General features: G+C 46.0%; 1 protein-coding gene, 1 long non-coding RNA gene and 3 pseudogenes across 3 annotated transcripts; 1 reads left to right on the top strand and 4 right to left on the bottom strand.

The window, feature by feature from the left end:
• Positions 1 to 10,454: 10,454 nt before the first annotated feature.
• Positions 10,455 to 22,049, bottom strand: LOC141409634 (peptidyl-prolyl cis-trans isomerase A-like; annotated as a pseudogene).
• Positions 22,050 to 43,170: 21,121 nt separating this feature from the next.
• Positions 43,171 to 44,406, bottom strand: LOC135968494 (importin subunit alpha-7 pseudogene; annotated as a pseudogene).
• A 12,973-nt stretch (positions 44,407 to 57,379) lies between these two features.
• TRIM67 (tripartite motif containing 67) lies at positions 57,380 to 120,175 on the top strand. Of its 2 annotated transcripts, none has more exons than XM_045391819.3 (10): positions 57,380 to 59,333; positions 92,747 to 92,842; positions 95,592 to 95,714; positions 96,681 to 96,791; positions 97,896 to 98,049; positions 101,369 to 101,514; positions 105,937 to 106,075; positions 108,253 to 108,556; positions 112,431 to 112,593; positions 113,987 to 120,175. In XM_045391819.3, exons 1-10 carry the CDS (start codon positions 58,290 to 58,292, stop codon positions 114,050 to 114,052), a joined length of 2,346 nt encoding a protein of 781 aa, XP_045247754.2. In that variant the 5' UTR covers positions 57,380 to 58,289; the 3' UTR covers positions 114,053 to 120,175. The 2 variants fall into 2 exon arrangements, with proteins under 2 accessions (XP_045247754.2, XP_005539844.3); XM_005539787.5 differs by having other exon boundaries at positions 97,896 to 98,055.
• Positions 80,876 to 87,337, bottom strand: LOC135968674 (uncharacterized; annotated as a pseudogene).
• LOC141407293 (uncharacterized) lies at positions 106,182 to 111,834 on the bottom strand. Its single transcript, XR_012415880.1, has 3 exons — positions 111,484 to 111,834; positions 110,894 to 110,989; positions 106,182 to 106,917 (listed from the first exon to the last, which is right to left on the bottom strand). It is a non-coding gene; the product is annotated as an uncharacterized lncRNA (long non-coding RNA).
• Positions 120,176 to 124,350: the final 4,175 nt, after the last annotated feature.

The raw sequence follows: 124,350 nt of genomic DNA, 5'->3' as shown, positions 1-124,350 counted from the left end.
AGTGCCCTATAAATATTTGCTGAGTTTAATTGAATCTTTATTTGAACACTGAGGGAAAAAGCAAGTGACACCGCATGGAACGATCCTTCAGGACGGGGAAATTCATCTTCCTGTTCACTGATCCTCTCTTCTGTTCATGGAATTAGTCTTTCATTTAATTAACATGTATCAAGGGCAAACTAAGCCTAGGTTTCAGGCTTTCTGCTGTGTCTCAGGAAAGTAGAAGAGTAATAAGCAATCTCTGTGCTTGCTTAGTTCATAGCCAAGTAGGAAAGACAGCTAATAAGGCAGGATTTTAGTACAGTGTGATAAGAGTGCTGATAAAGGTACATACGTCACAAAAGCACGAAGCTAGGCATCTAACCTCGCTGTCTGGAAGGGACATTGAGGCAGAGAGAACAGTGAGAACATCGGCATGAAGATGTGGGAGACATGAAGTTTTGTGCAAACAGCTCAGTGAGGCTCCAGTGTGGCCATCACAGGAGGATGATCATGGGAGAGACACAGAAGGAAGCAAGACAGGAGCAGTTAACGAGGCCCAAGCAAGGGGACCTTGCCTACATGCTAAGGAGGCTGGGCTCTGTCCCAGAGCACCGCAGGAGGTCATTAAGCTGGATAGTGACAGGATCAGATTTGCATTTACTGTAAAGTCAGGTGTAGTGGCTCACACCTCTAATCCCAGCACTTTGGAAGGCCGAGGTGGGAGGATCGCTTGAGGCCAGGAGTTCAAGACCAGTCTGGGCAACATAAGGAGACCTCATCTCTGCAACAATAACAAAAAAGAAAGATGACTTTAAACACTAAAGACATTACTGCTTGTGCATAGAGGATGGTTGAACATAATTACTGTGAGATGGATAGTCTTCTCCATGGGGTCCTAGCTTCATGCTCTGGACAATTGAATGAAAGAGACAGCCCTTAGGAGAGAAAATAAAAGCTGAAAATGACCTGAGTTTTACTACAATTGTACATGTTACTCTATGACTCCACGCGGCTCCTGTCTACTTCCGCCAAATCGGCACCACCTTCCTGTTCCTAGGGAATCCCCCTAAGATAGAGGGTGGCAATGTTACTTCCTTCCATTTTGTTAGAGGCCTTGGGTCCATGAAGTGTGGTCCCCCTCCCTGCAACTTCCTGGGGAGGGCCTTTCTGAGGCAACTAGAAAATGAGACATTCTCTTCCTCTCCATTCAGTGCCAGAAGACGAATGGGGGATTATAGGACTAATGGCCATGAACAGCGTGAAGAGGAGACAGACATGCTCCAGGGAGTGAGGGCGGTGTCTGCAGAGCATTCGGAGGCCCAACTCTCTGTTGTTCCAGGAAAATTAAGGTGGGAATCAGGGTATGTTTTGCCAACCCCAGCAGAGATCTTCTGCTCCAGATAGGGCTCCCATTTGTGTCATCTGTGGCATGTTGCACCACCCTAATTCAAATATTATGACAAGGTAGCAACCAGACGCGTTGAAGGACTGTGAGGAAACAGGCAGTGCTAGAGTATTTCCTGCATAAGAAATGATATTTTCATTTTTAAAATCTACATTTCCCCTCTTGGCAGTGGCCCAGCGACACAGACAAGGGCTGTAACAATGACTAATGTGCAGCTCTTAATGTACCTGCTAACTACAAGTCAGGGCACTTTTACATCCGTATCGCAAATCTTGATGTTTCAGTAGGCAGTTACACGACAGCAGGCAATATATATTTTTTTTCCCCAGGGAATAAACTCCCCTGGAATAATATGGGAGGAGTCCTCGGCATGCCGATAGGTGTCAGCTCCTCCTGATGCAGGAGGGGACACCTTAGACCTGCCCAGTGGCCATCAAGCACCACTGGAGTTGAGCCTCCAGTGTCTGCTAATCTCAGCGTCATGAGCACCAGGGCCACCTCTGCTAGGTAGGGCCTGAAGTCTGTGGTCAGTCTGGGGAACTCAGGAGGACATCTGCCACTGTCACAGTGTTGCTGTGTGGACCCCGCCGATCTTAGTGCAGACCCCTGTCAGTTTGCCAAGGCAACAACCATCCCACGTGTGACAAGTGGCTTCTTCTCTGTGCCACACTCTGTACTAGGGTTCCCTATCCCCAGCAAATTGATCTGCTTCCCAAGGTAGTAAGATTCTTCAGATTCACTCAAGAGCCATTTCCCAAGGTGACCCCACAGCCCAGGGGTGTGTGGCTTGGATGGGCCCTAGTACTAAGTTCTAGTTCTGTGCTTAGAGCCAAACCTTTTTGGTCCTCTGACCAGTTGAGGACCCTCTGTTTCATCGTCCAAGCCACCTAGGCCCTTGCTTGTTTTATTACAAAGTTGCCCCCTAGAGTTTGGATCCTGGTTCTGATTTTTTTTTTTTTAATCACCCTTTTCCTTCATGCTGAGCCACCTTTCAGTAGCTCCAATGCCCTTTTCTGCTCCTTTGCCTGAGTCAAGACCTTGCCCAGGCCGTGAAATACACTTTTACAGTCTGGCAACTCAACGGGGGACCTCTGCTTCTGGAAAGATACTTTCCCCTATTCTTCCCACTAAGTGCAGTTCAAAACCGTGGACTTTGTATACACAGTAAACATAAGAAGGCTCTGAAAGGTGGAGAGAAGAGGCAGACGGGCCAGGGACCTTGGGACCCAAGTGTCATAAGCTGAATTCTGTCCCTCCAAAATTCATAAGCTAACATTTTCATCCCCAGTGATTGCATTTGAGGATAAAGTCTTCAAAAAGGTAAGGAAAAATGAGGTCATTTAGAGTGGGCCCTGTTGTGCTGGACCCCTAATGACTTCAATAGAGACGGTGTCATGTTTGAGGGGCTGAAGAAGAGACCTGGAGCCAGTGCATGAGACATAGGGTTTATTGAGGGGACTTACATACAGGGTGGCCCAGTGGCGATGGGCTGGACAGGCAAACTGTGACCGCCTGTCAAAAGCATGTGGTTTTACAGCATTGTTACTTAGCACCCTCTCCCGGCAACCTCCATCCGGCAACCTTCATTCAACCCAAGACAAAGCCTACATTCCGTGGCATGGGTCAGGGATTCCAATGCTCCTCACAGATAAGGAATGAATCTCTAGGTTGGCCATTCCAAGTTATTGCTGTCAGGTGCATCTGCCATATAGGCCCTAATCCAATATGACGGGTGTCCTTTTAAGAAGAGGAGATTAGGACACAGGCAAATACAGAGGGAAGACCACGTGAAGACACCGGGAGAAGACAGCCATCTGCAAGCCAAGGAGAGGGGCCTCAAAAGAAGCCAATCTTGCTGACACCTTGATCCCAGACTTCCAGCCTTCAGAGCTGTGAAATAATACATTTCTGTTGTTTAAGTCAACCAGTCTGTTGTACTTGTTATGATAGCCCTAGACAACTGATATACCAAGGAATTACACAGTGGTGAGTTTCTTTAGCCTTACGTATTCCAGACATGGAATTCAAGAAGCCAGCAACCCGAAAACACCAACAGGTTTAGACCAAAAAACAAGCCCCCAACAAAAGCCCACTTACCTAGCCAAAAGACAAGGAAAGCGTCAGCCTAGCAATGCAGAGACATTTTAGATAATAACAGCTCCACTCCAGACAAACATTATAGAGAAAACTGTGGCCTCACCCGTATCCATGCCTGCAAAAGCCAAGCAGGGAGCCTAGACTTCCAGACTCATCAGGCTGTAACGAGGTGTTCCTAGTTCTCTCACTAGGTTTGTGTCTGAGAAGGCTGAGTCGGGAGCAGGAACTTCCATTCCTGTAGGGTGGTAAAAAGCCGCTCTCCCCTGGTGTCTCTGAAGGCCACATAGGGAGGTGCAATGAGACACTCCTAACACTCTCAGCCAGGGACGTATCAGTGGAGGCCTAGCGAGGTCTGGAACACCCATCCCTGCCCAGGAGAAATGAGGAGGCTCCTCCCTCAATTATCACCAGAGTCCAACTGGGAAACCTGGTCTTCTCCCGCCAGGCGCTCCCCCTTATTCCTGCCAGAGCAGTGTCAAAGGGAGCCAGCTGAATTAGCCCACCAAATTGTATTAGCCAATGTAATATGTAGCCAACTAAATATTTACTACATAAATCTTACTGAGAATCTCATAATATAAAACAAAAATGTCCAGATTTTAGTAGGAAATGACTCAGCATATCAAAAACAGGAAGATCTCAAGTCAAATGACAAAAGACATCAATGGATGCCAGCACCAAGGTGACAGAGACGTTAGAATTATCTGAAAAAAAAATTTTTAAACATTTTATGTTATTTATCTATTTATTCTTATAAACAGAAACAGGGTCTCACTATATTGATCAGGCTAGTCTCAGAGTCCTGACCTCAAGTGATCCTCCTGCTTCATTCAGCCTCCCAAAATGCTGGGGTTACAAGCTGGAGCCACTGCACTGGACCAGACAAAGATTTTCTAAAGCAGCCATCATAAACATGCTTCAGTGAGCAATTACATACAGGCTTGAAACAAATGAAAAATAGACTCTGCAAAGAATAGAATGTTTCAGCAAAGGAATAGAAGATACAAAGAAGGACCAAATGGAAATTTTAGAAGTGAAAAATGCAATAACCACTATATAATGTATAAAAACAGAGTGGATGAACTCACTAGCAGAACAGAGGGGACAGAAGAGAGGATCAGTGAACAGGAAGATAGAAACATAGAAATTATGAAATCTAAACCACTGGAAAAAGTGAACAGAGCTTCAGGGACCTGCAGGACCCTAACAAAAGATGTAACATTCGTGACATTGGAATCCCAGAAGAAGAGGGGAAAAATGTTGAGGCTGAAAAAGTACTAGAAGAAATAATGGCTGCAAACTTCCCAAGTTGGGAAAAGACATCGATCTATAGAATCAAGAGGCTAATCTAACTCCAAACAGGATAAACCTAAAGTAATACACACGTAGGCTCGTTGTAGCCAAACTGCTGAAAACTAAAGACAAAGAAAAGTCTTGAAAGCAGCATGAGAAAAATGCCTTACCTGAAGGAAAAAATAGCTCCAATGACAGAGGATTTCTCATCAGAAACCATGGAGTGAAGGAAGTGGCACAACATCTTTTAAGTACTGAAAGAAAAAAACTGTCAAGCTAGAATCCTATAAACAGTGAAAACATTTTTCAAGAATGAAGGAAAAATCAAGACATTCTTAGACAATGGAAAACTAAGAAAATTGGTCACCAGGAGACCTACCTTAAAAAAATGACTAAAAGAAATTTTACCTAAACAGAAGGGGAAAAAAAAAAAAAAAAAGGAATCTAGGGACATCAAGACAGAAGACAGGCTATAGTAAGCAAAAATACCAGTAAATATGATATACTTTCCTTCTTCTTTTGATTTTCTATATTATGTTTGACAGTTGAAGCAAAAATTATAACACTCTTTGATGTGGTTCTAAATGTATGTATAGCAAATATTTAAAACAATTATAATAGGGCATATAAAGGGATGTACATTTAGGTAAAGTTTCTATTCTTCACAGGTAACTTACTCAACTTGATAAAGAACATCTACCAAAATATCCTGTAACTATACTTAATGGCAAAAGACTGAAGGTTTTCCCAAAAAGACTAGGAACAAAGCAATGATGTCCACTCTCACCACTCCTATTCAATGTAATGCTGAAAGTTCCAGCCAGTGGAATAGGGCTAGAAAAAGAAATAAAAATATATGGGCTGGAAAGGAAGAAATAAAATCGTCCCTACTTGCAGATGACAGGGTTGCCTGTATAAAAAATATGAAAGAATCTATATAAAATCTCCTATCACTAATAAGTGATTTCAGCAAGGTCACAGGATACAAGGTAAAAATACAAAAGTCAAATGCTTTTCTATATACTAGCAATTAACACATGGTCATCAAAATTAAAAATATAATACTATTTACAATCATACAAAATAAAATGAAATATTTAGCTGTGAATCTAACAAAATATGTATAGTGCCTGTATGCTGAAAACTACCAAACACCAATGAAAAAAATAGAAGAATATCTAAATAAATGATGAGGCATATCATGTTCATAATTGGAAGATGCAACATTGTAAAGGTGTCAATTCTCCCCAAAATGATATGCTGTTTTAATACAACTCCTATCAAAATCCCAGCAAGATTTTTGTAGATATAGGCAGATTATTCTACACTTTATATGGAGAGGCAAAGGGACTAGAATAACTAAAACAATCTTGAAAAAATCTGAGGAATCAGTCTACCCATTTTCATGACTTACAGTACAGCCACAGTAATCATGACTCTGTGGTATTGGCACAGGCAGAGACACGTAGATCAATAGAACAGGTAGAGAACCCAGAAATAGATCCATACAAATTTACCCAAATAATTTTTGACAAAGCAATTCAGTGGGGGAAAGATCACTTTTTCAACAAATGGTGCTTGAGTAATTGGACATCCGCAGAAAAAAACAAAAAACAAAAAACAAAAACCACCACAACCTAAATTTCATACCTCATACAAAATTAACTCAAAATAGATTACAGACTTAAATGTAAAATGGAAATCTGTAAAAGGTTAAGATTAAAAGAAATAGGAGAAAATCTTAGAGGTAGGCAAAGAGTTCTTAGACTTGACAACAAAGCATGATACATAAAATTTAAAATTTATAAAAAGGACTTTATCTAAATGAAAGACTTTTGCACTAAGAAAGACACTTAGGAGGATGAAAAGGCAGCCTACAAACTAGGGGAAAATATTTGCAGACCACATATGTGAAAAGAACTAGTAAGCAGCACATGTAAAGAACACTCTGGGGACCAAGGCGGGAGGATGGCTCGAACCCAGGAGTTTGAAACTGCAGAGAGCAATGATGGCACCACACTGCACTCCAGCCTGGGCAACAGAGCAAGATCTTGCGGAGGAAAAAAAAACCCTCTCAGAACTCAACAATAAAATTCAAACAATCCAATTGGCAAAAAGCATGAAGAAATATTTCACCGAAGACAAACTACAGATGGCAAGTAAGCACTTGAAAAGATGTTTGGCCGAGCGCGGTGGCTCACGCCCGTAATCCCAGCACTTTGGGAGGCTGAGGCGAGCAGATCACTTCAGGTCAAGAGTTCAAGACCAGCCCGGCCAACATGGTGAAACCTCATCTCTACTAATAACACAAAAATTAGCCAGGCATGGTGGCAGGCGCCTGTAATCCCAGCTACTCAGGAGGCTGAGGCAGGAGAATCCCTTGAACCCAGGAGGCAGAGGTTGCAGTGAGCTGAGATCATGCCACTGCACTCCAGCCTGGGTGACAGAGCGAGACTTTGTCTCAAAAAAAAAAAAAAAAAAAGAAAGAAAGAAAAGATGTTCAACATTATTAACCATTAGAGAAATACAAATTTTAAAACACACCTATTAGAATAACTAAAATTTTAAAAAGTCGTTATTTTTAAATGGGGCAAATAAAGGGAGGTAAATGTAGGTAAGGTTTCTATACAAGGGTAACTTAACTTGCTAAAGAACATCTGCAGAAAAACCCCTGTACCTAACAGTATACTTCATGGTAAGAGACTGAAGATTTTCCCAAAAAGATCAGGAACAAAGCAAGGATGTCCATTTTCACCACTCTTATCCAACATAGTGCTGGAAAAATATAGTTGTTGCTATTTTTTATTTTAGTCATTCTGATAGGTGTGTTTTAAAATTTTTCCAGTTATTATTGAATGCTGAGGAGAATGAAGAAAAACTGGATCAAGATCTAGAAGGTTTCCCTTACCACAATTTAAATTGTTGGTGGGATTGTAAAGTGATATGGTCACTCTGAAAAACATTTTGGTAGTTTTAAAAAATATTAAGCCTGCCACTACCATGTATTCCTTGGCCTTTACCTTACAGAAATGAAAAGTACGTTCACATAGAAACCTGTATATGAATGTTTTTAGACATTTTATTCATTATATCCTAATATTGGAAATAATCCAGATGTTCTTCAGTGGGAATATGGTTAAACAAACCATGGTACAGCCATACCGTGGAATACTACTTAACAGTAAAAAGATACAAACCTTAATTCAGGCAACAACCTGGATGAAGCTCCAGGGAATTATGCCGAGTAAAAAAAGTGTGTGATTTATATATTATTATTATTATTATTATTATTGACAGAGTAGTGCTCTAAATTGGCTAAATTGTAGTGGCACAATCTCAGCTCACTGCAACCTCCACCTCCCGGGTTCAAGCAATTCTGGTGCCTCAGCCTCCCAAGTAGACGGGATTACAGGTGCACACCACCATAACAAGCTATTTTTTTCTTTCTTTTTTTATTTTTTTTATTTTTTTTATTTTTTTTAGTAGAGATAGGGTTTCGTCATGTTGGCCAGCCTGATCTTGAACTCCTGGCCTCAAGTGATCCACCCACCTCAGCTTCCCAAAGTGCTATATTCTTGAAAGTATAGAAATTACAGAAATGGAGAACAGCCAGTGAGTGGCTGCCAGGCACTAAGAAGGGGCTGATGGTGGAAGGCAAGTGGATGTGGCTATAAAAGGGCAACATGAAGATCCTGGTGGTAATGGAAACCTTCTATATCCTGACTGTATCAATTCCAACATCTCCGTTGTGATATTGTGTTATAGTTTTGCAAGATGTTATCATTGAGTAAACTAAGTAAAGATTCATGGAATCCCTCCGTATCATTTTTTACAACTTTATGTGAATCTGCAGTTATCTCAAAATAAAAAATTTTGTTCAGTTGGGCATGATGGCTCAGGTGTTTCTCTCTAGCACTTTAAAAGTCCAAGGTGGTAGGATTGCTTGAACCCAGGAGTTCAAAGCTGCAGTGAACCATGATTGTGCCACTGAACTCCAACCTGGGTGACAGTGAGACCTTGACTCAAAAAAATAATTATTTTGATTATAAAATCAAATTATAAAATCAAAAAATTATAAAATATTTTAATATAATAATATAAAATATTAAATATTTTATATAATGTATATAATATATAATTAATATAATAACTTATATTATATTAATTGCATAATTTTATATAATTATATTATATTAATTATATAATTATAATATAATTATATAATTATATAAAATTATATATTTTATATTATATTAATATAATATACAATATAATAATTTTATATAATTAATATAATAATATAAAATATTTAAAAATAGTATAAAATCTTATAAAAGTTTTTCTTTTTTAATTAAAAAAACCTTAGTGATTATTTCTAGCTTTATATGGTATGGTCAGTTCAGTGTTTCCTCCTGTTCCTCTCAGAAGCCAAACAAAAATAACAAAGAGAACAAGAAACAGACATTCCAACACCATCCTTGACAAAACTAGGAAAAAGCAGAAACCTCAAATCACGCGACAGTAGGAAGGGCAGTCTAACAGTGAAGGTCAAGTTGAAGTGCAAGCAGATGCAGAAGATGCAGATTTTTAAGAGGAAACCTGCAAAGGCCAAAGTGAAACAGTGGATGCAGACTGATGGTAAGGAAAAAAAAAACTCATGTGGACTCAGTTTGATTCCAAAGCAAAGTAGAGGAAGTAGAAGCTAAATAAGCCATTATACAGACAACCTGCGCCTTTAGGGAGCATTTTGTCAACGTGGCAGGATGGAGGAGAAAGACTGCATTGTGAATCACCCTCAGTAACTATCTCAGTTGCTGAAGGAAAAGTAATCATTAAAGAAATCATCCACATACACAATCTTGTAGGATGAAAAAAATTATTCTGACTGTACCAGACGAGAGAGTTTCCTCCTGCAAGTGATGAGTCCAGAAAGGACTCACTTCATTCAAAGATGAGTATTCAGAATGGAAAACCCCTTCGTGGGACTTATATTTTCTCCTTTTTCACTATAAGAAAAGGAAGGGGGGAAAGTTAAATGAAAGCAAGTAGCAAACAGAACAAAACAAAAACCTCTTTGGGACTTCTGCTGATAGCAGTGGTGATGTGGTTTGGATGTGTGTTTCCTCCAAATCCCTTGCTGAAGTGTAATCCCAGGGTTGAAGGTAAGGACAGGTGTTGAGGCCGTGGGGGTGAGTCTCTCAGGCTTGGTGCTGTCCTTGTGATAGGGAGTGAGTTCTTGCTCTGAGATCTGCTTGTTTAGAACAGCATGATGCCTCTTCTCCCCTCCCTTGCTCCTGCTCTTGCCTTGTGACTGCCTGCTGTCTCTTTGCCTTGCACCGTGGTTGGAAGCTTCCTGAGGTCATCACCAGAAGCAGGTGCTGGAGTCATGCTTGTGTAACCTACAGACCCTTGAGTCAGTTAAACCTCTTTTCTTTATACATTACCTGGTCTCAGGTATTTCTTTTTATTATTATTATTGTCATTTAGTTTTAATTTCATAATCATAAACTGAACTTTGCAATCCAGCTAGGCATGGAAGGGAACCCATGGAATCCAAAGGGAACTGCAGTGAGAACACAAAGATGATAGAATACTGTGAGCAAATGGGGTGCAGGGTGCTCCCCTGAGCTACAGAAGGAATGATCTGATGGTTAAGATAAAACACAAGTCAAACTTATTAGTGTTGTCCACGGTCAGCAATAGTGACCTCCTTGCTGGTCTTGCCATTCCTGGACCCAAAGCACTCCATGGCCTCCACAATATTCAGTTTCTTCTCTCACCTTGCCAGAGACCACATGCTTGCCATCTAGCCACTCAGTCTTGGCAGTGCAGACGAAAAACTGGGAATCATTTGTGTTGGGTCCAGCATCTGCTGTGGACAAGATGCCAGGACCTGTAGGCTTCAGGGTGAAGTTCTCGTCATGAAATTTCTCTCCACAGACGGACTTGCCACCAGTGTCATTATGGCATGTGAAGTCACCACCCTGCCACATAAGCCCTGGAATACTTCTGTGAAAGCAGGAATCCTTAAAACTGTATCTTTTCTCTCAATCGCTCAGAGCTCAAAAGGTTTCTGCTATCTTTGGAAACTTCTCTGCAAACAGATCAAAGGAGATGCAGTCCAAGGGCTCACCATCATAGTGATGTCGAAGAACACTGTGGGGTTGACCATGGCTGGTATTATGGGGCTCCTGGCCGCAGCAGCATCTGCAAAGCCAAGTATTTCTTTATAGCAGCACAAGAATGGTCCACTACAAGTAGCATGAAGTTTTTCAGCAAACCTCCAACAAAAACTTTTTAAATAAAAACTGTAAAAACTTTTTTTAAACCACCTGAAGGCACTGGAGAATGACCCAAACGGATAGAAACTGCAGGATAATTTACTCTTGAGAGATGATTATAGGACTAAGAATTGCAAGTTTATGCTATATTTTCCCTGCAAATGTTTTCCATCCCCAACCCCAAATCCTGCTGCAGAAAATCACAGCCTTTCTAGTTAAAGGTGTCAGAAAAACAGAGGGTAGGGTTGGCAAAACAGGAGGAGATTTAGGAGTGAAATCCTGAAATCAGGAGAGTTCCAGAAGAAGTGAGCCCCAAAATATGAGTATAAATTCTGCCCAAACCTTTGGCTGACTGCTAAACGATGCATACGTAAGAGAGAGCCCAAGAGACTCAAAGAACTAGCAGGCAGATGTGAGGGAGAAAAGTGTTCTTGAACGCCTACATCAGGTGAGATATGCAAATGTGTCACTCTTTTAACTGCGCATTCCCAGCCGATGCACAGCTCAGGAGGCTGAAGCCTTAATGGCCTGCAGTGCCAGAAAACAGAGCTGGGGCTGGAGGTCAGCTGGAAGCAAGGAAACCTCAGAGAGAATAAGTCCCAATATTTCAGTGTAAACTCCTCTCAAACTTTTGACTCACTGTTTAACTGCACAGATGGAACACATGTTCAGAGACAAGGCTATAAATGCAGCAGCTGGAAGAGAAAAGAAAACTGGGCAGAGATGTCAGCTGCTGCACTCTACAAGGGAGACAGTGTTTACAATCAGAATTCAGGCAAGCAAGTTAATAGCTTAATAGAAAAAAGTTCAATAATCTTCAGAAGAATATAACACATTACAGAGTCATTGCAACATGTCACCTACAATATCAAGTTTTGAACTAAAAAATTGCCAGACATGCAAAGAAACAAGAAAGGGTGGTCCATATTCGGGATACATGGAAGTTTATGGAACCTTTACTGAAAGTGAACTCAGATGTTAGGTTTAGCTGATAACGATTTTAAAGCAGCTATTATAATCATGCTCAGAGAATTAAAAGAAGCATGGTGTTGATGAGCAAACAAATAGCAAATCTCAATAGAGAAATTAAAATTATAAAAAAGAAACAAAAACAAAAAAAAAAACCTCCAGAGCTGAGAAGTACAACTGAAAGAAAAAAGAAATTTACTAGATAGGCTCAACAGCAGATGGGAGATGGCAGAATAAAGAATCAGTAAACTTGGAAGAAGATAAGCAGAAATTATCCAACCTGAAGAACAAAAAGAAAAACAAGTGAAGAAAAACAAGCGGACCCTCAGAGGCTTATAGAACAATATCAAGCAATCCAACATAAGGCTTAACTGAAGGAGGAGGAGGAGAAGGAGAAGGAGGAGAAGGAGGAGGAGGAGGAGGAGGAGGAGGAGGAGGAGGAGGAGGAGGAGGAGAGAGACAGAAAGAGAGAGAGAGAGAATAGTCTTCATATTTCTTTATTTATCAAAAAAAAAAAAAAGACAGAAAACTCCCGATATCTGGTAAATGTGAGCATATCTGGTAAAGCCCCAGAAACCCTACATTGGAGACATTCAAAGAAAATCACACCCTGGTACAGAACATTCACTCACACCGCAGAATGCCAATGATAAAGAGAAAATCTTGAAAACTGTGAGAAAAATAAGATATTACATACAAGATAATTAACTTATAATTTCAGCTCTGACAAGAGAAGGGCTTGGAAGTCATTACTCCCATCCTTAGAACAAGAAAAAGCTAAACAAACCATCAGTTCATGACCTTTCTTGGACACATCAGAGAACTAAGTTTGCAGAGCAAACTGCCACCCCCAAATCTGGAGAGACAGGCAAGCCCAGAGAGTCACAAGGACACCTGCTCACCCGGAGCAGAAGCCGATGAAGGCATCAACTCTTAGGAACGTGTCCATGATGATTTTGACAAACTGCTGCAGTGAACTAGCATGAAAGTAATAAACTCCCGAGGCCTGCAGTTTTGAGGTGGGGACCTATGTTTTCATGGGTTTCACCTCCAGAAACCCCACCAGGTTCTCATGGTGAAGAGCCAGGAAAGATCCCTTCATGTCTCTGGCAGGAGTAGAAGAAGAAGCCAGGCATGGTGGCTCATGCCTGTAATCCCAGCACTTTGGGAGGCCAAGGTGGGTGAATTACCTGAGGTCACGAGTTCGAGGAGTAGAAGAAGAACGAACATTGTGAGATGTGCCCAGAAGGTTTTTCACAATGAAAAACACTCTATAATAAAGGTGGTTGCTCTCGAGTTTGTAATATCCATTTTTAACTAATCTAAATTCACCTTCAAATAGCACTATACTGCTTTTGTGTATTACATGTACCATATAGTGGGATTACCTTATAATTGAGATGATTTTTCTTATTTGTATATAAATAAATCTCAATTCCCAGATGGAGAAAATTATTTTCTGGGAAAATAAAAATTTACAAAACTGACTTTAGGAGAGACAAAAATCTAAATGGATCAATTACTATAGAAGAAATAGAGGAATTTGTCCGAGAGTTGCTTCCTAACTATCACTGAACTTTTACTCTAGCCCCCAAAAGAATCAGGCTCCAAGTTTTCACAGGGGAATTGCACCAAACTTCTCAGGAACAGATGGCTACAATGCACTTTCAAATGTTCCAGTGCATAGAAAAGGAAAAAAATCTTTTAAACTCTTTATACAAAGTTAGAAAATCAGTCCTAACAATGGTAGCCCCAAAATGAAAACTACAGACCAAATTTACTTATAAATAATTGATGCAATAAATAAAACATTAACAAATAAAACATTAACAAACAGAATCTAGCAAAAGTCAAAAGGGTAATCTTTTAACCAAGGGGATTTTATTTTGAGAATACAAGAAGAGGTCAATAAAGAAATTCACTATTAAAGCAATTCCCAAGAAAGAAAAATAGTATGATTATCTTCAAAAACAATTCATTTGATAAGCATCCATTCTTGATAACTATTCTGAATAGATGAATAATAACAAGGCAATTCCTTAGAGTGATTAAAAACTGTATCTACCTCACCCAGTTTACCACAATGTTTATGAAATCCCCTCCCAAAGAAAGTACCATTTAAGTCAAGAATAAGACAAAAATGTCCATTACCATCATTTCGATTTAAAGATGTTTGGAGGCACTAAACAAGGCCGAGAGACTAGCAGGGGAAAAAAGAGGCATAAAAATGAGAAAGTAGAAGGCAAAATCATCATCATTATTTGCAAATTTTATTGTATATCTAGGAAACCTCAAAAAATCATCTAAAAATTAGTTCAACCACATAAGTGAGTAAGGTCAGTACCAAACTGCAAAAATAAATCAGCAGGCCTGGTGGCACACAACTATAGTCCCTCCTTCTGGGGAAGCTGGGGCAGGAGGGTTGCTCGAGCCCAGGAGTACCAGGCCAGCCTGGACAACATATCAAGACCCCATCTACTTAAATTAAATAAATTTAACTTAAATAAATCAACAGTTTTCAAATGTACAAACAATATCCACTTAGAATATACAATGGAAGGGAAGACCACATTTACAGTAGCAAGAAAAGATGAGCTTACTAGAAACGAGCTTCATAGGAAATGTACAAGCATTATAGAAAACATAAAAATACCATTGAGGGCCCCTCAAAGAAGACTTGAACCTAGGGAAAGGTAAGATTGGTTCTTGAAGAGGAAATCAACCTCATAAAAATGTCAATTATCCTAAGTTAATTTACATATTTACTGTGATCTGAGTAAAAACACCAACATGAGTTTTTTTCTTGAACTAGATAAGGCCGAGTGTCGTCATATGGAAAAACAAACAGGTGTGAAAAGCCAGCTGAAGTCTGAAAAAGAAAAATGAGGATAGGAGAATCAGTCCCATAAATATCAAACATATTTAAAAACTATGGATTTAGGACAGTGTGGCAATGGGACATGAGTAAACCCATCTTGATGACCATGTGAATATGCTTCTCTTCTGTTCTTCCCCACTTGAGACAATAAAGCACCGCCATCCACCCAATTACGGTATCTTTTACACATCCCTTTTCTTCGAAAATAAAGCATCTCCATCCACCCAATTGTTCATTTCAGAAACATATGGCATCTTTGACACACCCTTTTCTCCACCATTTATTATACATTTCATTACTAAATTGTGCAAATTCTACCTGCAAAATACCTCTAAATATCGCCCGTATCTTTCCAAATCACTTGCAACCATCGTAGTCTGGTCAGTATCCCTGCTCACGTCTGTAGAAGCCTCTCGTCTTCCCCTCCTTCCACTTCCTAGCCATTCTCTACACGGTCAGAGATGGTTTTGAAAGATAGATTTGATCACATCACTGTCCTACTTCCAAACCTTCCCTTGCACTTAAGACAAAGTCTAAAAGAGCTGGGAGAGCCCTAAAGCCTTTGACTTTCTTTCTTTTTTTTTTTTTTTTTTTTTTAAGCCTTTGACTTTCTTTCCTTCCACCAAAGCCTCCTCGCTGGCATAGCCCCCCTTGCTCCTGTGCTGTGGCAAGGCTCTTTTCCCTCCTTCAGTTTATTGAGCCCTTCCCCCTCCAGGCCTTCACAACGGGATTCCTTCACTGGGAACGTTCTTCACATGGCTAACACTTGATCCTTCCTTCCTTCTTTCCTTCCTTCCTTCCTTCCTTCCTTCTTTCCTTCCTTCCTTCCTTCCTTTCCTCCTTCCTTGCTTCCTTCCTTCCTTGCTTCCTTCCTTCCTTGCTTCCTTCCTTCCTTCTCTCCCTCCCTCCCTCCCTCCCTCCCTCCCTCCCTCCCTCTTTCCTTCCTTCCTTCCTTTCTTTTATCTGAGATGGACTCTCACTCTGTCTCCCAGGCTGGAGTGCAGTGGTGCGATCTCAGCCAGCTCACTGCAAACTCCTCCTCTCAGGTTCAAGCGATTCTCCTGTCTCAGCCTCCCGAGTAGCTGGGATTACAGGTATGCACCACCACAACTGGCTAATTTTTATATTTTTAGTAGAGATGGGGTTTTGCCATGTTGGCCAGGCTGGTCTCGAACTCCTGACTCCAGGTGATCCACCCGCCTCAGCCTCCCAAAGTGCTGAGATTACAGGCTTGAGCCACCACACCAGGCCCATTGTTTTCTTTTTAAACAAACTTTTAGTTTTGAGGTGATGCTAGATTCACCTGCGGTCGCAAGAAGAAACATGGAGAGTTCTCTTGCACCCTTTTCCCAGCTCCTCCCAGTGATAACACCTTGCGTAGCTACAACACAGTGTGACAACCGCAAATTGGTATGTATGCAATTCATGACATTCAGGTTCCAACAACTTTACATATGCTGGGTATGTGGGTGTGTGTGGATTTAGTTTTATGTAATTTTATCATACAAATAGATTCATGTGACCACCATCATGGTGAAGCTACAAGGCAGGAATCCAGCACCAGCATCCCTCAGTCTACCCTATTACAGCCACCAGCACCTCCCCACTCCCTCCCTCAGCATTTTAAAAATGAATCTTAAACATCATTTACTCAAAAAGAAAAAAATCTTCCTTGATCATCTAAGCTACATTTTCCTGTCACCGTAATGCCCCCAATTTCTTCTTTATGTCTTCTTACCACAATTTTGAGTTAGGAGTAATGGGTTTAATGCCCTTGAAATGTCTCTCGATTTAGGCTTTCTCATTGGTAAGCAGTTTTTCTATCCTTGCTGCCCTCGACTTTGTGTCCAATGAAAGGGAGAGGGCAGGCACTACTTGAAAACAAGGAGGGGACAGGGATGGTGGCTCACATCTGTAATCCCAGCACTTTGGAAAGCCAGAGTGGGAGGATCACTTGAGCCCAGAAGTTCAAGACCAGCCTGGGCAAACACAGGCAGATCTCATCTCTACAAGAAATTTAAAATATTAGCCAATCATGGTGGTACGTGTCTGTGGTCCCCACTACTTGGGAGGCTGAGGTAGGAGGATTGCCTGAGCCTGGGAGGTTGGGGCTGCAGAGAGCCATGATAATGCCACTGCACTCCAGCCTGGGCAACAGAGCAAGACCCATTCTCAAAATTAGTTAAGTAATTAAAAATAAACAAATAAATAAAAGGAGGAGACTATAACGTAGAAGTGTCTTGACCCGATAGAAAGGAAAAGGTGAAAAATCAGTGTTTACACTTCAGTGTCTGTGGGAGGAAGAGGAGGACAGAGGAGAGAGGAGCTTGCAGAGATGCCTGTGTTGGGGCCTCCTGTTCTGGGCTGAGTCAAAGAGTGGAGAAGAAGGTGACACAGAAGGAAGTAGACAGCACACAGAAGCTTGTCCTGTTTCTAACCTGGGATTCTGAATAGGGACCTCTTTGCTGAACTTGGGGCAACTGAGGAGTCCGACAAAGTGAGCCTCCATGAGGCCTCCTGCATCATTCAGGGCCCTCTGTGCCATAAAACAGGCTCACAAGTCCCCATTGTCTCCTGTGACAGGTAGATGGCAGTTTCTGAGACAGTACAGGGAGCTGGCCAGAAAAAAAGGTCCATATGGAGACTGAGGTGAATGACATTGGGGCCTAGGGCTAAAGCCAGCCCCATCAAGCCAGTGACCGAAGCGAAGTTCTGCAGCCAGAGCAGGCCCTCAGGTTCCGCCAAACTGACGGGAGGAACACCAGGCCAAGAGATGCACGTTCTGTGTCGCCCCATCTCAGACGTCGGCTCCTGATAGCCACACCACTACTAACCTCGCTAATCCTGCTAACCTCACTAATCCCACCCAAACCAGTGCACTCGGGGACTGGGGCCCGTTCAGTTCCTTCTTTCCACACACATAGTCACACAAGTCTCCTGCACACCCACAGATTTTGGAAATAAACAGATAGAAGATGAGGAAACCTGAAAAATGGATTTGTCCAAAAGCAACTGAATTTGAAGGGCTGGATTAGACTGCATTTAACAGATCGAAATGAGTTTTAAAATTTCCTCTAGGAAAGCCAGCAGGTGGCTTTGGGGAAGATTAGATGAGGTTTGGAAAACATGGGGACTCTTTTTCTTTCCATAGCTGAGTACAGTGTGGGTAAATTTGCAAACCTGTGACATGTATATTTATTGATAGGATTATTTATTTAAAATCTACTTATTCCATTGGACTATAAGCTCCACAGGGGGAAAATATTTTGTTGTTGTTGTTATTGCAATATCTGCCGTGCTCAGCACATGGTAGGCACTCAAATATTATTTATTACAAAAAGTAATAAATACCTATAGATTCAGTGCTGCACTTCATTAATGATTCACCCAAGATAAAAGGTGTCATTGGCTTAACTTTCAATAAAAAGCTGGTCAAGGCCAGGACTTGTTATTATGTTACACATAAAACATAAATGGCTCAATGGCTTTCCCCCAGAGTCCAGGGCACTGCCACTAACTCATTGTATACTCTGAATAAGGAACTGAACCTCTTTGGTGGGGAAGGGAGGTGGGAGTCTCTATAGTTTTCTCTCCATAGGAAGAAAGAAGTGTCAACTCCCAGCTTCACTGGCAAATGAAGAGTAACTAATAAACACAATTGTGGAACTTGCAGACTATGAAGACATGCCTGCCAAACAAACTGCTCCAGAACTAACACGCTGTCTGCTCACATAAGTTATACTATTTAAAGACATCCTCCTGGCCAGGGGCGGTGGCTCACACCTCTAATCCCAGCACTTTGGGAGGCCGAGGCGGGCGGATCACAAGGTCAGGAGATCGAGACCATCCTGGATAACACGGTGAAACCCCATCTCCACTAAAAATACAAAAAATTAGCCGGGCGTGGTGGTGGGCGCCTGTAGTCCCAGCTACTTGGGAGGCTGAGGCAGGAGAATGGTGTGAACCCAGGAGGCAGAGCTTGCAGTCAGCCAAGATGGCACCACTGCACTCCAGCCTGGGCAACAGAGCAAGACTCTGTCTCAAAAAAAAAAAAAAAAAAAAAAAAAAAGACATCCTCCTAAGGCTCTGCTGGGGAAACCTGAGCCCAATCTTCAGCTGAGTTCAATAAGTCATGTGTGCAACGGGAGAGGCAGTTCATAGCTTGCAAAAAGTTGCCACACAAAAAGTGCATCTCTGTAAGAAGTCAGCTGTGAGGGTGAGTTCCCTCCTCAGGAGAAATGATGTGGACCACAAACTAGCAACCCCTTCAAGCAGCTTGAAACGGAACATCACAAACCACCCTGAGGCCGTGAGAACAAATAGACCCTGTTGTGACCTTAGTGTTGGTAGTTTTTGTAGTTTTGTACCATGAATGACACAGACGTTATTTACTACAAGTGCTGAGGTGCCAATCCAAGTTATTTCTGGCCTTAACCTCTTGCTTTGTTCCCATGAGTATGTGGCTGTATTACACAGCTGAGGACTTTCTATTGATGAGAATAAGTGCTTCTTTTTCCTTTTTTTTATTTCAAGTTTTGGCAATAGGTGTTTATATCACAGGCTACTTCTCAGAGATCAATTATATCCCTAGTTGTGTTTTCGGTCCTGGAATAGAGTGAGGTTGGATTTTAATTAAATAATTAATCGATATGTTTTTAACATGCTCATATGCCAGGGACTGTGTCCATTCATGAGCAAAATGAAGAAGCCCAGATCTCCTCTAGCTAGTCACACCTCTTGGTTGCAGGTAATGGAAACTCACTCAAATTAGCTTAAACAAAAAGAAAGGAATGGAGTGAAAGGATGCAGGAATATCCATGTACAAGAAATTGGACTTCCCATGGGACTGGAACCAGGACCTGGAAAGCCAGGGAAAGTTCATCTGTTTCTTTTTGGAAGTTTTTGTTTCCTTCTCTCTGCTTCTCTCTGAGCATCTATTTGATTTTTCTCTCCATAGTCTCACTTTCTTTGTTTTTAGAAGAATATGTCTTTTTCAGTCTTCTACATATTCTCTAGCTTCTAGTACTGCCAATCACTAGAAATCTCTTTGTTCCAATTGCAAATTCTCAGGAAAGAAAATTCCACTTGGCTCAGCCTAGCAGTCAATAAATTGGCTCTCCTAGGGTCAGGGGTGCACCCCTGGTCCATGTGGAATAGGCTGTCTTGTCCATTGCAATTTGGTCAAGGAAACAAGCCATTCCATGTATGCAAGGATGAAGGTTTTATCACGTGGAATAGGAGAGCCACACAACCATTGTAAAGAGTGAAGGCAGGATACCATGGAATACTATGCAGCCATAAAAAAGGATGAGTTCATGTCCTTTGTAGGGACGTGGATGAAGCTGGAAACCATCAATCTCAGCAAATTATCACAAGGACAGAAAACCAAACACCAGATGTTCTCACTCATTGGTGGGAATTGAACAATGAGAACACTTGGACACAGGAAGGGGACCGTCATACACCGGGGCCTGTCATGGGGTAGGGGGAGGGGGGAGGGATAGCATTAGGATATATACCTAATGTAAATGACGAGTTAATGGGCAGCACACCAACATGGCACATGTATACACATGTAACAAACCTGCACATTGTGCACATGTACCCTAGAACTTAAAATACTAAAACAAACAAAAAAAAAGGTACCGCTTTAGGAAAAAAAAAAAAAGAGTGAAGGCAGGATAATCAGGCAAACAATTGCCAATCATCCCAGCCTGCACAGCCAAGCGGGTGACTTTCAAGAACTCACCCTAAAACTTATGAATCTCAAGAACTTCAGTGTTACTCTCCCAACTTATCTCAGCTTGCAACAGGGTGATTCTCAGGACGTTCACCAAGGCGCTGCTGCAACGATCAAGAACTGTCTGGCAGCTCCCCTCTGTATTATCCTACAGCACAGATGAGTGATTCTCAGAAGTGGTCATCAGCTCTCTCAGCTGCCGGTACCCTCAGACTGGGTGGTCTACAGGAACATCCCCAGAAACTGCTGCAACCTTCACATCTACCTGTAAACGCTTCCAGACAATAATCCCTTCTCCTTGTCTGTCTGCTAAGTCTCATGAGTACCTCTTTTTTTTTCTTTTTTTCTTTTTTTTTTTTTTTTTGAGACAGGGTCTCACTTTGTCACCCACGCTGGAGTGCAGTGGCCTGGTCTTGGCTCACTGTAGCCTTGACCTTCCAGGTTTAAACAATCCTCCCACCTCAGCCCCCCAAGTAGCTGGCACTACAAGCACATGCCAGTACACCCGGCTAATTTTTTAATTTTTTGTAGAGATGGGGTTTTGCCATGTTGGCCAGGCTGGTCTTGAACTCCTGAGCTCAAGCAATCCACCTGCCTCAGCCTCCCAAAGTGCTGGGATTACAGGTATGAGCCACTGCACCTGGCCACTCATGAGTACCTCTTAATGGAAAATTCCAGAATCCTGTGCAGAGGGGCATTCTGGCAAATATTGTTCTGGGTTTCTCTTGTATGATGTAGAGGAGATGACAGACAAGCACACTGGTGGGAAGAACTGAAAACAAACAATTGGGATAACCTGGAGCCCCAGAAACGCAGGACCACAGTGCAAACCTGGCTACAGAGCCCCCAGAAGTGAGCATTGACATATATGTGCGTGCACATGTGTGTGTGTATAGGGAGTACAGACAGGTGTGGAAAGACAGGTCTCAAGGAGAAACTGGGGCATGGTCTGGGCATTATTTACAACTGGAAAAGGGCAGATTTCTCAGACTTCCTAATCCTTTCCTATGCAATCTGAGCCACCCAAGTGAGCTGGTCTGCAACCAACATTGGTTGCTCTGTCCTCCTGAGCTTTCCTCTTCCTCCTTCTGGCAATAATGTGAGGAATTTTCTCAGTTGGGGAAGCCTTGATTACCCCTTCCAAAGTCATGTGAGCCAGGACTGTCTGTCCAACCCCCAGCCCCAGCCTGGGGGCTCAGTGACTGATAAGGCAATGGACCTACATCCAAGTGCAGCAGACCAAACTTCTCCCTGAGAGGGACTATGGAGGATTGCAAAATTCGTCGAATGTGAGGCCTGAATTCATGCTCTTCTCACAAAGAGAGCCTTCCCAAGATACGGAGAGAAATGCAGAGCGCTGATGACCTCTTTGGTGTCCCGCAATTCAACTATATCTGAGGCCATTAATTCTGGGCTTTTTAATTACATGAGTTAATAAGTTCTCCATTTTGCTTAAGTCAGTTTGAGTTGAATGCCTGAACATTCCAACTACTGCATAAACAGAGTTAAATCTGCTCCAAATTTTTCCTCTGCTCGTGTGTTCTCTAGGCCTGTTCCCCTACCCCATCTCTCTCTCTCTCTCTCTCTGTCTCCTGTTTTTTGTTTTGTTTTGTTTTGTTTTGTTTTTGTTTTTTTTGAGATGGAGTCTTGCTCTGTCATCCAGGCTGGAGTACAATGGCATGATCTTGGCCCACTGACTGGAACCTCTGACTCCTGGGTTCAAGTGATTCTCCTGCCTCAGCCTCCCAAGAAGCTGGGATTACAGGTATGTGCAACCACACCTAGCTAATTTTTGTATTTTTTTGGTAGAGATGAGATTTCACCATGTTGGCCAGGCTGGTCTCAAACTCCTGACCTCAGGTGATCTGCCTGCCTCAACCTCCCAAAGTGCTGGGATTACAGGCATGAGCCACCGTGCCTGGCCCCCATCTCTATCTGTTGAAATCTCACTCACCCTTATGACCAAGCCAAGCTTCACCTTTCCAGGAGACAGGTGGCTGTGTGTACCTTATTTCCTCTGCACCCTCTGTCCTGCATGAGTGGCCCCACACATTTCCATACACAATGTGAACAGTGGAACATGCCAGAAGGCGAGATCTCACACATCTTTATGTTTCCTGATGGCCTAACTGGATTATTGCATATAGTAGCTCCTAGCTAAACATTATTGAATTAGAAAATGCTGAAACCAACAACAACGAAAAGTGAGACAACCCAATTCCAACTTAGGCAATGGACTTGAATAAACATTTCTTCAAAAAGGACATACAAATGGACACACGTGAAAAGATGCTCGACATCGTTAGTCATTAGGGAAATGCAAATCAAACCCACAATGAAATACCACTTTAGATCCATTAGCATGGCTACTATCAAAAACACAGAAAACAAAGCCTGGGCATGGTGGTTCACACCTGCAATCCCAGTGCTTTGGAAGGCCGAGGCAGGAGGATCGCCTAACGCCAGGAGTTCAAGACCAGCCTGAGCAATATAGTGATACCCCGTCTCTACAAATAAAAATAAAAATTAGCTGGCATGGTGGCATACACCTGTAATCCCAGCTACTTGGGAGGCTGAGGCAGGAGGATTGCTTGAGCCCAGGAGTTTGAGGCGGCAGTGAGTTATGATCAAGCCACTGCACTCCAGCCTGTACAACAGGGTAACACCCTGTCCCCTTCTCCAAAATACAGAAAACAACAAATATGTTCACCTACTATATACCCACAAAAATTAAAATTAAAAAACACAAAGCAAAAATACAGAAAACAAGTATTGGTGAGGATGTGGAGGAACTGGAACTCTGGCACACTCTTGGTGGTGCAGCTGCTGCGGAAAAGAGTATGGCAGGTCCTCAGAAAGTTAAACAGAATTACCATCTGATCCATCAGTTCCTCCTCTCAGAATATATTCCCTCAAAATGGAAAGCAGTGTCTCAAACAGATGCTTATACACCATGTTCATAGTAACATTATGAACTACTATAATGTAGTAGTAGTACATAATAAAACTCCTCGTTTTCCCCTTACCCCAGTCACTGTCAACCATCATTCTCCTTTCTGTCACTATGAATTTGACTACTCTAGGTATTTCTTATAAGTGGAGTGATACGGTATTTGTCCTCTTATGACTGACTTATTTCACTTAGCATAATGTCTTCAAGTTTCATCCATGTTATAGCAAGTGTCAGAATTTCTTTCCTTTTTAAGGCTGAATAATATTTTATTGTGTGTATAGACTTCATTATTTTTACCCATTAATCCATCAATGGACACTTGGGTTGCTTCCACATTTGGCCACTGCGAGTAATGCTGCTATGAGCATTGGTGTACAGTTGGCCTCTGTACCCATGGGTTCTGCGTCTGTGGACTCAAGCAACCTAGCATCAAAAATATTCTTTCAGCCGGGCACGGTGGCTCATGCAAGTAATCCCAGCACTTTGGGAGGCTGAGGCAGGTGGATCACCTGAGGTGAGGAGTTTGAGACCAGCCTGGCCAACATGGCAAAATCCCATCTTGGCTAAAAAATACAAAAATTAACCGGAAGTGGTGGTGGGTGCCTGTAATCCCAGCTACTCGGGAGGCTGAGCCAGAAGAATTGCTTGAACTTAGGAGGTGGAGGTTGCAGTGAGCCGAGATCTTGCCATTGTACTCCAGCCTGGGTGACAAGAGCAAAACTCCATCTCAAAATACATAGATAGATAGATAGATAGATAGATAGATAGATAGATAGATAATTCTTTAAAAATGGATGGTTGTGCCTGTACTGAACATGTACAGACTTTATTTTTTTGTTATAATTTCTTAAACAATACAGTCTAACAACTATTTACATAGCATTTACATTTTAGTAGGTATTAGAAGTAATCTAGAGATGACTTAGAGTATGTGGGAGGATGTGCATAGGTTATATGCAAATACTGTGCTATTTTATATCTGGGACTTGAGCATCTGTGGATTTTGGTATCCTCAGGGGGGTCCTGGAAGTGCTGAATCATATGGTAATTCTATGTTTAATTTTTTGAGAAACCACCATACTGTTTCCATAGTGGCTGCATCATTTAAAATTCCCACCAACAGTGCACCAGAGTTCCAATTAATCCACATCCTCGCCGATGCTTGTTATTTTCTGAGGTTTTGTTTTTATATAGTAGCCATCCTAATGGGTATGAGGTGGCATCTCATTGTGGTTTTGATTTGCATTTCCCAAATGATTATTGATATTGAGCATTTAAAAAATTTCTGTATTGCTCATTTGTATATTTTCTTTGAAGAAATGTCTATTGTGCATTTTAAAGTGGGTTTGGTATTTTTTGTTGGGTTGTAGGGATTCTTTCTATATTCCAGATATTAACCCTTTGTCAAATATATGATTTATCAATATCATCTCCCGTGCCATTGATTGTCTTTTCACTCTGTTGATTGTGTCCTTTGATGCACAGAAGTTTTACATTTTAGTATAGTACAATTTTTCTATTTTTTTCTTATACTTTTGGTGTCATAGTCAAGAAATCATTGCTAAATCCAATGTCATGAAGCTGTTCCCCTATTTTTTTTCTAGGAGTTTTATAGTTTTAGGTGCTATATTTAGGCCTTTAATCCAATTTTGAGTTAATTTTTGTATATGCGGTAAAGTAAGGATCCGACTTCATTCTTTTGCATGTGGACATTCAGTTTTCTCAGCACCGTTTGTTGAAAAGACAGTCCATTCCTCCTTTGAATGGTCTTGGCACCTTTGTTGAAAATCATCTGACCATCTATGCAAGGGTTTGTTTCTGAGCCCCTGGTCTATTTTAGTTGTCTATAAGTTGATCTTTATGCAAGTGCTACACTATTTCTATTACTGTGTAGTAAATTTTGAAATTAGAAAATTTAAGACTTTCAACTTTGTTCTTTTTCAAGATTGTTTTGGCTATTTGGAGTCCCTTGAGTTTCCATATGAATTTTAGGATGAATTTTTCTATGTCTGCAACAACAACAATTTAAAAAATGTGGCCAGGCATGGTGGCTCATGCTTGTAATCCCAGCACTTTGGGAGACCAAGGCACGAGAATTTCTTGAGGCCAGGAGTTCAAAACCAGCCTGGGCAACATAGCAAGACTCTGTCTCTACCAGAAAAAAAAAAAAAAAAAAAGTCAGAGATGGTAGAGTCCAAGCCACAGGATGACTTGAGCCTGGAAGTTCAAGGCTGCAGTGAGCTGTGATCAAGCCACTGCACTCTAGCCTGGGTGACAGAGTGATAACCTGTCTCAAAGAAAAGTTTTTAATGCCACTGGAATCATGATAGGGATTACCATTTAATCTGTAGATCACTTTGAGAAATATTGGCATCTTAACAATATTGTCTTCCAATCCATGGACCTATTTTTCCATTTATTGGTTCTTTAATTCCTTTCAGCAACATTTTGTAGCTTTCAATGTACAAACCTTCCACCTCCTCCTTGATTCAATTAATTCCTAAGTGTTTCTGTCTTTTTGATCCTTTTGTAAATGGAATTGTTTTCTTAATTTCCCTTTTGGAGTGTTCATTGTTAGTACATGGAAATGCAGGTGATTTTTACATCTTAATTTTGTATCCTGCAACTTTGTGAATTTGTTTATTAGTGCTAACAGGTTTTTAGTGGAATCTTTAGGGCTTTCTACATAAAAGATCATGTTATCTGCGAACAGAGATCATTTAACTTCCTTTTCAGTTCAGATGCTTTTTGTTTATTTTTCTTGTCTAATTGTCCTGGCTAGGAATTTCAGCACTATGTTAACTAGAAGTGATGAAAGTGAGTAAGCATCCCCGATTTGTTCCTGATCTTAAAGGAGAAGCTTTCCATCCTTCACCATCGAGTATGATATTAGCTGTGGGCATGTCATATAAGGACTTTATCATGCTGAAGTAGCTTCCATCTCTTCCTACTTTATTTAGTGTTTTTAATCGTGAAAGGGTGTTGAATTTTGTTACACACATTTTTTGCATCAATTGAGGCGATCACGTGGTTTTTTCCCCTTTATTCTGTTAATGTGGGGTATTACACTGATTGTTTTCATATGTTGAGCCATCTTTACATTCCAGGAATACATTCTACTTGCTCGTGGTATATAATCCTTTCAATGTGTCGTTGAATTCTGTTTGCAAGTGTTTTGTTGAGGAATAATACTAATTCTTACAGATAAAGAAATTGAACTCCAAACTGCTTTCCCCATGGTCACTCTCTAGTAAGTGGTAAGAGTTGGGGTTCAAGCCTAAGCCTGTCTGATTCCAGAATCTGTGCCATTTTCAATATACCGTGCTGCCTCTTATTACCCCACAGTGGGATAAAGGAGCTAAGTGCGGGCTACCAGCTTTATGACTTTGGAAGAAAAAGAAAAATGTAGCCATGTCTGAACCTCAGTTTGCTCATCTGAAAATAGGGATCAAAATGCCAATTTTCCAGAGTTATTGTAATGTTTAGACAAGGTAAGGAATGTCGCACCCCTGGAACATCATGAGCTTTTCAAAAATTGTAGCATGTGTGGCTTTCAGCCCCATGTTGGGCCTCCAACCTCCAATGAAAGTTGCTCTGTGACCTTGGACAGAGGCTTCATGTGCAGCCTTTCGGCCAAACCAATTATTTCTTTTCTGTGCTATAAATACTTGAGAACATAAGGTCTTCAATAAGTTGTCCTGTGACTTTATTTCCTGGCCAACAGGGAGGTTTTCATTTCCTTTATGACTCATCTACTCCTTTTTGCAGCTCTCCTCTAAATACCTCCAGCCAGTGACATTTCAAATATCCTTGCCTCTTGGCTTCCCTTCAGCAGCCCCAACTCATGTCCAGAGTTCTTTCTCTTCCTTTTCTTCTTTTTCGTTTTGCAAGTTTGGTGACCAGAGCTTTGCTGGCTGAGATACCTAGCGTTCAGAGCAGAATTTCCTTCCCTTCAGTGGAACATCTCCCTGCAGACTGTTTCTGGGTCCATTGTATAGACAGACTTCATAAAGGTGATAAGATTTCCAAAACAGCCTAATGGGAAGAAAAGGAAGAAGAGAACGGCACATTTCCCAATCCTACTCTTGGCTTTCTGGGTTACATGGTCTTCCATTCAACAAGAACTTATCCCTTTCCTGGGAAATGAGAAGTGCTATACAAAGCACGAATTCTGAGGATGCCCTCACACTATTGCTTTGGGAACTGTGTGCTGTATGCTGACCACAGGGAGCAAATCGTGAGTTTCTCTACAAGGACTGCAGTCAGAACTGCTAATAAGCTGTACTTCAGATGAAGGAACATCACAGACAACTGGGCTCCAAGAGCTAAAGTTTACTTAGTGCTTTTCACCCCGAAGGCCCAAAGCCCTCGCTAAAGCTATAAATACCAGAATCACTTCATCTTTGAAACACAGCCAGAGTTCTAGGCCTTGCTTAAATAGCCCGGAGCCTGTACATACAAGGCATGTGTGTGTGGTGAAAGAGGCCCTTATGGATTTGCCGCTGCTGGAGGCCAAAGAGAAGGGTGAGTGGAATGTACTGGAATGTCTGGCAAAGAGCAGAGGCAGATTCTGCGGCTAAGCTGCTTGATGGGCCCTGTGGGGTTGAGTTTTAATCTCCGTCACATGTGGGACTGTAGGATACCTGCCCTCCCAGCCTCTGTAGCTGCCTCCACAGCCAGAAGAATTTGGCTTGGAAATGGGGACTCCCTTTGGCGAGATCTTAATCCAGAGAGAAGTCAGAGTGTGTATTCTCTGGCCCCTTTGAAGTTTGGGCATTCATACCACTGGTGTTTGCCCTGGCACCCTCCCAAGCTTGAGTCTTCTCTCCCTCCTAAACCACATCCCAGCCTCCCCCTTGTGCTCAGCAATGTGGATGAAGTGCACTTCCTGAGCAAGGTTGTAGGGCCAGCATTTCCTCTTGCTTACTCATCTATCACTAATTCATTCACTCATTCAATTACAGTTTTGAGGACCTACTATGTATAACACACACTGCTAGCCTCTGAGGATAGAACAGTGTGCAAGACCGACATGGTCTTCACTCTTAACACTGTTTCTGGCCAGGGAGCAAACCACAGAAAAGTAAATAAACAGAAGGTGAGAAAATTGCAGATTATGAAAAGTTCTTTCAAGAAAGGAAAAGAACCAGGGAAAATAGTAGTAAAGAGGAAGGACTGTGACACTTACATGGGTGGTCAGAGAAGGCTTCCCCAGCAGCCAGGTGGGCCATGTGCGTGGGTGGGGTGGGTGTGGGGAGTATTCTGGGAAGCAGGAACAACAAGTACAAGGGCAGAAGTTTGGAAAGGGCTTAGTGTATTCTGGGAGCAGCAAGAAGGCCAGAAGGGCTGGAGCCAATGAGCAAAGGGAAGGACATGAGATGGAGAGTCAGCAAGGGCTATGTCCTCACAGGATGCAACCCCCCAGTAGGAAGCTTTTTATTAGAAGATCAAGGGGAAGCAATAGAAGAAATTGAAGCTGTGATTAAGAAGGATAGTTTTGTGTGTGTGTGTGTGTGTGTGTGTGTTGTGTGTGTGTGTGTGTGTTGTGTGTGTGTGTGTGTGTATTTTAAATCACTGTAGATCAAGGAATCCCATTACTGGGTATATATCCACAGGAAATGAAATCAGCATGTCAAAGAGACATCTGTACCTTCATGTTTTTGCAGCATTATTTACCATAGCCAAGAGAAGGGAATCAACCTAACTGTCCATCAGATGAATAAAGAAAATATGGTATGAATAAAAGAAGAACAGATGAACAGATAAGATGAACAGATGAAGAGATGAATAGGTAAAGAAAGTGCAGAAGAAAATGAATAGATAAAGAAAAAAAATATATATATATGCACACACAATACTATTGGGCCATAAAACAGAATGAAATCCTGTCATTTGCAGCAACATGGATGGAACTGGAAGCCATTATGTTGAGTGAAATAAGCCAGGCACAGAATGATGAACACCACTTGATCTCACTCACATGTGGAATCAAAAAATGTTTATTTCATAGAAGTAGAGAGTAGAATAGTGGTTCCTAGAGGCTGGGGAGGGCTGTGGGGCGAAGGGGACTGGGAGAAGTTGATCAACAGGTACAGAGTTAGAGTTAGATGGGACAATAAGTTCTGGTGTTCTGTTACACAGTATGGTGACTGGTGACTACAGCAAGTAGTGTATATCTCAAGATAGGGAGAGGATAAGATTTTAAATGTTGTCACTACAAAGAAATGATAAGAGATTAAAGTGAGAAATATGATAATTACCCCAATCTGATCATTATACAACGTATTCATGCATTGAAATATCACACTGTACCCTATAAAATGTACAATTAGTATGTGTCTAACATAAACAAAAAATGAATTATAAAAAAAGAATTTAAAATTGTAAAAATGTACTGTAGCTGCTGAATGGAGAGTGGATTAAGGGGTAAGAGTTTAAAAGGGAAGATCAGCAAAAGAGAGTACTGGGATTGCCCAGGGGAAAGAGGATGATAGCCTGGACTAGAAGGGTGAGGATAAAATTGGACTGATTAGAAATCAACTCAAGTAAAACCAATAGGACTTGGTGGTGAATTGGGACACAAAGGAAGAGTGAGACATCCAAGGTAAGTGCTGGGCATTTTACTTAAGCAGCTGGGTAGTAGATGGTGCCACTTTCTGATATGGGAAAACCTAGAGGAAAGAATATGTCTTAGCAAAACAGTGACTAGGGACATGGCAGCTTTGGGGAAGAAAAATGGGATTCAAGTCATCAGTGGCTTCCCCGGGTGGGTTCTTTACCCAACCCCACCCTTCCCTCCAGTCAGACAGGGTGTTTCCCTGTCCTTCAATGTACCTGGGCTAAGCTCTCCACCTTGAATGTGCTTCCCCTTCTTGCCCTCTCCTGAGAAGCCTCTTCCCTCCCTTCTTCACCACCCAATGCACCTTCCCAGCACTGTCTCTCCTGGGTGGGGAGGAAATCTATAGGTCCTTATGCATGTTGGTGCTGCCTCTCCTTGCTTCTCAACCCTCAGCTATCAGAACTCAGGCAAAACCATTTTGAGATCTGGCAGTGCAGGATGCAGAAGGAGAGAAAGAAACCAGGGCCAGGCTAACCCTATGCAGAAAAGGCTTCCAAAAGCACAATCACATGCAAAGTGCCTTAGGATTCCAATGGGTATGGAAAAGTCCAGCCCTCAGTTGGAACTGAGAGATCCAAACTGGTTGATGAAGCCAATGTCAAGACACAGCATCCTTGTGGATTTGAGTGACAGTTTTATTGGGAAAAGGACACTAGCTATCAGCCACATGGACAGGATATGGGGTCCAACCCCAATGGAAGAGGAAAAGGGACAAGCAAGAACTGAACAGGGCCTATAGCTAGCATCATTTTCAATGGTGGAAATTTGAAAGCTTCTCCTATAAATTCAGGAACAAGGCAAAAATGTCCATTCTCACTACCTCTGTTCAACACTGTACTGAAAGTCCCAGCCAGAGCAGTTAGACAAGAAAAAGAAATAAAAGGGATCCAAAATGGAAAGGAAGAAGTGAAATTATCTCTGTTTGCAGACAATATGAACTTATATATAGAAAATCTTAAAGACTTCACCAAAAAACTGTTAGAACTAATAAACAAATTCAGTAAATTTGCAGGATACAAAATCAACATACAAAAATTAGTAGGATTTCTATACACAATAATCAACTACCTGAAAAACATACCAAGAAAAAAATCCCATTTACAATAGCATCAAAAATTAAAATATTTAGAATAAATATAACCAAAGGGATAAAAAAATTATACACTGAAAACTATAAAACATGGAAGAAGGAAATTGAAGACACAAATAAATGGAAAGATATCCCATGTTCATGGATTGGAAGAATTAATGTCGTTATAATGTCCCAAAGTGACCTACAGATTCAGTACAATTCCTATCAAAATGCCATTTTTCACAGAAATAGAAAAAAATTCTAAAATTCATATGGAATCACAAATGATCCCAAATACCCAAAGAAAGCAGTCTTTATCAAAAAGAACAAAGCTGGAGGCCACACACTCTCAAAATCTACTGCAATGATATAGTAACCAAAAAATGAATGGTATTGGTACAAATACAGACATATAGACCCATGGAATAGAGGACCCAGAAATAAACTATGCATTTACAGTCAACTGATCTTTGAGAAAGGTACCAAGAACACACAATGGAGAAAGGACAGTGTCTTCAATAAATAATGTTGGGAAAACTTGATATCCATATGCAGAGGAATAAAACTAGACTCTTATCTCACCCCATATACAAAAATTAACTCAAAATGGAATAAAGACTTAAATATAAGACTTGAAACTGTAAAACTACTGGAAGAAAACATTGGGAAAAGCTTCTTAACATTGGCCTGGCCAAATATGTTTTTGGATATGACCCCAAAAGCACAAGCAAGAAAAGTAAACATAGACAAATGGGACTGCATTAAACAAAAAAGCTTCAGCATAGCAAAGGAAATAATCAACAGAGTGAAGAGATAGCCTACAGAATGAGAGAAAATATTTGTGAACCACATATTTGATGAAGGGTTAATATCCAAAATATATAAGGAACTCAAACAACTTAATAGCAAAATATAATAATAATAGTAACCTGATTGTAAATGGGAAAATGATCTGAAGAGACAGCTCTCAAAAGAAGATGTATATACACTCAACAAGTATATTAAAAAATGCTAAACCTTGCAATCATCAAGGAAATGCAAGGCAAAACCACAATGAGGTATCATCTTACTCCAGTTATAATGACTATTATCAAAAAGTCAAAAAATAACAAATGTTAGCAAGGGTATGCAGAAAGGGAAACTCTTATGCACTGTTGGTGGGACTGTAAACTATCATAGCCATTATAGAAAACAGTACAGCGATTCCTCAAAAAACTAGAAATAGCCAGGTACAGTGGCTCACACCTGTAATCCTAGCACTTTGGAAGCCTGAGGCAGGAGGGCTGCTTGAGGCCAGAAGCAGAAGATCAGTCTAGGCAATATTGCAAGCCCCCATTTTTACAAAAAGAAAAAGAAAAACTAAACTAAACTAAACTAAAAATAGAACTACCATATGATCCAGCCACACTACTGGGCATATATTCAAAGGAAATGAAATCACTATGCTAAAGAAATATCTGCACTTCCACGGCCAGACACAGTGGCTCATGCCTGTAATCCCAGCACTTTGGGAGGCCGAGGTGGGCGGATCACCTTAGGTCAGGAGTTCGAGACTAGCCTGACCAACATGGAGAAACCCCATCTCTACTAAGAATGCAAAATTAGCTGGGTGTGGTGGCAGGCACCATGTCCCCAGGCCACAATAAAGCCAGACTCTCCAGCAGGTGTATTTAAGCTCTCTGCACAGCAAAAGTTGCTGCCTAGGTGTTAGAAGGAGAACACCACACCCAAATGGATTAAGCAGTGGCCACGGATAAGAATTCAGAGGCGTCTCTCCCGCCTAGCCAGACTGGGCTCCTCACTTTCCCACTGCTTCCTATAAATGGACCATTCAGGCATTTTCCCAGGAACTTGACATGACCCAGACCCTATTCTTTTATGTATAGTGCTAGTTGCCATGCTCTCCCCTCACCCTGCCTGCCGTCTCTTTCTCTCTTTCTACCTGACTCTTCATTCCTGCCTCTCCTGACCCAGGGATGGAGGCTGCCCTCCTGATCACTGTGCTCTTCCCTCCCAGGAAAATGTTTGCACTTGTTTCCTATTGTGATGATGTATTGACTTTATGCCTTCCATCTGAAGAACCAGGGGATGTGCCCTGGCCGGGTTTCTCTGGGACGCTGGGAGAACACAAGGTCAGGCTCCCAGCATGAGGTCAATAGTCAGGCATAAACTAGACACAGTGTGGACAAGAGCCACAAGGGCATCTGCCAGTATAAACAAGTTCCCCAAGTGAGGGACCCCCCTCCCGCCGCCACCCGCTTGCAGGTTCAACTAGGCATTAGGCTATCCACCAGGTAAAACAAGTATCCCTCAAAAGGCACACAGTAAATACACATGTTCAGCTCCCTTTCATTTCCTGTTAGGGCAGATTGCTAGCTGCTCTGGGACCGGAAGCCCAGTTTAGCTGGGAGCTGTCAAAACACCACCTCGCACCATCTATTGTTCCGGGCAGCAACTTCCTGTCATGGTCATAGCAACCATTTGAGGGAAACATGACCAGCAGGCCCATTTTACTGATGTGGACACTGAGACTCAGGTTTTATAAATCTACCTGGAGGTTCAAAGCTGGTATGTAGTAGAATCGGGAAAGAATCCTGGGCATGTCACAGTTCAGAATCCACCCTTTCCACCATAGCGCCTCGCCTTGGCTGAGCTTAGCTCAATGCCCACTGTGTAGGCTGAGGCATTAGTGCTGATGCTCATGGGGGCCTTGAGAACAGTTGAGCCAGGCAGCAGGCAGCTCACCCTTCAACCTGCTCTGTGGTCTTGGCACAATCTCCACCCAGTTCCTTCTGTGGTCTGCAGTTGGGGAGCCTATCAAAGGCCTGGGTCCTCCAACTCCTAAATCCCTAAATCCTATCTACTGCCTTATAGCATAGAAAGGATACACCAAGCACTTTGATAAGACTTCAGGACAAATTCCCACCCCAGAACCATCTCCCATGAGGCATGCTTCTGTTCTGCCTCGGTCCTTCACATTCTTTCTCACGTCTACAGGAGCTATGTCTTATACCTCAGACTAGTGCTTTGCACAATCTTTTACCTAATAGCGCATCTTAAAAATGATGACACTGGTACAGCTTGCAAGGGTAGACAGAAGAGGTTTGTCCAGCCACACTATGGTTGAGAAGCTCTGCCCCAGACACCCAAATGGAGACTAGTTATGGATTCATCACTATAACCCCCTCATTTTTGGTTCTCCTCCTTGCCTTATTGGGGACAGAATCCGGGAATGGCCCAGCTTTGCATTCTGACATACACCACCCACCTCCTACACTGTGCACTGGAAACTATGTCTACCTCCCACCCCTCTCTACTTCCACCCCCACCATTTCCTTTGAATCAGAGGTCATTTGATGCTTTACGTATGTAAAATGTCTAGCATGTGTCTGGCACATGGGTAAGCATTCAAAACATGCTAGCCTAGTCCCCCTCTGTCCTATCCTAAATAAGTAGCAGGAAAGTAACTAAATCATATTGGCAACACTATATCCCAGATTTTCTGGGACAACCCCAAATTTAAATACAATCATGTACCACATAAAGAGATCTCAGTCAATGACAGACCACATATACAATGGGGATCCCATGAGATTATAAAACCATGTTTTAACTGTGCCTTTTCTATGGTTAGGTATGTTTACACACACAAATACTTACCATTGTGCTTCAGTCACCTACAGTATTCAGGATAGTAACATGCTGTACAGGTTTGTAGCCTAGGAGAATAGGCTATATGTAGCCTCAGGGAGTAGTAGGCTATACCATGGAGATTTGTGTAAGTACCCTTTATGATATTTACACAAAGACAAAAATCACCCAGCAACACATTTTTTAGAATATATTCCTATTGTTAACATGACACATGATGGTAATTTTATCTTTTTCAAAAGGGTATTATTTTCAATGTATAATTACATGAAATTTAATTTCTAAAGGAAGATTTCTGCAGATATTGTGGCAGGCAGAATTCTAAGATGGCACCAAGAATTTCTGCTCCCTACTCCCTGAGTATTCCCTGCCTAATCCCAGGTCTGTATATATGATGGATTTTACTCTCATAATAAGGTTGTGTTATATGGCTCAGTTGACGGTAAGATAGGGAGATTTTCCAAGTGGGCCTGATCCTATCACAGCAGCCTTTTAAGGCTGGGGGTTTTCTCTGGCTAGTTTCAGAAGAAGTCAGAGAGCCAAAGTCTAAGAAGGATTCAATGTGCCATTGCTGGGTGGAAAATGAAGAGGGCCATGTGGTAAGGAATATAGGTAGCCTCTGGGAACTGAGAACTGATCCAGACAAGAACACCGCCTGATCAACACCTTAGGTTCAGCCTTGTAATACCCTGAACCAAGAGCTCAGCAACAGCCTACGAGGCTTTTGACTGACAGGCCTGTGAGCTCAGTGAGTATTTTAAGCTGCTAAATCTGTGATGATTTGTTACATAGCAAAACAAATGAATACAGGGGCAAAATAACTTATAAATAATATTCAATATTTTATTACATAAAATAAGTTCACCACTTTTAAGTGGCTAGGTCAATGAGTTTTAACAAATTTATTAGGTTGCGCAACCACTCTCTCAATCAAATATAAAGCATTGCCATCACTCCACAAGTTTCCTTGAGGGGCACAAGGGAACTTTCAGAGTGATGGCAATCAGTTCTCTCCCTCAATCCCTGGTCCCTAAGCTACCTACCTATTTTCTGTTTCTATCCCTTTCTGCCTTTTCTAAACTCTATATAAGTGGAACATAGTATATGTAACCTTTTGTGTCTGATTTCTTTCACTTCACATGATTTGAGATTCATCTGTGTTGTTGTATGTGTGTGTTAGGCTATTCTTGCATTGCTATAAAGAAATACCTGAGAATGGGTAATTTATAAGAAAAGAGGTTTGGCCAGGCACAGTGACTTATGCCTGTAATCACAGCACTTAGGGAGGCCGAAGTGGGCAGATTGCTTGAGATCTGGAGTTCAAGACCAGCCTGGCCAACATGGCAAAACCCCGTCTCTATAAAAAATGCAAACATTAGCCAGGAGTGCTGGTGTGCATTTATAGTCCCAGCTACTTGGTGGGCTAAGGTGGGAGGATTGCTTGAGCCTGAGAGGTCAAGGCTGAATTGAGCCATGTTCATGCCACTGTACTCCAGCCTGGGTGACAAAGTGTCTCATAAAAAGAAAAGAGGTTTAATTGGCTCACAGTTCTGCAGAGTGTAGAGGAAACAGTGTCAGCCTCTGCTTCTAGGGAGGCCTCAGGAGGCTTGTACTTGTGGCAGAAGGCAAAGTGGGAGAAGGCACTTCACACGGTGAGAGCAGAAGCAAAAGAGAGTGGGGTCAGGGGCTGGGGAGGTGCCACACACTTTTAAAGGACCAGATCTCTCAATAACTCACTATCGTGAAGACAGCACCAAGCCATGAGGGTCCCACCCCCATGATCTAAACACGTCCCTCTAGGCCTCACCTCTAGCACTGGGGATTACAATTCAACATGAGATTTGGGTGGGGACAAATATCCAAACTATATCATTCCATCACTGGCACCTCCCAAATCTCATGTCCTTCTCACAATGCAGAATACAGTCATGACTTCCCAATAGTCTCCCTACGTTTTAACTCATTTAGCATGAATTCAAAAGTCCAAAGTCCAAAGTCTCATCTGAAGCAAGGCAAGTCCCTTCCACCTATGAGCCTGTAAAATCAAAAACAAATTCATTACTTTGAAGATACAAGGGGGGTACAGGCATTGAGTAAACATTCCAAAAGGGATGTTTGGCCAAAAAAAGAAGGTGCTACAGGTCCCACACAAGTTTGAAACCCAGCAGGGCAGTCATGAAATCTTAAAGCTCCAAAATAATCTCCTTTGACTCCATGTCTCACATCCAAGGCACACTGGTACAAGGGGTGGGCTCCCAATGTCTTGGGCAGCTCTGTCCCTGTGGTTTTTCAAGGTTCAGTCCCTGTGGCTGCTCTCACAGGCTGTTGAGCGCCTGGGGCTTTTCCAGGTGCAGGGTGCAAGCTGCCAGTGGATCTACCATTCTGGTGTCTTGAGGATGGTGGCATCCTTCTCACAGCTCCACTAAGCAGTACCCCGGTGGTGACTCTGTTGGGAGAGTTCCAACCCCACATTTCCTGTCTGCACTGCCCTAGTAGAGGTTCTCTGTGGGGGCTCCACCCTTGCAGCAGGCTTCTGCCTGGGCACCTAGGCTTTTTCATGTATCTCCTGGAATCTAGGTGGAGGCTGCCAAGCCTCCTTAACTCCTGCATTCTGTGCATCTGCAGGCTTAACACCATGTGGAATTCACCAAAGCTTATAATTTGCATTCTCCAAAGTGGCAGTTTCAGTTGTACCTAGGCCCCTGCCCCTTTGAGCCCCTGCTGGGGCTGGAGTGGCAGGGATGTGGGAAGCAGTGTCCTGAGGCTGCTCAGAGAAGTAGGGCCCTGAGTCTGGCCCATGAAATCACTTTTCCTTTACAGGCCTGGGAGGGGCTTCCTCTTAGATCTCTGAAATGCCTTCCAGGCTTTTTTCCCATTGTCTTGGATATTAACACTTGGCTCCTTTTTAGTTATTCAAATATTTCTAATAAGTGTTTGTTCCATGGCCTGCCTGTATTCCCCTCCCCAGAAAAGTCTTTTCCTTCTTTACCACATGGCTAAGCTGCAAATTTTCCAAACTTTTATGCTCTGCTTCCTGTTTAAATATAAATTCCAACTTTAAGTCATTTCTTTGTCCCACATCTGATCCTAAGCTGTTAGAAGTAGCCAGGCAAACTCTTGAATGCTTTGCTGCTTAGCAATTTCTTCCACCAGATACCCTAAATCATCACTCTGAAGCTCAACCTTCCACAGGTCCCTAGGGCACAAACATAATGCAGCCAAGCTCTTTGCTAAGGCATAACAAGGGAAGCCTTTACCCCAGTTCCCAATAAGTTCCTCATTTCCATCTGAGACCTCATCAACCTGGACTTCACTGTCCATATCACTACAGCATTTTGGTCACAACCACTTAATTAGTCTCTAGGAAGTTCCAAACTTCTCTTATCATCCTGTTTTCTTCTGAGCCCTCCAAACTCTTCCAACCTCCGCCTACTATCCAGTTCCAAAGTCACTTCCACATTTTTATGTATTTTTATAGCAATGTCCCACTCCTCAGTACCAATTTTCTGTATTGTGTCATTCTAGCATTGCTATAAAGAAATACTTGAGACTGGGTAATTTATAAAGAAAAGAGGTTTAGTTAGCTCATAGTTCTGCAGGCTTTACAGGAGGCATGGTGCTGGCATCTGCTTGGCTTCTGGTGAAGCCTCAGTGAGCTTTGAGTCATGGCAGAAGGTGAAGTGGGAGCAGGCATGTCACATGGCAAAAGCAGGAGCAAGCACATGTGCTCGTGTGTGAGAGAAAGAGAGAGAGAGAGAAAGAAAGAGAGATAGAGGGAAAGAGAAAGAGAGAGAGTGTGTGGGGGGGGAAAGGGGAGGTGCGACACACTCTTAAATGACCAGATCTTGTGAGAACTCATTATCACAAAGACAGCACCAAGCCATGAGGAATCTGTCCCCATGATCCAGATATCACCCCCCAGGCCCCATGTCCACCACTGGGGATTACAATTCAGCATGAGATTTGGGCTGGGACAATTATCTAAACTATATCAACGTGTCTGTAGTTCATTATTTTATTGTGAAGTAATATTTCATTGTATTATTATAATTTGTTTATTCACCTGTTGATGTAAATTTGGACTGTTTCCAATTGTTGGCAATTATAAATAAATGCTCTGAGCATTTGCATAAAAGTCTTTGGTGTGGATGTCTAAGTAAACATGTAACTGTGAAATTGCTGGATTCTATGATGTTTGTGTTAAACTTATGAGAAACTGTCAAACTGTTTTCCAAAGTGACTGTTCCAATTTGCATTCCCATCAGAAAAGTATGAGAGTTTCTGTTGCTCCATGTTCTCATCAATGCTTTGTATTGTCAGATTTTTAAAATTTTATATATTTTTGAACTTTGCAGCAGGTTTTTATTTTTGTTTTATATCTGTTACAGAGTTTGAAACCTAAAGAACTACATTTTCTCTTCAAATTTAGATGTGTATATAAATATCATTTGTCTGGACTCAGCACACTGAATGCCATGGTTTCCTGGCCTAAGTCTGCCCTGAAATCAAGCTGTGTCTGTCTACCCAGGGACCCTGAGAACATGGAAAACAGACAGAGTTTATAGTTATTAGGGGAAAAACAAAACAAAGCAGATGAATTTGCAAAGAAAAACCAGTGAGGAGAAGGATTTGCTTAATCTTCCAAGGATCCATAGCTGGTAACCCAAGCCATTCTTGAGGGATATCCAGTCTCTTGAGTGGCTGGGACTCCATACCCCATTTCCTTCTTTAATAGGTCAATCAAAGGCAGTTCCCACAAAAGCTGGCTAAAAAAGCCAATACCCAACTCCAGAGTCTGAGGGTTCATGAAGGTGTGGGCTCTTTTTTATTTTATTATTATTTTTTTCTTGAGATGGAGTCTTGCCCTGTCTCCCAGGCTGGAGTGCAGTGGCGCAATCTTGGCTCTATAATCTGTGTAGTTCAGCTCCAAAAAACAGGGCTGCTGGAGGATGACTTTCATGGAAGAGTTGATGGAGTAGATCTATGGGGTCTACGTAAGGGGGAACACAAAGGGTCCCTGAAAACTGAGATCAACACCTGCTCTCTGCGGGGCCATTTGTATTTCCCTGACCCAGGTAACAAGGCTGGCCAGCCTATGGGTGGAACCCATGTGGTTCTATCTGAAGGTTGCTGCCAACATCAAGGCCAGGCAGTCACTGGAGTCAGCTGGGTCTAAAGGCAGGCTTCTAAGACCAGAGACCCTGTTAGTACTAAAGATGATGATTTGGGGGTGGGATGCCTGGAGGGGTTGGCACCATTCAAAAAAGCATTTGAACACATCAACCAAGAAAAAGGCTCCTTGTCTCTCCTAATCCATATCTAGATACCCCCAACCAGAGATCTTAAAAAGGATAGATCAGCCATATGCCAACATGCCAGGATTCCAAAAGCATTCCTCAACTAATTAGGGCATTCCCTATAGCAGATTGGGGTAGAGGGCTCCATCCTGGCAATAACCAGAAAGCCTTACCTCACTTAGGCCAGGGTCTGGAATCCAGATGGAGACTGCCCACAAACAGTGGCTCTCAAGCCTGGGCTAAGTAAATAATATTTTGTTTCATTACATGGCCAAAGGAGAGGAGGACATATAAAAGATGATATTATTGCCTCTGTGGGCTGGAAGAACTTCACCTGTTGGTTGAAAGGGGATTAAAGGAAGATAACAGGAAAAGCTGGTCTGGGGAAGACACAAATGAAAGCTCTCGGAGGCCACTTTTCTCTGATGAGAAATCTATCCTCACACTGTGCCCCTAGTACTTTAGCCTTTGGAGTTCTTAGGGAAATCTGGCTTTGAGCAGCAGCCAGATGACCAAAAAAATTTTCCATCTGGTACAGGACCCGGAGGTGAAGTCAAAGTAGATTTGGAGGAACAGCTGGGCAAGCAGGATGTGTATGTCTTACACTAAGAATCTGGCCCCAATAACAGGGACTTACTTGTTACTTGAGATGCACAGAGTAGATCCTACTAAACTGCTCTTTGGATGAGAACAATGGGTAGAGGTTGGGTGGGGGAGGGCTTTTTATGGAACTGTAATTGTAATGGAGGTAGCAGGCCTAGTGAAAAAAAGATTCTGCCCCCTTGCCTTCCTGGGAGATTGGGGGTTGGTAGCCATCATTCCCAAGCTGATGAGTGGCATCTGATTCACCAAAGAGGTACAACATGGTTTTTCAGGGACAATTGCCAGCCTTAAACCATCCTCCTCAGAAAATGGCTTTGAACTGGGACCACAGCACCAGGAGAGGGCAAATTCAAGACCAATGGCCAACAATAAGTACCTGAACTTTAGGTTTAAAGCAGAGGCGCATGGATTTCACCAGAGCCAGAAGGAGATGTGTAGCAATAGGAGCAAGAATGGCACTGTTTCAGAGGAAGGAAAAGCGGAGCTTGGATGCCTCTGACTAACCACAGTGGGGAGGTGGGAGTGCGACAGACTGTGCCTTCAGCTCCACAGCTGGTCTACACCAACTTCCTCTACTCACATCCAAACAGGTGGCTTTACTATCGTATGTAATCCACCCAGAGGCACAGGCAAGCCACTGAGGCAATGCACTACCATAATTTAAACAGAAAGAAAAAACATCTAGATTATAATTGTCACAAGGAGGGGAAAACCCAAACCAGGTACAAGGATCCCAACAGGGAAGCTAACCAATAGCAAAAAAAAAAAAAAAAAAAAAAAATGCAGGCTATTAAGTTTAAGTTTCAGTGATAATAGATAAGAAATAGGAGAGGCAGGCATAGGTGATCAGTTATGTGGACAATGGCCATTGAGATTGAATTTGTGAAAACAAACTGCTTCTGGGTTTCCTGATACAAGCAGGATGGTCAGCAGTAAGGACAGAGTAGCAGACTTCACCAGGCCCTGAGCTCATCCTTGCTCCCTTCAGGCCCTGGGACAATCAGGCCACACTGACCTGCTTTATGAAGGTTCCAGAGCTGAGGGTTGGTCCCAGGTGGTGGTCCAGAATCCAAGTAGAGAGGAAAAGGACCAAGCTCAGACCTCCTGAGTGAGGAAGCATCCACATCTCTTTTTGGTCTTCCTCACAGTATCCTACTTACAGAAATTACAGGCAGTTCTTCCTCTTGAGACCAATTAAGATTGACCTACCTAATATATAGAATATTAAAAAATACAGAACTTTTTGATATTCTCTCCTTTGGAAGTAAAATATACATGACCCAACTATAGGAGAGGAAGAAGAAGAAAAGCCAAAGACGGGGATCCCTGACCATCCCAATACACGACACTCTCACTCCAACCTCCTCTACAACTTATAGGTCACCAGAGCAAAGACTTTCTTCTCAGGAGAAAGGAAGGACCACAGCCCCCTGTCTCAAGCTTAGCAGAAAATACAGCCATCTCAGAGGTTCTCTCAACCTGGAGGGGGAATTTTCAAGTAAAAAAATGAAGTTGGGTCACACCATTTGGAAGGTGAGTAGGAAAAATGGGATCAGAAGCTACATGTGGGAAGCCCCATGTGAAGTCCTGTGCTCCTCCCCTGCACTCCCACTTGTGTACTTGGGACCCTCCAGGAGAGTGAGGAGAATCTCCCAAACTGAAGAGGTCTGAGCAAAGAGTCAGAGGGAGGGAGGGACCTTTGTTTCATGGTAGCCTCCTCATCAGCCTCTAGTCCCAGGCAAAGCTGGCGGCTGGGTTTACTAAAACCAGGAACTCATGGTTCTTGGGAAGAGCAATCTTAATAAAAGGAAAATGTGCAAAAGAAAAAAAATTAAATAACCCAATCCAAGCATACAAGATTAATATTCTGTCAGAGCAAGAACACTTTGTTTTGGATTTCTTCTTTCCTCTCCCACCTCCCACCTCTGGAACATACTGTCTGCTCAAGTACCCAAGAGAAGAGTTAGATCGATCAGGGCACAGGACGGGGAAGAATGAAAAAAGACAAAAGGGAAGGAAGTCACCACTGAAGAAAAAAAGAAAAAAAGAAAAATTTAAAAAGGTGCAAATTGATTACATTAGTCCTCCTTTGTCTACCCCGGGCTCCTGGGTTAAAGATATGTGTGCAGCCAAAATATAGTGTAAGAAAGAAAAACTCAACAAGTCCCCTTCTTAAGGTCTTCTCTACACTGTTTATTCTAGTTAGCCATTTGTCTAACCTTTTTTCAAGGTTTTTAGCTTCCTTGCGATGGGTTAGAAGATGTTCCTTTAGCTCAGAGAAGTTTGTTATTACTGACATTCTGAAGCCTACTTCTGTCGACTCCTCAACATGATTCTCTGTCCAGCTTTTTACCGTTGCCGGCAAGGAGCTGCAATCCTTTGGAGGAGAAGAGGCACTCTGGTTTTTAGAATGTTCAGCTTTTCGCCAGCAGTAACATTTGAAATAGCCCAGCAAGCTTCCTTCCGGATTGACTCCTTGGGACTCCTCAGCAAGTGGAGAAGGTAAGGTGGCGCTGAACAGTTAAGAATGACCTGGATCTGGATGTCATCCCCAGTGACGATGTCACCCATGACTCTCAGAGCAGGAGAAGCCATTTTGTAATCATTGTGCATCAGCAGCTCTACCAATCTCTGGAAGACTGCAGAGTCTATGACTGCCTGGATCTTCTCATTGGGGCCATCAGACAGGTAAGAAAGGGCCCAGAAAGCTTTGCCAGCACGTCCGAGTCGCTGCTGAAGAGTAGGCGAGACAGCGCAGGCAAACAAGGAGAGACCTTTGCAACCTCTGGGGGTGGGCTCTTCCCTTGGCAGAGATTTGACAGGGTCCAGACTGCATTCCGTGTCATCGTCAGTCGTGTGGACTCGGTAAGGAATATTAACAAAGGATTAAGGATGGAACAGTTCAAGACGTAATCTTGGCAAACAGAGCTATCTCCAGCTATGTTTCCCAGTGTCCAGACTGCCTGTTCCTGAACATCCATGAAGTCTGAATTAAGCAGCTCTGTAAAAATGTGGACAACCCCAGCTTCAATGACAATTTTGGTCTACTGAGAGGTTCCAAGAGGCAATATTTGTTAGAGCCCAGGCAGCTTCAAAATGTAATGTACAATTCTCATTTCTCTTCAGAAACTCCACAAACCGATCCACCACTCTTGGAGTGTTGATAACTTCATCTGTTGGAGGACTAGGCTCTTTGGAGAGCAGTTTCCAGAATTTCTGTGTGGTTGCTAACTGCAGGTCAGAATCACCAGGAAAGAGCATCTCCACCATCTCTCTTGTGATCACACTCTCCCTAGTAGTAGAGCTCACCTAGGAGTCCATGAGAAGACTATCCAACATGGCAACTTCTTCGTTAATCAGCTCCACATTTCTCCGTTTAAAAATTCTTGCACGTGTTTTGCTTCGTTACTTCAGGGTTAAAGCATTGTTCTTAGAGCTCTTCATTTGATAATTGCCTTTCCCTGGGCTTGCCCTGGTCTCCATCGCGGCTGCGCTGGCTCACACTTGGCGGCAGAAGTGGTGGCAGCTTCAGCGCCAGCTTCTGCAGACAATATGGCGGATCTGCAAACAGGTTTGTTGTTGTTGTTGTTGTTGTTGTTGTTGTTGTTGTTGTTGTTGTTTTTAAGACGTAGTCTCGCTCTGTCGCCCAAGCTGGAGTGCAGTGGCGCGATCTCTGCAGCCAGATTTTTTAAAATTTTAACCAATCATATGAGTTGTAAGTAGTATCCCGTAAGGTTGTTTTCTTTTAGTTTTTGAGACAGTCTTGCTGTGTCGCCCAGGCTAGAGTGCAGTGGAGCAGTCTTGGCTCACTGCAACCTCCGCCTCCCAGGTTCAAACAATTCTCGTGCCTCAGCCTCCCGAGTACCTGGGATTACAGGCGTGCACAATCACGCCTGGCTAATTTTTGTATTTTTCATGGAGAGGGGGTTTCACCGTTTGGTCAGGCTGGTCTCGAACTCCTGACCTCAGGGGATCCGCGTGCCTTGGCCTTCCAAAGTGCTGGGATTACAGGCGTGAGCCACCGCGCGCGGCCCCCATGAGGTTTTAATTTGCATTCCCCTGATAACTAATGATGCTGAGCATCTTGTTATGTACTTTTATTTTGCCGTCTGTGTATCTTCCTTGGTGAAAGGTCTAGGCAAATCTTTGGCCCAGTCTTATTGGAATGTTCTAAATACAAGTCCTCTGTCAGCTATGCATTTTGTAAAGATTTTCTCCCAGTCTGTGGTTTGTCTTTTCATTTTCTTAACAGTGTTTTTGAAGAGCAGAAGTTTTTAACTTTGATAAAGCCCAGTTTATCAGCATTTTAAAATGGTTTGTTCTCTTTTTGCGATATGTAAAAATCTGTGCCTAACTGAAGGTCACAACGTTTTTCTTCTAATAGTTTTATCATAGTTACTCCTATACTTAAGATATATGAGCAATTTAAAGTTAATTTATTGTGTATGATGCAAGGTTATGGTAAGAGTTTATTTTTGCATATGATATCCCATTGTTTTAGAGCCAGTTGGTGAAAGAGTATCCTTATTCCAATGAATTGCATTTGCGTCTTTGTAAAACAGTAATTGACTACATATGTGGGAGTCTATTCTATTCCTTTCATCTGTGTATTTATTTTTTAAATCATACTCTTTGTCTTAGTTACTGGAGTTTTATAGCAAGTCTTGAAATTATGTAGTGCAAGTCTTTCAACTTTGTTCTTTCACAAAATTGTTTTGGCTATTCTAGGTACTTTGCATTTCCATATAAATTTTAGTATCAGTTTGTCAACGTCTATGAAAAAACCTTCAGGGATTTTGATTGAGATTTTGCAGAATCTCTAGATTAATTGCGGATAATTGATATTTTAACAATGTTGAGTTCTCTAATCCATGAACACAGTATATCTGCCATTTATTTAGGTCTTCTTTAATTTGTTGGGAATGTTTTATAGACTTTAGTGTAAATTCTTGCACATGTTTTGCTAACATTTCCCCTAAATATTTAATTTGTTGATGGTTATATGACATTTACATTGTTATGTCCATTACTCATTGTGAGCATATAGAAATATAATTAATTTTTGTATCTTGACCTTTCCAACATTGCTATGCCCACTTTCAGTAATAACTTATTTCAATATTATTTCAAAATATTTCAATAATTATCTATGTTGATCATGTTATATACAAAAAAGTGTTACTTTTTCTTTCCAATCTGTATGGCTTTGATTTCTTTTTCAGGACTTATTATACTGGTGGAGACCACAAGTAAAATACTGAACAGAAGTGGTGAAAGGTATTCCTTGCCTTGTTCTTGAGCTGAAGGGGAACGTATTCAGGCTTTTCACCATTAAGGATGCTGTTAGCTGTAGGTTTCCCACAGGTGTTCTTTATCAGACTGGCGATGTTCCCTGCTAGTCTTGGTTTTGCTGAGAGTCTTTCATTATAAGTGAATCTTAAATTTTGTCCACACTATTTCTTCATCTATTCAGATGAACATAGGCTTTTTTAAAAGAGTATCAACATGGTAAATTCTATTAATTAGTTTTTGAATGTTGAAATAGACTTGCATTTTTGGGAAAACCTCCGCTTGATCATGAAGTACCATCCCTTTTGTATATTAAAGGATTTGCGCTGTTAAAATGCTGTTGAGGATTTTTACTGCTGTGTTCATGACAGGTGTTGGTCTGAGGTTTCTTTTCTTATAAAGTCTTTGTCTTGTTTTGGCACCAAGGTAGTGCTGGTCTCATGAAATGAGTTGGAAAGTGTTGCTTCCTCTTATATTTTTTTAAAAAGTATATATAAAATTTGTATTATTTCTTAAGCTTTTGTTAGAATTCACCAGTGAAGCCATCTGGGACTGAAGTGTTCTTTGTGGGAAGGTTTTTGTTTGTTTGTTTGTTTGAGATGGAGTTTCGCTCTTGCCACCCAGGCTGGAGTGCAATGGCACAATCTTGGCTCACTGCAACCTCTACCTCCTGGGTTCAAATGATTCTCCTGCCTCAGCCTCCTGAGTAGCTGGGATTACGGGCACCCAACACCACGCCTGGCTAATTTTTTGTATTTTTAGTAGAGACGGGCGTTTCGCCATGTTGGCCAGGCTGGTCTCGAACTCCTGACCTCATGATCCTCCTGCCTCAGCCTCCCAAAGTACTGGGATTACAGGCATGAGTCACCGTGCCCAGCCAGGAGGTTTTTAATTATGACTTTATTATAATTTAATAGACAAGGATGAACCAGGTTATCTATTTCTTCTTGAGTTAGCTTTAGTAATATGTGTGTTTTAGGGAATTTACACATTTGGCATAAAACTATTCAGTATATCCTCTATTTTTTAATAACTAGAGAGCTATAGCAATGGCCCCTTTTTAATGCCTGATATTGGTAATTTGTGTCTTCTCCCTTTTGCTGATTAGTCTTGCATGTTATCAATTTTATTGACATTCTTAAAGAACAAACTTTTGAATTTATATATTTTCTCTGTTATTTTTCTGTTTTTATTTCACTGATATCTGCTGTCATATTCATTATTGTCAGTCTTCTGCTTACTTTTATTATAATTTGCCCTTTTATTTTTAGTTGCTTAAGGTGGAAACTTAGGTCATTGATTTAAGATGTTTCTTCTTTTCTGATAAAGGCATTAAGTGCTGTTAAATTTCCCTCTCATCACTGCTTTCTTTCTTAGTGACATCCCACAGTTTTGATATGTTGTATTTTTATTTCCATTCAGCTCAAAAGAATTACTAATTTTCCTTTGGATTTTTCTCTGACCCATGGCTTTTTAAGAAGTTCATCATTTAGTTTCCAAGTGTTTGGGATTTTTCCAGTTTTCTTTCTGTTATTGATTTCTAAATTAATCTTATTATGATCAGAAAAGATATTTGTATGACTGAATCCTTTTAAATTTATTGAGATTTGTTTTGTGGCCCCGAATATAAATTATTTTGGTAAATGTTTTGTGTGTACTTGAAAAGATTGTGTATTCTGCTATGTTAGAGGGAGTGTTCTATAAATATCAATCAGATCAAGATGGTTAATAGTGTTTCTCAAATTTTCTATTTCCTCACTAATTTTTTGTTTATTTGTTTTATATATTACAAGGTAATGTTGAAGTTTCCAGCTATATTTGTGGAGTTATCTACTTCTTTCTCAATTCTTTCCATTTTTTGTTTATGTACCTTGAAATTATGTTAATACAATCTGCCTAAACATAGGATTGTAATGTTTTCTTGAATTATCCTTTGCTAATAATATTATTCTTCTTTATTTCTGGTGATATTTCTAGCTCTAAATGTACTTTGTTTGATATGAATATAGTCCCTTTAGTTTTCTTTTGATTAGTAGTTACATAGTATATCTTTGTACACACTTTTCACCTATTTTTGTGTCTTTATATTTAAAGCAGATTTCTTGCTTTTTAAATAAAATGTAATCTGACAATTTTTACCTTTTAGTTGAAGTGATTACAACATTGACACTTAATGTAATTGTGCTTGTGACTGGGGTTAAATCTACCATCTTACTATTTGTTTTTCATTTGTCTCTTGTGCTCTATGATTCCCTTTTCCCCCCTTTTCTGTCTTCTTTTGAATTGGGGATGTTTTAATGATTCCATTTTATCTACATTATTGACTTAGTTATTCCACTTTATTTTTGGTGCTTGCCCTAGGGTTTACAGTGCTTACCTCTAAGTTACCACAGCCTGTCCAGCTCTGTCTCCTTTCCTCCTGCAACTTCAATTTACGTGTATGTTACATCATTTGACTTTGTCCCCAGCTCTGAGGTCCGTACTGCCTTCTTCTAACCTCTTTGGTAAGTTGGACCACTTGTTCACATGAAGGTGGAGTGGATGAGAACAAGAGGAGCAGAGTTGAGCCATAGCAGCATCAGGATTTGAGTCTCTTTGGGATGGGCAGAAATTCAGAGGGTGGGTTGCTGAGAGCAGAAGTTCAGCCAGATTAACCAAGCACAGGTCCGAAGGGCTTGAGTCTTGAGTCCAGCTATTAGCTCAGAGTCATAAATAGGCAAGAGTGGGCACTTTGGAAACTCAAGAAGGAGCTGGGTACCATATCTAAGATGATGAGGGTAAAGTACAGAAATGACTTGTAGCAGATGGCCATAGGCAGAGGTGACATTGAGCATCCCAGCATCCCGTGAGTTCTTAAAAACTCTAGAAAGGCATTTGGACTTTCATAAGATGTGAAATCACCAACCTGAATCCAAAATATTTAGATTTCAGGGAGTAAGTATACCCCAGATAATATCTGTTACATGTTTTAAATTGCTGTCTCCTCCACTTGATGTGGGTGTTCTGTGAAGATAGGAACCATATTTACCTTCTTCACTAACAGTACCTGACACTTAGCAGGCATGCAGACATTTTCAAATGAATGATAATATGACAACAGAAGGCATGGATTAAATTTTCTTTCTCACCAATTAATGGCCCAGCACACTTGAGTAGTTATTTAATCTTTTCCATCTCTTACATTCTCATTTATAAAGTTAGAATATCATAATCCCACTTTACAAGTCTGTTGTGATGATTAAATAATGAAAGATACAAATCAAGCATGGATCTCATCCCACAAACTTAGGGTTACAAGAAATGTAACTTTATTATTGTCTCTACAGGTGAATTTAGCTTCTATTTCAGTCACCATTCTGCTAGATGATGGAAATTTATTAGCAGTCAATTAAGTGTCTGGGTGATTTCCAGGCAAACCCTCAGCCCTCCCTCTTCACCTTCTTGAGTAAACCTCAGCTCTGGAGTGTTTTCTGTTGTGAGAGCATGTGTCTGTGTAGGTGGACTAAGTGTCTAAGTTCCTATCACTGTCACTGTCATCCTCACACACACTGACTTCTGCTGAGAGCTGTTTTTCAGTCTGGCTTCTGTTCATATGACTCTTATAGACTCTGGTTAAAAGGCTGCTATAGGTTTGCCAATTTTCTGGGTTAGGTCTGAGACACAGAAGAAAACATTCAGGTGCTTCTGGTGCACTTGTGGGGAGTACAGGGACCCAGCTGAGCTGCCCTGGCCTGCCTGTCTAAACACAGTGTACAGCCACTTCAGGTCCTCCATGAAGCTTGTAGTTTTTCAAGACTTGACTCTCTACTTTCTCTCTGGTTCTACTATGACAATAAGAAATTATTTTTAAAAATCGAAACTATTTTGATTAATATTATCCAGTTACATTATATAAATTATGTGCAAGTACTACAGGTTATAATGTCTTTTATCTGGCATTCTTTCACTAAAAGCTTTAAAATCAATGTTCTTAACCCTTAATCTATAGATAGCATAAATATTTAAATGTATCTCTTTGTTTCCTTTGCTTTTTTTTTTAAAAAAAGAAAGCTTGCTCTCTATTTTTTGCAAGTTCATTACTTCCATTTTTTTTGCCTCTAGCCATGATCTTTGCTTTAAACGTTAAGCTCATTTAGAGCAGAGATTGTATTTTTTCTAAATATTGCAGCAGTTCCCTGATAGATGGTTCTGATAGCTCTTCCATCTTCTCTTCTCACTCACAAAAGACAGGCAGCTCGCTCTCTCCACTATTCTCAAATACAGCCTGACATTCCAGCCAAAACAGTCTGACTGTAGTTCACCTATTCACAAATGTCTGTCGAGAATCAGCCATTCAAGGTCACCATGTCCTGTATTGTGGAGCCAAGGGGCAGAAAATTTAAAAAGCAACAACACCTAATGTTTGTTGAGCACTATACATTGACTTTTCTGAATGTTTTACGTGCATTATTTCATTGGGTAGTCCCAGCTCTTTGAGGTATGTACCTTTATTATCTCAGTTTTACAGATGAGAAATTCAAATGGCTGAGAGGCTAAGCATCTTGCCAAAGTTTTCTCAGCTAGTAAGCAGTAGAGCCAGTATTCTAACCTATGTGGTCTGGCTTCCAAGCCAACACTCTCAACCACCATGCAGAACTCAGGAGGTCTGTCAAGTTTCTACCAAACCTAAGGGCTCCTCATGTAGAAATCAGTCAAATATGGTTGCTGTTAGGAAACTGTAGTCGTTGCACTTGAATAGTAATTTCCATCTTATAAGTAATACTGCAGGCTAGTGAACTGGATGATGACATGGTTCTCAGTAGATTATAGCATGTTGCCATGTGAAAGGTGCCCTGCTTTGTGGTATGAGCATTTTTTCCCTGGTGGTAGAGCCTTACAGAGCAAATGGCTGAGTAAGGCTATCGGAGTTTGAAAGCACTCTTCAGGCACTATTCCACAACTTGTGCTCTGATCTCTCTTATACTCACCAAGTAACAAGTAACTTGTTATCCCCAGTATAGCACTCTACAGTTTACAAACCTCGAGAGTTTGCTCTTTGTCTTAATATGAGAGGCCGTTGGAGTTATACACACCATCAAGTGCAATCTAACATTGATTTCCTGTTCAAGAGAATATTGAGTGGTGAGAACAAAGGCATCATGGAGCCATGGCTGTCGCTGTGGTCAGGGAGAGGAAGCAGGAGCCCAAGGAAGGGAAGCAAATGGCTCATTAGAGTGGGTGGTTAGGATGAGAGCAAAGGGAGAAGTAGAGCTTAATGGACTGAAATGGTCAAGCTATAAGGAGAAAATAGCATCCAAGAATGACAAGGGCAAAACCAACAAAGAGTCAAGGTCAGAATTCAATAAAGAGAAGCTGGGGAGAAGAAATATTTCAATATCCCAACAGAGGTGACTAAAGTGTCCGACTAAATAAGCGTGTCCCCCTAATTGTTTGAATAGGCCAATGGGTCAACCAATCTTATCCTTCCGAACTACCCCCTCATCTCCCAGCTAGTTTTGGAATAGAGAGGATGGAAGGGTGGGAGGGTGGGGGGAAGAAAGAGAGAAAGAAAGGGAGAAAAATAAGGAAAGGAAATTATATTTTTCCTAAGGGTAGAAGGGAGTTTTATTCATGAATGCAGCCAAGTCTCAGAAACATGCACGGTTGTGAGATCTCAGGAGGGCTCTTCTCTTCTTTTTCTGCTTTTCTGCTTTATTCTTCACTCTCTGTCTCTTTTTTTTTTCTCTTTTCTTTTTCGGGACAACAACAGTTCCTTAACATCTGTGTTAGAGGCCCGTGCAGATTCTTTCTCTGGTTTCCAATTCTACATTTCAGGAAGAAAAGATTCTGACTGGCTCAGCCTAGTCAGTTGCCCACCCATGAACTAAACAATTGTGCCTAGATTTGCAATCAAGTTGTATTAGCATGGCTGGTAGAAACCTACCATGCGGGTCAGGGTTCTTTCTTCTTCATCATCTCCCAGGCCAACCCACATTGCTGTAAGGATTAAATTAAATAACGGGCCCAGGCACAGTGGCTCACACCTATGATCCCAGCACTTTAGGAGGTCGAGGTGGTAGGATTGCTTGAGGCCAGGAGTTCAAGACCAGCCTGAGCAATGTAGTAAGACCCCATCTCTGCAAAACATGTTTAAAAGAAAGAAAAATTGGCTGTGTATGCTGGCATGCACCTGTAGTCCTAGCTACTCTGGAGGCTGAGACAGGAAGATCCTTTGAGCCCAACAGTTCAAGACTGCAGTGAGCCATAATCACAACACTGCACTCCGGCCTGGGTGATGAAGCGAGACCTTGTCTGAAACAAATAAATAAAATAAAATATGTGAAGGGGTGCCGTGAAAGTGTACAGCACTACTGCAATTCTTATAGCTGAAATATGTAACCAGAGGGAAGTGCCAAAAATTGCTTTTGTGGTAATAGTATTAGTTTTCATGCATTACAGAGATACCCTGGGTATATAAAGAATCCTCTAAATTGAAATCAATTTTCTTCATCTGGGATTTGATTCTAAACTCTTTTGCTTGCAAAAGATGCAGTGAGGCAAAAGCAGACTTTCTAAGACCAGATCACCTGATCTGTACAGAAGATGAGTCTCAGAATTGGAAGGGGGTGGTCATCATTTGGTATTCAGAAATTAAAACAAGGTTGTTAAGCACCAATCAAGGATGTTTGAAGGGAAAAGTGGCTAGATTTTAAGATTACTCAATAGAAAGTGTTTTCTGGAAAAGAAGCCAATTACACACCCTGGGGAGAGTGCTTTATGTTGTTAGTGATAATTGTTCCTCATTAACTTTGCTGCAAAGACATTTTGGTACACTATGCATAGATGTGGATATGGTCACTTTCTTTGAGTTAAATGCAAACTACTTTAGACCAGATGGCTTCTGGTCTGTAGATTTCTATTGAATTTCCTGAATTCCCCTAAACTGTTAAAAACAAACCCAAAAAACGAAAAGAAAAAATATCACAAGCTTTCATTTAAAAATTTGTTTTAGAGATTCTCATACTTGAGATTACAGCATCTGATTTTAGCTGACAAAGCTTTAAATTCCATTCTACTCCATGCTTGAAATTTGAAGGTTCTGAAAGGAATGCAGATGATTTACTTCTAACTTGCTGTGTTAGCTAGAGTAAATTATTTAACTGCTTTGTGCTTTTTTTTGGAGAAGAGGTTACATTAGTCTGCCTCTTGAGTGTTTCTGGGACACTTAAGTGTAAAAACCATCCTGCAGTACATTATCAAAAGTAACTCATGGCAGAATCTGTTTTTCTCTGCCTTGATAGCAGTAGATTGTGGAGTTTTAATTACTAATGTACTTTCCATGAGTCCCAGTGATGATAAGATGCACCATCAAAGTAACAGAGTAACAGTAGGGAGAGCAGAAGTATGTATCAATTGTAGTATACGTTTTAATTTCAGCAACATTAAAATGTAAACATATATACATATTAAAATTGAGGAAATGTGGTGATGCCTAATTCCCAGAGATGTTCTGAAAATTAAATAAGGTTCTCATTCCACACTGTTAAGTGGTACAATGCAAATATTATTACTTGCCTCACCCACCCCACAGTCCAGCCTTTAATAATATACTAGTGACTTGGAAAAAAAAGGGATATGTCATTCAATTTGGGGATCAAATTTTTCATGAGAGTCATTTTTTAAAGGGGGGATATGTTATTCTTTTCTTTTTTTTTAAAACAGGGTTTCACTCTGTCACCCAGGCTGGAGTGCAGTAGCACAATCTTGGCTCACTGCAACCTCTGCCCCCTGGGATTCAAGCAATTATTGTGCCTCAGCCTCCCAAGTAGCTGGGAGCATGTGCCACCATACCTGGCTAATTTTTCTATTTTTAGTAGAGACAGGGTTTCACCTTGTTGGCCAAGCTGGTCTTGAGCTCCTGACCTCAAGTGATCCACCCCTGCCTCAGCCTTCCAAAGTGCTGGGATTACAGGCATGAGCCACCACATCTGGCCAAGGGATATGTCATTATCAACAATAGCTAATACACAAAGACTGTAGAACCAGAAGGAATCCTTTTTTTTTTTTTTTTTTTTTAAGACAGAGTCTTGCTCTGTTGCCCAGGCTGGAGTGCAGTGGCACCATCTCAGCTCACTGCAACCTCTGCCTCCCAGGTTCAAGCAGTTCTCCTACCTCAACCTCCCGAGTAGCTGGTCAGTAGCTCAAACTCCTGACCTTGTGATACAGCCTCCTCGGCCTCCCAAAATGCTGGGATTACAGGTGTGAGCCACCGCGCCTGGCCCCAGAAGGAAATTTAAAGTTCAATGAATTTTATCCCCAAAGTTTATAATAGGGAGAGACAGGTTCAGAGAAATAAAATGACTTCTCTATATGCATATAGTTCATGGCACAGTTGAGACAGAAAGAAGACTTTTTATGGATAACATTGACTATTGTAAGTAATTGTGATTATATACAGTGAAGCATTGAAGCTAGCTTTGTAACTTCAGTTCAAACAAAGGAGTGATAGGATGCTAATCCCCCACATGCACAATGTTTTAGCAAAAGTACAGTGCAAGGATAAGCTGAATATGTTGTAGAATTAAGGCAGTAGGAATTGAGAGTGTGAAAGCTGTCAGAATCAAAATGGAGTCACTAATGTTAAAACAAAACAAAACAAAACTCTGACAAATAGAGCCATGAAGGGAGAATTTTCATGCATAAATGCCTCATAACAAAAACGACCACAAAAGACTCCAAAACCCACAACCTTGCACAGAGGCCATCGCAACCCTACACCAAAAACTACTTCTATCAGGACATCTGCCCAGCAACTGCCTGTCCAGCCTTGAACTAGCATCACCCTTGTTATTGATATGTGTAGCCAAGAGTAATTATTTCAAAACAATTATGCAATCTTCTTCATTTTTCCCTTAAAAACCTCTGTCTTCTGTTACCTCCCTGAATACACACAGAATTTACTATGGCAAGCATCTTTCCATTGCGGTACCTTTTTCTCAAATAAACCTCTCTTCTTTTAGAGAGCCTGTGTCTTTGTTATTTAGGTGACAAGAGTGCATGAGAAATGCATAGATGTAGAATTCTGATGTACTAGATCACCTCCTACCCCTGGAAAACAAAGCTACACTCAGCCTGAGTGGAGGAGTACTTGAACTTTAAGTCCTTCTGTACAGAAAAGGAGTTACACACCCCTCCAGGAGGCCACCCCTACCCCCGAGCAGTTTGTTTTGGTCCAAAAATGACAAAGCAGACTGGACCTCAGCCCTGTGACTACTGGTCTGGGGCAGACCTGTTCACAGTAGAACCATAAGAGGGTGTGACTTCCCTTGTGGTCACCAGGAGGCTGGGCTGAGCCGGCGTAAGTGATGGCACTTGCTAGGGTCACAGAATGCATCTTTAAGTGCATTCAATTACAGACCTACCCATACACTGCATTTCTGACATGACCCTGTAGATTCCACAGCCCATTTCTGGAAGGCTTATCTGAGAGTTGCAGGCAGGATCCAGCTCATTGTGGCTTTATCCAGGCAAGGCAGATGAGGAGAGGTTGTTACCATCTCCCATCTCTGGCTACTGATGCCTGGTTAAATCGTTGTTCCAAGCCCCCCAGCTGAGGGGAAGTAGAGTCAGGTCTCTTAATGCTGTGCGATGCTCTATCTGGCCTTAGCTTGGCCTGCTCTTCAACTTTGACACAAAATGGAAGCAAGCTGCAGAGCCAGACGGAAGGTTCATACGATTTTAAAACAGAGCCTGGCGTGGTGGCACAGGCCTGTAGTCCCAGCTACTTGGGAGGCTGAGGTAGGAGGATCGCTTGAGCCCAGGAGTTCGAGGTTGTAGTGACCTATGATCGTGCCACCGCACTCCAGCCTGGGTGACCCAGTGAGACCCAACCGCCGCCCCCACAACAAAAACAGAAAGTGGGAAACGCCGTCCGTATTTACAACTAGCTCGTTTAGTTCCCAGACATGAGTATTATGACAATATTCATTTGGCAGTTCAGGATCCGAGCGAAGGAAAGCCTAAGCGAGCTGCTGAGCGGGGCCAGTGGTCCCGGGGCGTCCTGACTTCCAAGGTTCTGGGCCTTCGTGCTGCCGCCAGGAGCTCGTCGCCACGCCCTGCCCCAGTGGTCCCCCTGCAGGGGTTCCTGTCCCCCAGGCACCGAGCCCCAAGCCTCGGCGCAGGCTGCAGCTTCCCTCTGCCTGACCCCGCCAGCTTGCGCCTCCTCACCCGGGAACTAGTAGAAGCCTGGGCCCGCGCCTGGCGCTGCAACTCCAGTCTTTAGTCTTTGTTCGGAGCACGGGAGAGGCATGGAGAACCTTGGAACTGGGGGAGGCATGACTTCAATATTCGTATCGTTGTTAAATAAACGATTTTCTAATTTGTATCTGTTTCATGCCAGCGTGAAACTTCTGTAGGCAGAGCTGGCTGCGCTGCCAGCCCTTCCTTCTGCTTGTCCCCACCCACCTCTGCCTCTCCCACCCAGCCTTCCCTCGGCAGCAGCGGGGAAGAACAGCCGAGCAGACCCAACAGCCGGGGCAGCGGGTGGGAGGCTGTTCCCGCAGCTCGTGGCTGGCATTGGAGAATGTGGAGATTTTCCCATTCATAAAAGGAACGTCCCCGCTCGCCGCCTTGCCGCTCGCGGTCTTGCTGTCCGCCGCACACCGCCACATCCACAGCGGGGTAGGGCTGGGTCTGGGGGCGTTCGGTTCCCAGGGCCTTACCCGGGCGTACTCTCGCCTTTCTCAGGAAGCCCCATTTTGTGAGCGGCACCGCGTGTCCTCGCTCAGTCCGTGCACACCGTTGACCTGGAACGCGGATGAGCACCCTTGGTTGAAACGAAGAGACAAAATGGCTTGTGGTTCAATTCATAAATAAAACCTCACTCTTGGACTTCAGGCTGCCCGACATTTTGTGACTTGCATTTTTTTGCTTTATCGTAGTTTAGGAAGCGACTGTCAGGCCACGTTGCCTATCCATTTCTAAACGACTGTCTTTTTAGGACCCCGTTTTCACCCTTCTATGGCAGTGGGTTGGGGGTGGGGGATGGAACTGGAGTGGCCCAGGGAGACGATGGCAGGGGCGGGGCGGGGCAGGGCGTTGTACTGATTCAAGATGCAATATCCATCCAAATAATGGATTGTTATTAACAATGATCCTCTCTGCAAAACCCTTAAAATTGCCCCTTGATTCCCTAGCAGCAAGAGGCGAGCCCTTATTCGCTGAGCTGAAGCCTCCTCCCCCTCCTCCCCATTACTCTCTGCTCTGGAAATTACAACTCGGCGCGCAGCGCTGGGAGGCGGCGGCAGCGGCTGGAGGGAGGCGGGGAGGGGATTCCCGAGCCAGCTGGGCGCTCGCCCTCCGCCCGCTGGCTGCAGCGTCTCGCGGCCAAGGTCAGAGGCTCCGCAGGAGCAGCATCTGGGAACCAGGGAAGCGGGTCAATCCCGGCCGCAGGGAAGGAAGCCCCAGGGCGCAGTCAGCCGGCGTCCGCAGCCGCCGAGGAGGAGGGTGAGCGGCTGTCTCCCGGCCGGTCGGGTCCCACCGAGGTGGCCGCGGCCCCAGCGACCTGGTGGGTGGCGGCCCAGGGGTCGGCGAGCTGGCAGCTGGAGCCCCACCTTCGGCTCCCGGGCTCTGTCCACCGCCTCGTGGTGCTGATCCCAGCCCCGCAGCTGAGCGGCCTTCGCACCTGCCTGCTCACCTCCTGATCACCACGATAAGGAGCTGGGCGGGGGCAGAAGGGGGTCCTCGGGGTAGCCGCCCACCGGAGCCAGGGGCTGAAGCAGTGAACGCACAGCAGCCCGGCCGCTGGTCCTGGGGTGGAGAGGAGGCGCGCGCTGCAGCCGGCGGCGGCGCTGGTGCTGATTCATCACCTAAAGCTCCTCGCAGGCCACCGTGAGGGCAGCCGACCCGCTTCGGACTCTGGCCGCAGGTTGAAGCCGCCGGTGCGGTAGCCTCGCGGGCAGGAGGTGAGGACCCCCTCCCTTCTCTCGCCCCCCTATCATCTTAGGGCGGTGGCCACAGGACAGAGAGAGGGGCGTGCCCCTCGGCTGTGAAGTGGGCATGCCCGTGTGATGCCCCCGCCCGCCGTCTCACCGGGGCGCACCACGCTGGTCCTCCTCCGCCAGTCTCCCGAGCTCCGTCCATTCATCCCCAGCGCAGAGCAGCGCGGGCAGCCGGTGCCGCGATGGAGGAAGAGCTGAAGTGTCCCGTGTGCGGCTCTCTGTTTCGGGAGCCTATCATCCTGCCCTGTTCCCACAATGTCTGCCTGCCTTGCGCTCGCACCATCGCGGTGCAGACCCCGGACGGCGAGCAGCACCTGCCCCAGCCGCTCCTGCTTTCCCGGGGCTCGGGGCTGCAGGCGGGCGCCGCCGCTACTCCCACTCTGGAGCACGACGCGGCGGCGGGCCCGGCCTGCAGCGGTGCGGGTGGGAGTGCAGCTGGCGGCCTCGGCGGCGGTGCGGGAGGTGGTGGAGACCACGCGGACAAGCTGAGCTTGTACAGCGAGACAGACAGCGGCTATGGGTCCTACACCCCGAGCCTCAAGTCCCCCAATGGGGTTCGCGTGCTGCCCATGGTGCCTGCACCACCCGGCTCCTCCGCCGCCGCGGCTCGGGGTGCCGCCTGCTCCTCGCTGTCCTCGTCTTCGAGCTCCATCACGTGCCCGCAGTGCCACCGCAGTGCCTCCCTGGACCACCGCGGCCTGCGCGGCTTCCAGCGAAACCGGCTGCTTGAGGCCATCGTGCAGCGGTACCAGCAGGGCCGCGGGGCCGTGCCGGGGGCGTCTGCAGCCGCGGCGGTGGCCATCTGCCAGCTGTGCGACCGCACCCCGCCAGAGCCAGCAGCCACGCTCTGCGAGCAGTGCGACGTCCTTTACTGCGCTGCCTGCCAGCTCAAGTGCCATCCATCCCGGGGACCCTTCGCCAAGCATCGCCTGGTGCAGCCGCCGCCGCCGCCGCCGGCGCCCGCCGAGGCAGCCTCTGGGCCCACTGGCGCCGCCCAGGGCGCCCCCAGCGGAGGCAGCGGCTGCAAGAGCCCGGGAGGCGCGGGGGCTGGGGCGACTGGGGGCAGCACCGCCCGCAAGTTCCCCACGTGTCCCGAGCATGAAATGGAGAACTACAGCATGTACTGCGTGAGCTGTCGAACCCCGGTGTGCTATTTGTGCCTGGAGGAGGGCCGGCATGCCAAGCACGAGGTGAAGCCGCTGGGGGCCATGTGGAAGCAGCACAAGGTGAGCCCCCGGGACGCGGGAGTGCAGGTGCCAGGGAAGAGGGTATGAGGAGAAAGGCTCTTGGCCTCTCCCTTGGAGAACTGGCAGAAAGTTGGTCAGAGGGTCAAGCAGGAATTACCTCACTTATTAGCCATTCATTCCATCAGATAGTCATTTGACAAACACGTAAGGAACTCCAGGTACTCTGGACTGGATGCTGGAGATGGGAAGGGTATGGAAAGATGACTTATTAGGTCCCCACCCACCTGAAGTTTTAGGATTTATGTAGGCACAGGGCACCCAAAACGCAGAAACAGGGCTCTTTTACTCCCAAAGTCTGACTAATAAGTTACCTTGATGGTCCCTTTTGAGTTAAAGCATGCAGGATCTCCTTTTCCCCTCTGCCACTCTCAGCAACTTATGGCTGGCAATGTGTCCTTGTATCTGATACTGCGAGAAAGAGACACGCCATCAAAATCTGGTCAGGTCCTTGATCAGACCCCAAGTCAAGACTAGAGTTGGTTTTTCCAACATTCACCTAAATTTCCCATCCAAAGGCCAAAGATGAGCAACTGGACTCTCTTCCCGAGAGGTCAATGAACTAGGCCTGGCAGAGTTAGCATCTTGTGGAAAGGACCCCTAACTGCCTCTGGAACTTCAGACACCAATTATTCCGTGTGCTCTTACCAGTAAACTCTCACTGCAGAGGCAAGAGGTCTCCAAACAGCCCGGCCAGAAATAAATATTTGAATTGAGGAGGAAAATAAAGTAATTGGCCAAGGCTATCCAACTGGAAATAAGCAAAAAGTGAGCACAGATGAAAGGAAGAGACTAAGAAACTAACCATTCCTATATAGATTTGCTGTTCATATATCATTACTCTATAGTATTATCTGCTATAATAAGCGTATGTTATTATAATTTAACATTTTAGAATTAAAAATTAGAAAAAACAAATGTGAAACACTTTAGGAATCCACCTTTAAGAGGAGAATTTGCATAATACATAGGAAAAAAAGATAAATATGTAGTCAAATCCCTAGTTCTAGAGCAGTAGCTCTCAACTGGGTCCAATTTTCACCCCTTACCCCAACCCCTCCCAACATTTGGCAATGTCTGGGGACACTTTTAGTTGTCACACCTAGAGGGTTCCACTGAAATCTAGTGGATAGAGGCCAGGGAAGCTGATAAATATTCTACAGTGCACAGGAAAACTCCCCAAAACAATTGTCCAGCCCCAAATGTCAACAGTGCTCTGGAGAGAAATCCTGCTCTATAGTTACACAGACCTGTATCCAAATCTTAGGACTTGCAATTTACTAGCTGTATGAGTCTAGGCACAATTTAAAACCCATTGGAAAAAATATCAAACTTAGACAATTGTGGTAAGGATTAAGTATAATACTGTATGTTGAGCCTCTAGCACAGCACCTTAAATATAATTGATAAATAACAGTAAATGTTACTGCTGATTTGTATAGTCATAATACTTAAAACCAGCGAATTTGCAGAAAGCTACAGGGCAGTAGCAAAGAGTGCTCATTTGGCCTCATTGACTTGGTTAGCTAGAGAAAACATGAGCTGGCAAATTTTGGTAGTGTTTATGCTGAGTCCTAAAATAGCTTTGAGCTGAATCAGAATGGTTGCCTTGAATTAGTTATCATTCATATGACATTTTGTTGCATATTGCTTCACAGTAATTGCAGCTATCTTGCTTATTTCATCTTTTAAGTGAATAAACATCACTTTACAAATACATAAATTACTTGCAAAAAGGGCTGTGACCAATTACCAAGACAAGAAGTACAGATTCCCTATCTCACATTCAGATTTCACAAACTGCTAAATCTTCACCACTTAGAGAGCCAAAACTAATTCTGAGTGTTGCCACTCAGATGTTCAGAATTAGTGAAGAGTGGAAACCAAAGAGAGTCGAGGTGAGAATTTGCAATTATAAGAGAAATTAAGTGTCTTACATGGAAAAGTGAGTTGGATAATGAGCTACAGTTTAAAGAACTAAGGTTGTACAGGAAAAATTATTGGTCATCCCTTGCTTGGTGTCAACAACAGTTTTATAAAATTTCTATCCTCAGCCAGCAATGCAAAGTTATGAGGAAATCTGGGAAGCACATGTGATATCTGCCCCCTACAGTGGGCAGTGTAAACTGTGGGAATATGACCATGCAGGATCTCAATTTTATGACATCCTCCTAAATCCAGAAGAAACACTACGAGATGCTTTTGTGAACACCTGTTTTCAAGAATGAATAGAAGTGCTGCTGTTCTTCTTCAGCAAATACTATTGATTTCTACAGAAAGGAAAATTACTAAGTGCTTATTATGAGCATTTCACCTGGGGGCTGGCAATTAAAAGAAATGATAAATGGGAGAGCCTTGGTCAAACACTGGTGGTCTTGCTTTGTGGCTGGACATCTAGACCAGCATGCATGCTGCGAGGGTGGCTACTTTTGAAAGACAAACTAGAACACTTCATTAAGACTCCCACTGTTGGCAATTTCAGTTTTACAGTAAAGCATAAAGTCTCTGGATTTTGTTGTTGTTGTTGTTATCTAAAAATCTCAGAATCTTGACAAAGCCTCATTGCATCACTAGAACTAGAATTGGGACAGCAACATTTCTCTAATATTCCTGTGATTAAAGAAGCTGTCATCAAAGCCTTGCTTTAATTTTTCTCTGGCATTACTGCAGCTTGCCTTCTGATTAGTGATTCTTAAGTAAAGACATATATGTGACACTGAAATCTGTTTTAAAACAAGATTGATAATCACCTTTTAAAAGCAGTGTAAAAAACTTTAGGTCTTGGCTAAACACATTTCTATATGAATTTCTTGGGAAAGGATTAACTGTTTCAAAGAGCCTCTGATGTGAAGATGGGATAGGGAAGGGTAACTGTACAGGAGAGCTTTTGGTTTTTTGCTTCTTGATTATGAAAATCTGTTTTTCCTGAAACTGGAGGAAAGGGTTATTGTGTACCATAGCTCTTTCCTAGTGTGACATGCCACAGAATGTCAACATCTATAACTCCTAACTCAGGGAGAACTCTGACCAGCTGAGTACAGATGACCAGCTCTGAATTAAACTGGGTAGGAGTTGATTCCTAAGTTGGGGTTAGAGAATAATTCTTTTTCTTTATAGATAAGCTCTTCTTCTGGAGTTCTTTGAGAGCCATGGTAAATAGAAAGAGCCTTAAAAGAAAATCTCACTGATACTCCAGGAGTACTATTCCCACTGAGTCAGCACCTCACAAAAGCAAGGGAGAGGGTGTGGCCTGGAAAACTCAAGAAAGACAGGACTTTTTATCACTCGAATGTCTTTTTTTTTTTTTTAAGAGATGGGGTCTTACTACATTGCCCAGGCTGGTCTCCAACTCCTAGCCTTAAGTGATCTTCCTGCCTTGCCTTCCCAACATGCTAGAATTACAGGTGTGGACCACTGCACCCAGCCAACTCCCACATCTTAAAGCTCTACCAAAAGGCAGGTGGCTTCTCAGCCTTACCTTATTTTGTAAAAAGGGTATGTTAAGCTTTAAAGGCTGAGAGGAAGCACCTCTGCTATTAAAAGGGATAGCACATACATGACAAAGAACATGTAGTTATAGTTGCACTATGATCACAGGTAAAAATATTTTAATATTTGTAATTCTTTTTTTTTTTTTTTAAATATTTTGAGACAGAGTCTCTTTATGTTGCCCAGACTGGAGTGCAGTGCTGTGATCACAGCTCACTGTAGCCTCAACTTCCTGGGCTCAAGGGATCCTCCCACCTCACTCTCCCAAGTGGCTGGGACTACAGGCACACCCCACCACCATGCCTGGCTAATTTTAAAATTTTTTGTAGAAACGAGGTCTTGCTCTGTTGGCCAGGCTGGTCTCAATCAAACTCCTGGTCTGAAGCGATCCTCCCACCTTGGCCTCCCAAAAGCCTGGGATCACACCTGTAGGCGAGAGTGACTGCACCTGACCAATGTACATCATTTCTGATGGCTGCCTGCCATTTCATCACAGGCATTTATATTTTATTTCATCAACACCTTAGTACTGAACTTTGGGTTGTTTTCTTTCTTTTGCTGTTACAAACATTTTGTTTGTTAAATCTATGCCTACACTCTTAATTATTTCCTCAGGTTACATTTCTAGATATGGAATTGCTATGTCAAAGGATACCTGACTTTAAGATATCTAATGTTTCCAAATTACAAAGGTAATTTGTAGATTACCTTTGTAGATGACACCTACTTAATAACAAAATTATGTAAACAATTAAAAATTCACGTGAATAGGGACCACAGGGAGAAATGATAAGGTGGATTTGTCTTCTCTCTCATAATTATTATTTGCTATTTTCATTACATTATTGTTAGAACTATTTTTAAAAAGAAGATGACATGTTATTTTCATATTTTTAACTACTACTAGTTAGGGATCTTCCCTCAACAATTGATTTAACATGTACAGATATTCTTCACTGTAACCTCTTGGATTTTAAGGTCCGTGAAAAGGCAAGGCCTTGGGGGCCCACCTAAGGCATTTTCAGGTGGGGTTGGGTAGGCCAAAAGAGTTAGGTAGGGAGAAGTGTTCGGTAAAACCCTTCCGGGGGGCCTGAAGTCTACAACTCTACGGCTGATGACTGTATACTTGCTGCCAACTTTAAGCAGAGTGTTTGGAGTCCAAACTGAAAAGAGTCCGCCAGGGCTCTCAGAGCATGTGGCATGGAAATATGCTCATTCTCATTCTGAATGGAAGCCCTAGATTTTTTTTTTTTTTTTTAATTTTTATTTGTTGAGACAAAGTCTTGCTCTATTACCCAGGGTGGAGTGCAATGGCACTATCTCAGCTCACTGCAACCTCTGCCTCCTGGGTTCGAGCAATTCCGCCTCAGCCTCCCAAGTAGCTGCAATTACAGACATGCGCCACCACACCCAGCTAATTTTTTGTATTTTACAAATTTTGACAGGGTTTCGCCATGTTGGCCAGGCTGGTCTTGAACCCCTGACCTCAAGTGATCCGTCCGCCTTGGCCTCCCAAACTGTTGGGATTACAGGTGTGAGCCACTGGGCCCAACCTTTGACTTTTTTTTTTTTTTTTTTTGAGACAGTGCTTCTGCTCTTGTTGCCCAGACTAGAGTTCAGTGGTGCACCATGTCAGCTCACTACAACCCCTGCCTCCGGGGTTCAAGCAAGTCTCCTGCTTCAGCCTCCAAGTAGCTGGAATTACAGGCATGCGCCACCATGCCTGGCCAATTTTTGTAGAGATAAGGTTTCGCCATGTTGGTCAGGCTGGTCTTGATCTCCTGACCCCAGGTGATCCACCCGCCTCGGCCTCCCAAAGTGCTGGGATTATAGGCATGTGACACCACACCTGCCCCGAAGCCTAAATTTTTGAGAAGTTGAATCTTTTACCAACTCTGAAGTTCTGGGAAAAGAAGTACCTAGGCTGACTTCTCTCCTATCTGCCCCAGACTGGCTAAGAACCAACTGCAAATCTGCTCAGAGCACTGGGGAGATGAGCTGACTCTCCTAACTAGAGGCTGCAGCACTTTACACCATCTGTGCCAACATCACCACTGTCTTCAAGCCACCTTGGCTGTAGCCCTACCCTATGCTTAGATTTAATTCCAAGTAGGTTGGTAACTCAGGAACAACTATTAGAAAGAACCCTTATGTTACTCCTTTAAAATGTTTTTTCTTTCTTTCTTTCTTTCTTTCTTTCTTTCTTTCTTTCTTTCTTTCTTTCTTTCTTCCTTCCTTCCTTCCTTCCTTCTTTCCCTCCCTCCCTCCCTCCCCCCCTTCTTTCTCTCTCTCTCTCCTTCCTTCCTTCCCCCCTCCCTCCCTCCCTTCTTTCTTTCTCTCTCTTTCTCTTTCCTTCCTTCCTTCCTTCCTTCCTTCCTTCCTTCCTTCCTTCCTTCCTTCCTTCCTTCCTTCCTTCTTCCTTCCTTCCTTCCTTCCTTCCTTCCTTCCTTCCTTCCTTTCATGGAGTTTCACTCTTGCTGCCCAGGCTGGAGTGCAATGGTGCAATGTCAGCTCGCTGCAACCTCCACCTCCTGGGTTCAAGAGATTCTCCTGCTTCAGCCTCCTGAGTAGCTGGGGTTACAGGCATGTACCACCACGCCCAGCTAATTTTTTATTTTTAGTAGAGACAGGGTTTGACCTCAGGTGATCTGCCCACTTCTGCCTCCCAAAATGCTGGGATTACAGGCGTGAGCCACCGCACCCAGGCTTTTTTTCTTTTTAATATGCTTTCCTTGTCACACACATCTAGGAAACAAAAAATGGGTTTGAGAAAAGAAGGCAAGAATCCACAAACTTGAATTGCTTTATCTGCTCTTTGAAGACTATTTATATAGAGAAATATAAGAGTTTAAAAGTTGAAGACAACCTCAAAGGCTATGAATGAACAATCCTCCTGTCACTATTCATGAATATATTTCGTGTTTGCTGTGGTGGCCACTGTGTCGTTAAGGTATTGTTATATTTTTAGCCTGCAATGGAAGGGCTTTTATGCAGTAGACATTCATGGTGATGGAGCTTCCATGTGGAAGTCAAGAATATAGAGTGTTCTAGATGGGCTGGGCGTGGTGGTACATGCCTGTAGTGTTCTTAATTCCTGAAACAGACCAGGGAAAGGGTCAGCAAACTGTGGCCCACTCCCTGTTTTTGTAAATAAAGTTTTATTGAAACATGGCCACACTTATTTATTTACTGTTGCCAATGGTGGCTTTTGGCCATATTTGTTTTTGGAAGAGTTAGGTGGTTGCAACAGAGATGCTGTGGTCTGTAAAAACTGAAAGTACTTACTATCTGGCCCTTAATAGAAAATAATTTGCTGACCTCTAGATTGCAAACTTGTTACTCAAAGTGTGGTCCTCCACCCTGCAACATCAGCATTACCTGGGAGCTCATTAAAAATGCAGAATTTTGAACTCAAACAGTCCTGGTGACTCAGGATTTGTATTTTAGCAAGATTCTAGGTGATTTGCATGTACTTTAAAATTTGAAATGCCCTAATGGGACTGCTTTTAGCGCTCCAGGATGCTAGGCCCATGATTTTCACTGAAAGTCATCTGAGAAGTGGATGTGTCTCCTCTAGGGGGTCTGAGAGCTTTGAACTAGAGTCTTATTTCATTACCCTGGGCACCAGTCAGGATCTTTAGGTTACACAAACTCTGGGTACCAGGAAACTATATGGTGCTCAAAGACCACCTGGCCCAGAGATGGGCAGGAATCTCTAAGGGGTGGGAAGTGTCTGCAAATCTGTATGAGTCCTCCTGAGTTAGAGCAGAGGGGCCTGAGGAGAAAGAAATTCTGGAGAAATGCTTTCTGCTGCTTTCCTGGGATTGAAAAGAAACTTACTTAGCTGTTTGTACCTTGGGTTTCATATTAATTTGTGTCTTAGCTTTCTCTAAAGCAGCAAAGAGAATGCTTTATCCACTCTTTAGCCATTTTGGGTTGGGTAGCTGCCCAGGTAGTGGTGGAGGTTATGACAATCACAACCAGGGGACCTCAGGAATAGCAGAGAATCCAGACAGACATTGGGAGGGACTTTGGCAAACTCCTTCCTCCCAGTTTGGAATTTCCTTTTGCAAAGTTCTTGATGGGAAACTGAGGGTTTTAAAAATGTTTATTTTCTAGGGTCTGCTGTTTTCTAACAGCGATTATAAGTTACAACCTCCTCATTTTGGAGATGAGGAAACTTGAGAAGAAGGGGCTTGCTAAACTTGTACAGGAAATTGTGAAATAATTTTGCAAAAAACAAGTCTGGGCATGGTGGTTCATGCCTGTGATCTCAGCACTTTGGAAGGCAGAGGTGGGCGAATTGCTTGAGGCCAAGAGTTTGAGACTAGACTAGCCAACAGAGAGAGACTCCTTCTCTATAAAAAATAAAAACATTAGCCAAGCATGGTGACACGTGCCTGCAGTCCCAGCTACTCAGGAGGCTGAGGCAGAGGGAATGCTTGGGCCCAGGCTGTGGTGTGCTATGATTGCACCACTGCACTCTAGCCTGGGCAACAGAGCAAGACCCCAACTCTAAAAACAAACAAACAAACAAAAATGGCCCCCTTTATTGCTCCTCACTGTACATTTTGAATAACTGTAAAAATGCAACAGAATGCTATATGTATATTTGAAGAAAAACAGATGCCTATGGCATCAGCTGAAGAGTAATTATGCGTAGAAGAAATAAAGCGTTAGCTGACAGCTATTTTTAAAAGCAGGGGAAACAGAGATGGAGCACCACCTCATTCAACTGGAATGGGGCAGCAGGAAAAGGGAATTGAAGGTGGGGACGGGATGGGGGAGCTTCAGTATCCTCTTTGGGACAAATAAGGCAAGAGTTTGGGAGCTATAAGGGACGTGAGAAATCACTAGCACTTGCTCTCTATTTACATGTGGTGACAGTGGCTACAGAAGGGAGATGTGGTGTGGAGGAGACAGAGGGTGCGAAAGGATTCACAAGGACAGGGCAAGGTGATCTGGGTTCTGGGAAGCGGGAGTATGGATGAGGCCTCAGTGACAGACGTATCAGACAGGATGTGGACACCTGCCAGCACTCACTCCAGAAGGAGAGGCTGGGCCTTAGTCACATGACATCTAAAAAAATCTGTCCAGACAGCGCATAGTTGTAAAAAATTAGGTCAAGGTTGTGTTAGGAAATTTAGACACATACTTGTACTTACTCAATCTCCCAATCCTTACAGTTTGATTCTGGGTGATATCTATAAAATCAGGAAACCAGTGAACTATGAATACTCAGAAACAACAAGCCTCCTCAAATGAACAAATGAGACTTTCCCTCACTCAATAAATTATTTGTTGCATTATGGTTAGCTTTACCTATCAGCTGAGCTATGCACCCACAACTAAAAGCCATCTCTAGCACTTACTATAACGTAAATACTGATGCTGTCTCTTGACCATTACATCCTTTTTCTGAGCTGATGCTGCTAATGATTATTTCTCCTTCAATTCACCTAATTCCTCATTCAGTCAATGAGGACACCTTGAATGCCTATATATTGTATCAGACACAGTTCTAAACACTGAGGCCACTGATGGAATTTTCTTTCCTCAAAGAGCATAAATCTAGTCACAAGAGAAAGAAAATTAACAAGTAAATGAATAAATAAATAAGCTGGATAGTGATAAATACCAAGATGGCAGTAAAAACAATGTGATAAAAAATACTTAGGCAAGGCCAGACACAGTGTCCCATGTCTATAATCCTAACAATTTGGGAGGCTGAGGCTGGAGGATTGCTTGAGGCCAGGAGTTCAAAACCAGCCAGGGTAACATAATGAGACCTTGTCTGTATTTTAAAATGCCAATAATACTTAGGCAGACCTCTTTGACAGGAAAGTTGAAAAACAATCACTGAGGAGGATGTATTCAAGCTCAGACTTGAAGACTGGATGGGAAAGAACCAGGCTTGCATGGTTCAGAAGGCAGCACATTTCACAGGGAAGGCAAGAGCCAAGAACCAGGGGCAACTGATGCCTGGTGGGTTTAAATGACAGAAATGGGCCAGTGTGCTTGGGGCATAATGAAATAGATGGATAAGGGGCAGAAGCAGAGAGTCAGACAGAGAGGCAAGAGGGTGCAGGGCCTGGCAGGCCACGCAGAACAGCTTGAATTTAATAGTAAGTGCTATGGGTAACCACCAGAAGGCTTTAAGCTGCGGTGTGATGTTTCTTTTCTAAAAGAGCACTCTGGCTGTGGTTTGGAAAATGGATAGTAGGGGCACAAGAGTGGAGGCAGGATGTGTAATTAGAAGCTGTTGCAGCAGTTTGGGCTATAAATATGGGAACTTGAATTAGGAGAGAGGCAGCAGAAATGGAGAGAGGCTTATGCATTCATATCCTGCTGGGGGTTCTCTGAGCTTTTTGGACTTTTGGTTTGGTGTCTTCTATTATTTTTGGAAAATTTTTATCTACTATCTCTTCAGAAAATTCTCCTGCTCTATATTCTCTCTCTCTTTCTCTGTCATCCTTCCAGAATTCCAGTAACACGTATATTAGATTGCTTGCTATTGTCGCACAGTTCTTGGATGATCTGTTCTTTTTTATTTTTCTCTTATTGTATTTTTTTTTTTCTATTTAGAGACAGGGTGTCATTGTGTTTCCCAGGCTGGAGTATAGTGACACAATCACAGTTCACTGCAGCCTTGAACTCCTAGGTTCAAGCAAACCTCCCGCCTCAGCCTTCCAGGTAGCTACAACTACAGGCACATGCCATCATGCCCAGTTAATTTGTTATTTTTTTTTCTTCTTTTTGTAGAGGTTGCATGTTGCTATGTTGCCCAGGCTGGTCTTGAACTCCTGGCCTCAAATGCCTCCCACATCTGCCTCCCAAAGTGTTGGGATTATAGGCATAAGCCACAATGTCCAGCCTTTTATTTTACTTTTAGTATTTTTCTTTAATCACTCTTTTTGTTTCTTTGTGCTACAGTTTGGGTAACTTCTATTGACTCCCATTTCACTGGTTATTTTTTAGGTTGTGGCAAGTCTACTGAGGAGCCCCCCTCCCTCTCCCTTCTCCGTCTCCACTCTGCATCTTCTCAGTTGTCCCACCCTTTCCCCAACAGTCAGGCCCCTCTAATGCTATGGGCCTGTGTCTCTTTTCTCTATCTCACCCAGGAAGAAAGAGTTTTTTCATTTCCCTTCCCTCAGCTACTAGAGGTCCTTGCTGTGCTCTGGGAGGTTGTTCTTCTTTCTTTTTAAGTTATGCTTTCTTGAAATGTATAAACCCTTGCAAACTGCCTTATGCTCTTTTTGAAACTAATAGATGCATAAATAAACAAATAAGTAGTCTACTTGAATACAACCAAAGAGAGCTAGGATCCTCTGGAAAGTCTCATTAAGATAGTGCTCTAGTTGTGAGCAGTGCTGCAGTCACTGTTAAAAAAACGGAACGCTGCTTGGAAATGTTTGGATCAAGAAACAGAGATCTTCTGGGTCCTCCAGCCATGCTACTGCTCCCTGCCAGTCCCACACAATAGAGAGAACTTTGCCTGGTGCAGACAGTGCAGCCATTCATCATGTTTCACGATTCATGTGAATGTCACCACACACCATCAGCTTGCTGGGAGGGCGTGAGTTTTACTTCTCACATTGGCTTCCTTCATTGAACTATCTGCAGCTATTGGTGATGACTGTTTGTCCTGCACACAGTCCTGTCTGCCCAGCAGGGTTCTACACCTGTAACCTGCTGGGAATATGAAGAGGCACAGAAGGGGACATCAGGGCACACCAAAGGCAAGAAGACTCTGCTGGGGGATCTCAGGAAGTGTGAGGGGTCTGAGTTTTTAGCCTACTTACAAGCCAACAGATTAACCTGCCAGAGTTTCATGGGTGCAGTCAGAAGACATTAGAGTCCTAGTTCAGAGATGGAGAACAGTTTATTACTCGCAGCAACAGCAGGAGCCAGAACATCAACATGTTGGGCCAGTTCCCATAAGGGGATGTGAAGAGGGCTAGATCATGACACTGCACACGCAGCAGGCTGCATTACAGGTGAGGAGCCTTGAGCTTAGCGAACCTCAGTCTTTTTACAAAGGGCAGTAAACAGCAGCCCGTTGCTCCCAAGGGAGATACCATCTCTATCTTCCAAGGCTGTCCTCCCCCTTAGAAACACGGCCCAGAACAAAGAGCAGTCAGTGCTTCACTTGCAAGACGTGGAGAAACACCAGAAACCCATGGAAAATTATCTTCCACCAGGAGAATTAAGTCAAAATTCAAATAGATCCTTGAGTGATTCCTGCCATTTGGGCCTCATGTGCATTGTGGGTAACTTCCTGAGGCTCCTCTGGTTTGCAAAATATCTTCTTTCAATTGGGGGCCACAGGTCTCAGGGCATCTGGGCAAAGCAAGGAGGACCTGTTGTCATCTGTCAGGCTTCTTGCACCTTTGGGGTTTGCTGGGTGTCATGGCATGATGGAATGTGGGACTCAGGTAAAGTTTCCCAGTTAAAGCTGTTCAATTAAAGTGGCTTTCATTCCTGAGTCCATCTGTGTCCCTTCTAGCATGTGAAGGAGAAATGTCATCTTGTGGCTTTCCATATTATCCAGTCAAAATAATCCATTGGTTAAGCATTCTTTGAGTGCCTCCTGTAATCCATGGCCTGTGCTGCAGACACACATAAAACAGGCCACAAGACAGCTCACAGGAGATCATTGTACAACCAATCTGATGTATATACATCTGATACGAAAAGTGGAATAAGTGCCCTCCTTGTAGTGTGAGTAAATAGATGGGGAAAGAGTGAAGAGAAGGCAGTGAATTTTCCCTGGAGATTAGGAAGGGGAAAAGGGAAAGAGTGGTAAGTGGGGAGACTGAATATAAGATGATGCTTGAGCTGGGGTCGTGGATGGTGAGTAGGTTCATTAGTCAGGAAAGAAAGAAAAACTTAGTGTACATCATTGCATGAGGCGTTAGAGAAGATGTTTAAAATATAGTTCCTGTTCAAACAGCCAATTGATTATCTGCTGGGAGAGTGCCAGGGATTCATCCATATTTACATAAAGCAGAGGAACATTGACGAATATGATGCCAAGTCTAATAAAAAGGAAGGAACTCAAACTACCAGTCCTTTGAGTATGTGAGCTAACATAATGGATCTGGAGAAATGGGGAAAAAGGATGGGATAAATATATTCAGAAGCCACATTTAAGGGGACAGCTAGCTTGACAGGCAAAGAAGGATTAAACTTTAGCCTCATTTAAATTTCAGTGAAGAAAAGGAATAGCCAAGCTATAATCTTTTCAAAGTTTCTTGTAAATTTCAGTCATTTTTACCCTGTTTGCCAATAAAATGTAGCACAAAAAAAAAAAAAAAAAAAAAAACCTTTCAAACATCTCAATTTGCTCAGCTAAGTTAAGGGGTTAGAGATGGGGAGAGAGGGATTAAAAACAAAAAAAGTGAGGAAACTGTAACATAAGAGATTCCCAGGAGGAAAAGGGCAGTGATATGGACTTAATTTAAAAGAAGGCTATTTTTGGCCATTTAAATGGACAGGAGGGCTCATCTCACCACTTATGCGCAAGAAATCAAGAACAATGCCAGAGCACAAATAATTGGTGCTAAAATATGTGGAACCAGCCTTAGGTATGAATGAGCATGGAGCAGAGAGTAGAGAGATGACCGTTGAGTTGGGTTTCAAAGGATTGGAAGGATGGGGTAGGGGGTGCTAATTTGATGATAGAGAGAAAGCTCTAAGACAAATTCTCATCAGATGCCTATTGTCACAGAACTAATTCTATTGTTGTTATAAGAGACCGGAGCTGGCCTGATGCTAAAGAAGCAGATTGGTTACCAGGCGATGAGAACCTCCCCTGGCTTGGCTCAGCAAATGGTCATGATACATTGGCAAAGTCAGGAGTCTGGTCATGGGGCTTCATGCATCAGACATCCCATCCCAGGCTTGTTCTTGGTGCTATCAGAGCATGAGCCGATTACTCTCTGGTCTCTAGCCTTTATTCATGGAAGTGTGACTTGCTGTGCCCAATTATACTTTCCTGCCAAATGGGATATTCTTAGAGTCTCCATGGGCATTTTTACTAACAACTCCAGACAGCTTTAAAAAATAAAATCCCATCGTGATTAGACTTTTACACCCATCAATGTGTCTTGCAGCTAACAGAAACTTACAGGATCTCTTTCAAGACCAACTTTATGCATCATATGCATAAATAACGCTGTATTTTGAACACTTTGAGAACAAGGACTGTGTCTTATTTATCTTTGTAATCCCGGTACCCATCAGAGCACAAGAAACATCTATTTAATAAATGAATAGGACTTAACACTAAAGTGTATTCTAATATCCATGCCGTAAATTATGATTTTGGAGCAGTCCCTATTAACTATTTGTTGAATCACAGAATAGAATGATTCATAAAGGAAGGGTCATTCCTGGGGACAGTATGGAAAAGGAGAAGAGGAGGAATTACGCATTTTCTGTGGCCCCATATTGAAAAGAGCCATCCACGCTCATTAGCATGGCTCTCCCCTCCCTCCTTATGTGTGGTAATCGTGTGAGAAACAGTTGGCTGAGCTCGTGACATGAAAAAAGCTAGCTGGGAAATGTTGGTGTGACTTTTCCCAGATGTTAGCACTGCTTCAACTTTCGAGAGAACACACTGAGTGTATGTTTACTAGACTGACATTACTAAAATCATTGGTGCTATAGAGGCAGGAGAATACGGCGAATAAAAAAGCTAGTTGCAAGCCAACAATCCTAAAACTCTTCCGCTTGCCGTGAACTGGCGGCATATTAAATGAGATAATACATTTGAAGGAATTGACAGTGTACACCACATATGCGTGTTCAGTAAAAGAAAGCCACTCTTATCATCACAATTATTATTGAGCGTCAAGGCTGAGAATGCTGTGAAAGGAGGGAATTGCTTTCCTGTCCAAGGCTGGGCACAAAACAACCTTAGTCAACCTTGGGGTAGGGCTAAGAAGCAGCATTTAACCTAACTGAGCTCACTGGCCCTTTGGCAAGGCCACTTCCCCTCCCCGCACTGAATGGGTGCCTAGAAAGGTCTATTCTGGGATCGCTTGGACCAGCTTTCTGCTCCATCATTGGCTGATATAATGGAAAGATGGTTGGAATTTAAATAAAAAGATCCGGGTTCCATTTGGAATTATACATCTTTGGATATATTTCTTAACCACTCTCAGCCAGTTTCCTTACACACAAAATGCTGGCGTAAGGATGAAGTCAGATGAGGTTAGGAAAAGTTTCCTATTACACCTTTGGGGCACTCAGTTTATTCCTGAAAACACGAGAAATTTGGCCTGCTTCCCCTGTGTCCAAGGGAGCCCAACACCCATTTTTTATGATGTGGAGAAAGAGTATATGCAATACAATTTTTTGTGAATATATATGTAAGGATATGTATTAGAAGGTAAAGCTGTACATAATGTATTTGTTTGTTAAGGCTGCCATCACAAATTACCACAAGCTGGGTAGGTTAAAACAACGGAAATTTCTTGTCTCACAGATCTGGAGGCTGGAAGTTGAAAATCAAGGTGTTGGCAGGGCCATGTTCCCTCTGAAGGCACTGGGAAGGACCTGCCCCAGGCTTCTGTCCCAGCTTCTGGTGGCTCCTTGGCTTGTGGCAGCAGAAGTCTAATCTCACATGGCCTTCTCCCTGTGTGCATGCGTGTCTGTGTTCAAATGTCTCCTCTTTGTAAGAACACCAGTCATAACTGATTAGAGCCCGTTCTACTCCAGTGTGACCCCCACCTTAACTCATTACATCTGTAATGGCCCTATTGGCAAGCAAGGTCACATTCTGAGGTCCGGTTAGGGGCTAGGATTTCAACATGTGACTTTTTGTGGGACACAGTTCAGCCTATAACACACAAAAACTTGAATTAGTTGGTTAATATTACAGTGGTCGTTAACCCATTTATGCCTGAGGTTGCAATTTTTTGAATTTTTGCACTCAGACCTTGGCAACGACCTTGAACAGTAGGATATGAATAACTCCCACAAGCTTAGCATTCCAATAATGGAACACTAGACATAAATGGGTTTGGGTGCAACAACAAAACAAGAACAGAGCTGGCAATTGAAAGAAAATTGAAAGTTACTAACTCAGGTAGGTTAAGTCCGTTGTTTCCTCATACTCTGTGAAAATATTCAGCCAGACTGTGCTCCTCTGAAGCTAGCAGAGAAGTGGGGAATTTTCTATTCCAGGTGTGAGTGGGGGAGAAGGAAGGTTTAAGGAGGGGAGAGGCAGTGTGGCGCTGATTAGAGGGTACTGGGGAGGGTCCTGCAGACTGGGCAGAGAGTAGGAAAAGTGATGGAGGAGAGACGGCAGGTTTCAAAGGGAATCTTTTCATCCTCCCAACTTTCTCCTGTGCCTTTGTGACAGCCACCAAAAGTAAGTGTATTGAAAATATGACCCATCCAGGGTTATAACGACAAGTGTTATCATTGCAGCAGAACATTGCCCTAATGCTTAAATGTCCTGAGGTGTTTGAGGGAAAGAGCTTTGCTTTCCACTGAACAATCCACCTTAGAGATGATCCTGTGTGTCAACAAATACAGAAATACATTGGCATTTTAATGGGTGCTGAGTATTCAGTTATGTGGATATCGCATCATTTATATTAATCACTATTCCTGAACATTTAGGCTGTTCACAAATTTTAACTATTTTTTTAAATGTAGTGACCATTCTTGTATATACATCTTTGCATGCTTATCCTATTATCTCTTTCAGACAAAGTTCTATAAAAACACTCTCTAATTAGAAAAAACACTGTATGGATTGGTTTCTTACCTCTCTGTAAATACATGAACCCAGGATCCTGTCTTTAAGAACAATTTCATTCTTACCTCCCTCCCAGCGTGCTAGTCTCCCTCTCCTGCACCCTCCTCTCAGATACTGTTCTACCCTAAGTCATATCTGGATGCTCCTGCCAAATCTATTGCATTGAAGATGGCAGCCTGGAGTGTGGAGGAAGGGGGTGATGGTGGAGGAGGAGTTGGATGAATCAAGGGAAGGAAGAAAAAAGTCACATGTGTTAGTACGCTATTTATTTTTAATTGCCACGACTTAGAGGTAGGCAATAAATTCTCTAACATATGCACTCTGTAGGAGAGTAAAAACTGGCCCCAGAGCACAGGGCTAGTAAGTAAAGCCAAGGTCTGTCTGAATGCAGAGGCCATTTTTGCTAGATTTTATCATTTGTTGAAATGTTTTCTGCTGTCCCTCTGGGACAGTTATACTTCTCGTCCCATCACTCTAAGGCTGGGCCCTGTAACTTGCTTGGGTCAATGAAATGTGAGTGGGATGGATAGTGCCATCTCTCAGGAGAAGGTTTTTTTGTTTGTTTGTTTGTTTGTTTGAGATGGAGTCTCGCTCTGTCGCCAGGCTAGGGTGCAGTGGTGCGATCTCGGCTCACTGCAATCTCTGCCTCCCAGGTTCATGCGATTCTCCTGCCTTAGCCTCTCGAGTAGCTGGGACTACAGGCATGCACCACCATGTCCAGCTAATTATTGTATTTTTAGTAGAGATGGGGTTTCACCATGTTGGCCAGGATGGTCTCGATGTCTTGACCTCATGATCCGCCCTCTTCGGCCTCCCACAGTGCTGGGATTACAGGCGTGAGCCACCGCGCCCGGCCAGGAGAAGGCTTAAGAGCCAGCGTGTGTTTGGGCTGTAGCTCCTTTTCTTCTGCTATGAGTCTACTATGCCTCAAATGAGAAGCTCCTTCAGCCTGAATCCTGAAATGCAGAGGACGGGAAATAGAGCTGCAGGTGACCTGCAATGGGCACTCAGTGTCAGCAAGAAGTAAACGTTTGTGGTTGGAAGCTTCCAAGTTAGGGGGTGGTGTTTGTTACTGCAGTGTCACTAGCCTAAGCTGTCTGATACAACCATGCTCTCTCCATTTCACACTCTTGCCTCTCTCTTCTGAGCCTTGCCCTGGTCATTAGCCAAAATGTTTCTATCCTTTCCTTTGGTCATAGAAAAATGAGAAAAAAAAAACTTAAAAAATCTAGCAATGTCCTCTACTAGGTCCACATTTAGACTTATTTTTAGTCTTGATGTTTTTGGTGGCTTTGTCCCACGATTCCCTCTGCTGTAGAGAGGTAGACATTCCCACCATACATACAACTCCTGGAATAGGGCACACTATCCAGAGTGAATAAACATTGTTTTATTGACAACCTGCTTTTCCTTTGAAATTCTTTTCTCAATTCTGAACTTTTTTCTGGATAGTCTGATTTGGCTTCAAATCTATTTTTTCTGCTATAATTCAGAATGGTAGAAACATAAGCCTAGCTCTTCGGGAGCCTGTTTTAAAGGGATGGTTTGATATATTTAGCTTACTTCCTGAGCATGTTCTCTTCACATCTTCACATGGCTGGTGACAAATGAGGGCTTGCTCTAGTAGGTTACCCCAAAGTGTAAGAAGTGAAATCATGTGACTGCTCTAATATAATATTTCGTGTCAGGTGCAAAGCTAAAGTAGAGCTCTGGTCGTTGCTTCTGACCCTTGGTTCATTTTAGAAACTTCTCTGTCATGTTGTCCAATTAAAAAGTAATTAATTCACTTATTCAACAAATATTTATGGGACATACACTGGTAGCCCATGCAAAGATTAAACAAGCAAGGTCTCATCTCCCAAGACGGCACAACTTAGTGAAGGAAGAAGTAAATATTCTCAGCTGTCCAGGAGGATAAGCTGGGAGGATCACTTGAGGCCAGGAGTTTTAAACCAGCCTGGGAAACATGAGACCTTGTCCTAAAAAACAAACAAAAAATAGTAAATACACGATGGCAGTAGAATGGAAAGAGATCCACATCTCGTTGGTGCAAGGGCCCAGAAAAAGGACTTCTCAACAGGACTTGAAGGGGGAGGTTGCACAATCCAGCATAAGGGAGGGACACTTGAACTGAGGTTTGGATGACTGTGGGGCACCGGCGCAGCAACAGGAAAGGGCACGTCCAGCAGATGAATGGCAAGGGCACAGGCACAGAGGCACACAGCAGCTTGGCAGGTCGTGTGAAGGTGGCTTGCATCTCGAGGGTGGGTACCAGCTCTGCCTCTGCCTGCCCACTTCAACTGACAAGCCCAAGTCCAAGGGGAGGCATGGATTGCCCAGTTACTCTGGGGCTGGTTCGTGAGGTTTTGAAAGTCATTTGGCACTCACTGGCCGCCTTGTCAGAGGAAGAAGCCCCCGCGTGCCTGTGGATATAGCTAATGACTGGAAGTCCGTTTCTGGCAGTACTGCCCATCAGCCCTGCCTCTTTTTATTTTGACTTCAGCGTTATGTTCTAGTTAAGAAAATTTAGTTGGTGGCTCTGACATATCAATCCTGGCAGCTTAAAATCCACTGTTGACAAACTAGGCTGCTCCTCCCTGCAAGCCTCAGGGCAGCAGCTCGTGGGGAAGTCCTAAGCAGTCAGGATTTTGGGAGTCAGAGTCTGAAGCTGAGTTGTGGAAGGGAAAAAGAAGAGACCTCTGACCATCACCATCTCCACAAGCATGGACTATACCAAGGCTCAGCATGAATCACTAATTATAGCATAGCTGTCTTTGCGTTTGTTGGGCATCCTAACCACTACATCAGCTAGAGTCCTTCACTGCGAGCAAAGAAATCCAACTCTGGCTAACTTGAATCAAAGGGAATTTATCAGAAAAACAGGCCAGGCAGAGTGGCTCACACCTGTAATCTCAACGCTTTGGGAGGTTGAGGCAAGAGGATCACTTGAAGCCAGGAATTTGAGACCAACCTGGGCAACACACCAAACCTCATCTCTACAAAAAGTAAAGATATTAAAATATAAAAATTACTCGGGCATGGTGGCATGTGCCCAGCATCTTAGCTACTTGGGAGGCTGAGGCGGGGAGGATCGCTTGAGCCCAGGTGTTTAAGGCTGCAGTGCTTCATGATGGCACCACTGCACTCCAGACTAGACAACAAAGTAAGACCCCCATCTCTCCCTTCCAACAAAAAGCAAAAACTATTGCTTTTTTCTTAAGCACTCACAGAATCAATAGGAACTTTGAGAGCCAGGTTTGAAACTGTAACAACAGGGAGCACACAGATAGCATTGAGTATGTGCCAGGTGCATTTTACGTTTATTAAGTCACCTAATCCTCACTATAACTCTGTTAGGTACCTACTGCTATTACCCGCCTTTTACATTTGAGGAAAATGGGGGCAGGGAGAGTAAGTGACTCACCTAATGTCACAGAGTCAGTGAGCTGGGATTCAAACCCAGGCATTCTGGCTCCAAAGGCTTCCCCAAGTTTGAAGAAGCAGCGTGTACAGGAATACTCTAATAGCAGGGTCTGCTCAAGGAACTATGGAACAAACACTCATCTCTCCAGGTCTCTTTGTTTCTTGTTCAATTTTGAATTCCAAGGAGTTATCATCCTGCTGGCCTAGAATAGGGTGTTAACGAATCCACTGAAAACCGAAAAGGAATGTTTTTAAAAAGAGACTATTCCAACCAGCAGTTTGCCAACCAGGGAGACTCAGCCTTCAGTATAAAACCAAGGCACGTCTGCCAGAACAAAGAGAAGGGCTATCTTGCATAGAAAAAGTTTCTGCTTAGATTCTAATTCCAGTTCCCACTGCATCTGAGGGATGCAAGCTTGTTCAGTTCTGATTTGCTGATGTTAAAGTTGACCACAGGTCACATTTCATTGGTCAGGTTCAGGTGGCAGAATGAGGACGTCGGCAGCAGTTGATTCTGGCAGTGTGAGCAGGAACAGACAGCCAAGAAGTCCCCAGCATTGAGCTACTGTTCCGCTTGCACAGGGCATGTATGTAACCTGCAACAGGCAAAGGCTTTCAGCGCCACTCAGAAATCAGACCCTGGTAGCCCCTCAGCATCCATCTCGAAGGGCTGACTCTCTCAGGGTTCACACAGGAATGTGCCTACCCCTTGTCAGAAGGCAGTGGTACTGGAGTCCTAATTCCAGCCCCACCAGGCTGTACTCAGTGGAGAAAAGGCAACTTCTCAAAGCAAAACTGGGATACTGTTATGGAGGATAATGGAAGGTCAACGGCAGGAAAACAATGGTCCCTGCAGCTGTCGGGGAAGCTCTCTCTGGGGTTCTCATTCTACCCAGAACCACCATGTGCCAGTCCCTGAACCCAGGGCCTCCCATGCACGCCGTCATTAAACCTTCAGGCAGGTCTTTGGGGTGTGTATCATTACCCCAATTCACAGGTGAAGACACAAAATCTCACAGAGGGCAAGAAACTAGGTCACGTAAAATTATGGTTTGAATTCAGGGCCCAACCCTGAAGCCCAGCACTAAGGGCTGCTGGATGAACGCCCAGCAGTGCTCCTGAATGGGTGACCGGCAGGTAGGGGAGGGTCAGCTTGTTCTGCTCCCCGGGCCTAGGTAAGTGTGGAGCTGAGCTGGTGCCTGGACTTCCAGAGAGCGGGGCACCTCAGTCACCATCTGCTGGCACCTAAATCCGAGTTGCTGGCTCCATGGAAAATGTGCCAGCCTGTACTCCATGGCATCCATTCCCGCACCTTCCACCCTTCTCAGGATTCCAGAGCCTTTATCTGAAAACTCCCGGAGAGAAAGGAGTCTCCCCTCGCCCCTGGACCAGCTCTCCCTCCCACCCTCCTACCCTGGAGGGATCTGAGAAAAGAAAAGAAAGGAAAGTCAAAAGGGGGAATGGCTCCTGTTTTCCTCACCTGAAGTGGGGAAGAACTTAAAACAGCCCAAACAAGTGGAACCCAGGAGCTTCCAACACGGCGGAACCCCGAGGAAGTCTGTGTTCCGGCCCCCAGTGCAGGACCAGGGAGTGAGCTGGGATGAACAGGCAGCGAGGGGAGGCCACATCAAGAGTGAGAAGTGGGATCCCTAGTAGGAGACATAGAGGACGCCTTGGGCTGCAGCGCTGGGACCTTTGCCTAGGGGAGCCCAGACGCGTCCTGCCTTTTTGCAGCTCCCCAGAGCGCACGGCACGAAATCAGTGAATTCAGAAGACACTGTTGAGTGGCCGTTCTGCACAGGCTCTGTACTAGGGACACAAAGATGATTGAACGGCTCACTCTGGAGGTCCTGATCTAGCGAGGGACACAGTCAAGTAGATAAGTGACTAAGACCTCAGACAGATGGTGGCGAGGGCCACAGTCGGAGGTAAGCGAGAGGTGATGGCAGAACAGAGAAGACGGACCACAAGAGTTCATGGGGTCTGCGGGAAGACTTCGTGGAAAAGGAGGATTTGAGCTGGACGTGGGCAAGCTGAGCTAGAACTGGAGATGGCTGTGATAAATGGCGGTGACAGCTGGGACAAGGGCTCGTGGCTAGGGGAGAAGAGAAGGAGGCGGGGGTCTTCTGGAAGGCAGGTGCTTGGGTTGCCGATTATCCCAGGGAAAGAGAAGGGGATGTTCCCCGTGGGCAGAACTCACCTCCCTCCTGATAGGCGGCCGGCAGACGCTTGTTGAATGAATACATCGGTGAATGGATGAAGGGCTTGACAGCCAGGCTGAGGCGCTCCCACTTTGTTCTGCATGAATCACAGCAGTGGAGACCTTGAACCCAAAAGGCCAGAAGGAGAGACAAGAATATGTTCTGGCAAAAACAGGATTTCTTCCTGAAGAAGGAGCGCACCTCTAGTCGGAACAGGACAGATCGGGCCTGCTCCGGATTCCTGGTTTCAGCAGCGCATCTGTGGACCTCCTTTTGGTCCCTCTGTATTCGTTTGCTAGGGTTGCCAGAACAAAGTACCACAAACTGGGTGGCTTAGAACAACAGAAATATATCATCTCACAGTTCTGGAAGCCAGAAGACTGGAATCAAGGTGTCGGCAGGGCTGTGCTGCCCCTGAAGGCTCTGGGAAGGACCTGCTCCAGCCTCTCTCCCAGCTCCTCGTAGATCCTTGACAGCATAACTCCAATCTTCACGTGGTGTTTTCCCCGGCACATGTCTGTCTCTATGTCCAAATCTCCCCTCTTCATAAGGACACCAGTCCTGTCGGATTAGAGCCCACCCTAATGACCTCATTCTAACTGAATCACCTCTTCAAGTACGGTCACTTTCTGACGTGCTGAGGGTTAGGACTTCAACGTCTAAATTTTGGGGGACACAATTCGGTCCATTGCCCTTCCCCTGAGGTTGATCCAGGGTACAGACTTGCATTAAGCAGTAGGACTTCAACGTCTAAATTTTGGGGGACACAATTCGGTCCATTGCCCTTCCCCTGCCTGAGGTTGATCCAGGGTACAGACTTGCATTAAGCAGTAGGACTTCAACGTCTAAATTTTGGGGGACACAATTCTGTCCATTGCCCTTCCCCTGAGGTTGATCCAGGGTACAGACTTGCATTAAGCAGTATCTCCAATCATGTGAAAATGCCAGGCAGCCTTCCCCAGCCCAGCACTCCAGAGGCCTAAGGTGAACGCTTGGATGATGGGAAGGTGCTTCTCAGGTTGTCCGGGCAGCTTTCATCATCCTGCTGGAGGAAGGGGACGGCTTTACCCGCACATCCCACAACATCCACAGCTGCCCACCAGCGAGGCTAATGAGGATGCCCATCTCACAAGCATATGGTTCTCGACCAGGAGATCAATCTAAGTCTAAAAACAGAAAGCTGAAAGCTTCCTAGGCAAATGGTGTGACCAGGAAGTCATGGCTGTGTTAGTTGTTGGATCCCTCTTTATATTTTACCTGGGAAGACAGCATTTAAGAAGATGAAGGAAAATAGCCACATTTGAGCAACAACAGGGAAGAAAGAAGATGCAGGGACAAGACCTGCCTCCATTGGCCCCAGGTTCCCCAAGTGGGGAGTAGGATTTCAGGATAAAAGGAGAAGGAGGTCACCTGCCTGGCGGAGGAGTGTGCCTCAGTGGTATCTGTGCCCCTCTCAGGAGATGCTCAGAAATCAATTTCTCTGCTTACCCAGGAGCTTCTGCCTTTTAATTTTTTTAAAAATGAGTCCTTTACATTTTTCATTTATTTCTACTATTCTGCCAACAGATGAGGGCATTTTTAACTTATTAGGCATTATTATCAGCCACAGATTTAAAAAAAAAATACCTTAGCACTGAAGGGCAGATAAAAAAGTGAGAGTAAATCCCCTGTGGTCCATTTCACAACCTCCTTTGTGCCCAATGATGGTGTGAAATTCTCAGTGAAGCTTCGGCTCCTGTTTTAACACACGCCCCATCCCTACTGTCTCTCAAGTGGGGCGTCAAACTGCAGGAGGCAGGGTAGGAAAGGCGGGCAGAAGGAAGCCAAGTGGCTGGGTAGCCAGAGGGATAGTGGGCACGCTCTCTCTGATCCACGCCAGGCACAGAGGAGCTGCTGTAGTGCTTCTGGAGAGAGACCCAGGCAGGCAGATGCTTGGTTAGGCTGTGGGAAAAGAAAGTAGCTCAGCACTCCAGAGGCCTAGGATGAAAGCGTGGCTGATGCGAAGTGACAGGAGTGTATCTATGGGATCTCCCTTCCTAGAGAAAAGCGAGTCCTGTTCTTTTGTGTTCTCTCCCAGAGGAGAGCTGCCCGCACGTCCCTGCCCTGCCAATCCATTTTTGCTTCCCACGCTCTCCCACTCTCACAGGGACATCGTTGTGAGAGTGTGATCTATGGCCGTGTCCACATAATCCCTCCCACCCCTCAATCACATTGGAACCAGTGTTACATGGTGCCATATTGCTATTCAAGGCAGTCTTGGCTGCTTCTGCCTCCCCCAGATACCCTGCTCTGTGTGGGACAGGAGCAGGAGGAGGCAGTGGTCAGTGTCTTATCCCCCCAACACGTGTCCCCTGCAGTGCAGGGACAAAGCCCAGACTGATGGCAACTTTGCTTTATCAACATTCGCAAAGTGGCTGTGGAGGCTTCCTACACAGCTGCACATTTGAAATCCTAATGAACTGGAGAGTGGAGCTTGGATCTGATGAAACCGTCATTGGCAGACAGGCAACCCTGCCTGAGCACAGAGAATGCCAGGGACAGGGGTCCCCTGGAGAATAAAGATGCAGCTGGAAGATGGCGAACGGTCTCAGCCCAGCAGCCCTGCCTCTGAGGGATTTTAATGGGAAACTAGGTTTTGTCCTCCTTCCATGTTGGTTGAATATCCAAAGGGCAGTGTAATGGAGTGCAAAGAGCATCAACTTTGGATTCAGAAAAATCTGGGTTTGAGCCCTGGCTACACCACTTACTAGCTGTGTGACTTTGAGCAAATTACTTCCCCTCTCTGAGCCTGTTTTCTCTTCTGTAAAATGTTGTTAATATGGCACCTCTTTGATAGGTTATAAGGAATCAGCTAAATTCAGCATGTAAAGAGCTCAGCACTTAGTAAGCTGTCGATTGTTATTGTGATTGCTATTAATGGGAAGTCACCAGCTGCTATTGATCCTGTCCCACCACAGGAGAGGAGAGGCCATCAAGTTCAGGTTGTGACTGGGTTCGGGCAGTCAGAGCTTTGCCCTGTGGCACAAAAATGACATTGTTCTCCGTAAGATCCACTTTTCTGGCCTCCGCGGGTGGATCTGTGTCTGGTGGATATTGGTTCTCTGGGTGGATCTTATCCTGAGAACTGCCTCATGGGCCCAGCAGAAAGCTGACAATCCAGGTAGAAAGAGACCCTCAGTCAGCCACCAATTAGAGTGGGTCCTGTGTACTAGCCTCTGGGCTCTGAGCTGGGGATGCAACACTGGATAAATCCGACATGACCTCTTTGAGTGCACAGTCCTCTGAGCAGCAGACATTGAACAGTTCTGTGACCACATGTGAAATGAGGTTTTTAAAAAACATAAATTTAATTGCCAGTTATAGCAGGCTCAGTGATGGCCTCCAAGGACAACGTCCATATCTTTATCCCTGGAACCCATGAATGTTACCTTACATGGTGAAAAGGCTTTGCTAATGTGATAAATGTGATGAAGTTAAGCATCTTGAGATGGAGAGGTTATCTTGCTTTATCCTCAGCTGGCTCCAATGTTACCACAAAGGTCCTTGTAAGAGGGAGACAGGAGGATCAGAGTTAATCATAAGAGGTGAGGATGGAAGCAAGATGTCTTAATCTTCAGGATGCTGTAACAAAATACCATAGACAGGGGGGCTGATAAACAACAGGAATATACTTCTTACAGTTCTGGAGACTGGGAAGTCCAAGATCAGTGCCTAGCAGATTTGGTGCCCAGCAGGACCTTTTCTTGATTCATGGATGGCACCTTCTTACTGTGTCCTCACTCTGGGGCCTGTTTCATAAGGACACTAATCCCCTTCATGGGGGCTCCACCCTCATGACCTCACCACCTCCCAAAGTCCCCACTGCCTGACACCACCTCTCCTGGGCTTAGGATTCAACATATGAATTTGGGGGAGATGCAAACATTCAGACCATAGCACAAGAGGTTGAGCGACATCAGGAAGGGGCCACAAGCCAAGGAATGTGGGTGACCTCTAGAAGCCAGAAAAGGCATGGAAGAGGATTCTCCCTTAGAGCCTCCAGAGGGAACCAGCCCTGCCCATACCTTGATTTTAGGCTTGTAAGACACATTTTGGACTTCTGACCTCTAGAACCATAAGATGATAAATTTGTGTTGATTTAGGCCACGAGGTTTATGGCAACTTGTCACAGCAGTGACAAGAAACGAATGTCCCGTAGGAACACATGACAGAGTGAGCCTGGGGATTCAGGGAAAAGCAGATCCTCCCAGAGGGTTCTCTTCTTTTGCAATAGCCCTAGATGAAGGCAGTGGTGGCGCCATCAAAGAGATCTAGTCTGTATTGACAGAGTCGTGGCAGCAGGCTTCACGTAGGGGTTCTGAGAGTTGGACGTGGCTTTGATGCACTGAACAGAACACTGGGTCAGCATCTGGAGAGCCCCATTCCAATCCCAGCTCTCCTGCTTACTGGCTTAGTGACCCAAACACAGGGAGCTGCAGGGATAGGAGCTGATCTTCTGAGCTGCTTTGCCTCAGGGGACCTCCCCCCAACTCTGGGCCACAGTCACTGCAGAGATAGGCTGCCTGGGTCAACCCCTGGCTCCTAGTTCTTCTGCCAATGACCCTTTCTGTTTCAGGGGGGTCCCTTTCAACCTGTGGACCGCAGCCTAACATAGCAGGGACTGCCACCCAGCATTGCTCCCTTCATAGCCAATGCTGAGCTGGCTCCTCCCTAAGTGGACTTCTACCCAGGGGCCCGCCCTCTCCCCTGTGCCTTTACCATCAATCCCTCATGCTGCACGGAGCAAAGTCTCTGTGGCCTGGATCCTCAGGGCGGGGGACTGGATCCTGGGAGCAGACTGGGAGCGGGGAAGCCGGTGGGGTTGGGGAATCCGGGAGGTCTGGCTGCCACTATTTCATGGGGGAGGAGTCTGCCCAAGTCTCCCTCTCAGGACCCTGCTTTGTCCTATTCTTTCCCCATTTCCAGGGTCTCCATGTGCCCACCTCCTCCCTCTCCCATCCCTGTGAGTCACCTCCAGTGACTCCGTGGGTCACACCTTGTTTCCAGTCTGCAGGCCTGTTGCTGCATCTGCCTCAGTCGCAGGGTAATCAAGGCTCCCCACCATGCTTCTGAGCCTCAGTTTAGGCTGGACACTAGAGAAGTTATATTTATTCATCATCACTTTTTTTTAAGAGACAAGATTTCACTCTGTCACCCAGGCTGGAGTGCAGTGGTACAATCAAAGCTCAATGCAGCCTCAAACTTCTGGGCTCAAGCAATCCTCCCACCTCAGCCTCCTGAGTAGCTGGGACTACAGGTGTGTGCCACCACACTCAGCTAACTTTTGTATTTTTTGTAGAGACAGGGGTCTTGCTGTGTTGCTTAGGCTTGCCTAGAACTCCTGGGCTCAAGTGATCCTCCCGCCTTGGCCTCTCAAAGTGCTGGGTTTACAGGCATGAACCACCGCACCAAGCCTGGAAGTGATCTTTATTCCAGTTACTGGGCTCTTGGAGCCTAGGCCTGGCCATTGAGAGAAGACTAGAAAATAAAGCCACTCTCCACAGGCTGGGCAAGGGGTGTTGCGATGGTGGGTGGGGGGCTTTCCCAGCTGTTGGCAGGTTGCTCAGTAAGCGGGGAGAGCAGGGCAGGGCAGAGGAATCCTCTGGTATGCAATAGAGACAGGGCATCAGGAGTGGGGGGCATCAGAAGTCCCATCTAGTGTGACTGAATGCGAACCAGGTCAGTGGTGGCAGTTAACCTAGAAATAGTTAACACCCAGAGGTCATAAAAAGCGGGTCAGTCCCCAGAGTAGGGTCAGACTGCTGGTGCCCGGGACCATATGGGGCTCCATGCCCTAGAAACAGTGGGTTAGAAGTGACCACATGGCCATTTAATTATGCCCAGTGTGGGAGAGGATTGAGACTTGAATATCTCGGGGAGGTAGTCAGACAAAAATCTAGAGCAAAATCAATTCACTGACACAAATATTTACGGAGCACATTCCACACGTCGGGTACTGTGCTGCCTGCCATGTGGCACTCCAACGTGCTCAAGGCAGAGACCTCCAGGGTGCAGTGGGGCAGCAGGGCAGGCAGCTGATGCAGCTTTCCTGGGCCACCCATCTTCAGAGAGTGAGAGGCCAGGCGAGGTGGCTAAGGCCTGTAATCCCAGTGCTTTGGGAGGCTGAGGCAGGAGGATCGCTTGAGGCCAGGTTTTTGAGGCTGCAGTGAGCTGTGATTGCACCACTGCACTCCAGCCTGGGTGGCAGAGAAAGCTCTCCAGATCTCCATCTGTCTCTCTCTCTCTCTCTGTTTCTCTCTCTCTCTCTCTCTCTCTCTCACTCTCCCTAGCTCTCTCTCTCTTTCTGTGTCTGTCTTTGATACAGGGTCTCACCCTGGGCTTGAGTGATCCTCCTGCCTCAGCCTCCCAAGTAGCTGAGACTAGAGGCACATGCTGCCACACCTGGCTAATTTTTAAATTGTTTGTAGAGACAACATCTCACTATATTACCCAGTCTGGTCGCACTCACTGTGGTGCCCAGGCTGGTCTCAAACTCCTGGGTTCAAGCAGTCTTCCCACCCCGGCCTCCCAGAGTCCTGGGATTACAGGCATGAGCCACTGCTCCAGACCTCCATCTCTTAAAATAATAATAATAATCATCATCATCATCATCATCATCACATCCTTTGTTCTTTCACTCCAAAAACCTTTGCTCCTTTTCCACTAGAATTATCAGGTCTCATTTCCACAATTCTATTCGCTGAGCGAGAAGAAGTGACTTGTGGTCATTCACACACAAAGAACTGGGTTGAAGAAAAGGACCAGTGTGTGCTTATGAGGACATCCCTCGACAGCGGTTAGCCCTCATACTTCCCATTTGGGCTCTTCCATGGCTGCAGACCAGGACTTGGGGCCCTCACGTGGCTGAGCACACTGCAGGCCCCAATGTGGCTTGCATTGAGGTGACCTCACCAAGGGGACATCAAAAAGCAGTGGAGGGAAAAATTAGATGGCAAGTCTGATGGACCTGGAAGCAGTGTCCACTGAACTGTGAGACTGTCCCCCTTTCAGTCAGGCATTCGCCTGCGGTCACAGGTCTCCTTCAAAACCACTCTGTTCTTGGGCTCCTTGCCAAGCTCCTTGGTCTTCTTGCCAAGCGGGAAGCATGTCAGCAGGCTCTGGGGAGGGCTGGGCTCCTGGAAGGCTGGCGCTGGCTGGGGCAGAGCCATCCTGGCCCCTGGTACTGGGCAGATGGTGCGTGACCCTAACTACCCTGCCTTTCAGGCAGAAACAAGCTTGCTGAGTTCCTCCAGGGAGGTGCTAGCGGTGGTGATGAATCTGCAGGGATCTACCCCACTCTTTGCACGCACCTCTAGTCAAGCAATTGTTTTGCTTTTTATTCAGCCGGGGAGCATTCTTTGAGCTCCTACTTTGTGCAGCACGGTGGGATAGAAATGTAGAGACAAAAGACAAAGTCTCCCTGCTGAGGGCTGTATGACGAGTGGGAGGTGCTAGGAACTGAATGTTTGTGTCCCTTCCAAATTCATGTGTTGACGCCTAAATCTTCAATGTGCTGATATTAGGAGGTGGAGCCTTTGGGAGGTAATTAGGTTTAGATGTGCTCAGAGCTCCCTCTGATAGGATTAATGCCCTTATGAAAAGAGAAAGACACACCTGAGTTCTCTCTCAAGCTCTCTCTCTCCTCTTTGTGCACACACCAAGGAAAATCCATGCGTCTTAGTCCATTTGCATTGCTATAAAGGAATACCTGAGTCTGGGTCATTTATAAATGAAGGTGGTTTATGGGGCTCATGGTTCTGCAGGCTGTACAAGAAGCATGGCCCCAGCATCTGCTTCTGGTGAGGGCCTCAGGAAGTTTCCACTCATGGTGGAAGGCAAAGGGGAACAGGCACCACATGGCATCACATGGCAAGAGACGAATTGGGAAAGAGAGGAGGGAGCTTCCAGGCTGTTTAACACCAGTTCTTATGGGGACTAATACAGTGAGAACTCACTAAGAAGGAGGAGAGGACGGTACCAAGACATTCATGTGGGATCTGCCCCCGTGACCAAGCACCTCCCACTAGGCCCCACCTCCAACACTGGGGATCAAATTTCAACATGAGATTTGATGTGGCCAAAAATACTATATCCAAACCATGGCACCATGTGAGGACCTAACCCAGAAGAGGGCCCTCACCCAGAACCAACCGTGCTGGCATGCGGATCTCGGACTTCCAGCCTCCAGAACTCTGAGAAATCCATGTTTGCCGTTGAAGCCCCAGGTCTGTGTGTTCTGTTACTGCAGGCTGAGCTGACCAAGAGAGGAGGGCCAGCCACAGCCCCAGGGGGCCCATGCTTTGGGTGGGTGTCTTGGGGAGGGGTTGCTATTCTTTCCCTGTCCCTGATAAACTTCAACTTGAAAACCCCTGTCATTAAAGATACCCACAGGGCCTGTGAATGATGCTGACCCCTCAGCCTCCTTTTGAGGGTGAGTATCTTGGGATGGGTCGAGTTGTCCTGGGCCCTGCACCCCACTAAGGATGTGGCAAAATTAAGGCTGTCGGGGCAGAAATAATTTGATAAAGGTTCACTGGAAGCCAAGTGTGAGGCTCGACGGGGGAAGACACACCAACAAAGCTGGGCATGTTCCAGAGCCTGTCACAGGTTGGAAGGCTTAGCTAGAAAGTGTAGGAGAAGGGAGAGCTCCTTTTCCATTGGTGGCTGCAACACAGAGGTTACATTCATTGGCTACAGATGACAACACACAGGCTAACATTCCATGTGCAAGATGATCAGTAAAACTTTGTGACTCAGAAACAAATGTGTCATTTTTATTTTGAGACACAGTCTCATTCTGTCACCTAGGCTGGAGCACAGTGTCATAATCATAGCTCATTGTAACCTTGACCTCCTGGACTCAAGCTGTCCTCCTGCCCCAGCCTCCCGAGTAGCTGTGTCCAGCTAATTTTTTAAAATTTTTTATAGAGACAAGGTGAGGATGAGGGAGGAAAGCGGGGCCGGGGGGTGCAGCAGGGAGGTCTCTCTATGTTGCCCAGTCTGGTCTTGAACTCTTGGCCTCAAGCATTCTCCTGCCTCTGCTTCTGAATAGCCGGAATTACAGGCATGAGCTACCCCACCTGGCTTCAGTGTCCTTTTTGATGTCAGTAGGTTATGTATTAATCAGTATGTCAACACTTTGAGGAACTCACAGTAGGATTTGAGGGCCTCGGGGTAAGAGCCTTTTCCCAGAGACAGGATGTAAGCCATGAATCATAAGGCCTTCCCCAGGCGGTTAATCCGGAAGCCCGCCAAATGTGACCTGTAGGTTATCAGATGGGTGTCAAACCTGTGCTCTCCAGGACTAGCCACTGGCTAATCACACATGGCAGTTGAAACTTACCCTATATAATACAAAAAGTGCAGCTCCTCAGTCACTTAGCTACTTCAAGTGCTCAGTACCCACAGGCAGCGAGTGGCTACCGCCGGGGACAGAGCAGACCTGGGACGCTTCTGCCATCACTGTACATTCTATGGGATGTTTCACTGCCTAGGTGCTGGCAACAGATGGTGGTACGCTGTGGGCCAGCTACGGAGGGGAGAGCCTAAACCCACTGAGGTGGGGTTGGGGGTGGTAAGGCTCATGGTGTAGGGAAAAGCTTCTCCAAGGAGCTGCAGCTCCGCCGATCCTCAGCCTGAGGCTCCTGCTCTCTCTGAGCAGACAGAGCCCAGACCTTGACCTCCCGTTGTGTGCCGGTGCTCCTCGGGACCGGGCCCCCTTCCTTGTCTTTCCACCTACCCCCTGTGTCTTTCCGTGGGCTCCCTTTGCCATCTTCTCCATAGGTTTTCAGCGGAGGCTGTACTTGCACAGTCCAGGGGGATCTCAAACTGCATCGGAGGCCCCTGGAGGGCTTGGTAAAGCACAGACTCCAGGGCTTCACCCACCGCCTCTGATCAGCAGATCTGCGGTGCAGCCAGAGACGGTGCATTTCAACAAATCGCCCAGCGATGCCGATGTTGCTGGTCTGGAACCACACTTTGACAACCGTTGGTGTGGTCTAAAGAATCCCATTCACTGATTCATGCATTCAACAAATATTTATTTAATGCTACCATGGGCCGGGTGCTCTTCCAGTGCCGGGATAAGCTGTGAGCCACCCAGAAAAGCCCTTGTCCTTCATTCTAGGACTTGGAGATGGACAGCAAACAAGTTTTCTAGGTTGAGTGGTGACAACTGTTAGGAGGAAGAATTATCCAGGGGAAGGCGAGAGGGCTATTGCACAAGGTCGTGGGGAAAGTCCTCACTGACATGGTGACATCTGAGCAAAGACCCGGGAAGGGACTTGGGGGAGAAGGAGACCCTGGACCTTCTGACTGCTTTGTTCTATCCTCAGCTTTTTAATGTGGAAAATGAGAGTCATGTTGAAAATCAAGGTCACAGTCTGGATGGGCATGATGGCTCACACCTGTAATCCCAACACTTTGAGAGGCCAAGGTGGGAGGATCACTTGAGACCAGGAGTTTGAGACCAGCCTGGGCAACACAGCCTCCGAGACACCGTCTCTACTAAAACATGCAAAAATTAGCTGGGCACTAATTGTGTTGCATGCCTGTAGTCCCAGCTACTCAGGAGGCTGATTCGGGAGGATCACTTGAACCTGAGAGGTTGAGCTGCAGTGAGTCATGATTAAGCCACTGCATTCTAGCCTGGGCAACAGAGTGAGACCCTGTCTCAAAAAAAAAAAAAAAAAAAAAATCAAGGTCATGTCTACTCAATAGCTAAGTTTTAAAGACAAATTCAAGTGTGTGTACGTGGTTTGTTACAAAGAAGCCTGGTGCCAAAAGCCATAGATTTGAGCTCAGCTTGCAGTTTCACTCTTGGGCCACAGCAACTGATCCTCATGCTTCAGAAACCTCTGCTGGCCACACCCCTCTCTGCAAGGTTAGGAGTCCCCAGGGCTAAGGGTACCAGGATAGGAGCCTGTGTGCCCCTTTACAGGATGCCATAGGATTACCAGTCCATACACCTAGTCCAGTTCCAGGACCCACAGCCCCCTTCCTGTCTATCCCTCAGGGCAGACCAGGCCCCAGGGTTTGCACCCCAGGCCAGGAGATGACTGTGTAGGGATGGGGTGGACGGAACTTGACCTGGGGTCTGGAATGTCCATACAAACGTGTACTGATGATGGATAGAGGGGGCCAGGCCAAGCCAAGGGCTCTATTTATCTTCTTGTCTTGTGCTCTGCAAACATCGGGGCAGACCTGTTTGCTTCAACCCATTAGTTGAGTGCTCCTTACCTCTATCCAGCTTTGGGGATGAGAGAGTGTAGGCCAATCTACCACTGCTGGAAAAATAAACAAATGTCATAGAGATCATGGGTCAGTGGTGGTCCCTGCATCAATGAGAACAGAAGATGCATGGAATCAGCCCTATCCCCTCTTAAAAACATAAGCTTTTATGATGATGAAGTGCAAATTTTCTGTGCCTTTCACACCTACTTTTTCTTTTTAATGTGTGATATCTTTTTCAGGCACAACTATCTCAGGCCTTAAATGGAGTTTCGGATAAGGCAAAGGAAGCAAAGGAGTTTCTGGTTCAGCTGAAGAACATATTGCAGCAGATCCAGGTGAGCACAACTCTGGCGTCAGGAGAAATACTCAGTGTGGAAAGTTTGCACGTTGTGCATTGTAATAAGAAGAAAGGGGTCAGGCGCAGTGGTTCATGCCTGTAATCCCAGCACTTTGGGAGGCCGAGGCGGGTGGATCACCTGAGGTAGGGAGTTTGAGACCAGCCTGACCAACACGGAGAACCCCGTCTTTACCAAAAATACAAAAATTAGCTGGGCACGGTGGCGGGTGTCTGTAATCCCAGCTACTCTGGAGTCTGAGGCAGGAGAATCGCTTGAACCTGGGAGGTGGAGGTTGCGGTGAGCCGAGGTCGTGCCATTGCACTCCAGCTTGGGCAACAAGAGCGAAAGTCTGTCTCAAAGAAAAAAAAAAAGAAGAAGAAGAAGAAAGGAAAAGTCTTGTGGCGAGGATTTTCTCAGTGATGGACATTAGAAGGTTAATGTGTCCTACCCTCTAGGCTTGGGTGTTGAAAGTATCACATACTCAACTCATTGGCACACACGCGACACTTGATACAGGAAAGGACTTTTACACAGAGCCAGTTAGAGAGAGCTGGAAAGATGTGATTTAGCACTCTACATATCATGTTGTCCTAGGTGGCATCTGTATATGGTGCTTTTGTGGCCAAATATGCCCATGTCATCAAGGCATCAAAATATAAATGCATTGTTTTCTAAACAAATGTGTTTACTGAACTCTTATGCTGTGTCAGGTACTGAGCCCAGCACAGGATATAAAGATCATTGAGGCACCATCTGTGGCCTCAGGGTCTGTCTATAGGGGAGAACGTGCACACACAAGTGCTCCTGTGTGAATGTACACACATAGAGGAGCTGCTCATAAGATGAGAAACCCATAAAGCATTGACATATCTAGAGGAAGAAAAGGGACTGAGGGTCCTTGAATTCTTGTTGCTTGTTTGTTTGTTTGTTTGTTTGTTTGTTTTTGAGACAGAGTCTCACTCTGTCACCCAGGCTGGAGTGCAGTGGCGTGATCTCAGCTCACTGCAACCTCCGCCTCCCGGGTTCAAGCAATTCTCCTGCCTCAGCCTCCTGAGTAGCTGGGATTACAGGCACCTGCCACCATGCCCGGCTAATTTTTTGTATTTTTTAGTAGAGACGGGATTTCACCATATTGGCCAGGCTGGTCTCGAACTCCTGACCTCATGATCCACCCACCTCACCTTCCCAAAATGCTGGGATTACAGGCATGAGCCACTGTGCCTGGCCCCTTGAATTCTTAAAAACCACCCTTCCTAACAAGTTAAGTACAGACTTCAGCCACGGGGCATTTTAAGTCATAATTTTTCCCATGTTTCACAGACATGAGATATATTCGCCTGCTGGGGCTGCCATCGCAAAACACCAGAGATTGAGTGCCTTAAGCAGGAGAAATCTATTTTCTCATAGCTCTGGAGGCTGGAGGTCTGAGATAAAGCGTCAGCAGGGTTAGTTTCTCTTGAGGCCTCTCCCCTTGGCCTGTGGATGGCCGTCTTCTCCCTGTGCCCCCACATGGTCTGACCTCTGTGCGTCTGTATCCTCATCTCTTCTTATAAGGACACCAGTTATATTGGACCAGGGTCCACCTATACAACCTCATTTTACTTAATGACCTCTTTAAAGACCTCTTCTCCCTCCCTGTTTCTATCTAAGGGACTATTCTTGTTCTCATTTTGCAGAGCAGAAGTGACCAATGACAGTGACTAGCGCTGACCCTGTTCAGGTCTCCAGCTCTGTCCCCTTCTTCAGGTCCTCTCTGATATCCTCCAAATACAGTCACATTCAGGGGCACTGGGGAGGGTTAGGGCTTCAATGTATGAACTTGGGAAGACAAAATTCAGCTCATCACATGAGGTCTGGATCCACATTGAGACCCAGAAGGAGATTTTTAAAAACTGAGAAAGACTTTACTGCAAGAGCATTATTATTATTTTTTTTTGTCTGTCTTACTTTTTTCCAATTATACAAAGCACAGTGGCTCACGCCTGTAATCCCAGCACTATGGGAGGCCGAGGCGGGCGGATCACAAGGTCAGGAGATGGAGACCATCCTGGCTAACACAGTGAAACTCCGTCTCTACTAAAAATACAAAAAATTAGCTGGGCGTTGTGGCGGTTGCCTGTAGTCCCAGCTACTGGGGAGGCTGAGGCAGGAAAATGGCGTGAACCTGGGAGGCGGAGCTTGCAGTGAGCTGAGATCACGCCACTGAACTCTAGCCTGGGCAACAAAGCAAGACTCCGTCTCAAAAAAAAAAAAAAAAAAAAAAAAAAAAAGCACAAGTAGGTGTTACAGAAACTTTGGAAGGTAGGGGGAAATAGACAGACAGATAAGAAAAAGTTCACCAATATCCCCCCATCTGAGGTGACCACTCTCAGCGCTTTGATACATATTGTTCTATTACTTTAAACACACACACACACACACACAATGTATGGAATTATGCTGTAAACAGCATGTATCCTGCCTTTTTTCCTTCTTAACAGTATCTAATAAGCATTTTCCCATGGCATTAAAAATGCCCTATGAACAAGATCTGAATGACTATAGAATGTTCTGCCATATGGCTGTGCTGAGATTCATAGTACCTGCCTTAATTCATATAAATATTGTCTCTAATTTAACAACATTATAGAGAACTCTAGGATGAACTTCTCTGAAATATATTTTTGTCTATAGCATTCACCAGATTTTAGCATCTTCTCCCCTAAAACTCTCTGCTTCTTCCCAACCAACCCCTGACCTCTGCCAGGAAAACGGACTGGACTACGAAGCCTGCCTGGTTGCTCAGTGTGATGCCCTTGTGGATGCTTTAACTCGTCAGAAAGCCAAGCTGCTCACCAAGGTGACAAAGGAGAGGGAACACAAGTTGAAGGTAGGTACCTGAGAGACTGACACATTGAATCCCTGCCACATCCTCTGCAACTAGCATGGGGTGGAGCACACAGTAGGCACTGGGTAAATATTGGCTAAGTGAGTGAATGAATGACCTAATGAATGAATGAGACAAAGAAGGGATGCACCAGCTGGTTCAGTTACATTCATGTGACCTGACAGAGATCAATCAATATGCCCTGTATCTTGAGGATTTCAAGTCAGAGGCCCACCTTCTCCCTCCCTGTTTCTATCTAAGGGACTATTCTTGTTCTCATTTTGCAGAGCAGAAGTGACCAATGACAGTGACTAGTGCTGACCCTGTTCAGGTCTCCAGCTCTGTCCCCTTCTTCAGGTCCTCTCTGATAGCTCATGTCCTCAACAGTCAGCAATAACATACACAGCCAGTTACCACCAAGGGAAGACGAGACTCTCCCCTCACATCACACTGAGTCCCTGACTCAACCAGGCACCCATGAACTCTCTGAGTTGATGACGGGCTGTCACTGTTTGAGGAGCTCCATCTGTGCTAGAGACATTTCATAACTGGACCAGAAAATACTACTGTCAAGAAAAGCAGAAATGCATGCTGGAGATGATCCCATGGTTCATAAGTGAGGGGGCTAAGACCATCGCGTTATCCAGGGCCACAGAGAGGTCAGAAGCCAGTCAAGAAGCTGGTCACTGATTGTATGGAGAGTTCCAGATTATGCTGTTTCTCTGCATGACTGTCATGAGTTTAGAAAGGTTTCTGTGTTGGGTGTTGTAGCCCTGCTTCTTGGGAAGTGAGTCCACTTATTTCCCAGCAAAGAGCTCAGCAGTAGAGCCGAGACAGGAGTGGGTGCGAGGTGGTCAGGCCAGCGCCGCTTCTACCAGGCTGTATTGGCGCTAGTTCTCTGACTCTTGCCGTGGCCTGCCTGCTCTTCCTCTCAGGAGACAGTTACTTAGAGGAGTCTTTCCATTGCAGGTGGTTTGGGACCAGATCAATCACTGCACACTGAAGCTGCGTCAGTCCACCGGACTGATGGAGTACTGCCTGGAGGTGATCAAGGAGAACGACCCCTCGGGGTTCTTACAGGTGAGCCTGTCCCTGGAAGACACCAGATGGTCTTCCTCCAACTGCCCCACTGTTCCCCAAATCAGTCCAAATTCCAGTCAAGATCCTTTCCTGGCTTGGATTGAGCAGATTCTCCTTTGCTCAGTGATTCCAGAAGACCTAGGGTCTCACCTTGGCTCTGACTCTCACTAGATGTGACCTAATTTTGCAGCATGCATGAAACGAGGAGGTGAAATGACATCATCTCTAGGGCTGAAATGCCTCACTGCAACATTTTCCCCACAAACGGGAAAGGACAGTCTTGCCAAACAAGCTGGACAGATTGCACCGGAAGAAGCAAGTTAGCAGAATCCACATGGCCCATTATCTCAATGTGCAGAGTCCTGCAGGCATGGCTGGTGACCAGCTGCCTACAGAGACAGTGCAATCTTCTCGGGGCCATCTCTCCTGCATTCAGGCTGACTCAGGGTCATGAGTATCTCTCAGGAACATGGCAGTGATTCAGCCTCTGTCAGTGGGGAAAATGATGAATCCCTTTGATTGTTTCCCAAGAAAGATACACGAGATCCTGGCTCGACAGGAACACGTGCAAATGTCTGATAAGCAGGACTTTCCAGCAAAGGGGAGCAGAACCATGGGTGTGATGCAGTCAAGTTTGGAGCAGAGGTTGCAGAACTCAGAGGAAACACACGGGCAGGGAGCAGATGTGGGCTTAGAAATTTTAGGGGTGTGGAATATGCTTTCTTTAGACACTGGGGCAAACTGCTAGTATGTTTCACTTTGCAAAGTACTAGATCTAGGAAAACAGATCTAATGAAGGATGCATTTCTATATTTAAAAAGCATCTTGTATTTCTCAACAGTGTTTGCTACACTCTCTTTAGGCAGCAAGTGCTTCTTTTCATTTCATGTGACTCTGAAATATGATTGAAACAACATTTCAATGCATTTTTAGACAGCCTGTGCTGGGTGCGCAGGGGTCATTTAATCTCTGCCATGGCTCGAGAGCACAACCCTTTTCTGTCTCTGAGTCCCATAGAGACAAAGCCCCTACCTCTTCCTCACCCCTGGCTGCACAATTTTCCCTTTGCAAAGCAAAACCTTAAACTCTTTGCTCTCCTTTAAGATCTCAGATGCTCTGATCAAACGCGTCCAGGTGTCTCAGGAGCAGTGGGTCAAAGGCGCCCTGGAGCCAAAAGTGTCTGCGGAGTTTGATCTGACCTTGGACAGCGAGCCGCTGCTGCAGGCCATCCACCAGCTGGACTTCATTCAGATGAAATGTAGGGGTGAGCCGCGGTTGGCCCCAGTTCAGTTAGTGCTTCTTTCAAAAGAGGCATGCAGTCTGAGAGGCAGCTCGGTGCCATAGGGGGACCTGTGATGCACAGAGTGTGGCAGGGTGGGAGAGTCGGAACACCAGAGTCACGGACCTAGGTTCAAGTCCCAGCTCAGCCCCTGACAGCCATGTGAGCTGGAGTGAGAAGCATCCTGTCAGAATCTGAGGCTTCCCATTTGTGAAAAAAACGATCGTTTGTTCAACAACAATCATTTGTTCATTCAGAAGTGCTTGGGGAGTGTCTACCATGTGCCAGGCACTATTCCACATGCTCAAGATGCAATGGTGAACAAGTCTACCAACTCACAAGATTGGGCTTACACTCTCGAGCAGGAAATAGACACTAAACAAATGTATAATAGAATGTTGGATGGTGGCAGGTGCTATGAAGAGGAATCAGTGGAAGGGGCAGCAGTAGATGCCATGGGGTGAGATTTGGGGTTAGGAAGAGGAAGTGGTGGAGAAGGAGGAAGAGGTAGTGGAGGAGGTAATGGAGGAGGAGGAGGTAGTGGAGGAGGAGGAGGAGGAGGAGGTGGAAGAGGAGGAGGTGGTGGCTGAGATAGTGGAGGAGGAGGTGGAGGAGGTAGTGGAGGAGGAGGAAGAAGAGGTAGCGGAGGAGAAGGAGGAGGTAGCAGAGGAGGAGGGGGAGGATGAGGTGGAAGAGGAGGTGGTGGTGGCTGAGATAGTGGAGAAGGAGGAGGTGGTAGAGGAGGAGGAGAAGGTAGAAGAGGAGGAGATGGTGGCTGAGATAGTGGAGGAGGAGGAGGAAACAGTGGAGGAGGAGGAGGTGGAGGAGAAGGAGGGAGAAGAATCTAAGCAATGAGTTTTGCAGGCAGCAGACGGATAGCAAGTCCAAAGTCCCTGAGGCAAGAATCAGTTTTCTCTGTCCCAAGAGCAAGAAGGTCAGCGATGATAGCAGAATGAGCAAGGTGGGTTCAGAGACCCTAGGGGGTTAAGTAAAGTTTGCATAACTTAACCCATTATGAAATCAGCAAATGCTGGCCAGAACCAGAGCCCTACTCTGCATGCTGCCCCTCCACAGATGTCAAGGGAAGGGAAATAAAGCTCTTTGGTGTTTGTGGACTGAGGACCACACATGCAGAATCTGTGAACTCAGGAAGTCCTTACCTGCAAAATCCGTGGCCATTTTAAACTAAAGAAAAGGAAGTCTCACATTGCCATGCTCACTCCCACACAGCTTGCACCTCCAGTAAGGTCTGGAAAGGCCACTTGCCCCAGGTGTAAATGACACACAGTGCTGAGAAGCAGGAGGAGCCTGGCAGAGTGGAGGAGCTGCAGTGAAAGAGCTCCCCTTGGAAAGTGGGGGTGTGGAGGGGGGGCTTGGGGCCACTCCAGATGCTGCTCCTAGCTGGATGGGGTCACTGGACTGGTCAGGGGTAACCGGACTGGACGGGGTCACTGGACTGGTCAGGGGTAACCGGACTGGATGAGGTCACTGGCTGGTCAGGGGTAAATGGACTGGATGGGGTCACTGGCTGGTCAGGGGTAACCGGACTGGATGAGGTCACTGGCTGGTCAGGGGTAAATGGACTGGATGGGGTCACTGGCTGGTCAGGGGTAACTGGACTGGATGGGGTCACTGGCTGGTCAGGGGTAACTGGACTGGATGGGGTCACTGGACTGTCAGGGGTAACTGGACTGGATGGGGTCACTGGCTGGTCAGGGGTAAATGGACTGGATGGGGTCACTGGCTGGTCAGGGGTAACTGGACTGGATGGGGTCACTGGCTGGTCAGGGGTAACTGGACTGGATGGGGTCACTGGCTGGTCAGGGGTAACTGGACTGGATGGGGTCACTGGACTGTCAGGGGTAACTGGACTGGATGGGGTCACTGGCTGGTCAGGGGTAAATGGACTGGATGGGGTCACTGGCTGGTCAGGGGTAACTGGACTGGATGGGGTAACTGGCTGGTCAGGGGTAACTGGACTGGATGGGGTCACTGGACTGTCAGGGGTAACTGGACTGGATGGGGTCACTGGACTGTCAGGGGTAACTGGACTGGATGGGGTCACTGGCTGGTCAGGGTTCAGAGAGGAAGTGGGAGAGCCGTGTAGCAGGGCCCAGGGGATGAAGCAAGGACTCCTACCAGCTCGTTAACTGAGGCTGAGAGTCAGGCTGTGCTCAGCCAGTTGCGTGCCGAATTCTTGGAACCAAATTGAAATACGTACTTTTAACAAAAACGGTGTTTCAATTTTCCCTTTAAAAAAAAAAAAAGAAAGGTCAAAGTGAACTCTATTGATTTATAAAATCTCTTGAGCCTGACTAGAGCTAGAAAAATTTTAAACTTCTCCCACTTGGTCAGGCACGGTGGCTCACACCTGTAATCCCAACACTTTGGGAGGCCGAGGCGGGCGTTTCACGAGGTCAGGAGATGGAGACCTTCCTGGCTAACACAGTGAAACCCCATATCTACTAAAATACAAAAAAAAAAAAAAAAATTAACTGGGCATGGTGGTGGGTGCCTGTAGTCCCAGCTATTTGGGAGGCGGAGGCAGGAGAATGGCGTGAACCCGGGAGGCAGAGCTTGCAGTGAGCCGAGATCGCGCCACTGCACTCCAGCCTGGGTGACAGAGCGAGACTCTGTCTCAAAAAAAAAAGCTTCTCCCACTCTCACCTTAATAGGACTTCTGATACAACTGATTCAAATCCTTAGTTCTTTAGGTTGACTGTCCAATACTCGAGACTTGCTTCTGTTGCCTGGATCTCGTCCCCTGATCTTTTAAATGCTTCCAGCCAAAGGTTTAAAGGCATCTCCCCTCACCTTCCCAGTTCCAGGCATGAGCTGCTGGCTGGCTGCCACTTAGCTGTGGGCCCTGCAGAGAGGATCCCTAGGGGCTTGTGCCACGCACAGGAGCACAGGGAACCTGGACTCTTGGAACTGTTTATGTGTTCCTCATGAGTCTGAGTCGAAACCAGTGGTTCTCAGTGGGCAGATGGGAAAGAGGACATCCTTCCATAGGGCCATAGGTTCAGAGGGGTGGGGCCGTCTGCCACGGGCCCCCTGAGATTCCAGGAAGGACAACCCCTAGGTTTGAGAAGCGCAAGGTCACCTGTGCTTGCCTTCATCCCCGGCCCACCTGGAGACCGACTCCTGGGCATCTGGGAGTGACTACAGGGTGGCCAGGGAAGGAATTTAGCCTGGCTGTCCTCTGGGGGCCAGGATCCCTGGGATGGAGTGGGGTGGGGGACCGGGCTGGGGCCCTCGGAGGGCTTCATGTGCTAACTCGTGCGTGTCCCTCTCACAGTGCCACCCGTCCCCCTACTCCAGCTGGAGAAATGCTGCACCCGCAACAACAGCGTCACGCTGGCCTGGAGGATGCCACCCTTCACCCACAGCCCTGTGGACGGCTACATCCTGGAGCTGGACGATGGCGCCGGGGGGCAGTTCCGGGTGAGGCCTTGCTGCCTATTTGGCAGGGATTGAGGGTACTGATGCAGACGCCAGAGTGGCTCCCACTGCCCCAAGCTCTGGTTCAGCCCATGGGGACATTGTGTTGCCATCCTGAGGGGACACTAGCCAAAAGGATAAAGAGGGCTGGCTGGGCTCAGGGAAATGGGGCTTCCCTCCCAAGGGCTAGGTCCGGGAGGACTGACACAAGCATGGGGCTAGAGGAGAACTCAGAGAAGGTGCTCCCTGCACCCACCTCCTTTCCCATTTACCCCCAGCCCCTCATACAGCAACATATGCCCTCAACGGGTTTTATCACACCTTGTCTTGTCTGATCCTCTAATTATTTCACCCGGTTCTGTCTTGACTTGGGAGGTATCATTTCTGGAGATGAGGAAGCACTGTCTGACCCTCCTTTACCTGGCAAGGTGCTGGGCACGTAGAGGATGCTGGATAAATGGTTGTTGAATTGGGACAACATTCTAGTCATGTCGCTGCTGATAGACTGCCATGGGGGTAAGAAAGGTTCTTAGTGAGCCAGGTTCTTACTCCCATCTGCTAGAAACCCTGGAGCAGGACTCCACCCCAATCCAGCCCTAATAGAGCACCACCCAGTCCAGCCCTAATAGAGCACCACCCCAATCCAGCCCTAATAGAGCACCACCCAGTCCAGCCCTAATACAGCACCACCCCAATCCAGCCCTAATACAGCACCACCCAGTCCAGCACTAATACAGCACCACCCAGTCCAGCCCTAATAGAGCACCACCCAATCCAGCCCTAATAGAGCACCACCCAGTCCAGCCCTAATACAGCACCACCCAATCCAGCCCTAATAGAGCACCACCCAATCCAGCCCTAATACAGCACCACCCAATCCAGCCCTAATACAGCACCACCCAATCCAGCCCTAATACAGCACCACCCCAATCCAGCACTAATACAGCACCACCCCAATCCAGCACTAATAGAGCACCACCCAATCCAGCCCTAATACAGCACCACCCCAATCCAGCCCTAATACAGCACCACCCAATCCAGCCCTAATACAGCACCACCCCAATCTAGCCCTAATACAGCACCACCCAGTCCAGCCCTAATACAGCACCACCCAATCCAGCCCTAATACAGCACCACCCCAATCTAGCCCTAATACAGCACCACCCAATCCAGCCCTAATACAGCACCACCCCAATCCAGCACTAATAGAGCACCACCCAATCCAGCCCTAATACAGCACCACCCCAATCCAGCCCTAATAGAGCACCACCCAATCCAGCCCTAATACAGCACCACCCAATCCAGCCCTAATAGAACTCCACCCCCATCCAGCCCTAATAGAGCACCACCCAATCCAGCCCTAATACAGCACCACCCCAATCCAGCACTAATACAGCACCACCCCAATCCAGCACTAATAGAGCACCACCCAATCCAGCCCTAATACAGCACCACCCCAATCCAGCCCTAATACAGCACCACCCAATCCAGCCCTAATACAGCACCACCCCAATCTAGCCCTAATACAGCACCACCCAGTCCAGCCCTAATACAGCACCACCCAATCCAGCCCTAATACAGCACCACCCCAATCTAGCCCTAATACAGCACCACCCAATCCAGCCCTAATACAGCACCACCCCAATCCAGCACTAATAGAGCACCACCCAATCCAGCCCTAATACAGCACCACCCCAATCCAGCCCTAATAGAACTCCACCCCAATCCAGCCCTAATAGAGCACCACCCAATCCAGCCCTAATACAGCACCACCCAGTCCAGCCCTAATAGAGCACCACCCCAATCCAGCACTAATACAGCACCACCCAATCCAGCCCTAATACAGCACCACCCCAATCCAGCACTAATAGAGCACCACCCAATCCAGCCCTAATACAGCACCACCCAATCCAGCCCTAATAGAACTCCACCCCAATCCAGCCCTAATAGAGCACCACCCAATCCAGCCCTAATACAGCACCACCCAGTCCAGCCCTAATAGAGCACCACCCCAATCCAGCACTAATACAGCACCACCCCAATCCAGCCCTAATACAGCACCACCCCAATCCAGCCCTAATAGAGCACCACCCAATCCAGCCCTAATAGAACTCCACCCCCATCCAGCCCTAATAGAGCACCACCCAATCCAGCCCTAATACAGCACCACCCAGTCCAGCCCTAATAGAGCACCACCCCAATCCAGCACTAATACAGCACCACCCCAATCCAGCCCTAATACAGCACCACCCCAATCCAGCCCTAATAGAGCACCACCCAATCCAGCCCTAATACAGCACCACCCAATCCAGCCCTAATAGAACTCCACCCCAATCCAGCCCTAATAGAGCACCACCCCAATCCAGCCCTAATAGAGCACCACCTCGAGATTTCACTCCGTGACGTTCAGGCGGACGTGAATGCCAGGGAGCACAAACTATGGGCTTCTCAGATCACCTGGTTCCTGGCCCCGAAATGATTAAATAAACACTCATTCTAACAAACTACTGCAATCATAACAACCCTAGCATCTCTTCTCCTGGGAAGCTGCACCCATTTAACAAACCTTGCTGAAGGTCAACATTCCCTTAGTTTCTCTCAAGGAGATGTACGTATGTGTCGTTTTACTTTGTGTTTGAAAAATACAGGAATGTATGAATTAGGGAAATAGTTGCAGCACTTCCTTGGGAATTACTGAGTTCCATGTGAATATGGGCCAATTAGGGAGGCAAGATGAGGTAGCTCAAGCCAGGTCACTGAGTGCGGACCCCAGTCACTCCTGTTGTGCAAATGAGCCAAGAACTGAAAGAGCTCATCCACCAGACAACAACAGGAGAGTCAGTATTTTTGAAATGGGAAGAAAGAAAAGGCTGTTTGGGAATATTAAAAGCAGCAGCCACAGAGCTCAAAAGTGGTCCCTCGTCTTTGAGACATGGCCACTAACAAAAGCTAGACCCAAGGGCTAGGGTTTATAAGGAAGTGGGTCTTATAGTGGGAAAAGTATGGATATTGCATGCAGACAGACCTGGATTTGAGCTATGGCTCCTATATGAATTAGCTGTGATCTTAGACCACATTATTTAATTAGCAGAAAATAATGACATGGGAGAGGCAAAAGGCTATGCATTTTGGGGGTTGAATAGGACAAAGGTAACTTTGAAGCGAATGAGGAACAAGGTCAATCTTTAGAAAAGTATCTTTGGAGGCCAGGCACGGTGGTTCACACCTGTAATCCCGGCACTTTGGGAGGCCAAGGCGGGTGGATCACTTGAGGTGAGGAGTTTGAGACCAGCCTGGTCAACATGGTGAAACCCCATCTCTACTTAAAATACAAAAATTAGCCGGGCATGGTGGCAGATGCCTGTTGTCCCAGCTACTCTGGAGGCTGAGGCACAAGAATCACTTGAACTTGGAAGGCAGAGATTGTAGTAAGTCAAGATCGCACCACTGCACTGCAGCCCAGGTGACAGAGTGAGACTCTGTCTCAAAAAAAAAAAAAAAAAAGAAAGAAAGAAAGAAAAGTATCTTTGGGGTCTGATGCAGAAATGTCTCACCCTTTGGAAAGACCAGGAAAACAGCAGCTCCAGGAGGGCTAAGGAGTGGAAAATGCCAGCCTAAGGGGTGGGAGGAGACAAAGGAGTGGATGTGCCCTGTGGCTCAATAGTCTTGTAGACCAGGTTGACCTTGGCAGAGTCAGGATGTTCCTGGTCAGTATCCTGGCTGGCTGCAGACTTGAGAAGTCGCCTCACCAGGACTCCATCACGCCTCACCACCTCACAGGCAGAGGGGCCAGGCAGCCAGTAGTAAGGAATTCATGCCCAAGTTAGTCAAGTTCTGTGAGCCAGCCATGACTGAACGCAATTTCCCTTTTTATTACCTTCTATTTGGGTAAGAATTTTTTTTTAAATTTTTTGGCTGGGCATGGTGGCTCACACCTGTAATCCCAGCACTCTGGGAGGCCAAGCAGGAGGATCACCTGAGGTCAGGAGTTCGAGACCAGTCTGGCCAACATATAGGGAAACCCCATCTCTACTAAAAAAATATATATATAAAAATTAGCTGGGCATGGTGGTGCATGCTTGTAGTCCCAGCTACTTGGGAGGCTGAGGCAGGAGAATCACTTGAACTTGGGAGGCAGAGGTTGCGGTAAGCCGAGATCATGCCACTCCACTCCAGCCTGGCAACAGAGCAAGACTCTGTCCCTCAAAAAAATTAAAACAAAAGTTGTTTGGAAATGGGGTCCTGCAATGTTGCCCAGTCTGGACTCAAGCGATGCTCCCACCTCTGCCTCCCGAGTAGCTGGGACTACAGGCCACCACGCCTGGCAAAAGCACTTTTAACGTCAGTGTGTTTCCAGAAGCCATTTGCTGAGAGGAATTTTCCAAATGCTAGAGGAGCCTGGTGAGCAGCATTGCTCTCTTTCAGGAAGTGTACGTCGGTAAGGAGACTTTGTGTACCATCGACGGTCTTCACTTCAACAGCACCTACAACGCCCGAGTCAAAGCTTTCAACTCGTCTGGTGTCGGGCCTTACAGTAAAACTGTCGTCCTGCAGACGTCCGATGGTGAGCATCGGGGTCTCTTAGTGGGAAGAACAGATCCATCATTTTGTCCAATGACAAGCAGACAGCCACTTGCAGCAGCTGTGATGACGGAGTGGGGGTGGGGGTGGTGCTAGGCACATCTGGGTTCTCCAAGGGCGCGCCCTTCTGGGACCATAGGTGGCCTCCCGAAGGACAAAGATTGACTCCTAGGGCCAACCCACATTTCATCCCGTGGACCAGGGCAAAGGATGAGCTGCTGAAGATGGTGGAGGGAGGAAGTGCAGGGCCGGAGGGGCCTGTGGAGGTGCATACGCCTCACCCTGCTCTGCACACACAGCTCCTTGCTGCACCCACGTGGCCTACAAGCCACGAAAGAAACATTCCTTTACCCCATTGTGCTGGACTAAATGTGAAGTAGCTGAGGGAGGCTAAACTTCTCCCACTTCTCAAGGGCCAAGGAGTGAGTAGGACAGTCCCAGACAAGAAAACACCACGATAGATACAGTGGGCCCACACCAGTCCCTACATTTGAGCCTTTCTCACAGCGGAAGAGGGCTCTTTAACCCCCAGCATTGGAGCTCACATGCAGTGGTTTATACACCTACCCAGCCTTCTAGGTCTTGGGCAACAACAGCATGTTGAAATTAATTCAGTGGAATTTTGATCATTTGAGTTCTTAGCAGGGAGCGATGAGAGAAATAGAAATCATATTCCAAAGAGAGTCCTGCCCCACCCGGCGTGGCCCAGCCCAGGCTGCAGAGGCAGTTTCCAGCTCCCCACTGCCTCCGAGAAGAGGGCAAATCCTGTATTCGTTTTCATCATTGAGTCTACACGTCCTCTGACTGCCACCGCTGAATGGTCTCCTAGAGGCAGGGAGGAGAAGAAGCAGGAGCAGATGCTGGTGTCAAAAGACCCAGCCAGGGACACTTTTCTGAAAATGGTGCCACCTGCAGAGTCCACTTTGTCCACCCCTAGAGGAGAGCTCGCTCGCTTCTGTCTCTAGACTCTCCTGCCTAGAGACGAGCGGTCCTTGCCCTGTGCACTGTGGTCATGACTTTAGAGTAAGGGCCTCACTTCCAACAAACTTGGGGGTTGGGGAGCAAAAGGGGGCAGTGGCTGATGGGCTGCAAAATGGAGAATTGAGCTTTGTGACTTTGGCCTATCACTTCACCTCTCTGTGTCTCAAATCTCCCACCCACGAGGTGGCTCATCAATATCTATTTCCTCCTGTACTTCTTTTTCTCTCTTTTTTTTTTTTTTTTTTTTTTGAGAAGAAGTCCCACTCTGTTGCCCAGGTCACAGTGCAATGGCACAATCTTGGCTCACTGCAACCTCTGCCACCCTGTTCAAGTGATTGCCCTGCCTCAGCCTCCTGAGTAGCTGGGACTACAGGTGCCCACCACCATGCCCAGCGAATTTTGTTTGTTTGTTTGTTTGAGATGGAGCCTCACTTTGTCGCCCAGGCTGGAGGGCAGTGGTGCGATCTCGGTTCACTGCAAGCTCCACCTCCCAGGTTCACACCATTCTCCTGCCTCAGCCTTCCGAGTAGCTGGGACTACAGGCGCCTACCACCACGCCCGACTGATTTTTTTGTATTTTTAGTAGAGGCGGGGTTTCACCATGTTAGCCATGATGGTCTCTATCTCCTGACCTCGTGATCTGCCCGCCTCGGCCTCCCAAAGTGCTGGGATTACAGGTGTGAGCCACCATGCCCAGCCATGAATTTTTGTATTTTTAGTAGGGATGGGGTTTTGCCATGTTGGCCAGGCTGGTCTCAAACTCCTGACCTGAAGTGCTCCACCCACCTCGGCCTCCCAAAGTGCTGGAATTACAGGTGTGGGCCACCGCACCCCGCCTATTTCCTCCTGTACTTACAACGTGTCTGAGCGTTTGGAAGGATTTTAGAAACCAAGACCGGGAAATGCATCTAGATTTGAGGCTTTGAGGCCTGAAAATCCTTGGCAAGGCTAGGCTCGTAGGTCTAGTAACTTGGATGAACACAGAGCAGGGCATGTGTGTGAGTGTGTGCGTGTGTGTGTGTGTGTGTGCACGTGTGTGGTAATCATACAGGAAAGAACCTTCACTCCTGGGTGCCGACCTTCTAACAGAAGCAAGTGTGTTTGTATCTCTGAGCCAGTTAGAAACTACTGGCAAATTCCATCCCCTGACCCTGCTCCTCTCGCCTCCTTCCTTTTTAGTGGCCTGGTTCACATTTGACCCCAACTCTGGGCATCGGGACATCATTTTATCCAACGACAACCAGACAGCCACCTGCAGCAGCTATGATGACCGGGTGGTGCTGGGCACAGCTGCGTTCTCCAAGGGTGTGCACTACTGGGAGCTGCACGTGGACCGGTACGACAACCACCCAGACCCCGCCTTCGGGGTGGCCAGGGCCAGCGTGGTCAAGGACATGATGCTGGGCAAGGATGACAAGGCCTGGGCCATGTATGTGGACAACAACCGCAGCTGGTTCATGCACTGCAACTCCCACACCAACAGGTGCGATTGGGCCCCATCCTGCCTCCCATGGACACAGGTTGTTTGGGAATGAGGGTCCTGAAGACCAGTGTCCCTTCTGCTGTCCCCAAAGCCAGCAGGAATTGGGAGGAGGTATTTTCAGCCACTTTGATCTCCATTTTCTAGGAAGCTTTGACTCTGCCCACATAGAACTGGCCTGCAGCCCAGATGAGGGTATGTTATGGTGATTCGCACAGCACCCGCACAGATGGGTCTCCAAAGTTACCCAGCAGGCCACACGGTGGTCCTCTGCTGGAATATGGAGCTCGTAGTTTTCTTTCTGGTCCAGCTTCACTTTCCTTTGCAACTGTCAACCCAAGCTTGAGTCACTGCAAGGCGTTAATGGGCACCACTGGGGTTGATGTCCTCACAGCTGTGACCAGGTCATTGCCACTAACTTGCCTGCAGTGATCCTGGCCACTGCCCTGGTCTCATGTGGGCTTGAGCCTCAGCAGGGCCGGGCCCTCGACAGGGCAGTAGCAGAGGGCATGGCTGGGGTGCTCACTACTAAAACGAGTCTGCCAAGGGTGCCTACAGCTGTGGCTTTGCCCTGAGACTGGCCCTGGGAGTAGGGTTGCCAGTGTGGACACAGGAGACTCAGGTCCTGGCCTGTGTCACTACTGGGGCCTCTGTTAGGAGGGCAGAAGGGGATGGGTCCTCCGGGACTGCCCCTGAGGCCTGGTCTTCTCCAGGGTGCCTTGGTCTCTCTACTCAGACACAGAGAAGGCAGTGCCCCCACCCCCCCGACACACCTGCACCATAGCCCCGTACTCTTTCTCCTCTCCCAGGGATTTTGTGCTCACAACTGGCCGGCATGTGGGGATGGATGTGGGGGTGAAGAATCCCCAAGGCCAGAAATGGAGAATTGCAAGTTGCGGACACCTGGCGCCACCTCCTTGCTATGGAGCCTTGCTCCTGGTCTGCTAAGGGCCATCTCCGCAGCAGGAAGGGGTGGGGAACTTCAAGAAGCTGACATTGACTTCGCTGGCCCCAGTCCCAGGCAAAATTGACCGGAGGCTCTCAGTGCTCTGGGCCCACCTGCAGCTCCTATAACAGCCCCTAGGGCACCTTCCCGCAGAGTAAGGACCAGCTTCTTCTTTCTCAGGGAAGCCAGGTCTAATCTGGGCCAAGGACTTGCCCGAGGGCCCTCAGGACCCTGTCTGCCTGCCTCTTTGCTGGTAGGCAGGGCCCCTTCTCTCCTGAGTCCTGGGGAAGAGGCGGGCAGCTCTGCGCCTCTGCCTAGACCCTGCAAGCTGGCCATTCTCCCTCTTACCCACAGAGGGGCCAAGTCCAGGCCCATCAGCTCCGTCTCTGCTTGCTTAAGCCAAACTGGCACCCAGATACCCTGTTTGCTGGCAGGAGTAATAACAAGAAGCATTTGTCAAGCCCTTACTTGTGTTCAGTGCTGTAGGAAGCACTCAATTTATCTTGAGCTCATTTAATCCTTGCAAAAGTGCTATTATTGTTGCCATTTTACAGATTATAAAAGTGGGGCTTAGACTGGAATGGTGGCTCACACCTGTAATCCCAGCACTTAAGGAGGCCGAGGCAGAAGGATTGCTTGAGCCCAGGAGTTTGAGACCAGCCTGGGCAACTTAGTGAGACCCTGTCTCTATAAATAATAGTAATTTTAAAAATTAGCCAGGCATGGTGCTGTGTACCTGTAGTCCCAGCTACTTGGGAGGCCGAGGCAGGAGGATCACTTGAGTCCTGGAGTTCAAGACCAGCCTGGGCAACATAGTGAGACCCTCCTCTCTACAAAATAAATAAATAAATTAAAAGCCTGGGCTTAGGAAGGTCGGACAATGGTTCAGGCCATGCGGCCAGTTGACACACACAGGGTTGAGCCCAGGACCTCAGCCTCGGTTTGTGTGGTGCGGACTCCCCAGCCCTCCCGGCCATTGGCCACCACACTCCTCCCAAGGGCTGCCGAGCACTTCTTGGGCCTTTGCTGTCCTTGACGGCCCCTTGGTGCCACCTCAGTAAGAAAAACAGAAGGGAAGTGGGGCCATAAGAAGGTAGAGAGAATCTGCCCCTTTCTGCATGTCCTCCCACCCTGGGATGTGGATCGGGTAGGGTAAGCGCTATCTGGGAGGAAGTCGAGGCAGCCGGGAAGTTGGACCCCAGAGCTAACTGGACCTGAGGCTTTGCTTAGGTCGGACTCATTTCTGCACCTCCCGTGGGTCACTACCGCCACCCGGTGGTCAGTATCCAAATAGCACCAACAGTGCGGTTTTAGTTCCCTTCTCCCACCTGCCGGGGCACCCTCGGGGAAGCCCTGCCCTCTCCGGAAACACTTGTCTGGGCCGGGCCGCTCACCAAGTCCTCCTTGGGACTTCCTGTCGTGAATCCTTCTCGCTGCTCACCTTCCCTCTGCCCAACCAGCAGCGTCCAGTAGATCAACTCATTCTCAATCTGGAAGGACAGACAAGGTTTTCTTAGCAGAGTGGCGTTGCTAAGATTAAGGCTAAAACCTCAGCCCTGAGCGGGCGCGGTGGCTCAAGCCTGTAGTCTCAGCTACTCAGGAGGCTGAGGCAGGAGGATCCCTTGAGCCCAGGAGTCCAAGACCAGCCTGGGCAACATAGTGAGGCCCTCGTCTCTATAAAATATTTTTAAAATTAGCTGGGCATGGTGTGTGCCTGTAGTCCCAGCTATTCGGGAGGCTTGTGGGAGGATCCGTTGAGCCCAGGAGTTTCAGGCAACAGTGAGCCATGATTGCACCACTGCACTTCAGCCTGGGCCACAGGGAGAGACATCCACTCAAAAACGAAGACCACCTCAGGGAAGGGAAGGGGAGTCTACAGGATTCGGCCCATGGGAGAAGACGTGGTCAGCCAAGCCCCTCTTGGGAGCATGTTCCTTACTTTTATTAACAGATTCGCTTCCACCAGGTGGATGTGAATTCTTACCACCTACGAAGTACGACATTGCCAACGCTGATCAAGAGCAGAATGGATGTTCTCAAGGTTCCGCTATTGGTCACCTGTGGGATGGTGACTCCAACAGAGAACTTGATTTTAACTTCAGCACCCTTCTCCCTGCCATACACTGCTTTTCGAGGGACCCTAGGATGTTTCTGGGAAGATAAGCCAATGTAGGGTAGGGGCCTTTCAAAATTTCCTGAAGGCCTGTATGTCCACATCTTCATCGACCTCAGCATCCTCACTTGCCTAAAACAGAAAAGGGCACCAAGTCAGTTACTTTCTTTGGCAGGAAAAGGTGCCTTTCTTACCCACTCTGCATGCTCCACAGTTTCAAATGGGACCTACTCATCAGAACCCGATTTTTCTAGTATGCAGATCCCAGATGCTCTCAGGAAGAGGGGGCTGAACAGCCTGGTTCCTCTAGGGGAGTCTTCATCATAGCCTGTTAACAAGGTGTGTCCACTGTGAGAGAAGGCTCATATGCCAGGAGAGCACCCCACCACCACCTTGGGGGCCATGTTTAAGTGAGGGTGTTCCCAGCATCCTATAAATCATTTTCCTGCCCGGGCATGGTGGCTCATGCCTATAATCCCAGCACTTTGGGAGCCCAAAGTGGGAAGATCACTTGAGCCTAGGAGTTCAAGACCAGCCTGGGTAACATAGTGAGACCCCTGTCTCTACAAAAAACACAAACAAAATTAGCTGGGTCTCATGTCATGCACCTGTAGTCTGAGCTACTCGGGAGGCTGAGGTGGGAGGATCTCTTGAGCCTGGGAGGGTGAGGCTGTTGTGCGCCGAGATGGCGTCACTGCACTCCAGCCTGGGTGACAGAGTGAGACCGTGTCTCCAAATAAATAAATAATTCTCCTGAGTTAATCTCCTACATCCCAGGCTGGGTGTGGTGATGGTCTTCCTGGGGACTCTCTTCCCAGGACGGAAGGCGGCGTGTGCAAGGGGGCCACCGTAGGCGTGCTGCTGGACCTGAATAAGCACACCCTCACTTTCTTCATCAACGGGCAGCAGCAGGGCCCCACAGCCTTCAGCCACGTGGACGGGGTCTTCATGCCAGCCCTCAGCCTCAACCGCAATGTGCAGGTACACGCCTCCCCCAGGCCGGACCTGGTCTGGCTGCTCCCCACTGTTTGTCCACAAGTCTCTGCAGTGCCCATGGGCAGAGTGGGCCATAAAGAAGCTGACCACAGAGCCTTCCCAGACAGAGCTTATCGAGTGGACTGCCTTGGACATTTCCTAGAGGCGTTCCGTTCTAACTAGTTCACTTGGGACACCCAAGGGCCCTAAGGTGGCAGCTTCTGGAGACGCAGACCTCATGGCTGAGCCCAGTCCCTGGGGAGTGCTGGTAGCTCAGGAGGCCTGAAACAGAGAGACAAGAATGAGAGCCCAGGAGGGTGAGAGGAAGGGAGAAACACAAAGGTGCCATCCATCGTCTTAGTAGAGTCCTCCTCCACTTGGGATGGGGAGTTGGAGTCTGGGGAGGCAGGGTCCTGTTCTGTGGCCCTGAATATTGAGGAGTCTACACCAATCACTGATTGATCGATTTGATCTTCTACTCATTTGCAAAAGGGATTTGTGGCAACCTAAAAGATAGGCTTGGCTGGGCATGGTGGCTCACGCCTGTAACCCCAGTACTTTGGGAGGCCGAGGCGGGCAGATTATGAGGTCAGGAGATCGAGACCATCCTGGCTAATATGGTGAAACCCTGTCTCTACCAAAAATACAAAAAAAAAAAAAAAAATAGCCGGGTGTGGTGGCAGGTGCCTGTAGTCCCAGCTACTCAGGAGGCTGAGGCAGGAGAATGGCGTGACCTGGGAGGTGAAGCTTGCAGTGAGCCGAGATCGCGCCACTGCACTCCAGCCTGAGTGACAGAGCAAGACTCTGTCTCAAAAAAATAAAATAAAATAAAAGATAGCCTTGGCCAGGCATGGTGGTTCACGCCTGTAACCCCAGTACTTTGGGAGGCCATGGCAGGAGAATCGCTTGAGCCCAGAAGTTTGACACTAGCCTGGGGAACTAGCAAGACTCCATCTCTACCAATGAACAAATAAGCTTTTTTTAATCAAAAAAATAAAAGGTTGGCTATTATTCCTCACAGTTAATAGAATGGGATTAGTAGGAAAGGAAAGAAGGTCGTGGCTAGAAAGTAGACACAAATATGTAACCACGGGAGCCAGTGCATGAGAGCCGTGCTCCTGGGACAGCATCTACTTTGCCCGGCTCTGGCAGCTCTGGCAAAATGAGGAACCAGTCAGCTGGGTGATTCTTATTATGAGGGAAGAGGTGCAAACCAACATAGCCTTTAATTAGGGATATTGAGTGACATAATATTCACCAGTCTACAGCAGCCCTAAGCTGTTGCATGGATGGCCCTGGAGCCAGCAGGGGATCTTGCCGGTGTCTGCGGTGCCTTTGGAGCACTCAGGGCCCCTGTAGCAGCCTCTCCCACCCTCACTTCCCCTGTCTTCTTTTCCAGGTCACCCTGCACACAGGATTGGAAGTGCCGACTAACCTGGGGCGGCCAAAGCTGTCAGGCAATTAGCTCCGCTCCAGCTTGGCACTGCGCCTGTGACACTGACATTCACAGGCAAAATGCCCACCATTCTCACTAAGCTCAAATAACCCACAAAAGCAGGATATGCAAGTCATGGGTACAACCTGGCAGCGTGGAATGTCATAGAAACATTTTCTTGGGGGCATGGGGAATGGGTCCACGGGCCATGCTCACAGCTGCCACTGTCAGTGGCAAAGGCGGGTACGTGTGTAACCCTTATTCCACCCAGACGTTACGAACGCTCCCCAAGAAGGACCTTTCTCAAGGGAGTCAGCATTCGGGCTTCATGTCTGTGTTTCCTGCCAGCTGTTTTCAAAGCTTGTCTTTTTTTGGAGGGAGAGGAAGGTAGACTTTGAGACTGGCCTCCTGAGAGTGGCAGTCAGGAGCTGCGCTGTAATCCCACACCCCGGATGTTGGCCCTCTGCGGGGACCCTGCCTCCTCAGAGTCCCAAGACTGCAGATTCTCATCATGCTGAGAAAGTTATCTTCTAGCTTCTTGGTCCTAGAGTCTTTAGTAGTGCCTGCCACTTGCAGACCCAATGCAGGATTGATAGAAAGGGATATTAATCATTCTTGCTAGACTTTTGCCTCTCTCACTGAAGTGTTGAGAACCTTTTAAAATGGCTTCCTTTATTAGTCAGCCAATTGTGTTCTCTCTCTCTTTTCCTCCCTCCTTCATTTCTTCTCCCTCCCTCCTTCTCTCTCTTTTCTTCTCTCCTTCCCTCCCTCCTTCAATCTTTCTTCCTTTCCTCCTTCTCTCTTACTTTCCTCCATCCCTGCCTCTCTTTCTTCCATCTTTCCCTCTCTTTCCCTCCCTCCTTCTCTCTTTCTGTCTCTCACATACACACACACATCCCCCCCCCCCCACACACACACACAACAGTCTCCTAAAATTAATTCACTCAGTTCTTAGTTCTTAAATCCACGTGAAAACACAAGAATTTTAACAACTATGTCAGACGTCTTCACCTGGTGGTGGCTCCTTTCTGAAACTGGCAACCCAAGAAGTTAACTGAAAACACATCCAGATTGCTCTTCTGAGCAGAACCACTCTCAGACTCATGAGCATTTAAGATGGCAGACCCTGGGAAAGCCTCTTCTAGTCAGTCCACCCTATTGTCGTTATGAAAGCATCATGACACAAGTGGCCCCTGTGGCAGGCAGGGACGGCTCTGCCCTGATGCAGTGGGTGGGATCTCTGGGGAAGGCAGAAAATAGAAGAGCAATATCAGGTACCTTGTCTCCCCGCTTCCCACTGTGAGACTGGGTGTGCCGAGTCTGACCTGCCAGGGCGGGACTCCGGAAACACCAGGCTTCTCCCTTGAGATCCACATTGAGTCGTCCACACCTCTCAGAGACAGCTCACGACAGGGGTTCTGAGCCCGCCGGGCTCTTGTTCCCAGGGAACCCTTCCTCTCCTCCCTCCTCTCATCTTCCCAGTCACCTGCCACCTCCAGCTCTACCTGGTAGTAATATTTCTCTCTCCTTTTAAAAAGAATATATTTTGTCAAGCATTTTATTTCTGAGGCTGAGAAGTGACTTGTCAATTTGCTGGACTGGATTTTTATAAAAACTCGCCCCGTACACCGGCACCGACTGTGCGTCCTTGGTTCTGCCTTCCTGTTCAGATACCACACCTGCTTTCTGAGTAACCGCCTGCCAGAGCCATGCAGGTCCCCCGCCTCCACTCAGCAGGCCCGACAATCCTACCTCAAAGCTCATGCTCTTGGTCTGCAAGGCCGCCTGGTCCGCTGTCTCTGCGATGTGGCCGGCAAGGCCAGCTGCCCCGTCTGCAGGAGCTGCTTGGTGCTGTGTTGCAGCCTCTGCTGCAGAGCCTGGGAGCCATCTGCTTCGTGGAAGTCTAGGTCTTGCCTCTTCCTTGTCATCTCACCAAGCGGTTTCTGGCTCTCCTCCTCCCATCCCAGAGCCCCGTCCAGAGCCCTTGGAGGTAACATACAAGACCTAGGACCCTGTGTGCTTGCCCACACCGCTGCCTCTGTCTCCCATATCCCTGCAGCTTCATCCTTGGCCATAGCTCTGGGTGGCCATGGCTTGGAGCATGGAGAAGATCCCTAAAGATTGAGGATGAAGAGCAGTCACCACTTTCCTAGGCCTGAGGAAGCTATCAGCTTTGGGAAGTGTCTAGCTGTCTTCTGAAAAAAACAGACCTACACCCTGCCCCCAGAATGAGAGTGGGCTACGCAGGGCTGCCTGGTGACAGCGGCTTCTCGCAGGGGAGTCCCGGGGAAGGCTGTGGAGCCTCCACCGTCACCACAGCCCGGGTCACCAGGGGACCCCAGCTCTGCAGAGGAATCGCCCATCACTGGAGCACAAGCTGCCTGGAGCTACCCTGAACCTCACTCCTTTGAAGGAGCAGCATCCAGGTCAGGAGAGAAGTGGAAAGTGCAGGAGGGAAATGCCCACAGATCTGGTGGCCTCTTTCAGAAAAAAATTCCCTGAAGTCCAGAGAGGTGCAGCAAGGACTCCCTCCTCCCGACTGCTGCCCTGAGCTTGGGGGCTGAGAACCTCCCTTTTCTGACTCCTCCAGGAGCCCAGAAGCAATACGGCCGATGCCTGGGACGGCATCCAGCTCTCCTTCACAGACGCCTCTCCCGTCTTCAGCACGAAACACCTTCAATGTTCTGACTTCAAAGAGAACGGCAGGTCCGTGCCACACACTTGTGTTTTTGAGGGATCAGAAAAGTGAAGAAGGAACTTATCAACTCCTCATGGCCGGGAAGGTCCCGGGTTTCAGAGTAGAAATGACAAGTCATGGAATTCTCATCCACCATCGAATTCCGTAACATGTTACATCATGGTGGCATATTTGTACATAGAAATGATATCAAGATGAGGCTTTAGTTGGGCTGGCTGGGGAGTAACTTGGTGTAAATCTATCAAGCAGTTTCAGTGAAAAAGGAATTCAAAGTAGTTTTAAAATGTCGAGTTCCATTGCATTGTAAATAGTGCCTCTATAATGTGTTCTGCAGTTGTTCTTTGCTAGTGAGCAAGTGTGGTCAAAGTGTATGCCTTTTCCTTTTAAAATTAATCTCTTCCGAAAATATCCACTAGCACCTCACTGCATACATAGCATCCCAGCTCCTAATTCAAAGCAGGGGAAGGTATTTCCCCAAAGCCTGCTTTTCCCCTCTCTGTTCTCCTTGGGAAAACAATGATTCCAATGAAAGAGGACACCAGTAATACTGACCCACAAGGTAACTGACCTAAGCACTATAAAACTGTATATAGTTCCAGGCTGCATCTTCAGCCTGATATGTACTTTGTAGTTGCAACAGTGCCCTAGGTGCCCTATGGCCCACCAAGTTTGAGGAGGGTGGTGCTTTCCGGATTGAGCCTGGGCAGGCACTGTGTAGCTCACCAAGAGAGCTGGGGGCAGGCCCACCCTCCTCTTTGTGCCCTTTCTCTCCCTCTTGGTGCCCCTGCCCTCCGCCCCACCACAGCACTCTCAGGAAAGGATCAGAATGCAGGATCTTTGTGTATTTCTTCCAGGGATATTTGCATTTAAGCCTTAATTCTCACTGCAAGCGAAAGGCTTGGTCCCCCTGGGAAGGCACATTTCAGCACCAGTGGGCAGGTGGTTCAGTGTCAAGGAGGCTGTTACTGGTCCCATGGCCACCTGCTGGCTGTGCGGTAGTGAGGGAGGGTCAGTCCTTAGGGGGACTCAACATGTGAATGCTGAAGAACACTGTTGCACGGCCTGTGGGGTGGTGCCAGGGTTTCTCAACCTCTACTGACATTTTGCGGTCAGTTCTGTACACTGTAGGATGTTTAGCAACATCCCTGGTCTGTGCCCATCATCTGCCAGTAGCAACCCCCAAGTTAGGTGTGACAACCAAAAGTATCTGTAGACATTGCTAGATATCTCTGGGGGCCTCCACAAGTTGAGAACCACCAGGTTATGCTAGTGGTTTGTCATGCGTGGATCTGCAGAGGGACTGTGGCTTTCCGGCTGCATTGTTCCAGAGAAAGCCTGTATGTGACAAAGCTTCCAGCCTTTATCTTGATACCCAAGCCCAGGATTTTCCAAGGGTCTTCAGGGGGCAGGTAGGGGGAAATGGGGTGAGCCACCTCCAGCAGATGCCAACCTGTTGGGTCTTGAATTTTTACTCGCTGAAGATGCCCCCAGCCCGCTCCCCCTTTCCTAGAAAAGCAAAACTTGTTACCTTTGTTTTCCTTGGCCACGTTTTACTGGAAGCAACAGGAACTTCTTAATGGGTTTGTGGCCCTCAATTCGTTTTTTTTAAAAAATCTAACAGATGTTATTGGCAAATATTCAAGATGCTGATGCTGGAAAATTTCAGGACTTTTCTTTTGCAAGTGAGCCGGTAGCTGTGTTTGTTGACCGCATTCTTGGCAGTTCCTCCCGGAAGATCAAAGGATCCTGCAGCTTTAACTGTATCTGGGCTGTAAAAATATGAGGGCAGGTTTCGGGTAGGATGTATTGATCAGACACCAAGTTCAGCCCTGTTACTTCCCTCTTTTAACCTGGCGTTAATAGTGATTCATGGTATGGGTGGGGGCCAGTCTCTTATCCTTTCTGTGCCTCAGTATCCCCGCCTGAAATGGGACTAGTCATACTAACCTACCTCCTCTGATGTATTGTGAGGATTATAGAATAACATTTTTAAAGAAAAAAAGTGCAGTCTTTCACCTCTGGCATCTCAGCTAATGAGTCCCATTCAGTGAATCACACCTGTCAGGGGGGTGGATTCCAGTGTTCTCTGACCAGTGTCTTCCATCCAAGCCTCCTTGTGACCAGGGCAAGGAGCTGCCTGGCCTCCAGCGCGAAAAATAGACCTTTAAGACAGATTTCCTATGACCACAGAAAGTAACACCCCATATGTTTCCGTTCCCGGCAAGGCCTGTTTGAACAGCGCTCTGTGCGTGCTGTGAACAGGCTGCCTGTCAGCAGTCTCACTGCTAGGCCTCAAGGCCTCTGCGTGCAGAAGCCCCTTTAAACCAAGGAAGGACACTAACCCAGGCCTCTGCCTTCTTTGTTACCTAAGTTCTGGTATCTAAGGGGTCTCTTAACTCATAGCTTGTCTCCTTTGTTTCGAGGGGTCTCTGCAGTGTGAGTGGGTTTGAAATCCAGCATGGATAGTGGAAAGAGATGCAACTGAGCCGAAGTTTTGAAGGCTGGTTGGGCTAGTGGGTCATCATGTCACTTTCAGATGACTGATGACCACTGAGCCTTCACCAGCACGAGCTATGCAGGTAGGGGGAGGCCCTGGCTTTTTCAATGATTGATGTGGACATGAGTCAGGAGCTGGGAGTTGAGACCTCCAAGGAAGTCTCATCCGGAGCCATCGCTCTTCTCTCAAAGAGCACAGTCCTGGGGAAGGCCTAGGGACTTGTGGGCCAGTGATGCAGGCACTGCAGACCAGCCAGGCCCTCGGGTAAGGCTCTGAGGAGAGGCCAAACCCAGGCTTCAGGTTCGGGAAGGTGACCGCTTGCAACTGCGGTAGCAGGAACGTGTCAGGTGCTTACTGGGTGAGACCCAGCCCGGGAAGCCTCTCCAACTCCTCCTAGCCCTGGAAACCGGACATCCAGAGCCCCAGGCTTTCTTGGCACCCAGAGGAAGCAGGGAGAGGGCAAAGCAGCAAACGTTCAATGCATGATGTAGGATTGCTGCCTTGACACTAAGCTGTTGTATTAAGCATGAGAGGTGTTTGTTTAACGTTGGCAAAGGGATTTAACAAGAAACAAAAAACTTCGTGTCCTTGTTTTGACTGTCGACAGAACTCCCATTTTCTTGCCTTTCTTTATCCCCATTTCTCCTCCTCTCTCCCCCTCCCCCATCGCACCCACTTTCGGTCACTTGTTGTTGGTATTTGGTGGCAGCTCTTGGTCCTGTTGCTGTGGATGTTCCACTGAAAACACGGGGGGTAGGGGGGAGTGGTAAGGAAAGCAACTTTTTTCTAATTTTTGTATTGGTATCCACAAGCGTTTGTATTTTTTGAATTGCAAACACTGTGTTTTCTGGTCTTTGGGGGTTGGTTGAACTTTCTGTATTACCTTTTGGAAAACCTGAGTTTTACCACAGTCTTAAGCAGATTTGAAATAAATTCTTTTGACACTGCCAACAACAGAGGGACAAGGTGTGGTCTGTAATTCCTGCTCCGAAGTCAGGTCTGCCTTTTTCCAGACTGGCCCTGACTGCCCCCCAGACAGGGCAGAGGCTACAGGAGGAGAGGCCACATGGTCTATTCCCGCAGTGGGGCTGGGGGTTACTAAGTAGCAGGGTCAACGTGGTTCTGCTTCGCGTGCCCAGGAAATCTCAGGGTGATTACATATGACTCTAAACTAGGCTGGGTGCTGTGGCTCAAGCCTGGAATCCCAGAACTTTGGGAAGCCAAGGCGGGCAACCACTTGAGGCCAGGAGTTTGAGACCAGCCTGGGCAACATGGTGAAACCCCATCTCTACCAAACATACAAAAATTAGCTGGGCGTGGTGGTGCACCTGTAGTCCCAGCTACTCAGGAGACTGAGGTGGGAGGATCGCTGGAGCCCAGGAAGTCAAGACTGCAGTGAGCCATGATTGTGCCACTGCACTCCAGCCTGGGTGACAGAGCAAGACCCTGTGTTAAAAATAAAACATAGCCACGCAGGGTGGCTCACGCCTGTCATCTCAGCACTTTGGGAGGCTGAGGTGGGTGGATCACCTGAGGTCAGGAGTTTGAGACCAGCCTGACCAACGTGGTGAAACCCTATCTCTACTAAAACGATACAAAAATTAGCTGGGTGTGGTGGCACACGCCTTGTAATCCCAGCTACTCGGGAGGCTGAGGCAGGAGAATTGCTTGAATCTGGGAGGTGGAGGTTGCAGTGAGTCAAAATCGTGCCATTGCACTCCAGCCTCAGCAACAAGAGTGAAACTCCCTCTCCAAAAATATAAAAAATAAAAAATAAAATAAAAAAATAAAAATAAACCAGAAGGCCCCACCACAAACAGTGGGAAGGTCATAAAATTCATTTTTTCAAGAGGGAACAGGGCTGGAGATACATAACAGTTACCACGCGGTTAAGGTCAATTCATGAGTGCAAAGTAGATCACGGGTTCCGCGCAGAGATCTGCGGAAAACATCCCAGCGAACCGGTGAGCATCAGGGAGACTCACCTGCCCCTTCAGCTACACACGCCGAGGCCAGACATGCCTGACCTGAACTCTGTCCTTTGCTGCTTTCTCACCTCATGATCCTCAAGAGCAGCCGTCTCACATGGCCCCTGACAGCCCCTAAGACCAGTTACCTGTGGGAAAACCGAACGGGCTCAGCTGAGTAGGAGGCAGATGCAGAGATTAGAGAGCCAATGTTTCTCAGGGCAAGCTCTTGGGATCAACCCTCATGGAGGCCCAGGGAAGGAAGCAGGATTGGATGGAGGGAGATATGGAGCTACACGAAACCCACAAAGGCCTCAGCTAACTCCACTCTGGAGTTGTCCTGACTTGGGATGAGAGGACTGGACTTTAACACCCTCCCATGGATCATTCATCGATTGTGGGTTCCCCTGGCAAGAGGATGAGGCAGTCCCTGCAGAGGGCGGGCAGCTGAGGCCTGTTTTCCCTAACCACTCTCAGCAGCTGAGGGAATAAGTCCTTCACCCATGAAAGGGAATCTAGTGGGACATTACAGTGCCCACCACAACCCAACACAGTGCCAGGTCTGTGTTTCAGACAGTGTGGGGAGAAGCCCTTCCAGAATTCCACCGACCCATGCTTATAGAGGGAGCTGAGCGTGGTGGCTCACACATGGGCACGGTGACTCACACTTGTAATCTCGGCATTTTGGGAGGCCAAGGCGGGAGGACTGCTGGAGGCCAGGAGTTTGAGATTGGCCTGGGTAATACAGCAAGGCCCTGTCTCAACTAAAAAATTAAAAAATTAGCCAGGCATGGTGGTGGTTCATGCCTGTAGTCCCAGCTACTCAGGAGGTTGAGGTGGGAGGATTGCTTGAGCCCAGGATGTCGAGGCTGCCGTGAACTGCCATCACACCACTGTATTCCAGCCTGGGTGACACAGCAAGACTCTATCTCTGAAAAAAAAAAAAAAGGAAAGTCAGTGGAACCAACTACATTCCCTGTCACTGTCACTGGCCTCAGAGCTGCAACTGCACTATCTGCCTCCTGTCCAAGAGATTCCAGATTCACCCTTGGTGAGTGTCTCTGCTGACCTTGGTAGCTTATCTGCTGGTGTGATCCAGACACTCATCCCTGGGGGGGTCTAAGCCTTAGGTCATGGGGCCCCTCTCACTTCAGGATTGCTGCGCTTGTCTAGTTACTATCAAAATCGGATAAGGTCAGTGTGCAGAGATGCCTGATTGGATGACAAGGATGCAGACAGGCTCCTCCTGGCCTCTCTGTGCGACAGCAGCCTTGCTTCCTCTGGAGAGTCCTGGTCAGTCAGCCCTGCAAGGTGCTGGCTCTTCTTGCCCAGACAACAACCACAGCTAATGATTCAGTGGAATGCCGTGTGCCCTGCTCCCCTCTTTGGGAAAGAGCGTCTCTAAGTCCACAGAACCAAGAATTGTGGGAACAGGAATCCCAAGTTCCCCAAGTGGGTCCTTGGGAGTCAGTCATTTCACGGGGACACAGCACCTTCTAAGTGTAATGGCTGTGCTTAGGGTGATTTAAGGCATAAATTGCATTCTGGCAGATGCCACCTCCTCCTCACAGGTGCCTCTGAGATGGCACCTCAGCTGCACCTGCACCCGGCCTCCCCGTCATTCCACCAGACCAGCAGTTTAGGATCATGGGCCCTGGAACACGCACCTGTCTTGCACCTCCTTAGCTGCCAAATAGGTCTCTTGGTTGGAAGCAGTGTTGTCCTGTGGAACCTGCTGCCAGGTGACAAGCAAACACTGTGTATGCCCTTAGGCTACTGGAGCTAGTCGGGCCCTGTGGGCAGGAAAAGAAAACCTTTGACAGGAATAGGTATTTCTATTCATCTCAGGATGCCTGAGTCATCCTGAGGACTGGAGCCTGAGCTTGAAGGATAGATAGGTTTGGAACATAGAATGTTCACACCTGATGCCAAGTGACCCTGTGGCCGGAAGTTCCCATCATGGGCCTGGTCCTGTCAGACCTGCTGTTGTACAAAGTTGGGTGGACCCTGAGGTCATCCATCGGAGAGAAGGGGAGCAGTCATCCTAGCTGAGAAAATCCAGCAAATGATAACAGCACAATTGCAATGTTGGGAGCAGCCAGGCCACCAGCTGGTGGGCGAAGTGGGTGGGCAGTGCTGGGAGGGTGTAAGAGGTGGTGATATGGAGTGGAACTTTGCTTTTTTTCCCCTTAGGCTGATAACAGTCTAATGCTTCCTTTCACCATCGGTCCAAACGAGGCAATAAATGATTAAGGTAAGAGTTTCCACGGTTACTGTAATGATGCTTTTCTACTTTGTCAGCAGAGGAATCGGGCTCTGTAGCCAAGTCCTGGCAAATTCAGCTCATCCTAAGACTGAGGTTCTGGAGGCATCCCCATCCAGCCCCTTCACCTCACGCAATCCTGGCCAGCCACCATGCTAATGTAATGTGCCCCACAGAGCACGCTGAACTGAGCCATGCAGATGCATGTATGGCTGGGAAGCAACCCCACCCAGGGGAAAATGATAGCATAAAGGAGGCAGAGAGTGCATGTTTACCCTGGACGCTGAGACCCTGATCCCTTCCCTGGCTGGCTACTGCAAAATCTTGGTCATGGCCCTGTCTTCCTTTGGATGCCCTTTTCATTGTCACTTTTCTCTGCTGCTAACCTTGCTAGGGGAAGCCTTACCAAATGGAAATAAGAACATGGCCTGAAACTTGATCTTCAGTCCTTAAAATACAGGTATGGTTTATGCTGTTAGCCCCTAAACCTCTAAGTGTTTCCAGAGCACCCAGTGGTCAAAAACCTGTTCCTTAAATATTTACAGGTAAATTAAAAAGTAGCCAGACATGGTGGCTTGTGCCTGTAGTCCTAGCTACTCGGGAGGCTGAGGCAGGAGGATCGCTTGAGCCCAGGAATTCAAGTCCAGCCTGGGCAACATATTAAGACCATCTTGTCTCAAAAAAAAAAAAAAAAAAAAAAAAAAAAAGTTTTAAGTAAAAATAAAAACAAGCTTAGTAATTTACACCTGGAATTTGTATGCTATTCCAAAATGGACTACTCTGGGACTGTGGTCCACAGTCAGGCCAAGTGCTCAGTTGTCTGAGCCACGATGGCTCATGAGAATTAGGTCTCCCTTCGTCTCCAACGCTGAAGATGAGGAGTTAAACTAATCTGGGAGCCAT

Source organism: Macaca fascicularis, chromosome 1, assembly GCF_037993035.2.
Source record: "Macaca fascicularis isolate 582-1 chromosome 1, T2T-MFA8v1.1".
In the NCBI taxonomy this organism is placed as follows: Eukaryota; Metazoa; Chordata; class Mammalia; order Primates; family Cercopithecidae; genus Macaca; species Macaca fascicularis.
Note: the sequence above shows the minus strand (reverse complement) of the source record. Positions and strands in the feature narration are given on the sequence as shown.

Coding starts and splice junctions, on each gene's coding strand:
- TRIM67 (XM_005539787.5), top strand. CDS start 58,290: ATGGAGGAAGAGCTGAAGTGTCCCGTGTGCGGCTCTCTGTTTCGGGAG. Junction 59,334..92,746: donor CCATGTGGAAGCAGCACAAG/GTGAGCCCCCGG, acceptor TATCTTTTTCAG/GCACAACTATCTCAGGCCTT. Junction 95,715..96,680: donor AGAGGGAACACAAGTTGAAG/GTAGGTACCTGA, acceptor TTTCCATTGCAG/GTGGTTTGGGACCAGATCAA.